The sequence below is a fragment of the Mustela erminea genome, chromosome X (genome assembly GCF_009829155.1).
Source record: "Mustela erminea isolate mMusErm1 chromosome X, mMusErm1.Pri, whole genome shotgun sequence".
In the NCBI taxonomy this organism is placed as follows: domain Eukaryota; kingdom Metazoa; phylum Chordata; class Mammalia; order Carnivora; family Mustelidae; genus Mustela; species Mustela erminea.
This window is the reverse complement of record NC_045635.1, coordinates 41,695,339-41,817,234: the sequence shown is the minus strand read 5'-3', so window position 1 is coordinate 41,817,234 and position 121,896 is coordinate 41,695,339. Positions and strand designations below refer to the sequence as shown.

The 121,896-nt window shown below is 48.7% G+C and overlaps 7 protein-coding genes and 1 long non-coding RNA gene across 14 annotated transcripts; 5 read left to right on the top strand and 3 right to left on the bottom strand.

Moving 5' to 3' along the window:
* Nucleotides 1-2,334: 2,334 nt before the first annotated feature.
* Nucleotides 2,335-3,097, top strand: LOC116582239 (40S ribosomal protein SA-like). Its single transcript, XM_032329690.1, has one exon. The coding sequence runs from the start codon at nucleotides 2,335-2,337 to the stop codon at nucleotides 3,019-3,021; it is 687 nt and encodes a 228-aa protein (XP_032185581.1). The 3' UTR covers nucleotides 3,022-3,097.
* A 1,311-nt stretch (nucleotides 3,098-4,408) lies between these two features.
* Nucleotides 4,409-16,038, bottom strand: LOC116582612. Its single transcript, XR_004282472.1, has 3 exons — nucleotides 15,635-16,038; nucleotides 12,007-13,239; nucleotides 4,409-4,793 (listed from the first exon to the last, which is right to left on the bottom strand). It is a non-coding gene; the product is annotated as an uncharacterized LOC116582612 (long non-coding RNA).
* On the top strand, nucleotides 15,758-23,968 carry UXT (ubiquitously expressed prefoldin like chaperone). The gene is made up of 7 exons (XM_032330200.1): nucleotides 15,758-15,858; nucleotides 16,037-16,143; nucleotides 17,141-17,222; nucleotides 17,362-17,429; nucleotides 17,706-17,813; nucleotides 23,586-23,649; nucleotides 23,869-23,968. Exons 2-7 carry the CDS (start codon nucleotides 16,046-16,048, stop codon nucleotides 23,920-23,922), a joined length of 474 nt encoding a protein of 157 aa, XP_032186091.1. The 5' UTR covers nucleotides 15,758-15,858; nucleotides 16,037-16,045; the 3' UTR covers nucleotides 23,923-23,968.
* Nucleotides 23,969-25,126: 1,158 nt separating this feature from the next.
* On the top strand, nucleotides 25,127-39,750 carry ELK1 (ETS transcription factor ELK1). Of its 3 annotated transcripts, XM_032330198.1 has the most exons (7): nucleotides 25,127-25,314; nucleotides 32,532-32,675; nucleotides 33,276-33,549; nucleotides 36,011-36,460; nucleotides 37,092-37,538; nucleotides 38,190-38,291; nucleotides 38,377-39,750. In XM_032330198.1, the coding sequence occupies exons 3-7, from the start codon at nucleotides 33,340-33,342 to the stop codon at nucleotides 38,473-38,475; spliced, it is 1,308 nt and encodes a 435-aa protein (XP_032186089.1). In that variant the 5' UTR covers nucleotides 25,127-25,314; nucleotides 32,532-32,675; nucleotides 33,276-33,339; the 3' UTR covers nucleotides 38,476-39,750. The 3 variants fall into 3 exon arrangements, with proteins under 3 accessions (XP_032186089.1, XP_032186090.1, XP_032186088.1); XM_032330199.1 differs by lacking the exon at nucleotides 32,532-32,675 and having other exon boundaries at nucleotides 33,306-33,549; XM_032330197.1 differs by lacking the exon at nucleotides 32,532-32,675.
* A 4,409-nt stretch (nucleotides 39,751-44,159) lies between these two features.
* CFP (complement factor properdin) lies at nucleotides 44,160-49,861 on the top strand. The gene is made up of 9 exons (XM_032331140.1): nucleotides 44,160-44,312; nucleotides 44,394-44,544; nucleotides 46,006-46,181; nucleotides 46,631-46,801; nucleotides 46,934-47,125; nucleotides 47,323-47,496; nucleotides 47,703-47,894; nucleotides 48,051-48,162; nucleotides 49,619-49,861. The coding sequence occupies exons 1-9, from the start codon at nucleotides 44,246-44,248 to the stop codon at nucleotides 49,782-49,784; spliced, it is 1,401 nt and encodes a 466-aa protein (XP_032187031.1). The 5' UTR covers nucleotides 44,160-44,245; the 3' UTR covers nucleotides 49,785-49,861.
* Nucleotides 49,862-54,264: 4,403 nt separating this feature from the next.
* Nucleotides 54,265-101,621, top strand: SYN1 (synapsin I). 2 transcript variants are annotated; one of them, XM_032330003.1, is made up of 13 exons: nucleotides 54,265-54,641; nucleotides 65,732-65,789; nucleotides 65,895-65,986; nucleotides 69,382-69,538; nucleotides 69,708-69,797; nucleotides 95,844-95,906; nucleotides 96,606-96,748; nucleotides 96,847-96,921; nucleotides 97,028-97,130; nucleotides 98,205-98,351; nucleotides 98,740-98,827; nucleotides 98,919-99,504; nucleotides 100,582-101,621. In XM_032330003.1, the coding sequence occupies exons 1-13, from the start codon at nucleotides 54,265-54,267 to the stop codon at nucleotides 100,607-100,609; spliced, it is 2,007 nt and encodes a 668-aa protein (XP_032185894.1). In that variant the 3' UTR covers nucleotides 100,610-101,621. The 2 variants fall into 2 exon arrangements, with proteins under 2 accessions (XP_032185894.1, XP_032185893.1); XM_032330002.1 differs by having other exon boundaries at nucleotides 100,544-101,621.
* On the bottom strand, nucleotides 88,006-91,677 carry TIMP1 (TIMP metallopeptidase inhibitor 1). Its single transcript, XM_032330008.1, has 6 exons — nucleotides 91,566-91,677; nucleotides 90,624-90,765; nucleotides 89,812-89,891; nucleotides 89,533-89,659; nucleotides 89,153-89,277; nucleotides 88,006-88,282 (listed from the first exon to the last, which is right to left on the bottom strand). The coding sequence occupies exons 2-6, from the start codon at nucleotides 90,742-90,744 to the stop codon at nucleotides 88,112-88,114; spliced, it is 624 nt and encodes a 207-aa protein (XP_032185899.1). The 5' UTR covers nucleotides 90,745-90,765; nucleotides 91,566-91,677; the 3' UTR covers nucleotides 88,006-88,111.
* Nucleotides 101,619-112,703, bottom strand: ARAF (A-Raf proto-oncogene, serine/threonine kinase). 4 transcript variants are annotated; one of them, XM_032330004.1, is made up of 16 exons: nucleotides 112,608-112,703; nucleotides 111,156-111,310; nucleotides 110,892-110,995; nucleotides 110,017-110,119; nucleotides 109,769-109,923; nucleotides 109,562-109,660; nucleotides 107,136-107,295; nucleotides 107,005-107,032; nucleotides 106,769-106,914; nucleotides 106,473-106,675; nucleotides 104,575-104,751; nucleotides 104,424-104,470; nucleotides 103,839-103,957; nucleotides 103,465-103,596; nucleotides 102,384-102,518; nucleotides 101,619-102,198 (listed from the first exon to the last, which is right to left on the bottom strand). In XM_032330004.1, the coding sequence occupies exons 2-16, from the start codon at nucleotides 111,249-111,251 to the stop codon at nucleotides 102,064-102,066; spliced, it is 1,839 nt and encodes a 612-aa protein (XP_032185895.1). In that variant the 5' UTR covers nucleotides 111,252-111,310; nucleotides 112,608-112,703; the 3' UTR covers nucleotides 101,619-102,063. The 4 variants fall into 4 exon arrangements, with proteins under 4 accessions (XP_032185895.1, XP_032185898.1, XP_032185896.1 ...); XM_032330007.1 differs by having other exon boundaries at nucleotides 107,136-107,277; nucleotides 112,608-112,702; XM_032330005.1 differs by having other exon boundaries at nucleotides 111,156-111,350; nucleotides 112,608-112,697.
* Nucleotides 112,704-121,896: the final 9,193 nt, after the last annotated feature.

Genomic DNA, 121,896 nt, shown 5'->3' with positions numbered 1-121,896 from the left:
TGTATTAGTTTCCTGTTGCCTCTTTCACAAATTACCACAAACTTAGTGGCTTAAAACAACACAAATTGATTACCTTACAGTTGTGGAGGTCAGTAGTCTGAAGTTGGTTTGACTGGGGCTAAAATCAAGGTTTTGGCATGGCCCATTCTTTCTGGAGGTTCTGAGGGGAGAACCCATTTTCTTACCTTTTCCAGCTTGTAGTGGCTGCCTGTATACCTTGGCTTGCAGACCCATCCTCCATCTTCAATGCCTGCTTCTGTCATCACGTCACCTTCACCTCTTCTGTAGTTAAATCTCCCTCACCTTCCCTCATATAAAGGCATTGGTCATTACATTTAGGGTGCACAGGGATAATCCAGTATATTCTCTCCATCCCAAGATTCTTAACTTAATCACATCTCCGAAGTCTTTTCTTTCTTTTCTCCTTCCTTCCTTCCTTCCTTCCTTTCTTTCTTTCCTTCTATCTTTCTTTCTCTCTTTCTTTCTTTCTTTCTTTCTTTCTTTCTTTCTTTTGCCATCTAAGGTAACATTCACAGGCTCCAGGAATAAGCACCTGGATTTTGACGGGGGCAGGGGTCAGGGGGGGAGCAGCCAAAGATGAATTTTTCTAATTCAGGGCCTTTCCAGTATTCTCTTAACGCAAAGGACCAAGAATCACTGCATGTGATTCTTAACCATGTTCAGGTCGTTGCATGGCTGGTTTCTAAATAAGTCCTGCTGAGAGGTTGACCCTGGGTGCTTAAGTAGAGCCTCAATCTTAAACAAACCTGACAAACATTTAAAACATGGAAAAAGAAATGCCAGGATGAAGACTCAAAAGTCAGTGCAGGGGTCAAAAGGTATAAACTTACAGTTATAAAATAAGTAAGTCATGGGGATGTCATGCACAAAAAAAAAGTCAGTGTAGCCAATATAGATTTCTTCCAAATTCAGAATACAGAACCTATATTGGGGGGGAAAATACAATCATGAGCAAAGACCGACTTGGAGAATCTAGGCTGTATGGGCATATTGGCAATGACAGGGATAAGGTGGAGACATTTTAGGTAATTTACTAACAATGACTCTATGACAGTTGAGACTGAGGTTAACAAAAAGAAATTTTTCTCAGAAATTGCCAGTAGAGAGAAATCGATTAAGAGCCCATACGAAAGTGTTAAATTTAAAGAACATAAATAGGTCTCTCACTGAGATTAAGCTGAGCTTGCATGGTTGATGTCCTGCTCTTTCAGGAGAAAGAATGGGAGCATTTCTTTGTAGTCCCTCCCTACCCACAAGGAACCCAGAGACCTGGCAAAACATGGTCAGGAATTCAGCCAGAGATTGCTTTAGTCTGTTTCAGGAAACTCCCAGCCAGACAAAAGAGAAATGTCTACCTGATGTCTACCTTTTGGAGAGAGATCAAATTCTTATTCACTTGCCACAGATTTTTCATCAACCCAGACATCATTATTTCCTCCCCTGTGTCTTTTTCAGGAGATGGGCTGCTGAGACAGTGGAGCCAAGAGAACCCAGGTTTCCCACATTTCACAGTCATAAGCCTGGATGCTGCCACATACTAATTTTGAGCTCTTCCTTTCTCCCTACACAGTCACACACTGCTGTCATAAGAATTCAGGACAGTGGAGGGATGCCTGGGTGGCTCAGTCAGATAAGCATCCAGCTCTTGATTTTGGCTCAGGTCATGCTCTCAGGTTGGTAGGCTTCTCTCTCTCTTCCTCTCCCTCCCCCCCAACTAAAAAATTAACCATGGACCTCTGGGTGGCTCAGTCGGCTAAGGGATCCATCCCCACATTGGGCTCCTTGCACAGTGGGGAGCCTGCTTCTCCCTCTGCTGCTGTTCTCCCTGCTTGTGCACTCTCTCTCTCTGACAAATAAATAAAATCTTTTTAAAAATTACAAAGTAACTTAAATGTTTTTTTAATTAAAAAAAAAGAATTCAGGGTAGTCATGTCTCACTCAGCATCAGAAAAGAGGACTCTGAATCTTGCTGTCCATGAGGAAGAGATTAACAGTTCCAGATTAAAGACTATGGACTCTGAAAAACAATCTGAGGGGTTTGGAGTGGGGGTGGGTGGGAGGTTGGGGTACAAGGTGGTGGGTATTATAGAGGGCACAGATTGCATGGAGCACTGGGTGTGGTGAAAAAATAATGAATACTGTTATGCTGAAAATAAATTAAAAATAAATTTTAAAAAATGCTTTAATAATAATTTTAAAAAAAGAATATATAGCTGTCAGGTCAAACTCATACCCCTCTCCGTGCCGCCCCCCACCTTGATCAGGTGGTAGTATCTGTCCTCTTGTTTTGCCACCAATCATCAGCCAGTAGTAATGCAACCTCTTGGACTTCTGGTGATTACTGATCCCAGGGCTGACCACCAGCCTCTCACAGAATACTCCAGGAATACTGGCCGGAGAGCTATGCTGAAATTTGCTGCTGCTACTGGAGCCACTCCTGTTGCCGGCTGCTTCACTCCTGGAACATTCACTAACCAGATCCATGCAGCCTTCCGAGAGCCCAGACTTCTCGTGGTTACTGATCCCAGGGCTGACCACCAACCTCTCACAGAGACGTCTTATGTTAACCTGCCGACCATTGCTCTGTGTAACACAGACTCTCCTCTGCGCTATGTGGACATTGTCATCCCTTGCAACAACAGGGGAGCTCGCTTTGTGGGTCTGTTGTGGTGGATGCTGGCCAGGGAAGTTCTGCGCCTGCGTGGTACCATTTCCCATGAACACCCGTGGGAGGTCATGCCTGATCTCTACTTCTACAGAGATTCTGAAGAGACTGAAAAGGAAGAGCAGGCCGGTGCTGAAAAGGCTGTGACCAAGGAAGAACTCCAGGGTGAATGGATGGCTCCAGCTCCTGAGTTCACGGCTACTCAGCCTGAAGTTGCAGACTGGTCTGAAGTCGCGCAGGTGCCCTCTGTGTCTGCTCAGCAGTTCCCTCTGAAGACTGGAGCACCCACTGCTCGGGCCACTGAATGGGTTGGAACAACCACTGAGTGGTCTTAAGCTGCTCTTCCACAAACGCAAACAAAATGGAAATAACGTTGATGGAAAATAAAGAGTTTGTAAAAGTCGAAAAAAAGTCAAGTACTCTACTATATTCATATTATTTTAAAGTGCCATTACCTCGCTATGTGCTAGAGATCCCTCTGAGAACTAACCTGCATTTGTCCATTTAACTCTTATAATTCTGCTAACTGCATATTATTTCTCCCACGTAATAGCTGGGGAAACTTGGGCACAGAGTTGATATTAACCTAAGACAGGGTTATTAACATGACCTGTGGGAAAGTGGCTGAGTCGGGATTTGAACGCAGGTCGATAGGGCTCCAAAGCCTAAACTCTCCCAAGCACTACGCTTCTCTGGAAAAAAAAAAAAACACAAAAACTAAGTTTTGGAATTATTATTCCTTAATACACCTGGGAGATAGTCGTACAGTGTTGCTAATCCACGTGTGCTGTGCGAACCAACAGCGTGATCTGGGAACATGGTAGAAATGAAGAATCTTGAGTCCCAATCCAGACCTCCTGAATAAAAACGAGCAATATCCTAAACAAAGATCCTCGGGGGTTTCAGGTGCACGGGTTGGAGAAGCGTTGGCTAGAATTCCGCTGTGCACCGCAAAGGGCTAGCAAATGAAAGGTTCCATTCCACGCACATACCCTGGAGCTCCTCCTGCTGGCAAAACACCTGTGTTTCAGCGCCCAGCGCCCCGCCCCCCGCCCTGGCCGGCCTGCATTTAGGCCTCTATCTCTGGCTCACTCATTTATTAAATCCATTCAACTATCTCGATACATAGCACTGAGGATTCATCAGTGAATGATCACAAACCAGAGCAAAAGTGGAGAATTTACATTCTATTGGTGGACGGCAGAAATTGGACTGATTGCAAATTATATGCTGGGTGGTGTTAAACTCTGTTTAAAAAACAAAGCAGGCTGAGGAAGTGAGGCGTCCAAGAGTATCGGTATAGAGAGGCAGGACTGATTCTGAGCCAGATAAGATAAAGAAATATCTTTCTGGGCAGAAAGACAAATAACCATCACACAGAGCACTATAAATTGAGACCTGATTTGCTAAAAAAAACAAAAAACAAAAAACTAAATCCCCAAAGCATTAGAAAGAACTAGAATGTAATGGTTTTACAAAATATCAGGAGAGATTTTTTTGATGTTGGTCTACTTTGACTTGCCCTAACTGAGAGGTGCTGGAGCCAGATAGTTCTTGACCCTTCCCATCTGCACAGGACAGAACTTGAGTCTCCTTTAAAGATGAAGGGGGGGCAGGACACTAACTGTCTAAAGAGTCACCATGCAAAAAATATCCTCTATCCTGGGTGGCTCAGTTGGTTAAACGACTGCCTTCTGCTCCACGCGTGATCCTTGGGTACTGGGAGCGAGTCCCACATGGGGCTCCCTTCTCTGCGGTGGGTGGCCTGCTTCTCCTTCTCCCTCTGCTGCTCCAACTGCTGGCACTCTCCTGCTCTTTTGTTGTATCAAATAAATAAATAAAACTTCTAAAAACAAACCCAAACAACCCATAAAAACCCCAAAACACCTTCTTACTGTTATCCCTTTCCTCATACTCATAATCTAGTCTAATCAAGAGAAAAGCGTCAGACATACCCAGATTGGGGGACATTCTACAGGACATCTGGCCAGTACTTCACAAGGCTGTCAAGATCATGAAAGACAAGGAGGGAGTGAGAATCTGTCACAGACCACAGGAGACTGAGGAGACATGACAACTAAATCCTGAATGGTACCTGGACTGGATTCTAGAACAGAAAAAGAACATCAGTGGAAAAAACTGGTGAAATCCAAATAAAGTTTTGAGTTTTGTTACTAGCAGTGTATCAGTTTGGGTTTATTTGCTTTTGTTTTGTTTCGTTTTAAATTCAATTAGCCAACTTATAGTACATCATTAGTTTCAGATATAGGGTTCAATAATTTATCAGTTGCATATAACACCCAGTGCTCATCCCATCATGTGCTCTCCTTAATAACCATCACCCAGTTCCCCCATCCCTCAACCCCCTCCCCTCCAACAACCCTGTTTGTTTCCTAGAGTTAAGAGTCTCTCATGGTTTGAGTCCCTCTCTGATGACCTCCCATTTAGTTCTCCCTCCCTTCCCCTACAGTCTTCTGCCGTGTTTCTTATATTCCACATATGAATAAAACCATACGATAATTGTCTTTCTCTGACGGACTTATTTCACTTACAGCACAATACCCTCTAATTCCATCCACATCAGTGTAAATGGTAAGTATTCATCCTTTCTGATGGCTGAGTAATATTCCATTGTGTGTGTGGGTGTATCACATCTTCTTTATCCATTCATCTGTTGAATAATTATTTCATTTTTGGAAAAATACCATGGAAATGCAAGATCTTAATAATGAGAGAAATTGGGTAAGGGATATACGGAAACACTTCCTACTATCTTTGCACCTTTTCTGTAAATCTAAAATGACTCCAAATTAAAGAATTTTTATCTTTTTTTAAAAGGTATTTTATTTACTTACTTGACACAGAGAGAGACTGTGAGAGAGAGAGAGCATAAACAGGAGGAGTGGCAGGCAGAGAGAGAGAGAGAAACAGGCTCCCCACCAAGGAAGAAGCCTGGTGTGAGGCTCAGTCCCAGGACACTGGCATCACGACCCAAGCCAAAGGTAGACGCCCAGCCCAACCGAATGAGCCACCCAGGTACCCCCTCCTTTTCTTTCTTTCTTTCTTTTTTAAGATTTTATTTATTTATTTGACAGAGAGAGACAGAGAGAGAGAGGGATTAAAAAAAATTTCAGTTCAAAGACTGGCAAAAGGTTGAAACTTGTTGAAGTTGAACGGTAAGTGCAAGACAGAGTTATTGTACTATTTTCTCCACTTTGATGTATATTTGAGATTATCCCTCATTAAAAAAAATTTAAAGAAAAATGAGCTCCTTCTGAACAAAGGGAGAGAAAAATCAACCTGAAAATAAAATGAAAAGGGAGAAATAACTACATGTAACATTTACTTTAAAAATGTATAGAGAGGTGCGTGGGTGGCTCAGTGGGTTAAAGCCTCTACCTTCGGCTCATGTCATGACCTCAAGGTCCTGGAATCGAGCCCCATGGGGCTCTTTGCTCAGCAGGGAGCCTGCTTCCCCCCGCCCCCTGCCTGGCTTTCCGCCTACTTGCGATCTCTCTCTCTGTCAAATAAATAAATAAAATCTTTAAAAAAAAGATGTATAGAATATTGTAAACAATTTCACATTAATTCAAAACTTAGCTGATATCATTGAATCTACATTAACATCATAGCATCACTAAAGATGGGATAACAGACATTATGTCTATCAACAAGAATACAAGACAATAGGAAGCCCACGATACCACACATGAAGCATGATAAAAAAAAATTAATTTAAATTTAATCCAGCATCCAGAGCTAGGTCACATTTACAAGAAATACCGAGAATGGAAAAACAAATTCAAAGACTCCATGATGAAAAAAGTCAGTTGAATCCAGGTTATGGGACATTCTACTAGACCTGATAACCAGAATTCTTTACAAAATCAATTTCATTAAAAAGTAGAGGAAACTGTTATGACTGGACACATAACAGCCGAATACAAGGTATGAACTTTTTTTCCCTATATCCCTGCCCTCTTTCCCCTGGATTATTTCAAAGCAAATTCCAGACACCCTATACTTTCTTCTTAGTTAGGTTTTATGTTACTCCTCCAAATAAGGGCACCTTTGAAAATAATATCATTACCACACCTAAAAAAATTATAATCCCAGATTATCAGCAAGTGTCTTAGGGTTCAAATGTCCCCATTTGTATTATACATTTTTAAATGAATGGTTTGAATCATGATGCAAATAAGTCTCACATGTTATAGTTGGTTGATATATTTCTTAAATTTCTTAATTTATGTACTCCTTATCCACCTCTTTTATCCCTCCTTGTATGTATTTGCTGATGAAAAGAGATAGTTTTGAAGACCTTCAATGAATGTATTTGGAATGGATTTCCAAACGCACCCCACAGTATTAGTTTATATGTTCCTCTGTTTTCTACATTTCTGGTCAATTGGTGGGTAGATCTATTGATAAGATTCTGATTCAATTTTTTGTCATTTATGTTATTTATGCTTCAGAGGTGGTGTGACCAACGTGCTTTCTTCAGGTTGGGATGTTAGGCTGTCTGTCATTTTTTGTGATTTTATTAGTAATTGGTGGTTATTGCCTAATAACACTAACTCACAATGGTTTACAAAATAATGATATTCTATCACTCTTCTTCACTTGTTATAAAAGTACTTTTATGAAGAAAGGCTTTCTCTCATCAACTGCTAGCTTTGATCAAAAATGATACAAAAAAGCAGAATAAATGTTTGATTCTTTCCCTGTATTTAAGCAAATTTTAAATTAATGAAATGGTTTATGAGCATTTCTAAATGTGACATAGGAGTTGTTTTTATATCAATATGAAATCCTGGATTTAAACATATTTAATGTGCTTTGAACCATTGCAGTTATCCCTAATGATGCTCAAATTGTCCCATCTTTCACCAGTGGAAGCTTCTTTAGTTGGTTTCTGAGTTATTTTGACATGACAATAGTAGTCTTTGAAAGCTTCCTAGCCAGCTGGAATAACATGATGGTCCGATACAATTTTATACACTTCCTTTTACAGTCATAAAATCACTCCCTGATTGCTTTTAGTGAGTAATGGTATATATAGGCTCCCATCCAGATACTGGGAATGCTCAAGGCCACTGCAATGACCATTGCTTCTAAGTCTTTTCCATAAACAGAGCTAGGAAATAACTACTTTTTTAACCATAAAAGACATCATGATTCACATTGATACTTGTTTATATTTTTTATCTTAATTTAAGTGTAGTAAACATATAGTGTTATGTTTTAGGTGTACAATATGGTGATTCAACACTTCCATATTTACTCAATGCATATCAGTTTAAGTGTACTCTTAATCCCCTTCACCTATGTCACCCATTCCCCCACCTACCTCCCCTCTGGTAACCATCAGTTTGTTCTCTATAATTAGGAGACTGGTTCTTGGTTTGTCTTTTGTTTCTTTCCTTTGTTCATTTGTTTTTTTCCTAAATTCCACATGGGAGTGAAATCATATTTGTCTTTCTCTGACTGACTTATTTCCCTTAGCATTATACTCTCTAGCTCCATCCACGTCATTGCAAATGGCAAGAGTTCATTCTTTTTATGGCTGAATACTATTCCATTGTGTGTGCATGCATGTGCGCACATGAGTGTGTGTGTGTGTGTGTGTGTGTGTGTGTGTATACCACTTTATCCATTCCTCTATCTGTGGACACTTGGGCTGCTTCCATAGTTTGGTTATTATAAATAATGCTGCAATAAATTTAGGAACGCATACATCCCTTTGAATTAGTGTTTTTGTATCTTTTAGGTAAATACCCAGTAGGCTGATTACTGGATCATAGAGTAGTTCTATTTTTAATTCTTGACGAACCTCCATACTGTTTGCCACAGTGACTGCATCAGAATTGCATTCCCACCTACAGTGTGCGTTCATTTTCCTCCACATCCCTGCCAACACTTTTTTCTTGTGTTGATTTGAGTCATTCTGACAGGGATGCGGTGATATTGTAGTTTTGATTTGCATTTCCCTACTAGTAAGTGATGTTGAGCATCTTTTCATGTGTCTGTTGGCCATTTATATGTCTTCTTTGGAGAAATGTCTGTTCATCTCTTCTGCTTATTTTTTTTTAAGATTTTATTTGTTTATTTGACAGACAGAGATTACAAGTAGACAGAGGGGCAGGCAGAGAGAGAGGAGGAAGCAGGCTCCCTGCTGAGCAGAGAGCCCGATGCGGGACTCGATCCCAGGACCCTGGGATCATGACCTGAGCCGAAGGCAGCGGCTTAACCCACTGAGCCACCCAGGCGCCCTCTTCTGCTTATTTTTAATTGGATTATTTGGTGGGGTTTTTTGGTGTGGAGTTTTATAAATCATTATATATTTTAAATACTAACTGATTATCGAATCATTTGCAAGTATTTCCTCCCATTCAGTGGGTTGTCTTTTAGTTTTATTGGTTATTTCCTTTGCTGTATGGATGTTTTTTGTTTGACGTAGTCCTAATAGTTTATTTTTGCTTTTATTTCCCTTGTTTTAGGAGACATATCTAGAAAAATGTTAAGACTGGTTTTGTGGGCTGATATGTGACCTATTCTGGGAAATGTTCCATGTACATTTGAAAAGAATGTGTATTCTGCTGTTTTAGAATGGAATGTTCTGAATGTACCTGTTATATCCACCTGAGTGTGTCACTCAAAGCCATTGTTTCCTTTTTTTATTTTCTGTTTGGATGATCTGTCCATTGATATAAGTGGGATGTTAAAGTCCTCTACTATTATTGTATTCTGGTTGATTAGTTCCTTTACTTTTGTTATTAACTGTTTTATGTATTTGGGTGCTCCCAAGTTGGGTGCATAAATATTTGTAATAGTTATATCTTCTTGTTGGATTGTTCCCTTATTAAGTATAAAGTGTCCCTCTTTGTCTCTTGTTGAGTCTTTTAAAAAAGTCTATTTTGTCCAAAGTAAGGATTGCAACCCCAGCTTTCTTTTGGAACTTGTTTTCATTTGTGGAACATAAGGAATAGCATGGAGGACATTAGGAGAAGGAAAGGGAAAATGAAGGGGGAGGGAATCGGAGGGACAGGTGAACCATGAAAGACTATGGACTCTGAGAAACAAACTGAGGGTTTTAGAGGGGAGGGGGCTGGGGGAAGTGGTTACCCCGGTGATGGGTATTAAAGTGAGCATGTATTGCCTGGAGCACTAGGTGTTATATGCAAACAATGAATCATGGAACACCACATCAAAAACTAATGATGTACTTCAATGTGGGAAAGGAATCCATCAAAATCCTTAAGGAGAACACAGGCAGCAACCTCTTCGACCTCAGCCACAGCAACTTCTTCCTAGGAACATCATCAAAGGCAAAGGAAGCAAGGGCAAAAATGAACTATTGGGACTTCATCAAGATCAAAAGCTTGCACAGCAAAGGAAACAGTTAAGAAAACCAAAAGACAACTGACAGAATGGGAGAAGATATTTGCAAACCACATATCAGATAAAGGGCTAGTATCCAAAATCTATAAAGAGCTTAGCAAACTCAAAACCCAAAGAACAAATAATCCAATCAAGAAATGGACAGAGGACATGAGCAGACATTTCTGCAAAGAAGACATCCAGATGGCCAACAGACACATGAAAAAGTGCTCCACACTACTTGGCATCAGGGAAATACAAATCAAAACCACAATGAGATCCCACCTCACACCAGTCAGAATGGCTAAAATTCACAAGTCCGGAAATGACAGATGCTGGCGAGGATGCAGAGAAAGGGGAACCCACAACCCACACTATTGGTGAGAATGCAAGCTGGTGCAACCACTATAGAAAACAGCATGGAGATTCATCAAAAAGCTGAAAATAGAGCTACCTAACAACCCAGCAACTGCATTACTGGGTATTTACCCTAAAGATACAAACGTAGTGATCCAAAGGGGCACGCGCACCCAAATGTTTATAGTAGCAATGTCCACAATAGCCAACCTATGGAAAGAACCTAGATGTCCATCAACATATGAATAGATAAAGAAGGTGTGGTATAATATATACAATGGAATACTATGCAGACATCAAAAGAAGTGAAATCATGCCATTTGCGACGATATGGATGGAACTAGAGGGTATTTATGCTTAGCGAAAGTCAATCGGAGAAAGACAACTATCATATGATCTCCCTGATATGAGGAAGTGGAGATGCAACGTGGGGGGTTTGGAGGTAGGAAAAGAATAAATGAAACAAGATGGGATCGGGAGGGAGACAAACTATAAGACTCTTAATGTCACGAAACAAACTGAAGGTGGCCGGGGGGGAGGTGGGTAGGGAGAGGGTGGTGGGGTTATGGACATTGGGGAGGGTATGTGCTATGGTGAGTGCTGTGAAGTGTGTAAACCTGGCAATTCACAGACCTGTACCCCTGGGGCTAATAATACATTATATGTTTATTTAAAAAAATAATAAAAAATCGTTAAAAAAAACTAATGATGTACTCTATGGTGACTAAGATAACATAATAAAAATAAATTTAAAAATAATAAAAAATAAGGATTTTATTTATTTACTTGAGAGAGGAGGGAGGGAGAGAGAGAGAGAACATGAGCATGGGGGAGAAACAGAGGAGGAAGAAGGGAGCCCGGTGTGGGGCTCAATCCCAGGACCCTGAACTGAAGGCAGATGTTTAACTGACTGAGCCACCCAGATGCATCCCCTGCTTTTTTTGACATCCATTTGCATGAGCAATGTTTCTCCATCCCCTCAATTCCAATGTGCAGATGTCTTTGGTCTGAAATGATGGGTCTTGCTTTTTTTATCCATTCCATTACCTGATGTCTTTTAATGGTTTGCAAAGCCTAAAATATTTATTCTCTCATCCTTTTACAGAAAAAAGACCACAGAGGATTGTTTAGAATATTTAATTCCATACATTAAATATATGGCTTCATTACTAACATTCTATATAGTACCTGACTAAATTATGCCCATTATCTATTAGAATCAAGTTATAAAGATACAGTCATAATTTAGTCTGATTAGCATGAATTCAGCAGACTAATTAATAATAGTTCAGAAAGCATATATTTCTACTATATATTATACACAATCATCATTGCACTATATGCCTGTGATTCTAAATAATCCTTTCGTATCATCCATAAACAAATTTGTTTTCAAAGGTGGTTTGGCAGTAATCCAAAATATTTTACTTTATAAAATCAAACGTTCATTATTTTTAGGGGCACCTGGGTGGCTCAGTCGGTTAAGCATCCTACTCTTGATTTCAGCCCAGGTCTTGATCTCAGGATTGTGAGTTCAAGTCCCATTTCTGTATTTTCTCCCCAGTATTGGCTTCCCCTCATACCTGTCAACTCCAGCCAAATGGAGATGAGCCTCTCTGATTCCTCTTCTAGAAAGGACTCATTGCCCGGCTGTAAGAAGTGTGGTTACTTGAGAGACTCCAGTTAGCTCTGCTGGGCTTCATCTCAGCTTTAGCACTAAGGGCCTGCTATTCTCAGGGCTGTCTCCAGCCTATGACTGAGCAATGAGGGGGTTCAAAGGGCTAGGTGGGACTCCTCTAACAGTGAATCTTTGCTCTGGAGCTCTATGTTGGGCTAGCGGCAAGTCTGTCAGGTTGACATCATGGTCTGAAGCTCCCACTGCTCAATCCTGCTTCCCCACTTTGCTTTCACAGGTGCCCAATACACTTGCACTTCTAATTCCATGTCAGTATCTTCTTCCTGTGACACCAACAGTGTATTACATATCCTTCTGGTCTTTTCCAACTTGATACATGAAAAACAGCATTTCACAGGTTTTCTTTGGCATTTCACTATGACTGAGGATGAACATATTGTCACATATTTAGAAGTGATCTGCGTATCTATGAATTGTCTCTGTCCTGTTTCTTTTAAACTGGTGGGCTTTTATATTGATTTGCAGGAGCACGTTATTGATTGCATCTGTTGCAAATTTTTCTTTGCAACTTGCCATTTGGCTTTAAGGTTTTTAAGGTTAATGGAGCATCCAGTAATTTTATGAACACAGTGTATCAATACTTTCACGACTTCAGAATTTTATGGCATCACTACAAAGGATTTCAGTCTAAGATAATAAATACTTTACCATTTTTTCCTTCTCACGCACTGATGGTTCCATTTTTATATTTAAATCTTTAATCCACCTGGCATTTATTTTAGTGTAGGAAGTAAGGGAGAGTTCTAATTTTATTGTTTCCTGGAGAATGGCATGAAATATTTCCTTCTGCTGATGAACTGGCATGTTTTCCTCGTGGACGATACAAATAATGTAACTGACTCCATTTCCCCTTTTGCTATTGTTGTAGAAAGATCAGAGACAAATTCACAAGCACACAAGTGAATTTCATACCAACATCCCAATTTTCCTTGATGTCAATTTTCTATCTGTTTGTGTTTTTTGTGATCCTCCCTTTATTTTTCAATTTTATGAGATGTATTCTTACCAGGTTCCAAGTATCCAGTGGAAAATAAAATAGGGAGTAAATGAATACATAAGCTCTAACTCAGCTGGGCCTCAGTCATTTCTTGCTCTTCCTTCCCTGTGGGTAGGAAGCTGGCTGGGAGAGAGAGAAAATACAAATGGAGATGAGAGACACGGTCTGACACGGTCTGCCTCACCTCTCCCAGAAGCACCAGGCTGGAAACGCCCACCCATGAGCCAGGTAAGAGGTCACCAGTGGAAGCTTGGGAGGCCCACATGCTTAGAGTACCAACGTATGTACTGGTGACTGGCAGAGTTGTACAGATATGACATGATTGGGGCTGGAAAACCTCTCCTATTAAAGTCCAGATAGTAAATACTTCAGGATCTTCGGGCTATCTGGTCTCTTTGGCAACTACTTTGCCAATAACAAGCACGAAAGCATCCACAGACAATAAATAAGCAATTGAGTATAGCTGTGTTCCAATAAAACTTTACTATTTGACACTAAAGTCTGAACTTTATGTACTCTTCAAACATCACAAAATATTCTTCTTTTTACTTTTTCAAGCATTTAAAATAGGGAAAACCATGTTCTTAGATTTCAGGCTGTAAAAAAAAGGGTCAGAAACCCTCGATGCAGAGCTTAGATGAGCAAGTTTGTTATTGGGAATATGTGTATCATTGTTAATGCTTGATTGTCAATGCAGTGACCTCCTTTAGATCAATAATTCTACGTCTAGAAATTTATTACAAGGAAATAATCACGGTGGTACACAAAAATCTGAAAGCAAAGACTTATTCCATCCTGGATTATAACAATGAAAAAAATTGGGACACATCCAAACATCCAATAACAGAGGAGTGGCTCAAAAATCTGAGGCCATCCAAAACATGGAATGTGATGAAGCCATGTCAATTATCGTGTGGCTCAAAAAGAGAGAAAGCAAATGCGGTCAAATATTAACATTTGTTGAGTCTAAATGCAGGCTCTATGCACTGCCAACTTCTCTGTAGTTTTAAAATGTAAAAATAAAGTTGGGTACATGGTTTTAGAAGGTAAAAAATGAGGGCACCTAGGTGGTTCGGCATCTGCCTTGAGCTCAGGTCATGATCCCAGGGTCATGACTCCCAGATCATGAGCCCAAGTTGGGCTCCCTGCTCAGCTGAGAGTCTCCTTCTCCCTCTGCACCTCCCCCTGCTGGTGCTCTCTCTCTGTCTCCCTCCCTCTCTCTTAAATAAATAGAATCTTTAAAAAAAAAAGTTAAAAATGTTGTTGTGAAATATAAGTTAATAGGCTTGCACGGACTCATCTCCAGCTCATCAGAATTCTGTGTTCTTTTGTGTTAAATAAAGATAATAAACATAACACTCTTTTTTCCCCACAGGAAAATGGTATAGATTAACTCAATAATACTTGTCTACCTACCTGGTGTCTGTTTTGGTCATACCAAATGTAATTCTAACTATATGAAACATGAGAAGATTTTTTAAAAGATTTTATTTATTTATTTGACACAGAGAGAGAGATCACAAGTAGGCAGAGAGGCAGGCAGAGAGGGTTGGGGCGGGGGGTTGGCAAGCTCCCTACTGAGCAGAGAGCCCGATGCAGGGCTCAATCCCAGGACCTTGAGCTCATGACCTGAGCCAAAGGCAGAGGCTTAACCCACAGAGCCCCCCAGACGCCCCTGAAACATGAGATTTAAAAAAAAAAACCACATTTTAAAAAATCACGTTTCCTTTACAAGCATCTTGTTCTAAGGGCAAAGAAAAGCTTGACTTGCTTAGGTTTTGAGCATTTGAAAGAAAAACTTGATTTTACATGGGAAACACACAAATTATCTGAGAAGACTTCCTGGTAGAAAGGTGTTCTCTAGGCCCTATAAGCGGAACAGCATTTGAGGGATCTGGCCATCTGGGTTCTCCCTTCAGACTCAGCCTCCACTTCCTGGGTTTGATGCTATTATTTGAAAATCTAACATGGGAAAATAAATTCATTAACTTGAGTGCGTACAAATAAATAAAAAGTTTACATATTTAAATAATGACATAGGAACTATTTCTAACTACAGAACAGAGCACTTGAGCAGAGGACTTGAGCGATCTTGAGCAGAGGACTTCAGCGACCCTCCAGTCGCCGCTTTTCTTAAACGAGGTAATAGACATAGTGTGTTGTCGGTATCTGCTTGAAACTTAGTTATGGATTGCAAACTGCAAAACTGGAGTTATCGAAGACGAGTTTCAGAAAATCTGTCTCCGTTTAAATTTTTTTTTTTTAATGCTCACATTCTTTCCTATTACCGGGAGTCAAACCCAAATCTCCCGCCTGAAAAATCAAAATCACAGCGATAGTTCACAGGGAGGTACACTCCCTTTTACAAACCAGAACCATAATCAATTTTTGCCCGCCTGCTTTCAAAGCTCTGACTTTTAAATACTAAACGATTTACTTTCTTTACCTCTACCTGCGCGACCCGCCTCGCGCAAAACCTGCCAGATCCCAATAAAGTCCGCCCCCGCGAGCCACTTACTCCCCAGAGGCTCCGCACGTCTCCCTGTTCCCACGCTCTGCGGTCGCGCGTACTCTCTTCGGATTCCCTGAAGCCCCGCCCTTCTCTCCTCCGCGTTCAGCCCTTTAGAACCGCCTTCCCCACCTGACTATTTGGTTGGCCAGCGCCCTTGTCATACGTCATTCTCCCGCGCCACCCGGAAGCCACGGTTTATAGAAACGGTTCTTATTGCCGGCGGCTCTAAGGTGAGGGCCGCGTTTGGGTGTCCCTGGGTGGCCGAGTTCCAGTGTTGGGAGGGGCAGAAGGCAGAACCCCCTGGCAGGAGCCAGACGAGCCCACTCCCGCTGTTGAGAGGGTGCAGATGTACTGTGCCGGAGGGTAAACAGAGTGGTCAGCGTGGTCTACCCCCTCCCGATTCCTCAGGAGCCCATCATGGCGACGCCCCCTAAACGGCGGGCGCTGGAAGCCACGGGGGAGAAAGTGCTGCGCTACGAGGCCTTCATCTGTGACGTGCTACAGCGGGACCTGCGGTGAGTGACAGCGTGGAGGGCCTGGCGTGTGGAACGTTCCACGTGGGGGGCGGGGCGTTCGAAGTCAGGGCCTAGCCTTCTGATTGGTGGGGGAGGCGTTTGGCGTCCGACCCCGTGCGCGGATCCGGCGAGAAGGAGGGGCGACATCCGGGGTGCGACTTGGGCTGGGAGGTGGCGGTCTTAGTAGAGGGTGCGTCCGCGCAAGAGCGGCCTCCCATCTCACTTACAGGTTGAGCTAGAGTCCAAAGCGGGAGTTCTCAGGTTCGAATCCATGGCCATTTCGCCATCCGTGTGAAGACGTTGTACCCTGACTCGCCTTTCATTGCCTCACTTTTCTTATCTGTGAAATGGGAAAATTGATGGAACCTTCTTGATGGGGTGGTTTTGAGTTTTTAATGTGTTCAGTGCTTGTAAAGGATTTAACATGGATACTACGGGCTCAGTGAGTATGAAAATTATTACTATCATTATTAATCTGAGCAAGAAGTAGAGTGTCCAAAAGTAGGATAATGAACATCCTAAAAGGGATGGAAGATTTTTTTTTTTTTCACAGTGAGAATGGGACACTTTTTTTTTCTTTTTTAGAATGGACATTCTGATTGGAGGGAGGTATTGGGAGTAGAGTGTGATAATAGAACTAATAAATAGTAGCTAATACATACATAGGGCTTACTATTTGGTTAGGCACTCCTATAAGTACTTTGTAGTAAACACTCGTTTAATTCTCCTAATGCCTCTGAGGTAATACTTGTGATCCCTTTCCTATAGATAGGGAAATTGAATCCTAAAGAGGTTATTTAATTGCCAAAGTCACACAGCTAGTAAAAAAGGGGAGCCTGGTTCAAACCCAGGCAGTCTGACCCACAATTCAAATCTTAACTTCTGCACTGAAATGCTTCTTTAGAGCATGGCAACATGAGGGTCTCGGTGATAAATTGAGGTATTCTGAAAGGGCCAGGGCTTCCCTTTGGTCACTGTTGTCCTCTTGCCCCATCAGAAAAGTGCTGGACCATCGCGACAAGGTATATGAGCAGCTGGCCAAATACCTTCAACTGAGAAATGTCATTGAGCGACTTCAGGTAAAAACACCAAGGTTAGGTACCATTTTGGTGTGTGTGGGCAAGGGAGGGGGATGGGAGGAGAGACCCCAGACCAAAATCTGTCAGCTGACCTGAAAGTTGACCACTGACCCCTACCTCTTTTTCCCTGGCCTCACAGGAAGCTAAGCCCTCGGAGTTATATATGCAGGTGGATTTGGGCTGTAACTTCTTCGTTGACACAGTTGTGTGAGTGTCTACCTGCCCCTCTGAGCCCACAGGGCTCAGCTTCCCCCTTCCTTCATTCAACAAATATTTTTTTGAGTACTTGCTATGTACCAGACGTTGCGCTGGGTGCTGGGGATATGACAGTGAATCAAATAGGACAAAATCCCCGCCTTCCCAGAGCTCCAGTTTGGGTAAGGTGGGAGGAGTGGACTGAAAAAAAAAATCTTTAGTAGGCTATATGGTATGCTAAACAGTGATAAGGACTTCCCCCACTTCCTCTAATGATTGTTTCCTCAGCTCAGACACTTCACGAATCTATGTGGCCCTTGGATATGGTTTTTTCCTGGAGTTGACACTGGCAGAAGCTCTCAAGTTCATTGATCGTAAGAGCAATCTCCTCACAGAGTAAGTCCATCCTATGAGGATAGTGTCTAAAATACCATCATTTGCAACACCCTTTTCCCTTTCCCCATGGCTCCCTGGGATGAGACTTCAGGGGCCATTTCCCCTCCTCCTCAGGGCTAGGGCTGAGGGAAGTGGAGAAACAAAGCTTAGCCCCAAGTATAGCACATAGTAACCACTCAATAAATAAATGGTCTTTGTATTGTTCGTTCACCACATTTGTTGGCTCTCTGTTCTGTGTCAGGCTCTGTACTTGGCAGTGGGGAGGTAGCAGTGAACAAGACAGAAGGGTTCCTTGAAGGTCTAATTTTGACCAGATCCAGGAGGTTTTGGCCTATAAATCAGTAACAGCGAGACAAATTACCTCTGAATTCACCTCCTACTAATTTTCCTGCTCATTCACTGTACTCTCACCACACTGACCTTCCCGGGCTTCTTGAAACACCCTCAGAATGATCCCACCTGAGGGTGACTGCAGTGGCTGTGCTCTCTGCCAATAACACACTTTTCCAAAGTGCATACATGGCTTCTTTTCTCCTCAGTTTGAGTCTTTCTTAAATGTCACCTCCTCAGTGAAGCCTTCTGTAACCTAACTTGAAAATTGCAACCTCTGGGGGTGCCTGGGTAGCTCAGTTAGTTGAGCATCCGACTCTTGGTTTCAGCTCAAGTCATGATCTCGGGGTCGTGAGACAGTGCCCCACATCAAGCTCTGGACTCAGCGGGAAGTCTGCTTGGAAATTCTTTCCCTCTCCCTCTGCCCCTCCCCACTCACTTTATCTCTCTCTCTCTCTCTCTCTGGGTAAAATCTTTAAAAAAAAATTGCAACCCCTGGCACTGCTCATTCCTCTCTCTTGTTCTACTTATGACCTCTTAATGTTTACTGTATAATTTAGTTCTTTCTAAAATCCATTGCCTTCGCCCATTAAGGGGAATAGATTGTCTATACCTTCAAGAGACCAGAGTAGTACATAGCATTCAGTAGGCATTCTATGTTTATTGAATGAATTTAAAAGGGTATGCCGGAACCAGATGGAAGGGGGGGATTGAAGCAGATCTCTGGTGGTGGAGGGGAAGGTAATGTGGGGAGAAAGTGTGAGCTCCAGTTGAGTTTAAGGCTTTGTGCAGGGAAGGGAAATTGGGAGTGTGGATGAGAGGTTTGAAATGTAGCTAGGGAAGGCTTTCCAGGGGGAAATGACATTTGAGTCTCTCGGTTGTGTGAACAAGCCGTGGGGCTATTTCTGGCAAGGGGACCACATGTGACTGCCACATTTGCAGAATTGCTAAGAGAGGCAAACATGCCAGGAGAGGGAACACCGAGCAATATACTTAGATGAATACCATCTTACAAGAGTGAATATCACTTATCTAAAATGGTTAAATTTTTCCTACATTCATTTCTTCCAGACTTGGGTAGGAAATTTTTCCTACATTCATTTCTTCCAGACTTGTCTCTCTCAGGGTTTTAGTAATTCTTCTCTTTTCAAACCACTCCAAGGTTTCAGTGTTAGTAGACCCGAAAGAGCCTCAGATCTGCTGAGATTTATAAATCTCAGTGATCAGACCAGTTGGTGAGGGGGTCAAGGGGCCTGCTCTCATGGGCCAACATGAGACCAACCACGTGGTCTCATCGTGGCCAATGGACCACAAGTTCTGAACTAGTGGTCATTTAGGCCACATCCATTTTTTATAACAAAACTTTCCTGTTCTGTGACAGGACTTCTGATACTTTCAGATAGAGATTTTAATTTTTTTTAAGATTTTTTTTTTTATTTGAGAGAGAGAATGAGAGAGAGAGAGCTTGAGAAGGGGGAGGGTCAGAGGGAGAAGCAGACTCTCAATAAGCAGGGAGCCTGATGCGGGACTCAATCCGGGGACTTCAGGATCATGACCTGAGCTGAAGGCAGTTGCTTAACCAACTGAGCCACTCAGGCGCCCCGAGATTTTAATATTTTGAGACTTGATGTATTTACCAAAAATATATTTACATGGTCAGTGCCTGCCCCCCTTGTCTGTCTTTTTGATATATTTATCTGGTTTACTAGTGTCATGAGAAATGTGATTCGCTCTCTTATTATTTTATTATAATTAGGAGGGCTTCCTAGAAGCTTAATCTTTCTAGGAGATGAAGATTTGAGTCTGGGTAGCTCGCTGTCCTCTTTAAAATACTTTGTTCTGGGCGCCTGGGTGGCTCACTGGGTTTAGCCTCTGCCTTCAGCTTGGGTCGTGATCCTGGAGTCCTGGGATTAAGTCCCACATCGGGCTCTCTGCTTTTGCGGGGAGCCTGCTTCCCCCTCTTTCTCTGCCTGCCTCTCTGCCTACTAGTGCTCTCTGTCTGTCAAATAAATTTTTAAAAATCTTTTTAAAAAATACTTTGTTCCTTGGGACACACTTGGAACTAACTTTCTTTCAGGTTATTGTATGCAGCCAAAAAGACGGTCAGTCCTTATTTTTAGCATATTTCTTTGGGGAGTGGGAGGATCAGGTCTGTGTGTGTATTCTTTCCTGATTACACAGAAAAGAGTACACGTCCACAAACGTGTAACTGTAGAAGAGACAGATTAAGGGCACCTGCTGGGCTCAGTAGGTGGAACATGTGACTCTTAATCCCAGGGTTGTGGGTTCAAGTCCCACACTGGGTGTAGAGACTGCTTAAAAATAAAATCTTTTTAAAAAGAGAGAGAAGAGACAGTAACCATTTGACTGTTAACACTGCCTTACATATTGAAACAGTAGCAAAAAACTAAACATCTCTCATTTGTGTTACAACTAGCCTTTGGTGGACTTTGTATTTCCCTCCTTTTTAAAAAGTGTTGCAGCTCACAGCCTTTCCTAGACCAGGCTTGTACCATTAATTTTGTTCTCTTTATGGATGTTCCTATTGCCCTTAGAAGCTGATCAGTTTCATTACTCTGTTCTTTGAGTAGTAACCCTGATATTCTTGAAAGCATTCTTGCTCTCTGGTAAAAATACCATGCTTCACTGGTTTCTTGTCTTTAAACATATATTCAACCGTCTCCTGAGGACTTCAGGCACCTTTGCATGGAGTAGCCATTCAGTCATTCATTCAATATACTTTGGTGCATACTATGGGCCACACACAGTTTGCATCCTGGAGATACAGCAGGGAACAAAGCAGACCAGTCTCTGTTCTCTGCCCTTACATAGCTTACATTCTAGGCAGGGGAGCCAGACAATAAAAAATAAGTAAATGATGTAGTATGTCACAGGTTGGCAGTGCTACAGAGAACAGCAGGGAACAAAGAGAAGAAACATTGCCTGGGAAAAATTTTTTTGTATGATGATTTTTTTGTATGATGACCATTACCAATTAGTCTTATTGTGATGATCCCTTCACAGTGTATACAAATACCGAATCATTATGTTGTTCCCTTGAAACTAATGTTACATGTCAGTTATACTTTAATAATTAAAAAAGGGATGGGTGCCTGGGTGGCTCAGTCGGATAAGCTGCCCCACTCTTGATTTCAGCTCCGATCATGATCTCAGGGTCCTGGGACCAAGCCCCACGTCGGGCTTTGTGCTCAGTGGGGAGTCTGCTTGAGGTTTGTCTCTCTCCCTCTCCCTTTGCCCCTCCTCCACTCTCTCTCTCTCAAATAAATAAATCTTTAAAAAAATTTAAAAAGGAAATGAAACACTGCCTAGGATGGGGTGGTTGTAATTTTTTTAAAAATTCTATTTATTTATTTGACAGAGATCACAAGCAGGCAGAGAGGCAGGCAGAGAGAGGGGGAAGCATGCTCCCTGCTGAGCAGAGAGCACGATGTGGGGCTCGATCCCAGGACCCTGGGATCATGACCCGGGCTGAAGGCAGAGGCTTTAACCCACTGAGCCAACCAGGCACCCCGGGCGGTTGTAATTTTAAATAGAACGCAGGGAGCTGCCATTATCTGAGAGGGAGATGATAGAGAAAGAGCAGATTTAGAGAGAAAGACCCAGGAGTTCAGCCTAGACCCGTTAAGTATGAGGTGCTTATTAAACGCTGAAGTGGAGTTTTTGAAGATGTAGTTAAAACTCCCAAGGCTGGAGTTCAGGAGAGGGGTCTGGACTGAAAATATAAATTTGGGAGATAGTGATACATAAACGGGTTCATAGTGCTGTATTTTTCCCCCCAATTTAATCTTCTGTGTTGTTACCTTCTACTTTCCTTATCTAGTTTGCCTAAAACTGATTTCTACTTTGATGGATAGTTCAGCAAAATAAAATATACATTCCTTATCACAGTTTCAAGACCCTGCACGATCCAGCCACTTCCTACCCCTCGGACCTCCTCTCATACCACTTTCCTTCCACCATTCACTTAATTCCTAACACTCTGACTTCCTGACTGCTCTTTCCTGCATCTTGGCCTTTTTGAGGAAAAGACCCTATCTTACTATATTACTTACTCATTCTTCATTCTTCAGAAGGGCCTTCCTTGATCCTTTCTATCAATTAGGATTCTTTTGGGTGAGACTGATCCCAGTCAGCCCAGAAGATATAAGGAACTGACTGGTTTCTGTACTCAACAGTCACGGGCCAGAGTGGTTTCCGGCAATTCCAGCTTTGCAGTTGCTTAGGCCTGAGCATCCTTCGTGAGTCGTCTCTCTCTCTCTCTCTCTTTCTCTCATACCTGACATCCAACCGTTTGGTAAATCCTGTTGATTCTGCCTTCAGAATATATTCCAAATCCAGTCACTGATCACCTCAGCTGCTGACAGTGGTCTGAGTCTCCCTCTCTCACCTAGGCTATTACAGTAGCCTTCTCACTGGACTTCGGCTTCCACACTAGCTCTCCTTATCCCCAGTTCTCCATACTGCAACCAGGTGGATCCACCGAAACCCTAGTCAGCAGAGCCCCTGGTGGTTCAGTGGGTTAAGCGTCTGCCTTCAGCTCGGGTCATGATCTCAGTGTCCTGGGAACGAGTCCCACATCGGGCTCCCTGTGTAGTGGGTGGTCTGCTTCCTTCTCTCCCTCTGCCCCTCCCCCTGCTCATGCACTCTCTCTCAAATAAATAAATAAAATCTTAAAAAAAAAAACCCACCCAACTTTGTCAGTTCACATCCCTTCTCTGATTACAAGCTTCCCTTGGCTCCCATCTCACTTAGAGTAAAAGTCAGAGCCTTGTGGCTTTCACCTGATCTGCCTGCCCAGCTTACCTCTCTGACCTCACCTCCTACCACACCCCCTTCACTTATTCTTCTTCAGCCACACCAGCCTCTTTGCTGTGCTTCAGACATGCCACGTACACCCCCACCTCAGCATCTTGCCATGTGCTGGCCCTTGTGTCTGGGACTTTCATCTTCCATCTGTCCACATGATTCACGTGTTTAAGTCTTGACTCAAGTGCTTCTCAGTGCAGCCGTTTGTAAGTACCCTCAGAATTAGCAGGCCCCACTCCTGCACTCCGTATCCTCTCCCATCATTTAACTTTTTCATTCTGCTTACAACCATCCAACATATTCTTGGTGTTACTCTATCATTCGTCCCTCTTAATGAGAGCTCGAGCTCTGGAAGACCGAGATTTTTGTCTGTTGTGTTTGCTGTTCTCTCCCCAGTACCTAAAATTGCCTGGCATAGAGTATGGATTCAGTAAATGTCTCCGAGTTAGTGCAGTCCAGAGGGTGGCTAGGCGTTTGTGCACAGGAGCAGGTCAGGCAGCAACGTGTCCTACCACCTGTCACAGGAGGTAGGTAGTTCTCGAAGTGATGTGGAAGCATCATTCTCATGAGCGTTAAGTGGGGCCCACTTCGCTCTTTCTTGTTTCTTTTCTCCAGGCTCAGCGACAGCCTCACCAAGGACTCCATGAATATCAAGGCCCATATCCACATGTTACTAGAGGTGAGAGCAGCTCAGCCCACTCTTAGACTCTGTCTCCAGATGTGTTCAGGGTGCTGTGACCTGAGGAAGGGAGAGAGCCAGGGACTGGAAGGACCATCTTTCTCTCTAAGCTGAAGCCAAGCTGGAGCCAGGCTGGCTCTGAGGGAGGGGAGGTCACAGCAAGCCTGTGTGGAGGCCCAGACCCAGTCTCTGCTCAGTGCCTTCTGTCCTCTTTTTCAGGGGCTTAGAGAACTACAAGGCCTGCAGAATTTCCCGGAGACACCTCACCATTGACTTCTTCCCCGCTTCCTCAGACATTAAAGAGCCTGAATGCCTTTGAGTCACATGGCCCTTTTTTCCCTACCTCAACCCCTGCTGTTTGCTGAAGGTGCCCTGTTTCTAAAGCACAAAGTTACCAGGAGCCCTAGAGATATAGTCTCTGTGTGGAACCTATAAAGTAACCTTGAAGTCCCGCCTCCAGCCTGTTGCCTGGCAACATTTGCCACTTGGCTTTCCACTCTGCCCTCTCTTCCGTTGTCTTGGCAACCTGGGCCTCCCACCTGACCTTCTCTTTTTTCTATTTCTTTTCCTGGACATAACTCTTAACTTGTCTTAGAGAATGGGCCGATTCAGGGTGGAGGTTTGTAACCAAGACAATCAGACTTTCCCTCCTGGCCCAAAGGTTTATCCTTCTCCCCCACCTCAATCGTGACTGGGGTGTCTTACGTTACACCCACGCTCGCCTCGGCCCAACTTTGGCCTCGCCCCGCTTCTAAATAGTTCTAGGTTCCACCAAGGGCTGCAGAACCGCATCCCGCCCTCCTCGGTCCGGCCCCTATTTTAGGTTGAGTCCAGCTTTCGCCAGTCAACACAGAGCCAAGTTCCGCCCCTTTCTAACTGACTGCTGCTCACCGCTGACCTCGTAGGCATTTAGTTTCCGCCGCTCAACGCTCCTTTGCGTGCCTGGCGGCTGTCCAAACCTCCTACCTGGGCTCGGTTCTAAACTCGTCTTTTCTAGCCAATCACGATAGAGTTATCCTGCCCACCTACGCACGGCCCAGACCCAACCCCCTCCTTGCCTGCTGCTCCGCCCGCTTCCATACAAGTCCAGCTTCCGCTGAGCGGCGTGGAGTACAGCACCGCCCCGTTGGTGTTTTGGCAGCTGTCTGGAGTCCCTCATCCACCAATCAACAGGAAGCAGAGTCCATCCGCCCCTGTCCTCAGAGGCTGTCTTTCGTATAGGCCAATTGTGAGGCAGGCGCCCCCAGGATCTTGTCAATCGCCCACGGGCTGTCAGGCTTGAGCCAATCAGCGTGAAGCACCGGCGGGTTCCCGCACGCCCGCTCTGGATGCAAGCGGCCATCTGCGGTCCATCAGTTCCCCTTGGACCAATCACGGCACAGCTCTATGGAGCAGGACCCGCCTCTCAACCCTAGAAGCCTCGCGGTCGAGCCAAGCGTTCTGTCCAATCAACAAGTGGCAGAATGCTCGGCTCCTCCCCCGTAGGCCCACGTGAGCGGTGAGGAAAGGCAGGGGCGGCTTCTAGGTGCTGCCGCCGCCGCCGCCACCACCGCCGCCGCCACCGCCGCCACCGCCGCCTCGGAGCCCGGGCCTGGGGGGCGGTGGGGCTGCGCATGGAGCCCCCGCCCCCCGGAGCTGCCAATACTGCCACTGCGCTGCACACAGGTGAGCCCGGGGCTTGGAGGGTGGAGGGCCCGTCCGTGACCCCACGTATCCTTCCCGCCCCCGCGCGAGGGATGTGGCTTGGCCCGTGGCCTGCTGATGTTCGACTGCCCACCGCCGCCACCACGGCTGGTGGACCTGCCTGTGGTATTGTCCCCTCCCTTCGCCCCTGTAGTGGATCTGACCGTGGCCTGACCCCCCTTCCTGTTTTATAATGGATCGGTCTGCGGGCTTGTATTTTCTCCCCACCCCACCGTACAGTGGACTCGTCCTTGGTCCTGCCCCCACCCCCACTTATAGGGGAGCAGTCTTTAGCATTGTCCGATTACTTGACAGTAGGTGCATCTGAATGTTTTTCTCCCGTCCTTAACTTTCAAGGGCCCCGTCTGTGGCCTTGTTTGTTCCGCCACTCCTTTTCCTTGTAGTGAATCAATCCATGGCGTTGTACACCCCCCAACCCCCTTTAACAGTGAGTTAATCTGTGAAGTTGTATTCCTGCCTCCTCCAGTCCCCCAGTGCATTAGTCCACGGTTTTATCACACACTCTGTTTTACGGTGGACCCGTCTAAATGCCTGTATTCACATCCCCCTAATCATCAGCCCATTGCCCTAAGCTTTTTTTTTTTTTTGTAGACTATTGCCCCAGTCCCTGGGATTCTCCCTTCCTTTTAATAGTGGGTCAGATCAGTGCTTTTTATCTCCCCATTTTCAGTAGCCCAGTCCATGGCCTCGTTCTCTTCTTTTAATCGGTCTGTGTGATGGCTTTTCACCCCATCTACTGTGGTACAGTCAGTATGCCTTTCTGCTCCCCTTGCACCACCCCAATAAGATGAGCCTTTGCACTCCCCCACCCCCGCCTTTGCAGGGGATCTGTTCATTGGCCTCCCTGCTACCCATGTGCTTGCATTCAGGCACACACCCCCATGCCCTCCCCTGAGTCCAGTGTGCTTTGTAATCCCTCTTCCAGGAGGGGGTTTTATTTCGCCCCTCTTTTCCTTGTGATGGATCAGTCCATGCCTTCCCTGCCCCCCCATCAGTGGCTCCTCCCTTGTGCTTGTTGAACCCAGGGCTTTTTTACTCTAGAATACACCCCTCTCGTACACATCATTAACTCCTAAGACAGTCTGCCTCCCTCCAATAAGTGGGTGTATCAGAGATAGGGATAATGCCCTTAGGCGCTAATGTTTACTGAGTGCCTACTAAGTACCTGCCAGAGAGCTTTGTGTCAGTGAGCTCATTGAATCCTCACCACAACCCTGGAGATAGGTACCCAGGAAAGTTTCAGCATAGGGGGTTCAATACGTCATTTGGAGGTAAGTACACAGTTAGGCTGCCCCTCAGAACACAGACTAATTTTTGAGGCTCCCCTCTCTCACTCCCATCCCACCTGAGACCCCACTCCCCAAACACCAAATTACTTGCCATCTCCAAGCTTTTGTTTTTGCCATTCTCCCCGGGACTGCAGAGCTGTCTCCATTCTACACCTTGTCTCAGCACCCATCCACCCCCAATCACAGCAGCTTATGACCTGAGTGACTTAACCACTTTCTCTCTGCCTCCGCTTCCTCATTTCTAAAATGGAGGAATCAGAACCAGAACCCCCTCCAGTGTGAAGCATCCCAGGGAGTTAATAAAACAAGTCACCTCCCTGACCTCACCTCCTGCACCTCATCCTCCCACCTCTGTGCCAGCCACACTGAGCTCCTCACTCATTCCCAGGTGCAGCAAATGCAGTCCAGCCTCAGGGCCTTTGCTTCGGTTCTGTTTTCTGCCTGGAACGCTCTACCCCCAATCTTTGCATGATTGGGTTCAGAGCTCTGATCAGATGTCAGCCTGTCCCTGACAATCTGAACCTGCGTATGTAGCAGGCCTCAGGTCCCTTCTTGGCTTGACTGGTCCCTTTGCCCTCGGTCGCTATCAGACACACCGTGTAGTTTACCAGTTTATTGGCCCTCACCATTAGAACAGGAGTCCCATGAGGGCTTACAGTTTCTTGTCCACTTATTTATTGCTGGGTAGATATACCTAGTATATAGTAGGTGCCCAATAAGACTTTATCACATGAATGAATGTGAAAAATACTATTTTAGACAGATCAGGGTTGGGAAGATGGAGATGAAGAGGGCATGTGAGAGCTAGTTAAAGAAGCTAATTGGGACTGTTCATTCAGCCAACACTTAGCACCTACTGAGTACCAGGCACTCTTCTAGGTGCTGGGGATATGGCAGGGAACAGAACAGGCAGAAATTCCTATCCTTGTGGAGCAGACGTTTGCTAAAAGTAGGGGATATGGACTATATAAATAAAACAGTAAGTAAAATTAGATAGTATGTTAGACAGGCGCTAAGGGGGAAAATGAAGTAGGGAAGACAGGGGGAGAATATGAGGGTGGTTGAAATCTTAGGCACCGGGCAAGCCTCCTCTAGAAGGTGACTCTTGAATTAAGGCCTGAAGGAGATCAGGGAGGAAGCCATCAAGTCTAGGGGCAGAAGGACCAGCTGGTGCAAAGGCCCTGAGGTAGGATTATGCCTAGTGCATTCAAGAAACATGGAGAAGGCCATTGTGGCTGGGGCAGAGTGGAGGGAGGGAGGCAGGCAGGAGACAAGGTTAGAGCGGTGATGGGAGCCAGACAGTGTAGGCCATGGTAATACATAAGGTTGGAGAGTGAGGGGATGGAAACAGCTAATACATGAGGTGAGAGCTAACATTTGTCCAGTGTCTACCACATGCCAGAGAGATTTTTCTAAGTCCTTTACATATATTGGAACTTAATCCTCACAAAAGCCTTTGAGAATCATATATCTGGAGGATATTTTGCAGATGCAGAAACAGACCCAGAGAGGTTGAGTAACTCGCCCGAGGACACACAGCTAGAACAGGGCAGAGGACCAGGAGACCAGAGAGCCAGAGAGAAGGGCTTTGCAAGAGCAGACAGGTTTATTTGGCACACTGGATCACACAGAGGAGGAATTCATTCTGCCCAGGAGATAGGAGAACCTGAGGATCGTAAAGAGTTCATCAGGTGTGAGAAGGGGGAAGGGTATGTGCTTGTCCTCAGAGATGGGAACTGGGTGAACTCACAGTGCCCATGATGCAGGGTGCCAAGCTCGTGGGCACTTTAGTCTTCATACAAAGGCCCTTCCCACAGATGTTCACGTGGCTTGCTACCTCCCCTCCTTGAGGTCTCTGCCAGCATGACACTTCCTCGGGGAACACTCCCTGCTCACCCCATGGGAAACACCATCCCCGATACCCTCGAGGGTCTTGTCTCTCTGTCTCACTTTAGAAGGAGCTGCTCTTGTAAAGCACTGGGACCACTGCCTGCAGCCAGGCTGCCTGGGCTTGAACCCCAAGTCTGCAAACTTCCAGCTGCATAATGTGGGGCAGGTGACTGAAGTCTGCGCCTATTTCCTCCTCAGGAAAATGGGAGGATCATAATAACGCCCGCCCCCACGGTGTTGCTGTGATGATTACATGAGTTAAATGATGAAAACGGTGTGTGATACACAGTAAGGGTTGTATGACTATTTTCAAAATTCACATCATTATTCATAGTGTGCATGTAGGTGTCTAACAGGCCTCTGAGATCTCCTGAAATTGACCTCCTGACCTTGCCCCAACCCCTGCTCTCCTGCTGTGCTTCCATCTCAGAGGGTCCCAGCTCCATCCTTCCAGGCACTCAGGCCACACACCTAGAATCCCCTTTGACGATGTCTCTCTCACTGCCCCCGACCCTGGCCCACCGCCATACTGTTTGATCAGCGAGTCCCGCTCACTCTCTTTCCACATTTCGTCCAGAACTCAGCCATCCCTCCCCAGTTCCACTGCAGCCGTGGCCATCACTCACTTGAACGGTCACCATAGCCTCGTCAGACCCTCCAGCCAGTTCTCCTCACAATAACCAGAAGGATCCAGTTAAAGTCCAGGTCATGGCCTGTTGCCCCTCTGTTCACAGCCTTCATGTGGCTCTTCTCTCAGAGTCAGAGTCCTGGCAGGGCCCACAAAAGCCTCGCTCAGCCTGGCCCCCATAACCCCTCTCTTCTCACCTCACTACTACTTTTTGGACCCGTACTCCTTCCTCTCTGATCTTGCCTGACGCCTTGCTCTTCCTCTGACCTGCCCTGCGCGCTCCCGCCTCAGGGTCGTTCACCCTAGCGGTGTCCTCTGCCTGGATCACCCTGTTCCCCGGGTCATCGCTGACCTGACTCGCTCACCTCATTTAGGTGTTTGCTCAAATGTCACCTGCTCAGGGCCTACCCTCCCCTGACCACCCTTTTCAGAAAGAACCGCTTCTTCCCTGCCTCCTTTTTTCATAGCTCTTCTCACCGTCTGACTTACTCTTTGACTCATTTATCTTCTTCCTTAATTATCTTCCCCACTGAGATGAGAATTTTTGTTTTGTTCACTGCTGTATCCCCACCCAGCCCCCAGCCCACAGTGAGCACTCAAGAGACTGGTTGCTAAATGAACGAGACAAAGAGACGTAAACACACCTGAGTGAGGCAGATTACTAGGCCTCTTCTGAGGGGTCAGGTGGGAAATAAAATAAACAAAACATGAAACCCTGTGTGCTGTCAAGGCTTGGAGCAAACGGTCAGATATTACCTTAATTAGTAGGTCTGATCACGGCTGAAGAGGATCTGGTAACATTGCCAGTCTTGGCCACCAGGAGTCACACTGGACTCTTTGTGCCTCTGAGACAAGCAGGTCTTTGAAGTCAACTCAGTAAAGCCTCTGATGACAGGACTCTCAAATGTGGACACTTTCATGGCTTTGTGACTTGTATAATGGCCTAAAACTGTGTCCGCCCAGTGAACTTCAAAAGAGCTCAGACAAGAGAGACTCATGCCGATCATATTGTATATTTCATTACAGATTAAAGAATGAAGGATGGTTCTTTAAAACCTGGTTTGGAAGGTCTTATTCTTAACCCAACAGTCCCAGCCTGTGAACAGTCGATTGATGAAAGCTTGTTCCTTAAGGAATAGGAAGCTCCGTGTTCATTTCCAGTTCACCGTTCAGTTCAGCGAAGAGAGCAGTTTTGGGGTTGGGTGGGGACGTGCTGAGGGAACAAGGTTGGAGCAGTTTAGCCTAACAGTTTACATGCTTAGATAACGGGAATCTGACTGCATGGGGTCCAAATCCTGGCTGTGCCACTTGGGCTCCATGGCCCATAGGACGTCATCTGGACATTTTGTATCTTAGCTCCCTCCTCTGTAAATTAGCGATGATAAAGAGCGCCTACTTTCCCAGAGTTGTGATGAAAGATACATGAGTCAGTACTTACAAAAATAGCAGTACAGGTCTGCATGTCCTTATCCAAAACCCTTGGAACCAGATGTGTTTCAGAATTTCAGATTTTTCAGATTTTAGGAAGGTAACAAGGTGCACATACAAAATGTTACATAACGCCCTCAGTAATCAGCCACATTCAGATTTATGTAGCAGAATGTAGGAACAGTCAGCACTGAGTGAGGATCACTAAAGACCGGAAAGGACTTTATTGATTTCCAATCTGGTTTTGCTGCCCAAAGGGTGATAAAGAAGTTTTCTGGGGTTTTGGGTTTTTGGGTTGTGTTGGGTTTTTTTTTAAGATTTATTTATTTGAGAGAACGAGCTCACACATGCACAGGGGGGAGGACAGAGGGAGAAGAAGAGTGAGAATCCCCAAGCAGACTCTGCGCTGAGCCCAGAGCTTGATGCATGGCTGGATCCCATGATCCTGAGATCATGACCTGAGCCAAAACCAAGTGTCAGGTGCTTGTCTGACTGCACCACCTGGGCACCCCAAGAAGTTTTCTGTTTTTAGAGTTTGGGGGATTTTGGAATAGCAGATAAGGAATTATGAATAAATTGGAAACTAGATTCTATTAAAAGCTTATCATACTCCAAGCACGTGATATCTAATCTGTAGAATAACTCTGTGAACTTGGTATTATTAGTATCCTGTTTTACAGGTGAGCATGTTATTATCCCTATTTTAAAGATGGGAAAGTTGAGGCACAAAGAAGTTAAAGAATATGCCCAGGGTCAGGGCCCCTGGGTGATTAAATCCATTAAGTGTCTGCCTTGCTGCTCAGGTCATGATTGTAGGGTCCTAGGATCAAGCCCCGCATTGGGCTACCTGCTCAGCGGGAAGCCTGCTTCTCCCTCTCCAACTCCCCGTGTTTGTGTTCCCTCTCTCGCTGTCTCTCTTTCTCTGTCAAATAAATAAATAAAATATTTGGGGGAAAAAAAAGAGAGAGAGAGAGAGAATATGCCTAGGGCCACACTGCTAATAAGTAGCAGAACAAGGATTCCAGTCCTGGCAGTCTGGTTCTAGAGCCTGAGTGATTGTCTGGTAGGCCATATTGCCTGATTAGAACAATACCAGCCAAGCATTATGAACTCAGCAAATGTTAGTTATTGCTGTTACCAAGAAGGAGGACCCAAAGGGACAGTAACAGGCCCAAGGAGTGCAAAGTTGACAGAAGAAAGCAGGCATTGAGTTTCAGGAAAGCTTAAGAAAGGCTAGGCTCCTGTGGCTGGGACTGGAACGATGGGGAAGACTTCTAGAGAGAAGAGAGCAGCCCCACATGGCATGAACAGCTTTTGCGAGGGGCTGGCAGAAGGAACCTCCTGGAAAACTTGATATTTAATGTGGCAGAGATTGCAAATGAAAACGTTCAGGTGAGGGAAACTATGCTAGTTTTCTACTCCTGCTATAACAAATTATTGCAAATAGAATTGCTTAAAGCAATGCAAATTATTATCTTGGCACTCCAGAGGTCAGAAGTCCAGCCCAGCCGCACCAGACTGAAACCCAGGTATGGGCGGGGCTGCATTCCTTTCTGGAGGCTCCAGGGCAGGATCTGGTTCCTGCTCATGCAAGCTGCTGGCAGTATTCAGTTTGTTGAGGTTATAAGATTAAGGTCCTTGTTTCCTTACTGATAATCAGCTGAAGGTCGTTCCCACCTTTTTGAAGCCACCATATTCCCCCAGTTTGAGCCTCAGTCTTCCATCTTCAAAGCCAGTAAATGGCAGGTCAAGTCTCTCTCATGCTTTAAATCTCTCCTGCCTCTTCTGTCATTGCAGCTCTCCAAGCTCTCTTTCTGCCTTTTGCTTTTTTTAGTAAGAGTTCCTGTGATTAGATTCAGCTCACTCACATAATCCAGAACAATCTCCCTAAGGTCCGTACAGTAGTACCCCCCCATCCACAGCTTTGCTTTCCGCGGTTTCAGTTACCCGCAGTCAAGCAGAAGATGGTTCTCCTGATCTGTCATCAGAAGGTCAGTGGTAGCCTGACACTGTGTCTCAGTGCCTACATCATTACCTCATCTCGTTATACGAGTATTTAATCATCTCACATCATCACAAAGAGGAGGGTGAGTACAGAACAATGAGATATTGGGAGAGCACATTCACAACTTTTATTCTAGTATATTGCCATCATTGTTCTATTTTAGTATTAGTTATTGTTAATCTCTTATTGTGCCTGATTTATAAATTACATTTTATTGTGTGTATATGTATAGGAAGAAACATAGTATATATAGGGTTTGGTACTGTCTGCGGTTTCAGGCATCCTCTGGGGGTCTTGAAACGTATCCCCTGCAGATATGAGGAAACTGCAGGAACCTTAAGTTCACCTGCAAAGTTTTGCCATGGACGTAACATAACATATCATAGGTTCCAGGGATTAGGATGTGGACGTTTCTGAGAGGGCCATTATTTTGCCTACCACAGTGTGCCCTCTGGCCCCCAAAATTCACATTTGTCTCACATGCAAACTACATTCACTTCATCCTCTTGTCCCCAGAAGTCTCCTTCCATGATGGGGAGTCATCCAAAGCCAGGCTGAGGGCACATAGAATTTAGTCTGAGGGTGTTTAGGAAATGATGGTGCTTTGAGAACAGAAGCAGAGACAAGATGGAAAGAAAGGACTCCTCCTCCTGCTGACCTTTGCTGCCTCCTGTGTTCACAGCCTCTCAGCTCTGAGCCGTCTGCCCTCCAGGTACCCCTGGGATGGCGTGAGCACCCCGCCAGCGATGGACCCCTCTGTGACGCTGTGGCAGTTTCTGCTGCAGCTGCTGAGAGAGCAGGGAAACGGCCACATCATCTCGTGGACCTCACGGGATGGCGGTGAGTTCAAGCTGGTGGATGCTGAGGAGGTGGCCCGGCTGTGGGGGCTGCGTAAGAACAAGACCAACATGAATTATGACAAGCTCAGCCGGGCCCTACGTTACTACTATGACAAGGTAAGGCCTCTGGGACCGTGACTGGAAGCTGCCGACATTTATATTGGTTATTTCATTTTCCTGTCTTAATTGTCATAGCGATAACTTTGAAAACAGAGTTTACTGTTTTTTACCCTACCCTGTCATACTCTCAGAACAATGTTGGGCACCCCAAATATTTATCTCAGGTATTTTATTTTTCTTTTCTTTTCTTTACTTATTTGAAAGAAAGAGAATAAGTGAGAGAAAGACCATGAGCTGGGGGGGTGGGGAGAAGCAGACTTCCCCATTGAGCAGGGAGCCCGACAAGGGGCTCAGTCCCAGGAGACTGGGATCCTGACCAGAGCCGAAGGCAGTCGCTTAGCCAACTGAGCACCCAGGCACCCCAGTCTAAGGTATTTTCTCTCTCTTACTGCTTTAAGGCTGAAACCTTCATAGTAATACTAATACCCCTACTCACCCCTTTTCTGAGGTCCCCAAGTTCATGCTGTTCCACTACCCCCCCACACAACATTTCATTTTCTTGCCTTATTCCTATAGCTAAAAATTTGGAAAACAGTATAATAATGACTTCCTTATCCTGTCTCCTGGAACTGGACCAGTCCTGGATTCCTCAGTTATTTCATTATCTGCTCTTATTCCAGAATAAGAACTCCAGAATAATCTTATTCCTAGCATCATAATGTCCATGGCAATATTATACTAACTTTTCCTTATCTCATCCTCTATAATAGTGAACGCTTTTGTCAGTTATTTTCTTCTCAGACCTCCAGAACAACATGTATAATGCCAGCTCCACACACCATTCTCGTGCATTCTCAAAGCAACACTGGCCCACCCCACTCCAGCTTTTATTATTTTATCCTCTTATGCCTATATCTAAAATTTTACATTTTCCTCATCCTCTCAGATTCTTAGACAAGTGCTGGATTTCCTGTCCCTCACAATAGACCAGTTATTTCATTTTCTTCTTTATCTGAAACTTCCAAAGCAATATTAATGAATATTCCCTTTTCATTCATTTTCTGAGAAATAAAAACCTACCCTGTGAAATACCTGACCATCATTAAGATGTCTCTACGGAGCCCTGGTGCCCCCCAGATGCCTTTTGTCCCCCAGAACAGTCCTGGACCTATGCTGCACACCGTAAATCATCATAGCATTTATTCCATTCTCATATTTTATTCCTTTAGCTGAAACCACCAAAACAATATTGAGGCCACCTCATTCTGTGCCCTGAGACCACCACAGCATTCCTGAGACCCTCCAGACCTATCCTGAAATATCTCAAACATGGTCTGCGATCTACCCAGCCAGCCTTGCGATTCCCTCCAGTGCTTATACCAGTATTTTAATGCTCCTGTCTGGTTGCTGTCAGTCACTTCATTTTCTAATTGCCTTAGCTTAAACCTGTACCACAATATTTTTTAACGTTTTTGAAGATGTTACTTCTTTATTGAGAGAGTGAGCAAGTGAGGAGGAGAGGAGAGAGAGAGAGAGAGAGCCAGCCCATGAGAGGGATGGGGGGCAGAGAGAGAGAGAGGAGGAAGCCAGCTCCCTACTGAGCAGAGAGCCCAATGCAGGGCTCGATCCCCAGACCCCGGGATCATGACCTGAGCCACCCAGGCACCCCTTAAGCCTGTACCACAGTATTAAGAATGAGGCTCCTCAGTTACAGCTAAGTCCAGAAATAAATAAATTATGACAGCTCAGAAAAAGCCCCCAAAACAAAAAACAATGAGGCTCTTCAGCCTGTCCTCCCTAGTAACCTTGCCCTGCTCTGCCTCTCTATTGATAGCTTTAAATAATCCTCTTTATTAATAATTCACTGCTCCATTCTTCTCTATTAATTTAGTCTCTAACAGTATTTACATCAGTTACTTCATTTTCCTGTCTTACTGCATCAGCCACACTCCCCAGCTGTCCTGGCAGCTACTCCCAAGGCCTGGCCCTGTTAGCCCACAGACTCTCCCGGTTCCAGGAGCCAGGAGAAAAGCCTGTCCCTGCACTGGCTCCCCTAGGTGGGGCCTCTTGTGGAGAGGTACTACAGGGTGTGGGGGTGTGCCTCTGGGGAGGGAGATGAAGGTGGAGATGAGTGACGGGAAGACATGGGGAGGGATGGATGGGAAGGAGACATGGAGGGAAGGGCAGTAGACTAAAGAAAGCGTTGTGGAAGGGAGAAGAGGGAAAGGGGAGAAAATGGGAAAACTACAAGAGAGGGGAATCACAATGGCAAGAGAGGTAGAAACAGAAGGAGGGGAAGAGAGGAGCCCCCAAATTGTGAAAGATGTGAGTGAGAAATGGGCTGGGGGGGTGCCTACTTGGGGGAAGATGTGTTAGTGGAATGGTGTATAGGTAAAAAGCCAGGAGAGGGGCAAGAAAGACCCTAGGAGACACCCCTCCGCCCCCTCTTCCATACCCTCCCTCCACTGTGGCCCTCTCAGAATTCTAAGGCCCTTTATCCTGTCTCCTCCCTTCCCAGAACATCATCCGCAAAGTGAGCGGCCAGAAGTTCGTCTACAAGTTTGTGTCCTACCCTGAAGTCGCGAGGTGCTCCACTGAGGACTGCCCGCCCCAGCCCGAGGTGTCTGTCACCTCTACTGTGGCAAATGTGGCCCCCACTGCTGTACATGCTGCCCCTGGGGACACAGCCTCTGGGAAACCAGGCACACCCAAGGGTGCAGGAATGGCGGGCCCCGGGGGCTTGGCGCGCAGCAGCCGGAATGAGTACATGCGCTCGGGCCTCTACTCCACCTTCACCATCCAGTCCTTGCAGCCACAGCCACAGCCGCCCCCTCATCCTCGGCCTGCCTCCGTGCTCCCCAACACCGTCCCTTCGGGAGCAGCAGTGCCCCCATCTGGGAGCAGGAGCACCAGTCCCAGCCCTTTGGAGGCCTGCCTGGAGGCCGAGGAGGCTGGCCTCCCTCTGCAGGTAAGGACTGGAAGATGGAAATTCAGTAGGAGGGCGGGTGTACAATTCCCAGATGAGGAGGGCTGCTGGCAGAAGGGACATAGACATTCTATTTACATACCATGGAAGGAGAGACACACAAGTTCCCTGGGAGAAAGGCTTGGGGAGGAGAGCCGTGCAAGTACTAAGAACATATTTGTTTAATGCATAGGTTCTCTCAGCTTAGCATTCATCAGAATCACCTGGAGGGCTTTTGAAACGACAGATTTCTGGGGCCCACCGCCCCCCCCACCCCGAGTTTCTGATTCTGTGGACCAGGGGACAAGCACGAGAATTTTTTTTAAACTAGTTTCCAGATGAGGCACATGCTGCTAGTCCCTAAAGCAAAGTTTTGAGAACCACTGCTTTCATAAATGAGGGCAGTATCCCCAGGAGGCCCACCCTTAGGGGAAGCCCTGTCCCGCAGAGAGAAGCCTCCCCAGAAGCAGCCTCACATCCTCGGCAAAGCATCACGTCCTGCTGGTGGACCTGTCTTGACGTGTAGTCATGCCCCGCCCCGTACGAAGGACAAGTCCTTCCAAGACAAGTCCTTGGCTTCACTAGCCCAGCAATCCTTACGCGCCCCCTCTGCCCGCCCCTCCTCCTCTCCCAGGTCATCCTGACCCCACCCGAGGCCCAGAACCCTAAATCAGAAGAGCTGAATGTGGAGCCCGGGTCGGGCAGGCCACTGCCCCCAGAAGTGAAAGTGGACGGGCCCAAGGAAGAGTTGGAAGCCACAGTCGGTGGGGAGGCGGGGTTTGTGCAGGAAGCCGCTAAGGCCGGGCCGGAAGTCCCTCCTGCGGAGGGCGTGCCAGCCCGGCTGCCCGCGGTCGTCATGGAGACTGCAGCACCGGTGGGCGGCCTTCCGGCTCCCACTGCTTCCAGCACAGAGATTGCTCAGCCTCAGAAGGGCCGGAAGCCTCGGGACCTGGAGCTTCCACTCAGCCCCAGCTTGCTGGGTGGGCCAGGACCCGAACGGACTCCAGGATCGGGAACTGGCTCTGGGCTGCAGGCGCCGGGGCCAGCGCTGACCCCGTCCCTGCTACCTACGCACACATTGGTGAGTGCCTGTGAAGGGGTGGGGCGGGCAAGGGAGGAGCTAGACTGCAAGGGCCAGTGCAGTCATCTCTGGGTGAGCGGGAGGGTGGAGCCTCCGAGTGCCATTGACTAGAGGGGCAGGGCTTGATTAACGGGGAGGGCGAGCTGGTCTCTAGTGCCTGGGCAAAGAGTGCCTTTTGGAATGATGGGCAGGTCTGGGGGGCTTTGTGGGCGGGGACCGAGAGGCCTTGGACAGGGCAAAACTGTTCCCTGGGTTGGGGCATGGCTTGGGGATCCTGCGTGGGGCTTTTCGGGCTGGGATTTCCTTAGTGGGTTTCCTGTGAGGTGTATGGGTTGGTGGGATGTAAGAGTTGGAGGTAGATCCTAAGCTGATGGGATGGTGACGTGTGAAGTTTGAGAACAATATGCGGATGGGGTCTTGTAGGTGGTCTCACCCAGTGAAGCTGGAGGTGGGCTCTCAGGAGCTGGGAGGGGTTGTCTGTAACATTGGAGAGGTGTCGTGGGCTTCGCAGTCAGGGGGTAAGCCTGTGCACTTTGGGAGGGTGAGCTCAGAAGGCTGAGTGGGAAATCTGGTGGGACTGGAGCCAAGTTCCTTCCATCTTCTCACACCTGCTCTTTACTCACTTGAGCTCCAACCACCCCTTCCCCGCAGACCCCGGTGCTGCTGACGCCCAGCTCGCTGCCCCCCAGCATTCACTTCTGGAGCACCCTGAGTCCCATTGCACCCCGTAGCCCAGCCAAGCTCTCCTTCCAGGTAGGATCCCCTTACCCCATGTCGGAGAGGGTGAGAGACCCCAGCGTGGCCCCCATGCGTGATCTTTCCCTATTTCTGTCCCCAGTTTCCGTCCAGTGGCAGCGCCCAGGTGCACATCCCTTCCATCAGCGTGGATGGCCTCTCAACCCCCGTGGTGCTCTCCCCAGGGCCCCAGAAGCCATGATTACCACCACCACCACCACCCCCTTCTGGGGTCACTCCATCCATGGCCCTGAACTTCTCTCCAGCCAGCCGTCTCAAGGAGAAACATAGTTCAGCTGACAGACTTGTGCTCTAGTTGTGGTGGGGTAGGGATTCTTAGGAAAGATCTTTTAGTAACCCTTCCACAGGAAACATACAACTTCTCTCTTCTTGGTCAGTTCCCCAGTGGCCGCCCTTACACGTCTCCTACAGCAGTGGTGGGGACGGTTTATTTATTTATTTTTTGAAGGCCACTGAGAGGAGCTTGGCCCAACCCTTTTGAGGGTTTGGTGAGGACATCTCCCCCATCTCCACATTTTCTCCCAAGATGAGACAATCGGGGTCTGGCTTGAGAAGGACCTTTCTTTATTTATTTCTCAGCCGGCCCTTGGAAAGCTGAGGGAGCCCTGTCTCCATTTTGGGGTGTGAGTGGAAAAGGTAGCTTGTTGTTGTTTATTATTCCTGGCCACACCCAGTGGCCCAGGAAGAATTTGTGCCATTCAGCAGTTTGGGAATCTTGGCCAAGGAAAGACTCACACCCTTGAAGTAGGAATTTCCACCACCACCATCCCCCCCAGATACCACCTTTTCGGCCGGGGAGGAATGCCCCTTTTGTTCTCCTCCCCCGAGAAGCCATTCCTGTGTCTGCCAAACTCCTGGGGTCCTGCCTGTTACCTCCCAATGGAGGGTTTTTTTGGGGAGTTGGTTCCCGTCTGGGGGACCCCTCCAGCCAGTACTCCAGGTCTCCTTGTCCCCCACCCCTTGCCATTTTGATAGTATAATCTATTTTTAAACAGGGCTTTTCAATAGGGGAGAGGAAAGCATCTCTTCCTATATCTGAGATGGGGTGGGTGGGAAGGAAGGGATGGGGGGGGAGGGTCTTCCTGCCACCCCCAAGTGTTTATTTTTGATACCAAACGTGTATTTTCAGCTCCCTCCCTCCCAGCCCCCCAATTTCCTGCGGGCGGGTACAAAGGACCCTTTAAGTGTCCCTGGAGTTGGGAGGGAGGAATGGGGGACATAAATCCTGTCCTATCTGAATTCCAGGCTGGAGAGGGTGGGTTCACAGGACTCCTGGGCTCACCTCCTGTCAGCACCGGCCCAGCCTGGGCCTGGGGACCTGGGGGTTGGTGATTTGGGGGACGGTGCTACACCTGTCTCCACTGTTTGTTTTACTTCCCCAAAAATGGATCTTTTTTTTTCTAAGAGTCCCAGAGAATGGGGAATTGTTCCTGTAAATATATATTTTTAAAGGTGATGCTGGAGGCTGCTAGCCTTTTTTCCCCCGAAGCCATTGGGACTGACTGTGACAGGCGTGAGCTTCTGTGAAAGGCAGCGAGGGTGTGAAATTGACCGTGAGAGAGAGTGTGATGGCGTGCATGGGAGACTGCAGACTGGTAGCCCCAGTGTGCGAAGAAGAGAGAAGGTGTGGAAAGCTACGACTGTGTGTGCATGTGTGTGTGAAGTCGTGCGTGTGTGTGTGTGTGAAGTCGCGTGTGTTTGTGAGTGGCAGCTGTAACCACAAATGACACCAGGCCTATGTAAGAAATGATGGCCCTGTGCCCGAAAATCACTGTGAGACCGAGTCTGGATTAAGGCTCAAAAGTCTGGAGGTACGTGGGACGTCCCGTTTAGGCACAGGCAGCGGGAACGGCACCCCCGACACCGTCTGACAGGCTGATGGTGGTAAGCAAGACAGACTGAGTGACCAGAACAACATGTGATCCCGTATGGGCATGAAGGTGTGGCGGAGACAGATGGTCAGGGACCAGGTGCCAGCGAGAAGATTGCCTATAAATAAGCAGGTGACTGCGTTTGGGAGATGGATGGTGTGTGAAACTTCATGCAAGGCTGTCGTAGCGACTGAGGTCCTGGAAGCCTTGTGGAAAAGAGCTGTTTGTGTGAGAGAAAATGGCTGTGAGGTCCAAGATCCAAGAATGTGTGAACACCGTTCATGTGAGACTGGCAAGACTGTGTGAGAAACTGAAGAAAAATTGGCTCTGACGGAGGGGGAGCATGAGGCTGTAAGAGTGTGTGTGTGTGTGTGTGTGTGTGTGTACCTGAGACCAGTGGCAGATTGGTTACAGTTACTACTCCAGTCTGGCCCAGAGGTTCAGGGACTGGGACAGCATGAGAGAAAAGGATGGCAAGGCCGAGTGACTGAAACAGTATGAGAGACCACATAAGTGTCTTGAGTGAGAGCCATGGAGGAGCCTGGTGCCACGGGAGAGAAGAACCAACAGCCGAGCAGTGTGGGCACGTGTGCAGGTATGCGAAACCTGTCATGAGGGACTTCAGTGGGACGCCTTATGTGAAGACAAGACCCTGGGATTGGGGGGATTGGCGTGTGGGAGAAGTGGGTGAGGCCCTAGTCGTGTTCAAGTGTTGCTGCTGAGGAAACGATGGCGTAAAGGACCAAGGCCAACCGGCAAGACTGTGTGACACGTTGAGAACCTCAGAGCACTTGGGAGTTAGTGACCACAGATGGCAGAGGCTGACTGAGGAAAAGTGACGACGATGGTGAATGGGCGACCGAGGCAGTGGCTGAGAGATTGGTTGTGTGGGGGTGCGTGTGAACGTCTCTGCAAGACACTTAGAGGCCATAAATGAGGCCTGGGTGTGCCGCTCGCCACTTGAGATGTGAGATGAGGTGACTGAAGCAGCGTCTGAGGCGCTGTGTGATGGTGTGTGCGTGTGCATCTTAGCTTCCACCAGGGACTGTGGGTGTGCGAGATGGGGGCCTGGGTGAGAAGGATTAGGAGAGGTGGTGATTGAGTTCGTGTGTGAGAAAGTTCCCGAGAGACCAGCAGGGGCTGTAAATCAGGGACTGAGTGGTAAAAACATCTAAAGGCGTGACTGCATTTGTGTGCGTGTAAGAAACTGGTAAGAGATGTTGGTGATCGTGGCTGAATGAGGGAGGCTGTTAAGACATGAGCGTGTGTGTGTGTGTGTGTGTGTGTGTGCGCACGACACTATTAGTAAGAGACCGGGAATCCATGACAGAGAAAATGACACGAGCGTGGGACTGAGGGCCAGTCCAAGAGGCTGTGTGACTGAGTATGTATGTGAGTATGTATGTGAGCCTGTTCCTAAGCCTCCTGGTAGAGGCTGCAGGTCCAGAATTGTGTGTGTAACTGTGTTAAGGAAGAAAAGTAAGAGAAAATGACCAAGACCAAATGAGACTGTATGAGAGACCGCGGATCGAATGTGCCAGGCATGGGAAAAAAGCCACTTCCTGCATTGGTCTCTCCTCCTCCAACCGCTGGACTGTCCTCTCCCAGTTCTCCAAAATTTGAAATTCTGGAGTTTCCCAGGGCCTCACCTAGGATTCTCCTCCCCGTCCAGTCCCAGCACTTGAGACACAACTTGATCCCCCCACCGGTGGTGCCCACATTTTTTACCTCCATTTTTGACTCTTCTTTGTCACACGCATCGGAATCTCTCTAGAATTTTGACGAGTGATTTATCCGTCCAGTGCTTGTTTATTGAGCCTGGCAGACCCAGCAGTTACCAAACCAGACACAAACCCCTGCCTTTTGGCAAGCAGGTGTTTTAGTGAGGCCAATGGACAAGAAACAGATAAGTATGTCATCATCAGTGCAATAATTTCATGAGAAAAGACTTGGCTCATGCTGTTTAGATAAGAAATCTACAGTCATTTCATTGTGCAAACATAGGGAAAGAAAGCACCAACAGTTCTCTTCCCACGGGGAGTTCTCAGGGTATACCGTTTAGGTGCAAAGGAAGTATTGATTTTAACATTACCGGGGCAACCAGTGATTAGAAAAAACAGCCAACCAGAATCACAGGTTCTGGGGGAATTTCTTTCCACAGGATAACACAGCGCTGAGGTCTAAAGTCTTGGAATCTTAACAAAACCCCTTTGTTCAAAGCGTACTTCCAAAAACACGCCTGTCTGATCAGGAAACATTACATGTGTAATGGATACAGATGTCAACACACCTTATCGCCCCATAACGGCAGACCAAAATTCTTGAAAAAATTATCTTTTGACAACCTGACCAAATCAAAGTCTATTACTCTGGGCTAATTTACAGAACAGTACCTCACCCTCCACGAATGCAGAGCAAACAAGACCTTGCCTTCCTAACTTTCTTTGACTCCTTTTTGTTCATTAAAGAGATTCCTGGTTTTAAAGTGAGCTCTGGAGTTCCACTCATCAGGGCTAATAAGAAACAAGAAAAGAGGGGGCTCCTGGCCAGCTCAGTTGGAAGAGCGTGCAACTCTGGATCTCGGGGGTTGGGAGTTCGAGCCCTATGTTTGCTGTAGAGATTACTTTAAAAAAAAAAAAAAGAAAGAAAAGAGTGGGTCCGTGGAGCTTGGTTTTACCTGCATGGAAAGGGGCTAAAGAGGACTGAACAGTAAAATAAGGAGCATTTAGCATCATCTTTACAGATGACGTCTACAAAGAATAAGAGGTGTCAGTGGCTAGTATGGCTCTTGAAGTGTGTCTCCCAGACCAGCAGCAGCAGCGTCCCCCCAGAAGCCTGTTAGAAATCTTTAGAAAAAAAAAAAAAAGAAAGAAAGAAATGTACATTCTCATGTCGTTCCCCAGACCTACAGAATCAGAAACGGGGGTCGGGCGCAGCACTCTGTGATTGGACATACCTTCCAGATGATTCTGAGGCACACTAAGGTTTGAGAGCCCCTGCACTACAGAGTGACAGGGGTCCCCTACAAAAAGGGTAGCTGGGGAAGGCCTCAAGAGTGGGGACATTCTGTGTCTGTCTCTTTTAGAGCATAAGCCCCTCGAGGGCCAGGATTTCTGACTGTCTTACCATCTGCTCTGTCCAGTGCCAGGAACAGCATCTGACACCCAGTAGGGGCTTAGCAGGTGTTGAATGGAGTTTTTTAACACACAGCACCTACTGCATGCCAGGTACTGTTGTGAGGACTTTTAAAAAACCTTAAACTCCCAATCTTTGCAACGAACTCTGTGCTGTAGGCTGGGGGGGGGGGGGGTTGTCCCCATCCCCAGTTACTCTGAAAGAAAACAGCCAAGCTGATTCCCTCCCCCAGGCCAGTGGGAGGGGGTGTTCCCAGCTGGAGCCCTGGGACAGCCGAAATCCCCAATTCACTCTCAAACCCTCTCCCCACACTCTTTTCAGTTCCCCTTCTCACTTCCCCCGCTTCTGACCTGCCCTTCCCTGGCTGACCGAAGGCAACCTCACTCTCAGGAAAGGGGATGAAGCAGTGATCTCGCTGCCTGCCCCACTCAGGAGCACCGCACTGAGCTCCTTTCACCCTTGTGAGGTTGACCCCATCGTGGTAGAGACCGCATTTCCGGGGGGGGGGGGGGCGGGGGGCGGGGAGGTGAGGCTCAGTGAGGTTCAAGCGACTTGCCCAAGGTCACACAGCTGGGAAGTTTATGCTCCATCTCCTCTCAGTAAGAATGTGCCCAGGGGACACTGATTGAGTGCTAAAGATAGGGTGGGCAGGGCGTGTTTGCTGGGGATACAGTGACAAGCAAGATCGGACCAGGAGTGAGACAGGAAGTTGGTGGGAAGCAGGAGGCTTCAGGGCAAAGGTGCCAGTAGAGAAGTCGGAACTGCTGGGACCCTGCATGGCGCCCTTCGCACCGCCCTCCCCCCGCCTCCCCCGCCCCCTCCATTCCCAGCTGCCCTTTACCCGCCCACTTCCTCCTGGTCCAGTTCCTCTTTGCCACGGATCCCAGAGCCAGGTCAGTCTGTACAAAGCCAGGCCTCCTCCCCGGTAGGGTGGCAGTGCTCAACATGGGCATCCGGGGACACGTTCCTCAGCTGCTGCTGCTGCTGCTGCTCATCCTGCTGCCGGCCACAGGTGAGTGCAGGAGGGTCCAGCTGGCCCGCAGGGGCGCCAGGACTCATCACACCGCTGACCATGTCCCCCACCCTATTCCAGACTCAGCCACCGTATTCTGCTACACCGAGTATGAGGAGTCCTCCGGCATGTGCAAGGGCCTCCTGGGGGGAGGTGTCAGTGTGAAAGACTGCTGTCTCAACCCTGCCTATGGCTTCCAGGAGCCTGGCAGCAAGCTTTGTCAGGCATGCAGGTGAGGGGGAGCCTGGGGTACAAGGGCCACCCAGAATTGGGCCCTCTCCTTCTCTGGAGTTTCCAAGGGTGACTCCAAGGCTCCAATTGCCACCAGAGCTTGGGATTTCTCAGCCTTGGCTCTACTGACATTGAGGGCCAGAAAATTCTTTGTTGTGGGAGCCTGACCTGTGCTTTGCAAAGCCGGTGTTTTGCAGCATCCCTGGCCTCCCATTAGACTCCAGGAGCAACTCCCCCCAAACCGATGGTGACAGCCAAAATCCTCCAGATATTGTCAAATGTCCCCCCCCCCCCGCTCCAGGGCAGAGTCACCCCTGCTTGAGAACCACTGCCATAACTTACATTTACTGAGCCCCTCCTGCCTACTGGAAGCATTGCAGAGGTCAGGCATAGTTGGAGGATTTCTGAGGGTGGCTTTAGGCTCCTAATCATGACACCAGCCTACATGTAATGAGCCCTTACTGTATGCCAGACATGTTTTCCCACAGCTTAGCATATATCCCAGATACACCATGGGAGTGGAGAGCTTGAGGGTTTTGGAAGGCAGCCCCGGACCCCTAGTAAGGTCAACAGTTGACAGCTATTTAGTATTATGCCGTGCATGGAGCCAGGGAGAGATCTGGAGTATTTCTCTTCTTTTTTTTTTTTTTTAATTTTTTAAAAGATTTTATTTATGTATTTGACAGACAGAGATCACAAGTAGGCAGAGAGGCAGGCAAAGAGAGGAGGAAGCAGACTCCCTGCTGAGCATAGAGCCCGATGTGGGGCTCCATCCCAGGACCTTGGGAACATGACCTGTGCCAAAGGCAGAGGCTTAACCCACGGAGCCACCCACGCGCCCCTGGAGTATTTCTTTTCTTAAATTTTTTTTTTCTTGAGAGAGAGCAGGAGGAGGGGCAGAGGGAGAGTTCCACATGCTCAGTGTGGAGCCTGATGCGGGACTCCATCCCACGACCCTGAGATCATGACCCGAGCCAAAATCAAGAGTTGGTCGCTCAACTGACTGAGACAGCCACCCCCCGCCGCCCCAGGTGCCCCAGACCTGGGGTATCTCTGACGGGGTCTCTGAGCTCACTGGGACCATGGCTCCTATTAAGTAGTTTCCATTTGCCAGCTACCAATCATGGTGGTGGCCTGGTAGGTTTCTGAAGCAGTTATGGGCCCTTAGTCCTACATTTGCTTACTGCATGTCTGGCACTAGCCTTGGGGGACTTCAAGGGGTTCCAGGTCCCCAATCATGAAGGTCAGTGGTATTATTAAGTACTTACTGTGTGCCCTCCTCTTCCCGTTCGATCCCCAGCATCCCTGAGGGGTAGGTGCTCTCATCAATCCATTCCACATGCATTTATCCTGCACATCCGCCTATGCCTGCCCTCACTCTGCAGTCCCGTACACCGCCCACCCCCACCCCCCGCCCTGGCCAGCTCAGGCTAGGGTAGCACACGTGTGCTCCCCTCGACAGGCTCCCACGATGGTCCCAGTGGTCTGCATGGGCCCCCTGCTCGGTGACCTGCACCGAGGGATCCCAGTTGCGGCACCGGCGCTGCATAGGCCACGGTGGGCAGTGTGCTGAGAAGGTGGAGCCCGGAACCCTGGAGTGGCAGCTGCAGGCCTGCGAGGACCAGCCGTGCTGTCCTGGTGAGGAGGCTCAGCGAGGAGGCCGAGCACTGTCAGTTGGCTGGCCCTGGGAATTCACAGTCAGGGCAGGGGCCCAGAGGGTAGGACCGCGCCACCTGACGTTTGCGAAGTGCTGAGGAAGAGGCCGGTGGGGCTGAAGGAGAGCTGTGGGAAGCAAGGTCCAAGGAGAGACCCCCTCCCCCCTCATCCTTGTGGGCCATGGTGAGGACACTGGCTTTTACTGGGTGCTGGCGGGCAGAAGAGAGATGTGATCTGACACCAGGTGTGACAGATCCCTCTCACTGTCCAGAGGAGGGCAGATGGTCTGTGGTGAGGGCTGAAGCAACAGGACCCGCGGGAAGGCAATGGTGGTGGATTGTGTGTGGTGGAGGACGTGGGGCACACAAGGAAGCAAGGACCCCTGAATGATGGCCCCACTTCCCTCCTGTCCCCTCTCTTCTCTCCCACAGAGATGGGTGGCTGGTCCAACTGGGAGCCCTGGACGCCTTGCTCTGTCACCTGTTCCAAAGGGACCCGGACCCGTCAGCGAGCATGTAATCAACCTGCCCCCAAGTGTGGGGGCCACTGCCCAGGAATGCCACAGGAGTCTGAGGCCTGTGATACGGAGCAGGTCTGCCCCAGTAAGTGAAGGTCACTGATGCGGGCACCGGGGACGGGTCTGGGGGGTTACGGCAGGGAACTTCCAGGGTGGGAGGACTTCAGCACACTGTGACCATACTTGGTGTCTCCCCACACCCCCTATCCCACTACAGTACATGGGGCATGGGCCGCTTGGGGTCCCTGGGGCCCCTGCTCAGGGTCCTGCAATGGTGGACCCAGAGCGCCTACCCAGAGACGAAGCCGCACGTGTTCTGCACCTGAGCCCTCCAAGGAGCCTCCTGGGAAGCCATGCCCAGGGTCGGAGCACGACACCCGGCCCTGCTCCAGCCTGCCACCCTGCCCAGGTACACAGGGATGAGGCCCCTGACACTCTGTTTTTGATTCGGGCACAGATGCTCTGCCGTCTCAGGGGACAGAGATCTTCTAGCATGTGATCATGGAACCCTTCAGTTTGGGGCAGTCTGCCTCAAGGGTCTAGGGGCTGAGGGGGGTGGGGGATGGAGGTGGCCTTTCTTCTCACACCTATCCCCCACCCCCACAGTGGCTGGGGGCTGGGGGGCATGGGGCCCCATGTCCTCCTGCCCTGTGACCTGTGGCCTGGGCCAGACCCTGGAAAGCCGGAAGTGTGATCACCCTGCGCCCCAGCATGGGGGCCTCCCCTGTGCTGGTGAGAACACTCGAACCCACATCTGCAACACAGCCGTGTCCTGCCCTGGTCAGTAGCTCGAGATGTGCCATCTCTGTGCCTAAGCCCCTCACCCACCCCTGCTGCCCGGTTGCCACTGCTGATGCCTTGTTCCTCCCTCAAATGCCCCCATTCCCAGCCCCAATGCCTCGGCCCCCACCTCTCCTCACTGCCACCCCTTACCCCAGTCATCATTCCTTCTTCCAAATCCCCTCACTGGCTCCCTGTCTCTACAGTGGATGGAGAGTGGACCTCCTGGGAGGAGTGGAGCCCCTGCACCCGTAGGAGCATAGGCAGTATAAACTGTATGGAGATCCCAGGCCAGCAGTCACGCTCGAGGAGCTGCAAGGGCCGTGATTTTGGTGGCCGGCGGTGCCCCGGGGAACAGCAAGACATCCGTCATTGCTATGACATCCATCGCTGTAGATGTGAGTGCCCCCCACAGACTCCACTGTGAGGATGGGGCCGCCTGTGTAGCGGAGGGGGAGGGGGCTCTGCCTTTCCCTTGAACCCCGTGTCCCTGCCACCTCTTTCCTTCTCCCTCTCACCACCCCACTGAGACCTCTCACTCTGACTCATTGCAGTGAAAGGCTCATGGTCGGAGTGGAGTTCTTGGGGACTGTGCATGCCTCCGTGTGGACCCAACCCCGTTCGCACCCGCCAGCGCCGCTGCACGGCCGAGCTCCCCAAATTCGCGTGAGTCAGGGGGCAGAATGGGGGCAGAACGTGCCCAGGAAGGGGGTCACGAGATCCGTATGTGAGCAGTGAGGGTGGGAGAGTCAGCTTAGCTCCCCACAACCAGGACATCTGCCACTGGGTCTAAGGTGCCTGCCTTGAGAAGTACCCTTTATCTACCTCCTGCCCGAGAGGAGAGACACTAAAGAAGCAGCCGAGAAAGAGGCTCCTGAGGGGAGAATGGGTGGCCTCTGTGCCCTTCAGGAAGTTTCTCATTCAGTCCCTCAGCCAACACGGCCACTGCATAGTCCTTCCTGTGACTATGCACTCGGCCCTCTTGGTTACCTACACTTCCATTTGCTCCTTTGGTCACTCAGGCCTTGGTCCGCTTACTCATTCCTTCAGTCCCCCCGCATCTCACTCAACGTCTCACCACCCCGAGACGCTTGAGGCCTTTCCACAACAGTTGCAGACACAGAGAAACCAGGTCCTGTGGGTTCCCTGAGGGCTCCTGGTCAGCAGGGCCCTGCCAGAAGGCAGATGCAGAGAGACGGTACAGGGAAAGGGGGCTGACACCCTGCCCTGGAGCGAGGAAGCTGATCCGGTGTCACCCTGCAGGAAGGGGTCAGGAAAAGCATTCCCAGTGTCAAGACTGTGTGAGCAGAGTCCTGGACCCTGGTGACCATTTCCCAAAGCTGGTTTCCTGGTGGCCCAGGTGTTAGAGAGCAGAAAAACACTCACTCCTCCCTTCTTTATTTCCACATACGTCAAGCCGCTAGATGAAGTGGGAGATTTTAAATTCATGGAAGGTCTGCCATCTGGGAAATAGTCTCCAGCTCTAGGGTTTCTAGTGGGTCCTGAAGAGGAATTAGAGGTGTTGAGTGGAGGCAGGAAGCACTTGACAGAGTAGAGAAATGAATGGATTTGATTGAGGGAACGGGGGTGAGAGTGAATGAATGGAATGCTTGTCTTGTGGGAGGAACAAGCCAGGCACAGACCATTCTGGATGTGGGACTAAGTCTGGATAGAGTGGAAGAGAGAAAGATTGGCTTGGGGCAGGCATGTGGGCCCCAAAACAAGGCCTCGAATACCAGGGCAAGGCATTTTGTTTTGTTTTGGTTTTTCCCCCAGTGGGCAATAGGGCGAGATGTAAAGGGATTTGGAGGTAGGAGAAGGTAGTTCTTGTTAACTAATAACAATTACTAGCATTTATTGAGTACTTAACTGTGTACCAGACACCACCCTGAGCACTTGACCAAAATGAACTCGCTTATCCTCACTTAGCCCAGTAAGCTGGGTCTTATTATTCTTCCAATTATTCCCATTTTTCAGATGAGTGCAAGGAAGATAAAGAAATTGCCCAGTATCTCATAGCTAACAAATAGTGTTGGACACAGTAGGCACTCAATAAGAGTTTGTCGAATGCATTCTTGCCTTCCCTGAGTTTCTCCCTTCCATTCCCCCTCTAATGCCCCAGGCCCACCATTACCGTGGTCGAAGGTCAGGGTGAGAAGAACATGACCTTCTGGGGGACACCATTTCCGCGGTGCGAACCTCTGCAGGGACAGAGGTTGGTGGTGGAGGAGGAACGGCCATGTCTACACGTGCCTGCCTGCCAAGATCCTGCGGATGAGAAGCTCTAACACCTCCCTCTCCCACTCTGACATCCTGCCCTCCCAGACCTCAATAAATGGGCCACTTCCCCAGGAGTGGGACAATAGCATCTTCTAGGCCAAAGGGTACAGCACAAGCAGGGTCACAGTAGCTTGTTGTGGAAAACAGTATTTTCCACTGTGGTCATAGTTTGGCAGAAGTGAAGTGGAGTATCAGTCCCTGTGCCGCTGCCTTAGCTCCAGGGTCTGCCTCCCCCACCCCCACCCCTTGCGCAGCATTGCGGGGCACCCAGCACGTCCCTCTGCAGAACTCCGGGTCACAGGTTTTCTGGTTGGCTACTCGCCCTGGTGGGCACTTTCTGATTGGCCGGCATGCCTAGGTTCCCACCCGCCGGAGCCCCTTGGCTGGCGGGCTCCGCATCAATCAGGCACCGAGCAGAGGCGGCAGAGGCGTGGCTGGGGTTGGCACCCAGCCGTGTGAACACCTGCACCCACCCACTCCCAACAGCCCAGATCCAATGCCGCAATTAGCGGAGACCGAAATGAGGGTGGCGGTTGGCCGGGGGTGGACCGAGGAAGTGCCTGTGAGGTGCTCTGAGCTGGGGCGGGAGCGAAGAGAAGCCAGAGTCAGCACCTGCCAGAAGGGGCCCCTGAGACAAACCCAGACACAGATTCCTTTAGTATTTGTGCATTCATTCAACACTTTATAGCGTCTACTGTATACTAGGACGAAGTCTGGGCATCTGGGGTGGAGGAGTACTGGTAGAAGGAGAGGACATGTGAGAGAGGGAACAAACTCAGAATATGCGATCCTTTTGTTGAACATTTTTTTCAACACTTATCAACGCCTACTGTATACTAACAATAGTGCTGGACCTCATGGAGAATAGAGGAGTCAGAACAGCACGTGTCTCCACAGTGAAGGGAACAAACCCAGACACTAATGCTGTTAGCATTTGCTCATTCAGTGCTGCACTAATTAGCATTTACTGAACACTTGGCCCCTCATGATGAGACAAATCACAAGAATCATCATAGTTATGGTATTAGCTAATACTTAGAGAGTACTTACTGTGTGCCTGGTAGTGTTTTAGGTTGCACAGCATGAATTCATTTACTCCACAACAAGCCTATGAGGGTCGCTATTATTGTTATTCCCATTTATAGAGGAGAAAACTGAGGCACAGAAAGGTAGCAGGCTGGACATTTGAAGCATGATGTGTGGTGTGAGAGGAGGGACCCCTCTGTGGAAGGATTCAGTTGGGAGATGAGTGACACCTGGATTCTGTCAGGGTGCTCACTTCTCTGGGTCGATTCCCCCCATAAGATAGGTCAGTTGATGGGTCATCTTGGGAAGAGCGAGCTGAAAGGGAGAGGGTATGAGAGGTACGTGTCTATAAAACAGTGGAACTTTGGGCATCATGAAACATATCTTTGTGTATGTGTGATATGCAGATCGATAGGTCTGTGCAAGAATTAAGGATGCATTGAGTGTATGTGGAGTGCGTGTAAAGTTACACCTATGTGTGTGCATAACAGTCTGAGTTATAGGTGTGTGTGTGTGTGTGCACGTGCCCACATGTACACGTGCATTGAGATGTCATGGACATATATGTGTGTGAGTTATAAATGTGGGTACAATACTGATTACAAACATATGTCAAGGGTGTGTGTTTGAAAGTCATGGTTCACCAATGCACAGCAAAGAAAATCATTCCTGGAGCCCCTTCTATTTGTTCATTCCTGCTAGAGAAGATGGAGACAGTGCAGAGAAGCCCTACCTCTGCACCAGATTGCTGAGACACTCCTAAGGGGAAATCCTCATTCTTCTGCAAAACAATCTCCAAAACATTAATTTCTGGAAACCGAGCCACCTGGAGAAAGGGAACAATGCTGGGGGCCATGAGTCCTAGAAACGTGGGAATAGGAGCCCTGAGAAGAGGCATTCTGGAGACAGATTCCTAAGGGGAGCAAGATAGGTCTATGAGACTTGCAGATGCTCCTGTCCCCCAGAGAGGGCACCATGGGTCCAGCACAGCTTGTTTACTTCAGTTACTGAGCAAAAAACTGAGAAGCACATACTTCTAAATGTTGGAAAATATGTGATTCATGGGAGTTCCCCATCTGGGCAACACTGGGATGCTGAATGCCTGAGACAGCATCCACGAAAGAGAGGGAAAGAATGGCCAAAGCAAAGGCATTGGAGGTAGGACTGAAGCTGCCTGGCATGAAGGAGGGAGTAGAGAATGGTTTGTAAGTATTGGACTTGAGGACTGGAGAGGCTAGGGGAAGAGGGTATGGAATCTGAGTCCTGGGGATCCTGGCCAAAGATGATCTTTGAGAGAGAGGTAAAGGACATTACTGGTGGAAGTCACAGCACATGCGAAAATATAGAGGTTGTCTCCTCCCCCCACCCCTCCCACACCCTTAGAGATGGGTCAAGTGATCATCTTAAAAGATGAGGAAACCAAGTCTCAGCGGGGATAAATCACTTTTCCAGGGATATGGTGGAAACCTAGTTTGAACTTTAAATACTCTGACTCTAGACTCCACACCTTTACTACCTTGTTTAAACAGGCCAAGGACTTAATGCATAAAGAATGAACAAATGAATAAATGGATGATTCACCTGAAAATCCTGCAGACAGAGAGACTCCAAATCTGCCTTTTTCTTACCGTACCTTCTTTTACCTCACTTGTTCCACCAACATCACTCACTATGGCCCACAAGGACCTGCTCAATGTGGTCCCTGCTAACCTCTCTGACCCCATCTCCTGCCACAACCCCCCCCCCACACTCACGTTGTTTCAGCCACACTGACACCACTTTCTAGCACATTCTTTTTTTAAAAAAACGCATGGATCACAAAGTGAACATGACCCTTTGGGAATGAATTGGAGCTCCTGGATTCCTTCATTTGTAAAATGGGAACATTTCCCACCCCATTGTATTGTTGTGAGGGTTGGATGAAATAATACATGTAAACAGCTTAGTTGGGTGCTGTCAATAAATGATTGCTTTTAAATAGATTCACACTTTCATTGTAGTCAGGATCTGAAAGGAGCTGACAGGGTGGCTTCCACAGCCCCCGCTGCCTGGACTATCAAGGTCATTTGCTCATGTGGCAAACATCATTTGGCACCTACTGTGTGCATACCCTAGGATGGGTCTGCCTCTGTCTGTGGAAAGTTCTCTGGTGCGGGGGAGACAGCCATGGGCACTGATGATACCAGATGGTTATGGTGGGTTTTGGCTTTTCCAGGGCAGAGCAATGAGGGCATATAGAATGAGTCTGTGTGTGTGTGGGGCCTGGGTTGGAGGGACAGAGATGGACACACATCAGGTCTGGAGCTTCAGGGAATGTGTCTTTGTGGCAGATCTAGGTTTATCGTGATCATCTGTGGGTATGTGATTTGTCTGGATGTGCATGTTCGTTTGAGTTTCCTTGGGTCTCTGTGTGTAGGTGTGGTGCCTGTGTGTGTGTGTGTGTGTGTGTGTGTGTGTGTGTGTGTAGGCATATGCGTGCATGTATGCATGCATGCCCACGTGTGTTACCCTGGGCATCTGTGTAGATACCTAGATCAGTGTGATCTCTGTGTATACGTGCCTCTGTGTTTCTTTACTTTTGTTTGTGTCTATATGTATCTCCACGTGTGTGTCCTTCCTCTGTGCCTCCAGGCCCCAGCAACCCAGGGCAAGGCTGTGTACCCCGCCCAGGTGTCCAAGTCTCCCTGTCTGATGCTGTCTATGCCACCCCCACACCCTCTCTCTGCCTAGCTGAGCCCGTAGGATATGGGAAATTGATCTCCCCTTACAGGGTACTGCTTGTGACCCCCATCTGTCGCGGTGAGGAGGTTATTTTTCTACTTTTGATTCTCTGCGTGTGCCTCTATTCCCCCCACGCCCCACATGACTTCTGTGGTGAATATCAACACTGGAAACTTGAGTATCTGCAGAGAAACCTGCGTGTGGGTGCGTCTGGGTGTGAAGACCAGAATTGGGCGGCGTGGGGGGGGGGGTTGCATGACCACTCACCCGGACCCTCCCGAGAAATCTCTACCCCGCCCCCACCCCCCAAATTGCGCATCCCCAATCGGACGAGGGGGAGGGGAAACAGGATGCGGCGTGGCGCGTGCGCACTGCCGCCTTCAGCACCACGGACAGCTCCTTCGCCCCCGCCTGCCGGCGCGTGCCACCGCCTCCCCAGCACTGAAGGCGCGCTGACGTCACTCGCCGTTCCTCCCCAAACTCCCCTTCCCGGTCGCCTTGGTCGCGTCCGCGCCGCCGCCGGCCCAGCTGGACAGCACCACGAGGGGCGCGAGATAGGGGGGTACGGGCGCGACCAACCGCGCTGCGGCGGCGGCGACTCAGCGCTACCTCAGTCTGCAGCGGGCAACCGAAGAGTCGCGTCGTGCCTGAGAGCGCAGCAGTGCTCTTGGGCCCCGCGCGGTCCGCCCCCGCGGCTCCTGATCAGACTGCCCCTAGGACCCCCTGCCCCGCGCCGCAACCATGAACTACCTGAGGCGCCGCCTGTCGGACAGCAACTTCATGGCCAATCTGCCAAATGGGTACATGACAGACCTGCAGCGCCCGCAGCCACCCCCGCCGCCGCCGGCTGCCCCCAGCCCCGGAGCCACGCCCGGTCCCGCGACTGCCACTGCCGAGAGGGCCTCCGCGTCTGCCCCTGTGGCCTCTCCGGCTGCCCCTAGTCCTGGGTCTTCGGGGGGTGGTGGCTTCTTCTCGTCTCTGTCCAACGCGGTCAAGCAGACCACGGCAGCCGCTGCGGCCACCTTCAGCGAGCAGGTGGGCGGCGGCTCTGGGGGCGCAGGTCGTGGGGGCGCTGCCGCCAGGGTGCTGCTGGTCATCGACGAGCCCCACACCGACTGGTAAGCCACTGCCGCGGACGTCTTCCCGCGGGCCTGGGTCCCCAGATCGTTCCACGACGAGCACTTACCAAGCACGGCTTGTGTAACAGGCACCTGGCCCCCTAGCCTAAACCCTTTTCCTTTAAATTATTATACCGTGTGCATCCTCTGTGCCCCGCCCTTGCCCCCCACCCGGCCTTCTCGATCCATACAGGGAGCAGTTATCCGGCGCCTGCTGTGTAACTCCTTCCCCAAAGACTTGGCTTTAGGATATCCTGTGAGCGTTCGGGAGCCTAATGTGCCTTGCCGCCCCCCCCCCCACACCCCCGCCAACCCTCACCCCAAAGGCCTTGTCCTTTAATGGATCTTGTTAGCATTTTTCAAGTACCTGCAGTGTGCCTTCTCTGGGAATCCTTCCCCAAAGCCTTTGGCTTCCCTGAATTTTGTGAACATTCATTGAGAGTTTGCTCTGTGTCTTGTCCCCCTCAAGTCTTGCCCTAAGGCCTTCTCTCTAACAGATCTTGTGAGCATGTATCCAGAGTGTGGTATGTGCACCATCCCAACCCTCCCCCCAAAGACCTTTCAAGCTATTCAGTAAACGTGGATTGCCTGCTGTGTATCCCATCCCCTCTTCTCCCCGAAAGTGTTGCCTTTAATGGATCCTGTGAGCCTTTATTGAATGCCCTCTGTGTGTCCCAACTCTAAGTCCCCTCTCCAAGAGCTTATTTCTCCAAAGCACCTAGAAAACATTTACTAAGTGCCTGGTGTATGCCCTATCTCCAAACCCCTTTCTCAAACGTGTTTTGCTCAAATGAGTCCCATGAGCATTTTTGAGGCTCTGTGTGTGACTCATCTTCAGACTCTCCCCCAAATCCTTTTCCTCCAATGGATCTAGAAAGCATTTATTGAGGGCCTTGTTTATTCTCCATTCTCAGGCTACTCCAAAGACCCTTCCTTTGGTGAACCCACCTAGAATTTATTCCCTGCCTGCTGCGTGAGCCTACTCGAAAGCTTCTTTCCTCCAGTGTATTCAGCAAGCATTTATTGCCTGCTGTTTACCCCATCCCCAAACCCTTTCCCCAGTGACATCAGTCTGCATGTGTTGAACACCATCTGCATGACCCAACCTTAGACCTTCTCCATAAAGACTTGTCTCCAGTTAATACAGTGATCAAATATCTAATACTTGGTGTGTGCACCATTTCAGTCCTCTTTCCAGAGGCCTTTTCTTTTTACTCACCCCTTGGAGCGTTTGAGGAGGACCACCGTGTGCCTGATTCTATGCCTTCACCACAAGAGCCTTTCCTTTCATGGATGGAGAATCAAGCTTACATAGATCAGGCTTCTGCAGCCCCATTCCCCTTCCCTGAAGACTTTTCCTCCAGTGGATCCAGTGATTGTATGCCTACCTCTAGCCCACCTTCCAGCAAAGACCTTTTCTTTTAATGGATCCAGTGAGCATCTCTTTTTGTACTGTCTGCCAGGTGCTTGATTCTAATCACCTTCCCCTAGAGACCTTTTCTTCCTATGGCTCCTGTGAGCATTTGTGGAGTGCTGTCTGTGTGCTCTATGTTCACACACCTCCTTCCCAAAGTCTTTTTCTTTTAGTGGATCCGGTAAGCACATATGCAGTGCCTGCTGTATGCAGGGAGTAGACATCTCTTCCTTATCCCTAGAAGAAACTGTGCCAGTCATAAAGCCTCTCCCTAGGGTCCTTTTTTTTTTTATTAATCTAGAGCCCAGTTTATAAGGATTACCCTTTTTCCACTCCCCTCAATGTCCCTAGGATTCCCTCTCCCAATCTTAAGTCCATACCCCAAAAGGTCTTTCTTCTACTTAAGCCAGTAAACACTTACTTGAGTTCCTACTATATAAGGGCCATTCTGAACGCCTTCTTTTCCAAGTCTGAAAGTTGCTGTCCTGTTTCAAGACCTCTCTCTCCAGGAGTCTACTTCAACCTAAATTTATTGAGTACCAGCTTTTTACTGTTTAGATCGCTCCTCCCCCGCTGCCTTTACCTAGCAGCCTTTCTCTCTATTCAGAGCCGTTTATTCACTCTATAGGTATTTACTGCATAGTTTCCATGTGTCAGAGTGTGGGAGGTATCCATTTAGCATTACTCATACTAGGAAGATCCCTCCTTCAGTTCCCCTTCCTTTTAACCCCAACTACCGGCTGGATTCTCTACATCTTTTTCTCCATTCAACCCCACAATTGTTTAATAAACACTTACTATATACTAAGGTCCCCATATTCAGTGCCTCTTTCCCTCCCCCTCTTGAAGCTCTAATTCCCCCTTTGACAATCCTCATCTGACCTTTGAGTCTATGCAATCTGGAAAGTTCACAATGTGCACCTACCGTATTCTGGCGAGGTCCCCTCCCTCCCTTCGCAGCCATCTTCCCAGCTGCTTCCCCCCACCAGTTAATCCAAAAAGCATTTGTTAATCTCCGTATTCTTTTCAAACAACCACCTCCTTTTCTCCATCAATCCATAAAGCAGTTCTTGAATACTTGCTGTAATTCCTTCACCAACATCCTCTCACACAGGAGCCATCTCCTTGGCTAAATTTGCTCCACTGAAGTCAACAAACATTAATGGGGCCCCTGCTGTGTACTGGTAGCCACTCTCCTTTAGACTTCCCTTCCCCACTCCCACACTCCAGGAAGTTCCTTTGCTGCATTCTCCCTTAGTCCAGCAAACATTTATTAATTATCTACGGAATACTGACAAGACCCTCCCCCTTTCCATAATTACAACTCCAATGTTTTCCATTGTTTTCGAAGTTGTCTGGAAGCATTTATTGAGCACCTGTTAAATTCAGTGAAAGATTCTTCCCTTCTCTTCCTGCATCTCAGAAACCCCCCTTTATCCAGCTGTTCTAGTCTCTTCTTCTGGTCAATCTAGCAAGTGTTTACTTAGTGTCTACTATAGTTGGGGTGCGATGGACTTGTATACGCATGGCAGGCTCAGCGTGGGGAACAGAGACCTCTGCATCACCTGCCTACAGATACTGCAAATACCATCCAGGCTTTGGGGATTTCAGCCTGGAATAGAGGAGGAGTTGTGCAGACTCCGTAATGGATTGTACTCCTAGATAGAGTCTGACACCTTTTCCACCAAATCTCACCACTCTCACCCCTTCCTGGGTCTCAGGTCCTCTGTGGCGCACACTTGCAAACTCTGAGTTGAGAATCATCTCCCCCTTTTAAAGATAAAGTAGCTGAGTGTTTAGTTCAAACTGCAGGTCACCTACTGGCTTATAACCAGGATTTTGTTTTCTTCATGCAGTAGTATAAATGAAAATAGACTCTAACAAGAAATATATTACACATAGTAAGTGGGATTATTACCATTTAGTGGAACTGTTACTCCAGGAAATATAATCAGTAATGTATGCCATGTATTACATGTGGCATATGCTCTATCATACATTTGCTATATAATTGGTTTATAGTACATAATACATATATATATATACATATGTGTGTGTTTTTCTTTGTGAAATGGAAGAAAATGGAATAGAAAATATCAGACTCCGTTACACATAGTAAAGGTAATCATTTACTGAAAGTTTCATTCCAGTTCTATAGATATGTTTATGTACCTAGAAGGTATGGTTAGTATGTAATATGTAATATATGATATATTACATAAGGCACACTATATTATATTCGCTGTGTAACAGTAGAGGTGTCATATAACATATATTACATATATAAGGTAGGTTATTATGTATCTATGTATACAGTGGGTTATATAAACTATATCTCTTCTTGTGGCTTCTTTTCTTAGACTTCCCTGGAAGCAGGCCCTGAGACTCTGAGGTTTGTGTGCAGATTTACTGGGGAGAGCTCTTGGGAACAACACCTGTTGCGGGGGAGGAGTGAGGGAAGCAGGATTTAGTGGAGGGAAAGGTTGATCTATGATGCAGCCACAACAGAAGCCTCAGCCAACACTTGGGGGGAGCTAGGGAGCTAGGATGACCCTTCAGAGAGACCTTCATGGGGGGGGGGTGTCCAAGCTTTTGTATTCTTACATCAGTCAATCATTAGGCATGGGCTGCCCCCTGGAAGGAAGCCTTTTCTTGGGGAAGGCAGATCCCTGCTGAAGAAGGCAGTTCCCAGGGAGGGACTCCCAGTGAGCGACTCCCAGTGAGCACTGAGAGCCTTCAGCAGCAAATCTCCCTGGAAGTTGGGAACTAGATAGGAAGGCTTGAAGGTGAGCGCATGGTGTGGCGGGTGGAGGCGGGGTGGGGGGCGGTAGAGCAAATGGGAGTGGGGGAAGATCTGAGGGGAGCACAGAGTCCACTCCTTATACTGCTCAGATTCACTTCTTAGATTAAGTTAATCGCCCCATCTGGGCACAGCATCTCCAGGATTGTGATTGGTCAGATTTTCCGGGGAGGTGGGGGAAGCTTGAAAGAGAACGGGTTAGTAGCCTCCACTGCTGCAGAAATAAATGATCTGCTTTTTCTGTTTCCTTCTTCTACCATACATTCTAGATTCCCCTCCCCCTCAGCTAGCGCCTCTCTTGGTCTCTGAAGCTTACCTGATGAGTGATCCATTCCCTCATCCTTGAGGGATCCCTGAGCCCTTGGTCCCCGTGCCCTTCTCAGGCTGTGGCCACTGTCCTTGTTCATTTCCCTGCAGAGCTGTGCAAGGAGTACCCACAGACAGCCAAGAAGATCGCCTGTGTGCCAAACATATCTCTCCCCACCCCCCGCTCTTGCCGTGTAATAACAACCCCACCTCCTCCTGATGTTCAAGGCCACGTACCCCTGTGAAGACAGTGATTCATTCCGCTTCATATTCACTGGCGTGTGAAACCTAGGTGTCCAGGTGGCATCCGTAGCTTCGAATGTAATAGGATTCTTGCTGTGTCCCCTGGTAGCGGTGTTCCCCCTTGGAGAACCAGGACCTCTAACCTTGCAGAGCCTTGAGGGAGCAGGAAACATCCGTTCCAAAAGTGGATCACTGGGACTGATGGTAAGCTGGGCCCCTCCTACTTTCTCCTCCGAGTTCCCAGACCCGTATGTTGTACCTACTGGGAACACAGCACAAAGAATGGGCCGCTGATTTTGGGTGCTTTGGAGGACGGTGCCCCATTCTTTGACAGTATCATGTCCAAGCTAGCATCTTCGCCCTGGCTGCAAGCTGTTCCAGACCAGCAGCTCCTGGGTGCTGTGATGTATAACATCACCAATCAACTCCAAGGTCATGGGCCCGCTTCAGGACCTCCTTTGCTATCAAGTGTGTCTTTCCATTTGATGCAGTGTTATGAGAGATCTCATACCGGTGGCTCCAACATTGGGTAAGCCCTTGGGCAGTGATACTGGCTATGACCCTGCGGTCGGCAAACCCCCCACATACAATATTTCTGTCAAAATGAATCCTTCGTCTTTCCAGGGTAGATGGGGCCCAATGGAGTCAGCTCGCCACCAAGTGGCTAGCTAGGCTTCTTAAGGGATAGGGACAGTGCCGTGTCACAGGCTTGGTGTTGGTCTCTGCTGCTGAAAAATTGGACCTCAAGCAATAATGCCATTGGCCCCACTTAGAGCCATTCTCTCTGCTTGTCCTGCTACTTCATTCATGGGCCCATCTGCTCGCACTGGGGTGGCTGACTTGAGAGGCTGGCTGACATCATCGGGCTGACTCATTCCGTCTACCTGGTTGTTTAGTGCCTCTTCCATTGTGGATGCTGTCTGGTGGGTGTTAACACACAATGCACAAATCTTCACTCCTCACTTTTTGCCCACTCCCATGTCCACCCACGTTTCTGTGCCCCAGACCTTCTTGTCCTGATCTTCTTCTTTTTTTTTAAGCTTTTATTTAAACTCCAGCTAGTTAACACACAGTGTGATATTAGTGTCAGGTCTACAGTCTAGTGAGTCAGGACTTCCTTACGTGGCCCGGTGCCCATCGTCTATTTCACCCTTGCCCTCCCACCCCTGTAACCATCAGTTTGTTCTCTATAGTTAAGAGTCTGTATCTTGGTTTGCCTCCCCCCCTTTTACACTTTGCTCATTTGTTGTGTTTCTTAAATTCCGCCTAGGAGTGAGATCATATGGTATTTGTCTTTCTCCACTGACTTACTTTACTTAGCATAATGCTCCTTGTCTTGATCTCCTTATATTTTTCCTTCAAGGCCTCCGATCAGCCAAGCCACCCACCATGGCCCACCGGTGAATGTATATTCTAATGGTGGGCCATTTCCCTTTGCTTGCTAAGTAGATTACCAGGGGCCCAGCCCAAAGCTCTGCCCATTGGGAACTCTGCCACTGTCTTCCACAATCACCCTGAGTGGGGCTATGACACAGCCTCTGTCCCTTTTTGGCTTCTCCCCACACACCAAACCAGTCCATTTGTGAACCAAGCTGAGGTTTTTTTCTCCCTTCCTTCAGCCACTGGCTGTGAGGGGTCCCCTTGGTGAGCTGAGAGAGACACCCGGGCACCAGGATGGGTGACACGGGCATCGGGATAACCTGTTCAGTTAAGCTTGCTCAGTCCTGCTTAAGCCTGATCCCAGCTGCTGGGTCCACGTGACGTTATTATTTGGTGGGCCCGGCCAGACCCAGCTCACGAGGGGCACCCAGAGGCACAATCGCTTGGTGCCCCATAGCCATGCATTCTGTCTCTTCCAGAGCCTGGTAGGGCACCAGAAAGTGGTTCTCAAGAGTCACATGATTCTCTGCTGCAGATGGCCTGGCTTTGCTCCAGAACCCCCAAGGGCCTCCCACTCACACTTCCCATAAGCTCCACATTGCATCTTTTCCCACTACTGACTTATCCAGTATCATAGGATCTGCGGGGTATATGGCCTAAGTGGAAAGATGGCTGGCACCATGGTCTGGCCCTCCTGCCGATCCCTTTCTGCTCTGGCCCCCGTTCAGGGAGGGCAGCCTAATGCTCCCCCTGAAATAGGAATCAGAGTAGTATCTTCAGGTGCGGGATAGGCTGCTTCTAGAACCTGACAATGCCTACCAAGTGCTATGCGCTTTTCCTCGTGGCAGGAGGTGCGAGATGTGACGCTTTGCCCTATTATTTGGCGGGGGCTGTCCTGGGCCTGCCTTGGGCTATTGGACCCCTGGAACTTTTACTAATGTTCCGGGCCCCTGAGTCTTTGTAGTGTTCATCTCCCGCCCTCTGGAGAGCATACATCTTAGCCAGACAACGTGCTAGTCATCCCTTGCTTGTCTTGCCCAGTCAATAAGATGCCATTGATAAAGTGGTCCAGTGTGACATCCTGGGGGATGTCCACATGGCCCAGTGCCTTTGGACCATAGAATGACACATGGTGAGAAAGACAGCATGACCCCATGGCAAGACCATCAACAGATATTGCCGTCAGTTCCATGTGAACGTGAAAGGTCACTGATCTTCTTTTCTGGTCAGAATAGAAGAGTGCATTCAGGAAGTCAGTGGCTACCTGCTGGACCCGAGTTCTGCTCTGACAATGGCAGCCTATCCAGTATAGCTGCTTCCCTTAGGGATACTGCTTGGTCGAGCTTTCAAGAGTCTACAGACATTCTCCAGGAGCCGAACTAGTCCATTCAATGGGAGATATGATGGGACTAACACCCCTGCATCCCTTAGATCTTTCAGAAGCGCTAGTTTCCAACATCACCCTTGGGATAGATATAATCTAGCTTGGATATAATCTAGCTTGGATTTGCTGATTTGATCGGGGGGGTGAGGGTGTGGTTCTAGAGGCGTCCATTTGGACCTTCCCACCACAATAGCTCTTACCCCACAAGCCAAGGAACCCACGTAGTGGTTCTGACAACTACAGATATGTCCAGTTTAATTATGCATTTGCGGACTGGAGAAGTGGCCGTGGGGTGGACCTGTGGACCCAGGGGACCCACTGTGAACAGGACCTGGGACAGGACTTCAGTTACCACCTTCCCACTACTGTGCTTCTCAGCCCGGCTGGTGCCACTCTTACCAGCATATTCCTTATTGATTTTGTGAGTTGGGTAGATCCTCTGGCCCTTCCCATAGAACAGAGTCAGCTGATGAGTTTCCTAGACTCATGTAGCATAACTTCTCTAACATGTCTGCTTCTTTGAGTCCTTTGATCCTTTCTTCCACAGTCTGCCATGGAAGATTTGGCATTTCTGCTTCACTTGGTGTGGGCCACTGTTTTCTCCAAGCCTCCACAAGGCATCCAACGGTCCTTGCCAGGGTTTCCAGTTCTGGGTCCTGGGAGAGCGCTCCAACTTCATGTTCAACCTCCTTGTTCCATTGTCCTTAGGACCCAGCTTCTTGCATACTTTTACAGCTCTTGTCAGTACATACTGGCCAGATTTTTCAGCTTCTGTATACTGTTTCCTTCCTTTGCAAATATACCTTTTCAATCAGACGTACTAGGATTTGACCCTGCTTATTGATCTGGTTGCTAAGAGGGGAGGGAGGGAGGTTGTGAAAGGGGCGAGCATTGTTTTAAAAGGCACCTGCTTCCTTCAAGGCCTCTGTATTACCTTCAAGCAGAGGGAAGGTCTATATTTTAACAAGGAGGAGAAGCCTACCTCTGCAGGCCCAGTCGGTTCAGGTGAAGCAATAAGTTTAAGGTATTACATGCATCTTCCCAGATATCCCCATCCCAAGTCTAAGGGCTTCAATCTTGGCCTATTTGGGCCCTGATCATGACATAAGAGATGTGCTAGGCCTGAGAATTCAACCTCCTCTGAAGTTTTGTTACACTTAGGATCATGCCCTAAGTCCCTGGTCTTCCCCAATGCCTGCCCTCCAGTTGCAAAGGATTAGGGTTTCCTTAAATGTAACCAAGGGGATCCTCTCGCTTCCACATTTTGCTTTGGATTAGTGATCACTCACCCTGAACATATCCCATCTTTCTTCAGCTAATCATTGGCATTTAGCAAACAGTCACTGGAGTCTGCTGACCATTTCCCCCAGGCCTTTAGAGCACCAGGGACATTTCACCAACTGGTGCACTCCCTTCTGCCAGATCTTATTACAGTTGACCCTCAGTAAAAGTTACTGATGGCCCCACACCCCAGGGGATGCCACACTGTAATTCTTATGCTCATGAGAATGAACTCCACACTCCCACTTTTCCCACCACGGACAAGTCCAGTATCATGGAATGTGCCAGAACATAAGGGTGTGAGTGGTTTCCTGCTGGTACCACAGCGCAGACCTGCGGCAGAGTGTGTTATGTGGCTACAGTATGTGGGTGGCTTTCCGTGCCCCCCAACAAAGGAGGGTTCCTCCTTGCCTGCTGGCTGCTGGGTGACCCAATTCCAGAATGGCATTAGTCTTTTTTTGTGGTTTGACATCTCTGGCACACTGGTTTAGGCTGGGTTCTCTGGGATCAGATTTCGAGGCAGGCATTTGTATGCAGGAGGCTTGCGGGGGTGTGCATTTAGGATCAACCCCTGTAAGAAAGGCAGGGTTGGGCAGAGGGGACAGCTGGTCCACAAGGCAGCTGCATCAGAGACTGACTAGGGGGAACACCTGCGGTGGGATGGTCCTTCAGAGTCAGCCTATACTGAGGCCAAGAGGCTAGCCTTTGTACTCACCCATGGACCAGAGAGAAGACACGGGCTGCCTAAAGTAGGTCTAACCTTGGCCAAGGCAATTCTCTATGAGAGAAGACAGTTCCCAGTGGGACATAGCCCTAAGATGTCACCAGCTGACACTCAGGGTGCATTGGCTGTGAAGAGGCCATCTGAGCAGAGCACTACGTATTCATTATACTTAGGGTCAAAAAAGTTTGAAATATGGGGCGCCTGGGTGGCTCAGTCAGTTAAGCATCTGCCTTCAGCTCAGGCCATGATTCTGGGGGTCCTGGGATGGAGCCCTGCATGGGGCTCCCTGCTCAGTGGGGAGCCTGCTTCCCCCTCTCCTCCCCACTCGTCTTCTCCTCTCTCTCTCATTCTCAAATAAATTAAATGAAATCTTTTTTTAAAACTTTGAAATACAGTGATAGAGTCTACACTCATCATTATTTTATAAATGAAAAAAATGTGCCAGTCTCAGAGAAATTCCCCTCCAACGCTTGTAAGGGGCTTGTAAGGGGACAGTGTCGGTAATGGAGTGTGCTTGTGAGAGAGAGGGAGGGAGAGGGAGGCGAGAAAATGGCTGTGCTTGGGGTCTTTGGGGTTTGTCCATGAAGTCTGTAGGGCCCGTTTATGTTGGGTGGGTGTCTGTGTCAGAGACAAGCCTGGGAGTGCCTCCTTTCCTCATCCCTCTTGAGTGAGACCCCTGACCAGAGATGATCTTCTGCGTGTAGAGAAGCCTGTTAGGTAGGAATCCTGCGCCTAGGGTAGGATGCCGCTGGAAACCCAGCCTGGCCCAGGGATAACGAGGTAGGAGTTCGTGCTGCGCTCCTGGCTGGCTTCCCCTCGCACTCCCCTGGCTGGCTGGCTGCCAGCCACATCCCTCCCTACGCCCATCATTGCTGCCCTCCCCCTCCTCGCCGCTTCCAGTAGAACCACCGCCAGCCTGCACCCCTCGGATCTGCTCCTCTTTTATCTAGTCGCCCACCCATAGTTGGGTCCCTCAAAGCGCTCAGGCACACATGGACAAGTGTGATCCTCCACGGGGAAGGGCCAGGGCATGGAAGGATCCTTCAGGACTCACAAGCAGACACAGGCGACTGAGGCATTCCCCAGGCACACTTCATATATACATATTCTCTACGGGGTTTTGGTTTTGTTTGTTTGTTTGTTTGTTTGGGATTTTTAGGTGTTTTGTTTTGTTTCGCTTTGTTTTGTTACCATTTACAAACCTCCATGCAATTCCAAAGTACATTACCACTTGCAGAGTGCACTCCTCCTTTGGCAATGCTTTTTGAAGAAAACATTTCTGGGAGCGGTGTGACGAGCAAACAACCCTCTGGGGAATGTCTGCCTGCCGGCTGTGGTTTGAGAACTTCGTTTAGAGTTCACAACGTCCTCTGACATTTACACACCTCCGGAAGGGATCACAACAGAACTTACGGTATCCCAAGCACTGTTGAGCTTTGCAAAGGGTTTCAACAATCACGAAGCACTTTATGGCTCTGAAGGATAAACGGGTCAAAGGGAACTGGCCTGGGTTTTGACTTCCTGAGACTGATGGCTGTGCTCTGCTTTTCCTCTCCAGGGCAAAATACTTCAAAGGGAAGAAGATCCATGGAGAAATTGACATTAAAGTAGAACAGGTTAGTTGGGGCAGATGGATCTGGGGGTCGGCTGTCCAGACCGAAACCTGGATGGTCGTTTTGGTTTGATGTGGGTAAATCACAGATATTTTTTCTCCTTCCTAGGCTGAATTCTCTGATCTCAACCTCGTGGCCCACGCCAATGGTGGATTCTCTGTGGACATGGAAGTTCTTCGGAACGGGGTGAAGGTCGTGCGGTAAGCAGAGAGGTGAACTTGGTGTTATGGGACAGGCATAAGGACTCCCTTAGAGCTGTGGGAGCGTCACCCCCCCACCACCCATTCTCCTGGGAGCAAGAACTTAGGTATGTTACAATAGCCAAGATATGGAAACAATGTAAGTGCCCACTAGTGAATGAATGGATAAAGAAGATGTAGTGTGTATATACTATGAAATATTTAGGCACGAGAGAGAAGGAAATCCTGCCCTTTGCAACAACGTGAATGGACCTTGAGGACATTATGCTAAGTAAGATAAATCAGAGGGAGAAAGACAAATACTGTATGATATCTCTTGTCTGTGGAATCTAAAAAAAGCCAACCTCATAAAAATAGAGAGTAAAATGGTGGTTACCAGGGACTGAGGGGTGATAGAATAAAAGAGATGTTTAGGGGCACCTGGGTGGCTCAGTGCGTTGAGCCTCTGTCTTCGGCTCAGGTCATGATCTCAGGGTCCTGGGATGGAGCCCCGCATCGGGCTCTCTGCTCAGCGGAGAGCCTGCTTCTGCCTCTCTCTAAGCCTGCCTCTCTGCCTACTTGTGATCTCTCTCTCCGTCAAATAAATAAATAAAATCTTAAAAAAAAAAAAAGAAGAGTTGTTTAAGGGTATAAACCATCAAATAAATAAATAAAATCTTTAAAAAAAATAGAAGAGTTGTTTAAGGGTATAAACCTATACCTGGAAGATAGGTCCTGGAGATCCAATGTACAGTGTAGTGAATATAGATAACAATATTGTATCTTTTTTTAAGAAGATTTTTATTTATTTATTTGACACAGAGAGAGAGAGATCACAAGTAGGCAGAGAGGCAGGCAGAGAGAGGGGAAGCAGGCTTCCTGCTGAGCAGAGAGCCTGATGTGGGGCTTGATCCCAGGACCCTGGAATCATGACCTGAGCCAAAGGCAGAAGCTCAATGCACTGAGCCACCTAGGCGCCCCAACTATATTGTATCTTAACTATGGATGTTATTAAGAGGCCAGATCTTAATTATTCCCACCACAAAAAGGAAGTGATAATTATGTGACATGATAGAAGTGCTAAATAATGCTACAGTGACAATTCTATTACAATATATGTGTGTCTAATTGACATCTTTTTTTTTTTTTTTAAGATTTTATCCATGGGGTACCTGGGTGGCTCAGTGGGTTAAAGCCTCTGCCTTCGGCTCAGGTCATGGTCCCAGGGTCCTGGGATTGAGCCCCACATCATCGGGCTCTCTGCTCAGCAGGGGAGCCTGCTTCCCTTCCTCTCTCTATGCCTGCCTCTCTGCCTACTTGTGATCTCTGTCAAATAAATAAATAAAATCTAAAAAAAAGAAAAGATTTTATCCATTCACTTGACAGAGATCACAAGTAGGAAGAGAGGCAGGCAGAGAGAGAGAGAGAGAAGGAAACAGGCTCCCCGCTGAGCAGAGAGCCCAATGCGCTGGATCCCAGGACCCTGGGATCACGACCTGAGCCAAAGGCAGAGGCTTTAACCCACTGAGCCACCCAGGCGCCCCTAATCGACATCTTTTATGCCTTAAACTTACACAGTGTTATATGTCAACTTAAAAAGAAATTAGTGGGGGCGGGTGCCTGGGTGGCTTAGTGGGTTAAAGCCTCTGCCTTCGGCTCAGGTCGTGATCTCAGTGGGATCGAGCCCCGAATCAGGCTCTCTGCTTGGCGGGGAGCCTGCTTCCCCACCTCTCTCTGCCTGCCTCTCTGCCTACTTGTGATCTCTGTCAAAAAGAAACTTAAAAAAAAATGAAATTAGGGGGGCACCTAGGTAACTCAGTCGGATAACCATCTGCCTTCGCCTCAGGTCATGATCCCAGAGTCCTGCGATCCAGTCCCATGTCTAGCTCCCTGCCTGGCATGAAGCCTGCTTCTCCCTTCCCCACTTCCCCTGCTTGTGTTCCCTCTCTCGCTGTCTCTCTCTGTGTGTCAAATAAATAAATAAAAATCTATATTAAATAAATAAATAAATAAAAAGAAATTAGGGGGGTGCTTGAGTGGCTCAGTTGGTTAAGCGTCTGCCTTCAGCTCAGGTCATGATCCTGGGGTCCTGGGATCGAGTCCTGCATCAGGCTCCCTGCCCAGCCAAGACCTGCTTCTCTCTTTCCCTCTGCTACTCCCCCTGCTTGTGCTCTCTCATTCTCGTCTCTCTCTGTCATATAAATAAATAAAATCTTTTTTCTTCAAAGATTTTATTTATTTATTTGGCAGACAGAGATCATAAGTAAGCAGAGAGGTAGGCAGAGAGAGGAGGATACAGGCTCCCTGCTGAGCAGAGAGCCGGATGCGGGGCTGGATCCCAGGACCCTGAGATCATGACCTGAACCAAAGGCAGAGGCTTTAACCCACTGAGCCATCCAGGTGCCCCTAAAGAAAATCTTTAAAAAAACAAAAACAGGGGCGCCTGGGTGGCTCAGTGGCTTAAGCCGCTGCCTTCGGCTCAGGTCATGATCTCAGGGTCCTGGGATCGAGTCCCGCATCGGGCTCTCTGCTCAGCAGGGAGCCTGCTTCCCTCTCTCTCTCTCCCTGCCTGCCTCTCCATCTACTTGTGATTTCTCTCTGTCAAATACATAAATTAAATCTTAAAAAAAAAAAAAAACGAGGTACAGAATGTGGGAAGATCGCCTCTCTTCTGCAGAGCCAAGGGTCCTAGCAGACCGCAAGCCAAACTTTTTAGATATTAAATCAGCAAATATTACTTGAGCATCTACAGTATGCCAGCTGCTGCCCTCAGCATTTTACATTCAACAAATATTTACTGAGTGCTGATTGTGCACCTGGACCTGTTGCATGTGCTGAGGACCTGGCAGTTAAGAAAACTGACCCCCTCCCAAAGAGCCCCTGCTCCCCCCCCTCAAAAAAACCCCTCTGCCCTCACGGACCTTGTGTTCTACTGTGGGATACATGCAATAAACAAATCAGAAAATATAAAGTTGCTAAGAAAAAATATTTAGCAGCAAAGGGATAAAGGAAACGTTGGATGCTGGAGGGGTCTGCAGTTTGGAGGAGGAAGACCGATATTGTGAGAGACATTTTTTTAAAGGTTTTGTTTTTTATTTGCTTGTTTGAGAGAGAGAGCCCGCGTAAGCAAGGGGAGAGGCAGAGGCAGAGGGAGAAGCAGATTCCCCGCTGAGCAGAAGCTCGCTGTGGGGCTGGATCCCAGGATCCTGGGATCACCAGAGAGTGGGAAAGTGTGAAAAGGGTATTGCTGCGGAAGGAAACAGCTTGCATGTGTGTGCGCACGCAGACCTGAGCAAACACTTTGCAATTTCTAGGAGCTGCAGAGAATTCGAGAGGTGGTTTTTGTTCTAAGGGTGGTGGGGAGCTCTGGGGGAGTGGGGTGAATATCCTCGACACCTCTCCCCCTGCCACCCCAGGTCTCTGAAGCCGGACTTTGTGCTGATTCGCCAGCACGCCTTCAGCATGGCTCGGAATGGAGACTACCGCAGTTTGGTCATCGGGCTGCAGTATGCCGGGATCCCCAGCGTCAACTCTTTGCACTCGGTCTACAACTTCTGCGACAAGCCCTGGGTGGTAAGTGGCGGGAAGGGCGCTGCTGGCGGAGGGACTATCTCCTGTATGCATGCGTGTGGGAGTTCGAAATCCCTGCGATCTTGGAGGGGGGTTGCTCGAAGCTCAGAATCCCAGCTTGGAGACTGTCCCCGAGGAGGGCGTGCTGACCCATCTCTCCTGGCTCTCCTAGTTCGCCCAGATGGTTCGACTGCACAAGAAACTGGGAACAGAGGAATTCCCTCTTATCGATCAGACCTTCTACCCCAATCACAAAGAGATGGTGAGTCTGGGGGCCGTAGGAAGGGCAGGAGGGGAAAGCGTCGTGCCTACTGCGACCTTATTGCCAGGGGACGCATTATTAGCAATGGCGACGGTGTCAGGGAGCGCAGCCAGTGTGTGTGTGTTGGGGGGGACGGTGAAGTTGCTTCGCGACCGGGTTTATTAATAGCATGAATTTACTGATGGGCTTACAAGTGTGATTGCAGTCATTGATCCTGTTTCTTATAGTATCTTTTCTCACCGGTATTAAAAATCAACTTCTATTGTAAACGAACAGAGCTAATGTAATGAATCAGATTATATTACATATAGAAATCAAGTCATGGCTACTTATATTAGCAAATATGCTTCGTGATAGAAATGTCACCCATGTTGCAAATGAGGATTGACAATGAAAATCATCACTAGCGATGTTACAAATTAAATTGCTTACCAGGAGCAATTGAATTGTGGGTTACTATGATTGTAAAATAAAATCACCAATATTACAACCTATCACTACTACTAAAAATTACTGTTATTGCAGCAAATTATGAGGACCCATGTTATGAATCAAATTGCAGTTCCTTACAGAAATTGAATGATCATTACTAGTGTTATTGAAGATCATAACTATTATTACAAATTATTATCAATATTACAAATTATGTTCTAATATAAATTATAAGTCTCTGTTTTGAATTATATTATGCTTACTAGAAATTTTATGATCATTATTAATATCAAATATTGTAACTAGTATTACAAATTTCTGCCAATGTTACAAATTAAGATTACTAATGTGAATTATGAGTAACTATGTTTTGAATTATCTGGTAGCTTCTAATAGAAATCATTATTAATATGGTTTTAACAACTCCAGTTTATATTATGAATAATTACTAATATTAAAGTTACGAGTACTAATATAATTTATGAGTACCACAGTTATGAATCAAATTTCAATTGCAAATAGAAATTGAATCACCATTACTGATGCCATCAAACTTTACAACTAATTTTATAATTTTATAAGTTTTTAACAATGTTATATATTTTGTTTGCTTATATAAATGATAACACCACTTGTGTGAGTTAAATTACAGTTAAATGTCAATATTGACCCAACGTTACCAACTTGGTTAAATAAACATTGGTATCAATATTAAAAATTCTTACCAGCATTACCAATTATAGCCACTGATATAAGTTAACAGTGTTACGAATTAAGTTTTCTTACAGATGAAGATCAAATCATTAGTTCTTAGGAAACCCAATTTGCTTATCATTATTATTATTCAAGTTCTTTGAGAGGACAGAATAGCTGACCGTGGTTGAGAGCGTGGACTCTGGCCAGAATTTCTATATTGGAATCTGAGACCTACAACTTATTAGCTCTCTAACATAGAAAATGTTACTTAATGCTCTGTGCCTCAGTTTACCCACCCACAAAATGGGGGTAATAATAGGTCCTGCCTCCCAGAGTGGGTGTGAGAACTAAATTATTTAATGACTGTAAAGTGGTTAGAACAGTGCGTCTGACATATGTTAACTTCTCCCTCCGTGTTAACAAATTTCCCTTCTATTCCTAATTTGTGGTGTATTATTATCATGAAAGGATGTTGAACTTTGTCAAATGTTTTTTTCTGTATTTAATGATATGACCGTGTGGGTTTTTTTCTTTTATTGTGTGAATATGATGTATTACATTACTTGAGTTCCATGCGAGTTGAGGCGCATTGGCATTCCTGGACCATCTCTCACTTAGTCTGGTGTATAATCCTTTTTAGGATTCAGTTTTTAGTATTTTGTTGAGAATTATGGTATCTATAGTCAGAAAAGATATTGATCTACTGTTTTCTTATGATGTCTTTGTTTTTGGAATCCGGGTACTAGTAGCCTCACAGAATGAGATGGATAGTGGTCCCTTCTCTTCTATTCTGGGGAAGAGCTGTGGAAGATTAGTGTTTAATCTTTTAAATACTTGTAGAATGTGCAGGTGAAGACATTGACATCTAGTCCTGAGCATTTCTTCTTCTTCTTTTTTTTAAGATTTTATTTATTTAGGGTGCCTGGGTGGCTTAGTCAGTTAAAGATCTGCCTTCGGTTCAAGTCATGATCCAAGCGTCCAGGGATCGAGCCCCATATCAGGCTCCCTGCTCTCGGGGAGCCTGCTTCTCCCTCTCCCCTCACTTGTGTTCCCTCTCTTGCTGTCTCTCTCTCTCTCTCTCTGTCAAGGAAATAAATAAGATCTTATTTATTTATTTCTTAGAGAGAGAGAGAGAGAGCGTGCACAAGTAAGGGGAGGGGCAGAGGGAGAGGCAGAAGCAGGCTCCCCGCTGAGCAGGGAGCCCAACATGGGGCTTCATCCCAAGACCCTGAGATCATGACCCGAGTCAAAGGTAGACGTTTAACCGACTGAGTCACCCAGGCGCCCCTTCCTGGCATTTCTTTGTAGGATGTTGTTGTTGTTGTTATTATTATTATTACTGATTTTATAGGATTATTCAGATCTTCTAGTTCTTTTTCAGTCAGTTTTGGTAGTTTGTGTCTTTCTAGGAATTTTGTTGATTTTTTCAAAGAACCACCTTGTGATTTCATTGATTTTCTCTATTGTTCTTCTATTCTTCTATTCTCATTTATTTCCATTCTAATCTTCATAACTTATTTTTTAAAGATTTTTAAAGATTTTATTTATTTACTTGACAGAGAGAGAGAGAGATCACAAGTAGGCAGAAAAGCAGGCAGAGAGAGAGGGAAGCAGGCTCCCTGCTGAGCAGAGAGCCCGATGCAGGGCTTGATCCCAGGACCCTGAGATCAAGACCTGAAAGCAGAAGCTTAACCCTCTGAGCCACCCAGGCGCCACCACCCCTCATTACTTATTTTTTATTGAAGTATAATTAACATGCAGTGTTATATGTTAGTTTCAGATGTATAATATAATGATTCAACAATTCTGTACCTCTCTCGGCGCTCATCAAAGATAAGTGTACTCTTAATCTCTTTTATCTATTTTGTTCATCCCTCCCCAACCCACCTTCTCTCTGGAAACCACCATTTTGTTCTCTGTATTTAAGAATGTGGGTTTTTTAAAAATTATGAACAATTTTAAAGATTGTATTTATTTATTTGTCAGAGAAAGAAAGAAAAAGGACAAGCAGGGGGAGCAGCAGGCAGAGGGAGAAGCAGACTCCCACCTGAGCAGGGAGCCCAACTCGGGACTCAATCCTAGGACCCTGGGATCATGACCTGAGCCAAAGGCAGATGCTTAAGCAACTGAGCCCCCCAGGCATCACTAGGCATTTTTTTTCTATCTCCTTTATTCTTGTTTTGTTTCTTATTTTTATTTAAAATCAATTAATTAACATATAATGTATTATTAGCTTCAGAGGTATAGTTTAGTAATTCATCAGTTGCATATAACACTCAGAGCTCATAACATCAGGGGCCCTCCTTAATGCCCATCACCCAGTTACCCCATCCCCACATCCACCTCCCATCTAGCAATCCTGTTTGTTTCCTAGAGTTCAGAGTCTCTTATCATTTGTCACCCTCTCTGATTTTGTCTTCTTTTTCCCTCCCTTCCCCTAAATCCCACATATGAGTGAAATCATATAGTATTTGCCTTTCTCTGACTTATTTCATTTAGCATTATCCGCTCTAGCTCTGTACATGTCTTTGCAAATGGCAAGATTTCATTCTTTTTAATGGTTGAGTAATAGTCCATTGTAAATATACTGCATTTTCCTTATCCATTCATCTATCGATGGACACTTGGGTTGCTTCCATATTTTGGCTATTGCAAATAATGCTGCAATAAGCATAGGGATATATATATTTTTTAAGATTTTATTTATATATCTGGTAGACAGAGATTACAAGTAGGCAGAGAGGCAGGCAGGGAGAGAGGAGGAAGCAGGCTTCCTGCTGAGCAAGAGAGCCCGATGTGGGGTTTGATCCCAGGACCCTGAGACCATGACCTGAGCCAAAGGCAGAGGCTTTAACCCACTGAGCCACCCAGGTGCCCCAAGGATATATATTTTTGAATTAGTGTTTTCCTTTCCTTTGGGTAAATACCCCATAGTGGAATTACTGGATCACATGATGATTCTATTTTTAATTTTTTGAAAAGCCTCCATACTATTTTCCGCAGTGACAGCACCAATATGCATTCCCACCAACAGTACATGAGTGTTCCTTTTTCTCCCCATCCTCGCCAACACTTCTTATTTCTTGTGTTTTTGATTTTAGCCATTCTGACAGGTGTGAGGTGATATCTCATTCTGGTTTTAATTTGCATTTCCCTGATGATTAATGATGTTGAGGATCTTTTCATGTGTCTGTTGGGCATCTGGATGTTTTCTTTGGAGAAATGTCTATTCAAGTCCTCTGCCCATTTTTAATTAGATTATTTGTGGGCTTTTTAGTGTTGAGCTGTATGAGTTCTTTGTATATTTTGGATATAAACCCCTTATCAGATTAACCCCCACTGATTTGAAAATATCTTCTCCCATTCAGTAGGTTGCCTTTTTGTTTAACTGGTGGTTTCTTTTGATGTACTAAAGATTTTTATTTTGGTGTAGCCCCAGTACTCTAATTTTGCTTTTGTTTCCCTTGCCTGAGGAGACATACCTATAAAAATGTTTCCATGGCTGGTGTCAAAGAAATTATTGCCAGTGTATGTCTCTAGGAGTTTTATGGTTTCGGGACTCACGTTTAGGTCTTCAATCCATTTGAGTTTATTTTTGAGCATGGTGTCCAGCTTCATTCTTTTGCAAGTAGCTGTCCAGTTTTTCCAACACCAGTTGTTGAAGAGACTGCCTTTTCCCCATTGTGTATTCTTGTCTCCTTTCTCACAGATTAATTGACTGTATATGTGTGGGTTTACTTCTGGAGTCTTTATTCTTTTCCATTAATCTACATGTCCAATTTTGTGCTGGTAGCATACTGTTTTGATTACTGCAGCTCTGTAGTATATCTTCAAATCTGGGATTGTGATACTGTTAGTTTTGTTCTTCTTTTTCAAAATTTCTTTGGCTATTTGGGGTCTCTTGTGGTTCCATACAAATTTTAGGATCATCTGTTCTAGTTTTGTGGAAAATGCTATTGACATTTTGATGGGGATTACTTAAATCTGTATATTGCTTTGGGTTGTATGGACGTTTTAACAATAATGGTTCTCCCAGTCCATGAGTACGGAATACCTTTCCATTTGTTTGTTTCATTTTCAATTTCTCTCAACAGTGTTTTATGGTTTTCAGAGTATGGATCTTCCATGTCCTTGGTTACGTTTATTTTATTTTATTTCATTTTATTTTATTTTATCACTTTTGGTGCAGTTGTAAATGGGATTGTCCGTTAATTTCTCTTAATTAGTTTCTTAGTTTCTCTTTCTGCTACTTCATTGATAGTATATAGAAATGCAACAGATTTCTGTATATTAATTTTATATCCTGTGACTTTTCTGAATTCAGCAATCAGTTCTAGTAGTTTTTTGGTGGAATATTTAGGGTTTTTTATATATAATATCATTTCATCTGCAAACATTGAAAATGTTACTTCTTCCTTACTAATTCAGGTGACTTTTATTTCTTTTTCTTGTCTGATTGCTGTGGCTAGGACTTCCAGTAGTATGTTGAATAAAAGTGGTGAGAGTGGACGTCCCTATCATGTTCCTGATCTTAGAGGAAAAACTCTCAGTTTTTCCCCATTGAGTAAGATGTTAGTTGTGAACTTTTCATGTAAGTCCTTAACTTATGTTGAGGTATGTTCTCTCTCAACCTGCTTTGCTGATGGACCCTGTGCACCTGTTGGGGCCTGCCTTCAGTGCTCTGACAGGCTGTTTGCAATTTTGTCTTAGCCTTTACTTCCTGGTTTTGCAGAGCCTCAAGGTCAGCCAGAGATCCTGAGCATGCACACAGCCTCAGGCATATTTGTGGTTTTCTAGATTCTTGGGAATTTGTCAATGTTTTTCAAAGCCTCCTATGAAGATCTCCTTACCCAACTTTTCCTGTTAGGTTTTTTGGTCTGCTTGTAATGTTTGTCCTAGCTATAATCACTGCCTCCAGCACTTGCTATGCTAAACAATTGCTACTGATTGTTTTTAAAAAAACAAAAACAAAAAAACAGGGAAAGCTGTTCACACTAGGTGAACTTTGAGTCAAATCAAATAGACAAGCCCTGTGAATGGAGTTTTCTAGGAAAGTGCCAGATAGGTCAAATGAAGATAGTTCTCTAGGAATGGGACTTTTGGAGGAAATTCCAACCCTGTTCTTCCTCCCGCTCTGGCTGATAGGCTGCTGGTTTTCATCAGGACTACAAGACTGTTGATTTTCAAGGCTGTTGTGGAGGTAGGGAGAAGGTGATGGAAACAGAGAAAGTCCGAATGCCACAAAGCATACTGTTCTTACTGAGATTCAGCCACTTTTCTTGAATAGATACTTCCTGAATTATTATAAGCCTTTGGCCAATTTTTAGAGTTCTGAAAAATTAATTTTGACAATTTTTTCCTGTATTCCCATTGCTTTTATGGAAGAGAAGATTTTTATAGGCCCTTACTCTGGCATTCCACTGACATCACTTCCAGACACACCTTCCTCTTTCCCACCCCAGCCCTAAGATGATAGCATTTCAAAACCAGGGTGTGGAAGCCAGATGTACTCATTGATACTAGAATATCTTTGCTTCTAGGCCTTCTCATTATATAGAGCAAAGAAATTTATATATATATGTATATATATGTATACATATATATATAATATTATATATACATATATATATAGAAAAATATAAGTATAGACTGGGGAAAGCTAGATGGGACCCTGTGATGTGTTGGGTTACAATTAGAGGTATCAGTGTGAACACATTTATATATATATAAATGTGTTGTGTATATATATGTATATATACAATATATACATATGTTATCTTCTATAACAATGAGAACACTAGCTTCCAATATCATCAGTGTGTTTACTCATTTGCTCAGTCCCACGATACACAGAATGTATTTTTAGAATTTCAACATCCACACCACTATGAAAAACAAATTAAAAGCCTGAGATTTGTTTGCCCTTTTTAGATCTTCAGATGAGGATGTATAGTCAAAGTGCTATATTCAAAAGTTTCTTGGTTATTTTATTTTTCATTCAGCACAATTACCTTATTCATTGTATTTCAAATATAATTTGTTTCTCTTTCTATTAAATTTTAGTCTTTTCCCTATCTATGACTTAATTATATTTTTTCATTTAAGACATTAGCATGATCCAAAAGTCAAAATATTAAAAAGCATACAAATTTTTAAAACCTAGACAGAACGGATAATTTCCTAGCCAATTTAGGAAAGCACAATTTACCAAAATTGACCCCATTAGAGCTTAAAAGGCCAATTTCCATAAAACAAAAGAGAAAGTGAGTAAGAAACTGCCTCATAAAAAAGCATTGGGCCCAGATGGTTTCACAGGAGAAGTCTCCAAACTTACAGAACAGTTAATCCTAATGCCAAATAAATTGTTCCAGAGAACAGAGAATGAAAAGAAATTTCCACATGGTTTTCCTAAAGCAATTATAACGTTTACTGCACTCAAAAAAGCATGAACTATTTTCACTTGTTAATAACAGTGCAATAATCCTAACTGAAATTTCAGCAAATTAATTCAAAACTACATTAAGAAAATAATGTAGCATAACCCAGTAAGTGAGTTTCCTTCTGGGAATGCAAGGATGGTTCTTTATAAGTAATGTGTTAATATCATACAATTTATTAATAGATCTAAAGAGAAAACCATATGATGTTTCCATAGCTATTTTAAAAGACTTTGGCAGAATTCTGATATGATCATTCAAAAATAGAAATCAACTGATAACTTCTTAACATGATAAAATTTGTATACGTCAATCCTAAAGTTATCCTAATGAGACAACATGGAAGGCATTTCCACTAAGATCAGAAACAAGGCAATGGGGTGCCTGGGTGGCTCAGTGGGTTGGGCCTCTGCCTTCGGCTCAGGTCATGGTCCTGGGGTCCTGGGATCGAGCCCCGCATCAGGCTTTCTGCTTGGCGGGGAGCCTGCTTCCCCCCCCCCCCCCGCCTGACTCTCTGCCTACTTGTGATCTCTGTCTGTCAAATAAATAAATAAAATCTTTAAAAACAAAAAAAAAAGAAACAAAGCAATGCCCTCTGTCTGCACTCCTTTTCAAAGTTGTACTTAGAGGTATTAGACCAATGCAGTTAGACTAAGAAAAATAATTATAGATGTAAGTATGGGTAAAGAAGATACAAAAATATCTCTATTTTTAAAAGATTTTGTTTATTTATTTGAGAGAGAGTGTGTGAGAGAGAGAGCACTAAAGGGGAGGGTCAGAGGGAGAAGCAGACTCCCCACTGAGCAGGGAGACTGTTGCAGGACTCAGATCCTGGGACTCCAGGATAATGACTTGAGCTGAAGGCAGTCACTTAACTGACTGAGCCACCCAAGGTCCCTAAAAAAATATCTCTGTTTAAGACAATACCAATAGTATACCTGGAAATTTCCAGGAGAACCAATAATAAAGTTAATTCAAGCAATAAAGAATTCAGTAATACAGTAGAATATAAAATCAATATATAGAAATTAGTTTTCACACACACAAAGAACCAGATATATAATATAAGGGAAAACGCTATTTATGATAACAAAAAAGGATAAGATCTGTCATGATAAAGTCAACAAGGAGTAATGCAAACTTATATGAAGGAAAATTTAAAACACTTCCTGAAAGACACAAAGGTAGACTCACACAAAAGCAAAGACATTCCTTGTTCTTGGATAGGATGAATTAGTATCATAAAGATGTCAGTTTCCCTTCTCAAGTCTTCATTTATAAATGCAATGTGATCCCCAGAAACATACCTATAAGCTTTTATCTGCAACTGATAAAAGTTGATAGTGAACTTCACATGAAAATGCAAACATGGGGGGCGCCTGGGTGGCTCAGTGGGTTAAGCCGCTGCCTTCGGCTCAGGTCATGATCTCAGGGTCCTGGGATTGAGTCCCGCATCGGGCTCTCTGCTCAGCAGGGAGCCTGCTTCCCTCTCTCTCTCTCTGCCTGCCTCTCCGTCTACTTGTGATTTCTCTCTGTCAAATAAATAAATAAAAAATCTTTTAAAAAATTTAAAAAAAATGCAAACATGGAAGAATATCCATTTAAAAAAAAAAAAAGAAAAGCAATAATGGGGGGTGGGGGGTATTAGCCCTAACAGCCTTGAGGGAGTCTAATGCCTCTGCCAGCAAACATTCTATGAAGGTTTTCTAATTTAAACAATATGATGCTGACACATGAATGGGCAGTCTGGCAGACTAAAAGAAAAATTAAAGTCCAGATATAGATCCATGTACACATGGGAATCTAGTGGATGATAAAAGTGGCAAGCTTTGTTTTTGACATTTAAATCCTTTGTCTGAAATGATTTTTTCCCCTTTTTTTTAACGCTGTTATGGACATCTCTATTACATGTGTTCTTGAGAACACTTCTCTACATGCATTACAGGATGGTTGAAATGTCCATTCACTTATGTAACACTGTTCTTCACATAGCGAAGAAGTAGCACTCTCACAAATGTCTTTATTACGCATGTTCTTTAGAATTGATTTTCCTATACAGGATGAAGTAGGTTGAGATCCACTTTCATATCTTTCCTTTCCTCCCCCACAGATCTGGTATGCCACCTACGCCGTGTACCCAAATCTCATGTGTTAATGGGGGCCAGTTCTGGACTCTGATCCAGTCCATTGGTCACTTTCTTTACACCTGTCCTGGGGCAACCCTAGCTTAATGACTATATTTTCTCATTGACTACTGATACCTAGTAAGGCAGTCCCACCTCCTGGCTGTTCTGTAGCTATACATAGGCAGGAAGAACAGGACCGAAGAGGCCGGGAAGAAGACAGAGCTAATGGCGGGTGATGGATGATGGCGGCTGGATCACATGGGCATTGGACTTCCTGCAGGCTAGCTTGCCACTCACATTTCCTCTTTTGTCCCCCATCTCAGTGTGCAGCATGGAGGGGCATAAGGTAGGCCTGGATTTGTGGAAGCTGTCTTCCCCACCCCGTACTTTTGAAGCTCTGGTGGGAAGGTTGCCCAACCTCCATCACGTGGTGGGAGGTACCTATGGAGACTCTGACTCCACTACCCCATCTACTCCCATCCAGGCTGCAGGGCACCAGGAATCATCAGGGTTGCTTCCCCTCCCTTGCTTCCTACACTCCAGGTGATATATGGCTCAGTGAGTATGTATGGAGGGTTCCCAGGAGAACAGGTGGAGTCTGATCCCAAGGCTTGTCAAGATCCAGTCCCTTCTCTAGGCCCAGGATTCATGGATTTCGTGCTGTGGGGAAGGAGATGGGTGCTTGGGAGTGTGAGTCAACAGTCAGGCATGTAAGGATTTTGTGAAAAAAGAGAGGGCAGGAGTAAGTAAGGCAATGAAGGAAGGCACGTGGGAGACGCATCAAGAGGATGGGGAGTTTTCTTTGGAGGGCCCAATCTTACGGAGATATGACAAGTCCAGGAGAGAGGACCCCGTCCCAAGTGTGCAGCTTCTTACATTGTCGCAAAGTGAACGCATTCCTGTTGTTTGTGTCCAGACAAAGAAATACGATGTCATCAGATAGATCCCTAGAACAGGTAGAAGGCGATGGTCTGTGGGAGGCTTGAGGGGCCAGTAGTGGGAAGTTGGTGGGCTTGAGGAGTCTTGCAAGTGAGAAAGGTGGAGAGTCCCTTACTTGCTGTGGCTGAGTAGAAGGCCGGGCTCCAGGCAGAAGGCCGTTGTACCTGAGGGTTCAAGAGCAGATACTGGGTCATCAGGGAAGGCAGCCAAGTTCGTGGCTTCATGCTCTTTTTTTTTTTTAAGGTTTTATTTATTTGAAAGAGGGCGCAAGAGAGAGCACAAGCGGGGGGAGGGGCAGAGGGAGAGGGAAAAGCAGACTCCCCGCTGAGCAGGGAGCCCGATGAGGGTCTAGATCCAAGGCCCCTGGGATCTTGGATTGTAACCTGAGCCGAAGGCAGCTGCTTAAGCATAATGACTGAGCCACCCAGGCTCTCCTCATGGCTTCATGTTCTTGCCCATGCTCAGATAAGCAGGTGTCCCTCCACAGACACTGTGCAAGGTTGGGACTTACGGATGTGGCTTTGTTGGGGGGGGGCGCTGCTGGCAGGAAGGCATGTAGAAGTGGTTGGGCAGAGCACCCCTCCTCACACTTCTCATAGCTTTTTGCTTCAAGGAGAGCAGGGTGGTGGGCACAAAGGATGGGCAGAGGGGCCAGAGAAGAGGGAAAGGGAGTAGCTCATGGTGGGGAAGCAGGGAGGAGCAGGGTGGGAAGAAGGGAGCTAGGAGAGGGAGCAGGAGCAGGAGCAGGGAGAGGGAGAGGGGACGTGGAGGAGAAGCAGGGGGCAGGGGACACGGGGAACAGGGTGAAGGGGCAGGAGATGCAGGGAGGGAGCGGGGAGCAGAAAGAACAGGGAAGAGTGGCACTGTGGCCACGCACACCTGAGAGACACACTCAACACCCAACCGCCCACCCTGGGGCACCCTTCCCTGTAGATATTGAGGAAGCCTCCCTGACAGGCTCCTCTCAAAGCCCCTTCCGAGGATACACCACTCATTTCCGGAAGTGCAAGTTCCCATCTCTTGCAGAGCCTAGAGAGGACAAATGCCATCCCTGACTCCCGGAGGTCAGTAAGGTGTGACCAGAAGTCCCTTGGCTAGGAATGTGATCCGCTAGTGGTCAATCCCCAAAGCTCAGAACACTATGGTATTGGGATAGAATTTGCTGGGATTAGTCTAAACTGGGGGCACAGTATCCTGGGGGGGGGGGCACTTGTGGGAAAAATATCCTGGGCAGGGGGTACGGAGTTCCAGGACTGAGATGGGGAGAAGCCTGAGGATGAGGAGTCCATGCAGGGTAGAGACTCTTCTCATGGATGTCTCAGCTGTTCTTCATGAGCATGTAAATAGAACGAACCACATTGCTCTTTATATTTAGGTACACTTGTGAACCAGAGGTTCCCCTTTAGGAACCTTGATTGTTTGTGAAACAAGGAAGGAAAGGGAGAGGTACCCCGAGGAGCATTTATGGGGTGAGGGACTGAGGTCTTAGTATTACATCAGTAGCTTTTTGGTCTCAGAGACTCACCCATTTCCTCTGCCAGTGCAGGGTCAGGGACTTATATTTTGGTGGGGAGACAGGTGTGAGGAAGAGGTTGGCAAAGTCTCCCACATCATGGTCCCGCATGAGGAGGACTAGCCCCTGGAATTAAGCCATGAGAACTAGGAATGGGAGAAATGTGTCAGGGAACCCTTTTGGGTTGAGGCAAGATTTCCACCATCCCTAAAACTCCTGAAAAAAAGTTTGCAGAGCACCTCCCCTCCAGGTTCTCTCACCTCAGGGGACTTTACCTCCCCTTCTGGAACCTCACCATGAGCCCCTCTGTTGGAGGCCTCTCCAAGGTCTGGCCAGACTTATCCATGTCTGGGTTATGATAAATAGTATGGGTGTGTGGATGGTAGCATCCAAAGGCTTGCCCAAGGGTGGTCACGGACAGAGCCAGGAGCAAAGCAAGAACCAGCAGGAAGGTGGGACTCATGGCAGGTGCTTGAGAGACATGGGTAGGGGTTAGAGCTGATAAATGGTCTTTCTCTGGCCCAGCTCACCCCTAAGCAGGAGAAGATTCAGGGAGCACCTCTCTAACACTACTGCTTTTCAGGGTCCTGGGGCCAGGGGGAGGCCCCATGGTGGGGTGAGGGAAGACACTGAGTCTGGGCCTCTGGCCAGCGGTCCCACCTCCATCCATCAGAGCTATAGCTCTCCTCAAAGGTTCAGCAAGAGACCCAAGTTCAGGGGTAGATAAATAGTCAACAAGAGGGGCACCTGGGTGGCTCAATGGGTTAAAGCCCCTGCCTTTGGCTCAGGTCATGATCCCAGGGTCATGGGATCCAGCCCCACACCGGGCTCTCTGCTCAGCAGGGAGCCTGCTTCTCTCCCCGCCCGCCTGCCTCTCTGCTTACTTGTGATCTCTATGTGTCAAATAAATTAAAAAAAAAACTTTGTAAAAAAATAGTCAACAAGAGGAAGGTGTGGCGTGGGTATCCCTGCACACATAAGCTCTCTTTTCTTCTTTCAAGGAAGCGTACCTCCAGCCTTCTAGTGGAGTGGGGAATCAGGAGTTGGGCAGTCCATCTGAGGTTCCAGTGGCCTCTTAAAGAGACTTTCAACTTATCCTTTTTTTTTTTTTTTTTTTTTTTTTTTAAAAAATCTCCACCTTCATTCCCACACTGAAAGACAGCCTGTGTCCTAATTGTTTCCTTTGGAGCAAGCTTTCCGGTGTGATAAGAGTTGGTTTTGGGGTTTTCACTACTGCCATAGAGGAGGCGTCCAGGGCTGGATGGTGAGACCTAGGTGTCCATCATTACTGAGGAAAAGAAAGGGCTGGTCTTATTATAGAAATCTGCTTCTTCATGTAGAACGCCTGGCTGGCTCTGTCAGCACAGTCAGTGGAGCATGAGGCTCTTGATCTCAGGGTTCTGAGTTCAAGCCCCAGGTTGGATGTAAAAATTACTTAAAAAAATTTTTTTAGGGGCGCCTGGGTGACTCAGTGGGTTAAAGCCTCTGCTTTCGGCTCAAGTCATGATCCCAGGGTCCTGGGATCGAGCCCCGCATTGGGCTCTCTGCTCAGCAGGGAGCCTGCTTCCTCCTCTCTCTCTCTCTGCCTGCCTCTCTGCCTACTTGTGATCTCTGTCTGTCAAATAAATAAATAAAATCTTTAAAAAAATTTTTTTAATCCCCCCCCAAAAAGAAAAGAAATATACCTCTTCATCTGTCATTGGTGGGCTGGGGAGAGATATTTCAACATATACGGTAATACATTGGAAGCTGTTCCAGCAAGGACATTTTTCCAACTGGAGGTATCTAAGGATGGGGAAATTTCAATGAGGGTCGATCAATAGGGGGCTATATGGGGCTCAATGAATGGAAAGATTTGCAAGCAGGCTAATCAATGAGATAGAGATCAGTGGTAGGTATTTCTGAATGGGAAGATTTGACAAGGGGGTTTATCAATGGGAGCATTTTGATGGGCCTGTCTGAATGAGGAGATATGTCAGTGGGTAGAGATACAGGAATAGGGTGATTTGTCGATAAAGCTTGTCAGTGGGGGATGGTGACTGGCTGGGTTCAGTAAACAAAGCATGTGACTTTTGATCTCAGAGTTCTAAGTTTGAGCTCCAGGTTGGGTGTAGAGATTACTTAAAATAAAATCTGTTTTTAAAAAAGATTTTATTTGGGGATGCCTGGATGGCTCAGTGGGTTAAAAAAGATTTTATTTATTTATTTTTGAGAGAGGGACAGAGAGTGCCTGAGCAGGAGCGGAGGGGGAGGGGCAGAGGGAGAAGCAGGGAGCCCGACCTGGGGCTTGATCCCAGGACCCTGGGATCATGACCTGAACCAAAAGCAGTTGATTAACTGACTGAGTCACCCAGGCATCCCAAAATAAAATCCTTTAAAAAAAAAAAGATTGTCCATGAGAATTATGTCATAAATCGGGAATATATCATTTGCAAATAGATTTGTGAACTGGGTGGTCAGTAGGGGATATGCAGATGATGGGTAATTATGAAGAGAGATATTTGTCCCTGGGATCCCTCAGTGGGTGATAGATTGCTGCCAGGTATTTATAAATGGGGAGATTTGTCAGTGGGGGGTCACCAATGGGGAGATGTCAGTGGGGTATTTATGAATAAGGCAGTAGCTCAACAGAGATATTTGTTATGGGGGTAGTTGTGAAAGAGGGGATTTGTAGAGTGAGAAGAGGGAACTTTTCCAAGAAAAGATTTAGCAAGTACTTAGAAACTGGTCACCTGTGGTCTTACTGACAATCTTCTGTTGAGAAGAGATTTGTATGTGCCGTGATTTCGTCACCACGGTGAGGACTTGATAGCGGGGAACATTATCACTGACTTGGGGGCGGTTCCTTAGAAGGCTTTGAAAATGTTGGTGTTTTTCGGTCGGGGAGACTTGCTCACTGGGAAAAAATGTACAAGCTTCAGAGGAATAAGAAAAAACATCCCAAACGAGCATATTAAACATCTATAACATCTCTGGGGAGGTTACCAGGATCTCAAGTTAAACTAAGGTTTTCCGAGTGCATTAAATTATTACTACTGATATTATACATTATTTACAATACTGTAAATAATCGTTACTGATAAGAATGATCACTACTGTTGTTATATGTGAAATTATATTCGGCATACAGCTACTACTAATGATAACTAATACTTGTAAGTGCTACGTATGACCTCATTTATTGCAAACACTGTCCCTGCGAGTTAGGCATTCTTTCTATCCCCATTTTACAGATGTGGAAACTGAGACACAAAGAGGTCATGTGACTTCCCCAAGGACATAGGGCTTGTATAGGGAAAGGGCAGGACTGGGATGCAAATGGCCTGGCTCCAGCCTTCATGTTCATGTTCTTATTCACCACACGTCGCCTGTCTAGAAACAAAGTCACTGTTAGTGATATTACCCATGAAGTTGTTATTTATGAGCGTTTTGTGTTTTGACCTGAAAAAAAATACCCATGGGACGAACGCACACATTAACCATCCTCCAACCATAGCATGGACCTCAGAAGGATTCATGGGGCGCCTGGGTGGCTCAGTGGGTTAAAGCCTCTGCTTTCGGCTCAGGTCATGATCCCAGGGTCCTGGGATCGAGCCCCACATCGGGCTCTCTGCTCAGCAGGGAGCCTGCCTCCTCCTCTCTCTCTGCCTCTCTGCCTACTTGTGATCTCTGTCTGTCAAGTAAATAAAATCTTTTTTTTAAAAAAAAAAAAAAAAAAGAAGGATTCTGAGTAGGCATCTTGAGGCCTATTTTTTTAGGGAGAATTATTGAGGCTCAGATGAGGTTCAGATGAGGGCCAGCCCCCCGGCCACCTGTTAAGCTGGGACCGCCCCCCCACCCCCGACCCTGTGCTGCACACCTCACAGGGCTGTCATCACCACGTGCTTCCTCTCAGCCATCCGTCTGTCCCGTCTGTCCCGAGCAGAGAGATTCACACCCAGACACATGGAATGCTGGGGGTGGGGGCGTGTGACTCACTTTACTGGAGAAGCTCAGAAGAGCTATGGGGAGAATGTAGGGACCCCAGGACCATAGAAATCCTGCCAGGGGCTCCTGCTTGGGGAGGTGGCCTAGGATGTTGTTCTGGCCTCCACAGGGCCTGCTGGTCGGCCGGCCTTGAAGCCCTGCCGTCTGGAACCAGGGCACCACCTGCTGGCAGGCAAGGCGGCGGGAGACCGGCCTCCACGCTCGGCTCTGGCCTTTTCCGCTGCCTCGTCCTACTCACCTTCCTCCCACGGATTCCAGCCCAGCCAAGGGCTCGGAGACTGGGCCCTGGGACCAGGGAACAACAGTGGAAGAATGCAGTGAGCTGCTACTAGGGTTTGGTGAACTGTTGGGAGCAGCTGAGCCCATAGCAATGAGGGCACCAAGGGTCCTTACAGTCACATGCATCAGCCAAGGAGCCATTTTCCCCTTCCAGTGGACAGGGTTCAGAGCCTGCCAAGGCATAACTGAGGTCTCAATGTTGACACAGAAATTTTCGGTGCAGTGGTTGCCCCCGGAGTGGGCAGAGAATCAGGTGCAGAGAGCTCAAAATCTACCCATCATGATTTAGGACGTATGTTGGACCCTGGGGGCATCTCCCAGGAGTGCAAGAGCAGAGGGCCATAGAGGATCCAGGGGGCCAGCTTGCTGACCCCAGAACTCCCTGGAGGAGATCTGGCTTCTTTTTAGGAGCGGTGGGCAGTCCGATGGGAGGGCACTGGAGGGGGCCTCCTTTCCTTCACCTAAGAAGGTGCACTGGAGCCTTTTTGCAAGCAGGTTCAGATCAAGGGTGATGCTCTAGTGTGCACCAGTCTGAGGTTCTGGGTCCCAGGAGCTCACTTGAATCAGGATCTTTGGGGCATAAGGGACAGAAGCCAGAGACTGGGAAGGGCCCTGCTGGGGAACAAGAAGGCCTGCGGAAGGGAATGTTTGGAGCATCTGTCACTCAGGATTTATGGGGGAAGATGAGCCAGAAAGGTGAGGCTTGGGTCTAGAGGCCCCAGTTTGGATAAGGCAACGTCTGTATGGGAGATACATGGGCAGTGTAGGCTGACATACCTGGCTGGTCTTGATTTTGAACCCTACCTGCACTTCACTGCTGTAGTGCCTTCAGTGGTAGTCAAAGGAGTTAGGGGAGGGGCCCCTGGGTGGCTCAGTCGATAAGTGCCTGCCTTAGGCTCAGGTGATGATCCTGGGGTCCTGGGATCAAGCCCCGCCTCGGGCTCCCTGCTGAGTGGGAAGTCTGCTTCTCCCTCTCCCTATGCTCCTTCCTCCCTGCTCCTGCTCTCTCTCCCTCTCCCAAATAAATAAATAAATAAATATTAAAAGTGGGGGGGAGTTAGGGAGAAGTAGGGGAAGGGGATGAAGGGCAGAGCGTGGGGATTTCCAGATCACAACTTCTCCTCCTCCCTCCTATTCCTCAAATGGCCACTCTCCCGCAGGCCACAGGCGGGGAGCCCCGACTGCCCCTTCTTCCAGAGGCCCTGGCTGGGTCACGTGGTGAGATGGGACACTGGGGCGCTCTGAGCGACCCCCCCGCCCAGCTTTCCCCTTTCACTTAAGTCAGACTCACAGTACGAAACCTAAGGGTGGGGATGGCAGTACCACAGATGTGGATGGAACAGGGCTTCCTCCTGGATGACATCAGGACAGTGTCCAGGGGAAGAGAGCTGTTTGCTGATCAGTCAGACATTTGTTGATGAGCTTGGCCACTGGAGAGGGGCTTGGAAATGGAGGGGTCTGCCAGGGAGGTAGTGATTTGTCAGTAGTGGGATAATTTTCTAGAGGGCCCGGTGCAAACAGGATCAGAAATTAGCCTGGTAAGCTGTTCTTAAGTATCAGGGAAAGCGAGATTATCTGGTACGTTGTGGTGGGTAATGCAGGTGAAATGGCCATTGCTGGTGTGGCCGATCGTGGGTGCCAATGCCGATGCCAACATGGAGAATGACTCCCAATACCTGAAATTTTAGGTGAAATGCAGATTTCTCATCCCTCACCCCCCTCAGCCTCGGTCCCCTGGTGCTGCCACCAGGTCATCAGCGACATGGATTTGTTCCCAGACATGACACGGGGACACTGCCTGCTGGATGGTAGTTCTTTATTTCATTGTATTGTGGGATGAAGACAGACAGGAGTGGGAAGTGGGGTGAACACTGTGCAGGCTCCGGCTTCCGCCAGGGGTGGGATCTAGGCCACCCGAGACCGCAGGGACTGCCAGGTGCAGAGCCCAGGCTCTTTGGGCAGGCAGGCAAGCTGGCGGCTCTGGAAACCCTTGTCCGAGCTGGAGAGGAACTGGTCGGTCCACAAGCAATGAGTGTCACTCTGCAGCTTGCAGGGGAGGGATGAGCAGGGGAACACCTAGTGGAGGGAAGGGAGGCGTGTCTCAGTACTTCTCCCCCTGCCCCTACCTCCCCTACACAGCAGAATCTTCCCCTCCTCAGTTTTCAACACTGAGCTGCTAGGGAGACCTGGTGTTGCCCCACCTGCGGAGAGACTGGAGAACAGCCCCTCCCGCTGGAGGAACAGTCACTGGGCTTGGCCACAGTAATCCAGCCAACTGTGATCAGTTTCCTGGAATACTGGTTGGGGAACAGTTATGTGTGGGGGGCGGTCAGGCAGGCTTCCAAGGGAACTATCCCGAAGGATAGGGAACAGCTGGCCCAGGGATGGGGGGTGGGGACTTGGGAATAGGAAAGAGCCATGGGGCTCAGACACAGCCATTGGGATCAGAGGACGTTCAGGGCCATAGGGAGAAAGCCTTGGACAGTCAGAAGGGCAACGTAAAACACACCCCTGTGTGTGAGGCAGTCAGAGCAAGAATCGGAGGTGCTGGGGAAAGAGTCAGTGGGTTGGGGGATCAGCACTTTGGGAACATGGAGAACATTCTAGGGAACCAAGAAACAATCCCGGGGTGGGGGTGGGGGGATCAGGAATAGACAGGGGGTCTAGAAAATAGTCACAAGGGGGATTAAGAGGGAAAAGCAGCAGCCCGACAGTCAGGGGAACGGCAGAGTCCTCAGGAATCAGACACAGCTAAGAACAACCAGAATTTTCAGGGAACAGTGTCAGGTTCGGGGGAATAACAAGAGAAATCAGGGGCAGCCCTAGGGTTTGGGGAGCAGCCATACGGACAAGGAATAGCCAGAGGGAGCAAGAAACAAGCCACGGTTTAGAGGAAGAGCCCCGAGGGTCGCTTTCTAGGCGCGGGGCAGGGCCCAGGCTACTCACCGTGCACTCCTCGCAGCCGGCGGCATAGGTCTTGGTGAAGCCCCGACGCTGAGAGCTACTCAGTCCGTTCCAGGGAGCCACGAAACTGCAGGTGTTGATCTGCAGGTGTCCATTCTGCAGGTTTCCTGGGGTGTTGGGGGGGGCAATAGGCAGCAGCTGATTGGCTGGGCTGGGGGGGGGGTGGGCAGGACGGCGCCTGATTGGCGTCCCTGGAGCACAGACCCCGGCGGGGCAAAGCCCCGGCTTTTCTAATAGGCTGAGATCGGGGTGGTCCCCATTTCAACTGGGACCAGCCCCTCGGAGCCTCGCCTGGTCCTGGCTGCGGGGCAGCGTTGGAGGGACCGGCTGGCCTGGCACCGGGCGAGGGGGCGGGGCCTCACCGGCGATGAGAAACTCCTCGCTGCGGTTCTGGGACTTGTGGAAGTATCCGCAGACGCTCTCCAGGGCGGGGGTGTCGACGAACCGGATGTCAGAGGCATTCCCCAAGGCGCTGAACCCTTTGAACATCTGTCAACAAGAGTCTGTCTTACTGACAGCCCTCCCACTCCACGCTCTTCCCTGAAGTCCTCTCTAGCATCCTGACATCACAGCTAACTTCCTGGGCTTTGACTTTGACGGGAAGGTGTTAGGAAGTGCTGGGGAAAGGGCGGGAGGGATACCTTGGTCATCTTGATCTCGTAACGCCGGTTTAAGTCGGTCTGGTTGACTTCTGCGGTCCCCACGAACTTGGCCCTGATGACTGCAGGAGGGAGGGGAAGACGAGTCAAATGGACTGCCTGAGCCAATAAAGTAAAATAATCACGGTCCTAACATTCGCGAAGCCCAGACTTCAGTAGGGATCGCTGGAACACCAGCTGGCACGCCAACTGATGTACACCCTGGGTAATCGATTAATCTCTATATTGAGTGACTACTCTTTGCCAGGAGCTGCTTTAAGCCTTTCTCATATACTCATCGTGTGTTCATTCGCTCCACAGATATTTCAGAGCACGCCGTGTGCCAGGCACTGCTATGGGTGTTAGGAACACCACAGTGAACAGAAACCACAGAAGCCCCGCTCCCTTGTGAAGCTCACATTCTAGCCAGGAAGAGACTGAACACAAGCGAAATAAATAAGCGTATGGGAGGTATTCAGTGTGTTGGGGAATTTTAGAGCTGGGATCAGGAGTACTAGGGGATGGGGGTTAAAATTTCGAACAGAGTAGTCGAGGAAGACCATCTGACATCTGGGGCTGCCCCACCCCAAGACCTTCGCAAAACGGTGTCCCAGGAAGAGGAAGCCGCCAGTGCAAAGGCCCTGGGGTGGGACTGGGCCTGGAGAAATCAAGGAAGCCTGGGGATGCCAGGGTGTCTAAATCAGTCAGTGCAGGGCTGAGTGGGATTGCTCTAAAGGTAGGAGCCATTGTGAACCTTGCGGGACTGAGGGGAAACCAAAGCACGGAGTGTGGGGGGCAGAGTGGGGTGCACTCACCGATCTGGGAGTTGCAGAAGGCTGTCTGCGGGTGCGGTGGGGCACAGGTACAGGCCCTGCTGGGGGCTGTCAGCCACAGCAATAACAGGATGCAGGAGGCCAGGGGTGCCAAGGGTGCCATGGTGGGTGCTGTGGGTTGGGGAGGAGTGGTCAGTGGTCCTCTGCCAATGTGTGCAGCACCCCCTCCGACCCCCACTGCCAGCTTGGAAGGCAACTAAGCCACTGCACTCTGGGCTTGAGGGGTTGGAGGTGTGTGGAGATTTTAAGGAAGTTGGGGATTTGGGAGTTGGGAGCCCAGAGGAGCTGAGAGGGCTGGGGGTTGGGAGAGTCTGGGAGTTGTGGTATTTGAGCGATTTCAGGGACTGGGTGAGTGGGGAGGGCAGGAGATTGTGGGATTTAAAGAATAAGGGGGCAGAGGGGTTACAGGATTTAGGGACGCTGGAAAGTTGGAAGGTCGAGAAGCTGGGGTGAGGAATTTGGGGTTTGGGGAGCTGGAGGAGTTTGGGGTTTCAGGGTTGTGCATATTAAGATTGGAGGAATGGAGAGAAGCTCAGGAATGGGGAGGACATTGGGGGTTCAGGAAGTTTGGGGACTTAAGGGGGCGGGGTGCCTGAAGGATTTGGGAGCAGAGAACGTTGAGGAGTTGGGGACTTAGGAGTCTGGAGGGTTGGGGGAGCGGAATTTAGGGGAGCTGTTGGCCTGGAAGGCAGCTGTGATATTAGGGGTTCATGGGTTCAGAGGAGTCCGGGGTAGATGTCGGGGTTCCAAGGAGTTTGGAGCGTGGGGATCGGGGGAGCCGGTCCAGCACCCTCCCGCCCTCCTCCCATTGACCAGCCCAGGATCCCAGAACCCGCCGCCGGCCAGGCTGAGCGGCCAGGGGTCTGGCAGGAAAGCTCCGGCCTGGCTCCAGGCCCCGCGGGGCTGCCCAGGGCCCCAGCCTACCTCTGGTGTATCTCTCAGGGGTGCTGGGTCTGCGGCGATGGCGGCAGGGCCTGAGCAGCAGGGGATAAATGTCCACGCGAGGGGCGGGGGTGGGAGTGGTGCGGAAACCACAGGCCTCCAGGCTTCCTGGATGCATTACTCATCCGCCCACCCTCGGTGGAGGCCAAGGGGCGGGCCGAAAAGGAGATGCACCCTCCTCCTCTCCCTCCCTCTGGGCCTCGCCCTGGCCACCCACCCCCATCTCCACATCAGTCACCAACCTTCCAGGCAGCCTCTGTTGCAGGGCTTAGAGGCAGAACTAGCCCCCCTCCCAAGGCAATTCCCTAAATTCTCCAAACTCTCTCCAAAGTCTACCCAGTCCCCCGCCCACCTCCCCATGGCTGAAGCCCCAGTGAGTTCATCCCTTTAATAAACATTGCTTGTGCGCCTACTATGTGCCTAGCACAGCCGAAATCCCTCTCCTGGGAGATCTCCTAGCACAGCCGAAATCCCTCTCCTGGGAGGTCTGGTGAAGGGCAAGCAAGGCAGAGAGGAAACAAATGGAGTAGAAGCAGGGAAGAGAGATAAGGCAGGTGCGGGGAGCAGATGGAGAGGGGGGTGAGGGTCATGCAAGGCGCCAGCTTTTCCTTTGTCTTCAGCCAGCCTCGTGCTCCCTCATCAAGTGGAAGAGGAATACAAGGTAGGACAACTGAGGCACGGAGGGGTTAAGTGACTTAGCCAAGATCACCGCTAGTAAGTAGCAGAACTGGGATTTGAACTCAGGTGGCCTGAAACCAGAGCCTGGATCTTAACCCCTCAAAAAAACACAGGAAGGGGCTCCTGGCTGGCTCAGTCCACGGAGCTGACTATTGATCTCGGGGTTGTGAGTTCCAGCCCCACGTTGGGTGTGGAGATTACTTAAAATAAAATCTTTAAGAAAAGCAAACAAACAAACACAAAGACAAATGATCATAGATCATTTATAGAGCACCAATTGTGTACCAGGCACTCCGCATAACTTTTCTCACTGAAAGCTCACAGTAAAACCTCTGAGATGGGTACTGGTGTTATTCCCATTTTACAGATGAGGAAATAGGAGCATAGAGGGATTGGAGAACTTTCCCAGGATCACAGGACACGGCTGGGATTTGAACCCAGGCTAACCGGTGCTAGGCTCTCACTGAGGCGTGGCACAGCCCTGGCAAGTGGGGAACGTGCCAGTGAATTAGTGAGCATTGGGGGCTGGGGGGGTAGTTCACTGGTGGGGAAAGAGGGCAGTGAGTCAGGAGAAAACAGATCCGCTCCCATCCTGCCCTGCCCCTTCCCCACCAATCCTCCCACACCTCTGGAGGGGGGTGGTGGTGAGGCAATCCCTGCCCACCAGCTTCCAGATGCTGCCTGAATCTTCACTGGGGTCCTGGGAAAGGGCTCTAAGGGCTCATTAACGTCCTTTGTTAGTCAGGGAAGGCAGACCAGTAATAATAGTGATGGGAGCGATGCCGGCAGCCACTTACTGAACACTTACTGAGCGCTGTGCCCTATATTCTTTGTATAAATTCTCCCATTTGGTCTTCATTGCCCCCTTGCTCCTGAAGCTTGCGGAACTCAGGGAGGTAAGCTCCGCCAGCACCACCACCTCCAGCTGTTATGGGTATTAAACCCAGCTGTAAAATCTCGGTGAGTGCTTTGATCCCAGCTGCTTCCTTGTTAATCAATGTTGGCTGCCCCTCCCCCCACCACCACCCCAACCCGTGCTGATAACGGCGCCCCGAGCTTTTTGAGGATGGAGGAGGCTTCCTGTGCGCAAGATAGCGCACTAAGCACTTTTCCTGAAATAACTAATCTCTTCCTCCCAACTTCCCTGGTAGGCACAGACTTGCGTCTCTCCCTAGGCAGATGAGGAAAATGCGACACACCAAGGGGTCAAGAGCCACCAAGCAAGGAATGAGGATGAAGAAATGACCATGATGGGGGGAAGGGAAGTAAACCAGGAATTTGGGGAAGCCGGTTGTGAAAGTGGGGAGGGAGAGTGAATGAGGCAGGGGCTGAGTAAGTCAGCGCTTGGCCGGAGGGAGCTGCGCAGGAAGGGAAAGCCCCTCACGGACGCTGCTTCCCAAGGCCGGCTCTGACTCCCCAGCCTGAGTCAGCCCCAAGTCGGGCTGCATGTCTACACGTGAGGGGTTCTGGGCATCTGGTTTGTAGTGCGGGCTTTGAAACCGGGGCGGGGGGGGGCGGTGCTGTCAAGGAGGGGTATCCAGGTGTGTGGTCCCCGGGGGGAGCCCGATGGGTGGTGAAGAAGGACCGTGGGGCCGGCCGGGTGTCCGGAGCAGACGTCCCATCATTGCCCACAGCATGCCAAGTGCTTTGGGCCTCCGTGGTACCCCTTGTACAGATCAGGAAACTGAGGCCCAGGGAAGGTTCAGCGACCTGCCTGGGGGTGCCATGTGGCCTGAGGAGGAGAAGAGGCCGAGAGTCAAAACGCAGGGCTCTCCGGGGGAATCCTAGAGAGCAAAGCTCCCTGCCCTCCTGCACACATGGGCCAGCACAATCGCGCACCGACACCCGACACCCAAGGGCTGTGTTCAGGCTCAGGTCCAGCGCAAACAGGGAATGTTTATGAAAAGAGGGGCCTAGAAACCTGGGGGATTGGCGGTGGGGTGCGGGGGGTGCGTGTGCACTAATGTGCAGCTCTCCTGTGTCTCTGCCTCCAAGAACTGTGTGTGTGCCTTTAGGTGGCGTGTGCCCTTCTGCGTGGTGCAGGCGTGCTCCATGTCACTTCGGGGAGTTGCCCGTCAGCCTCTGCAGAGCAGGGCGAGGTTGCACGTGTAATTGTGGACGTGGTGTTCGGCTCCGAGCTGCGTGTGCGCTGGAGCCTTGCGTCAAGCGCCGCCTCTGCATTGTCACCCTGGAATGCTAACTAGAGGATCCCCGTAACCCCTGTCCCAACACCGTGCCTCTCAGGGCCCCGTCATGACGCCAGTCATTTGGGAAATGAGGAAGGTGGGGGTGCGGGGAGAGAGGGTGAGGCCTGAAGGTCAATCGGTCATCCTGAGCCTGCGGGCTTCCTGTGCCTGTCGGGAACTGGGAACCGCTGCCGCCGCCCCCAGCAGCCCCTCCGGGAAAGCCATCTCTTGGGGCGAGAGGGCGAGGGGGCGGTGGTGCAGGGCCCCCGAGTTGGGGGCGCCCGGCCCCGGCCCTTCTCCCCAGCCAGGGTCGCAGGGCACTCGGGGTACCCCCACACCCAAATGCGTGTGTGTGTATTTTTGTTTGTATAGATGGCAAGGCATGTTTTGTGTGTGTGTGTGTGTGTGTGTGTGTCCCTAGATGTACGTTTTGCTCCCCGGGGGCGTGGTGTGGGTGGTTATGTGACTACCTAGAAAGGTGGGTATCTCTATAGGAGTCATGGGTCCTGTTCTTTGTGCAGATGCCTGGGAGTGTTGCGTGTGTGTCTGTGAGTGTTGAGTCTGTGCCCGGTTGTGTCATGTGTGCCTGTCAGTTGTGTGTGTCTCTGGTGCATTCTGAGGGTCGTCTCTGTATTGCGTGGGTAATCCTCCATGTTGTGTATCCCTGTCTGGTAGGTTTGGGTGAGAGGAAAGGGGCTGCGCGCACGTGTGTGTGTGTGTGTGTGTGTGTGTGTGTGTGTCTCTGCTGCTGGGCAAGGAGGCTGGCCGGAGCGCCTGCCCCAAAGTGCGAGCACCCGGCTGGCTGAACGACTATGTGGATATCTGTAGCCAGAGAGCAGAGTGTGCCCAGAGCCTGTATTGGTTCTGGGTCTTTCCATCTTGCTAATGTTGACATGTGTGGGAATCTCTGGGTTTGGTTGTGTAGGTCTGAGTTCTGAGGGTTTGTGTGCAGGTCTGTAGGTTGCGTCTGTGTATGACTGATGCTCACACATGAGGCCTGGCTGAGGGGTCTGGTTACTGTGTGCTCACCACCACACCCCCGTGCACGCACAAGTACACACTCACTTCTCTATTATCCATTCACTGTCAAAACAAACTTTCCCTTTTCCGGAAAAGTCCCCCACCCCTATCCCATGCCTCTGCCCGGGAAAGCAGAGGCGGAATGTCTGGCACTTGGGGGTAGTGGAGGGAGGGATGGGCAGGCAGGGCTCAGAGTTCGATTCTGGGCTCAGAGACGCTGTGTGACACCCTTGCTGCTGGCTGTCTCTGACTCGCCTCTTCTGGAAGTGGCTCCTGATGTGGCTCCCGCTAAATGGGCTTCTCTCAGTGCCATCCCCCACCCCTGGCGATCAGACCCCCAGCCCTGACCATGCTCTGCCTTCCCCTCCCCAACCAGCTCAGCAGCACGACGTACCCTGTGGTGGTGAAGATGGGGCACGCACACTCCGGGATGGGCAAGGTGAGTCCCCAGACGGGTGTGTGTGTGTGTGTGTGTGTGTGTGTGTGTTGCACACTCCTGGCATTGTGCATATGTGTGTACGTGTATATTGCATAGTCAATGCACCCCAGTCATTCTGTACGCTTGTGTGTCCTGGGGCATCTTTATCAATGTGTATTGTTTCCCTTGCATTCTTAGATTATGGTGGCCCAGTCTCTGTCAGACATTCGACCAGTTCTGTGTGTCCTGTTCTTTTGTTCGTGCATCCTGCTTCGTGCCTCTGTGTATGCATGCCTCTGGGTTGAACATACAGCATGTGATCTTTCAAGTTCAAGGGTTTCAAGGTCCTGTATGCTTTCCATCCCCCTGACCCTGGCGCTGTGTATGTAGGAAACAGACTTGGGATGTGTATGTTCGTGTCTGTGCTTCTGCGTGCTTTCCTGTTGTGTGGACCACTGACTTTGGGTCTGGGTACTCCATGCACAGCTTTACTGAGATAAAAGTCACTGCCCATAACACTTACCCACTTGAAGTGGACAATTCAATCGTTTTCAGTATGTTTCAAGTCACATCTCCCCACCTGTGTGTCTGTTGCGTCCATGTGAAAACTCTGTACTCAGCTTCCCGGGCCGTCGGCGTGCATGCCCCCACCCAGAGGCCTCCCCAGGCCCACGGCTGCCCTGACCTCAGCAGGCCCTGATCCCCACCCTGCCCCCACAGGTCAAGGTGGACAACCAGCACGACTTCCAGGACATCGCGAGTGTTGTAGCACTGACCAAGACGTACGCCACCGCCGAGCCCTTCATCGATGCCAAATATGATGTGCGCGTCCAGAAGATCGGGCAGAACTACAAAGCCTACATGTGAGTGAAGAGACCAGGGCCGGGGTCAGGGTCTCCTGCCCTGGGCAGCCCAGGCTCCCCTGAGCTTCTTTCCTCTCTCCTCTTGCCCCCCACCCCAGGAGGACGTCAGTGTCAGGAAACTGGAAGACCAACACTGGCTCCGCGATGCTCGAGCAGATTGCCATGTCTGACAGGTAGGGGTGGCCCAGGCCTGGCTGGCGGGCAGGTTGGGGGAGGGGGGTAAGCGTGGCGCGCCCCAAGCCAGGCGCTGACAGGCTGCCTTGCTCCCCATCTCGGCAGGTACAAGCTGTGGGTGGATACATGCTCAGAGATTTTTGGGGGACTGGACATCTGCGCAGTGGAAGCACTGCACGGCAAGGACGGAAGGGATCACATCATTGAGGTGGGAGCACCCAGAAAGTGGTGGGAGTAAGGAGGGAGCGGCGGGCGCATGAACCCTGCAGCTCTCCATGGCCCAGCAGGGGGCTACTAAAGCCCTCTGCAAACTGTAAAACACCTTATAAAGCAGGAAATGCCACAGTAACAGCAAAGTGCCTTATAAAACTATTAAAAAAAAAAAGGAGCTCTGTAAACTGGGAGGGAGGTCCCTGTTATCGGAGCAAAGCACTTCAACATTCCAGAGTTCTTTACAGACAGCTGTGCCTCTGGGAAACAGTAAAGCCATTTATAAACTCTAAAGCGCCTTGAAAAGTGGAGGGCTTGGTAAACGGTAGGTAGCACTTTATCCGTGGTAAGGCATTTTGTAAACAGTGGTGCCCTTGCAAAGCACTTTCCAAAGTCTAAACACACCATGTATCCCCTAGTCCCTTGAAAAGGATAGCGGCATTGTAAACTGTAAAGCACCATATAAGCCACAGAGTTCTTCGCGAACAAACAAGCACCGAGCACACTGTAAAGCAGGGGTTGGTAAAGGTTTTCTGTCAAGGGCCAGAGAGCGCACATTTCAGGCTTTGTGGGCTGTATGGTCTCTGTTGCAGCTGCTCTGCAAAAGCAGCTGAAGTCAATATGTTAAAAGAAAGTAAGAAAGAAAAAAAAAAGGCACGGCTGTGTTCCCCTAAAACTGTATGGACATAGAAATTTAAACTTCATATATTTTCACGGGGCATGGAATCTTCTTGTGGTTTTTTCCTCCCCAACAATTAAAAAATGTAAAACCCAACCCTTAGCTTGCAGGGGTCATCCCCAAACGTAGGGGGAGGTGCAGATTTGGTCCCACACCCCACAGGCCTGATCGTGGAACTCTACTCTACGCTGTAGGTCCCCCACGCCCCTTCCTGAGCTGTAAGTTACCTTGTGAACAACAGGCCTTCCTTACACTGTGAAACTGATGCCTCTCAGCCTGAATCTGCTTCCTTGGCAGCAGCCCATGCCTTTCAAAACAGAAGGCGCTTTGTCACTGTCACCCTCCCAGGGACCTGCCGCCTCTCTCCTCACTGGACCCCATTTCCTTCCCCAGGTGGTGGGCTCCTCCATGCCGCTCATCGGGGACCACCAAGATGAAGACAAGCAGCTCATCGTTGAGCTTGTGGTCAACAAGATGGCCCAGGCCCTGCCCAGGCAGCGGCAGCGGGATGCCTCCCCTGGCCGGGGGTCCCACAGCCAGGTCAGGCCCCCAGCGCTGGGAGAAGGCCAGGCTGGCCCGAGGAGGCTGGTGGCCGGCCGGCCAGCCCCGGTCACACCACCACAGAGCTAATCAGTAGCAGGCAGAGGGCACAGCCATGACCCATGTGTGGCGGCAATGACCAGTGGTTTTAAAAAAAACATGATAAAACAGCTGCTATCCTGATTCCCCCCCACCCGCCCCCGAGTGCCTCCCAGCCACCCCCTGGGAACTAGCCCCCCGCCAAACACACACAGCCCCACATCCCCTCAGCTCAGCCACAGACTCGACAACACCCAGCACAGGGGGAGCCCGTGTCATTTTGATTGGCTGAGGCTCAGGCTGGACGGTAACTATTTTGAACCTCTCCTGCTCTGCTCCTCTGCCACAGACTCCGTCCCCAGGGGCCCTGCCCTTGGGCCGCCAGACCTCCCAGCAGCCCTCGGGGCCTCCGGCTCAGCAACGACCCCCACCACAGGGTAAGTGAGGGACCAGCTTCCGGGACCCCTACGGGACTGGCAACCACCCTCCTACCATGCCTCTCACGTGTGTACTTTTTCTGTCCCTCAGGTGGCCCTCCACAGCCGGGCCCAGGCCCGCAACGCCAGGGACCCCCGTTGCAGCAGCGCCCACCCCCACAGGGCCAGCAGCACCTTTCGGGCCTTGGACCCCCAGCTGGCAGTCCCCTGCCCCAGCGCCTACCAAGTCCCACATCAGCACCCCAGCAGCCTGTGTCCCAGACCCCACCGCTGACCCAGGGTCAAGGCCGCCAATCCCGGCCAGTGGCAGGAGGCCCTGGGGCACCTCCAGCAGCCCGCCCCCCTGCTTCCCCATCTCCCCAGCGCCAGGCGGGACCCCCACAGGCTACCCGTCAGACATCCGTCTCTGGTCAGGCTCCACCAAAGGCCTCAGGGGCCCCGCCGAGCGGTCAGCAGCGCCAGGGCCCACCCCAGAAACCCCCGGGCCCTGCCGGCCCCACACGCCAGGCCAGCCAGGCGGGTCCCATGCCCCGCACTGGGCCACCCACCACGCAGCAGCCTCGGCCCAGTGGCCCGGGCCCTGCTGGACGACCCACCAAGCCACAGCTGGCCCAGAAACCCAGCCAGGACGTGCCACCACCCGCCACTGCCGGGGGACCCCCGCACCCCCAGCTCAAGTAAGAGGACCCCACGGCAGCCCTTGCTTTGCTGCTCACAAAACAGGCTCCCGAACCAGGAGAGTAGCCCCAGCTCCCAGGCTCCTCGGACCCAGGCCCTATACAGGAAATCCCGAGAGTTCCATCTCCAGTCTGAGCAGAACCCTCCTCCGAGCTATCCACCCCCCAACCTTGCCCCAGTTCCTGGGGGCACCTGCCCTCCATCCCAGAGATTCGTTCCAGAATTCCAGAGAAACTTGTTTTTCTTTTTGTCCTCCAAATAGGCCCCTGGGAAAGCCCCCTCCCCCAGCCCCTCTAGGCCCAACCCAGGCGCCTTGCTGACCCTCCCTAAGTATCTCCCTGCCCAGCAGATCTTCCTCCCCGCCTGTCTGGAGCCTTCCCAGCAAAACGCACCCTTCTCCTGCCCAAACAGACTCCTCCCAGGCAAACCCCCAAACTCCTCCCGGCCCAATTCACAGTCCTCCAATGGCTTTGTCCTCTTCCCAGCTGCCCTCATGCTTTCCCTAGGCTCCTTTCTGGGCCATCTCAGTCTCCCCCCAAATCATCACACCAACCTCTCTACCTCTTCTGGTCTGCTCCAGACCTCCCCCGCACCTTAGCTTGGAAGTCCTCTGTGCCACACACAACCACTCCCCGAAGGGAGACCCCCACCCCCCACCAGCCTGTCCTGGGTGCAAACCCCACCGCCCTCCCTCCAGGACTCCTCACCCAGACTGGAAAGATCCTGGCCTGTCTTCACCTGCCACTCCTCCCAGTCCAGCCTAGAATGTGGAGGCGGTTCAGCCCAGGGCTCTTCCCACTAAGCCCTGACTTCCCCCTAGACCCAAGTCCTCCCAGCCTGGCCCAGGGCTCCCCCACTCCACCTGAGGATCCATCAGGGTCCAGGCCTGTGATGGTGGTGGTGGGGGGCGGGTCACAGGCACAGCCCCAGGACTAGAGGGGCAGGGCTGGGCCGGGCCTGGGGTAACATTGTGTTTCTCTCCCCTTCCTCCCTTCCTCCCCCCCCTTCCTCCCATGCCTCCACCTTGTCTCTCTCTAGCAAATCCCAGTCTCTGACCAATGCCTTCAACCTTCCAGAACCAGCCCCGCCCAGGCCCAGCCTTAGCCAGGACGAGGTGAAAGCTGAGACCATCCGCAGCCTGAGGAAGTCTTTCGCCAGCCTCTTCTCCGACTGACACCCCACCCTGAGAACCCTTAATTCTTCCTGGGCAACCCCTCTCTGGGCCCTGAATCCATTTCTCACTTTTGGAGTCTCCAAATCCCTTGAGAAGCCCTCTCCTGGTCCGAGACCCCTCTTCTCACTCCGCTGAATGCCCTACTCCCTGGGGAAACCTCACTCTTGGTCCTAACTCCAACTCCCACTTTTGGAATCCCCAAGTCCCTTTAAAAGCCCAGTCCCTACCACCTCAAGACTTTTCAGTTTTAGAACCTCCAAATTCCTGAAGACCTCTACTCCTGGCCTCCCAGAGGGCACTTTCCTTCCCAGAAAGTCCCAAATACCAGGCAACCCGTTCTGGCCCTCACACCACTCAGTCCCCTTCCAGAGCCCTGGAATTCTCGGAAAACCATATTCCTGGTCCTGGATCTCTCAAGTATGCCTTGTTCCCCATCAGAATTTCCAAAATCCTTAAGAAACCCCTGGATGGATGTCCCATCTCTGGAGAGCTGCGTCATCAGATGCCACTATCCAGCCCCACAAAGATTTCTCCTACCCGCCCCCAGCCCCTTTCCGACACACTGGGAGGTCCCCCACTGCTAGGACCCTTCTGTTCCCCAGGGACCCATACTCCCACTTTCCTGCCTCTGACAGCTATCTTTAAATATGCAAACTCTAACCATCCTCCCAGAATCCTTTGCACATGGAGGGCCAGTGGTCCTCCACTTCCCCACCTTTGCCGTGATGTCTGTGTCTGTGACTGATGTGGCCTCCTCTTGTGCCGTGCTTGGCATATGTGGTCTTCGTTCATCGTGCCGCCTGTGGTGATGCGTGCAGTGGCGCTGTTTGTGTGGTCCGCACTCCCCCCCCAACCACTCCTTGCCTGGACTCACCCCCACCCTTCAGCGGCTCTGAACCCCATGAGAAGAGTCGGGAAGCAAAATAAACAAGCAAAGGCCCAGCAGAATTCTGTGCTTCTTGGTGAAGAGGGGAGTCCTTGAATGGTGGGGAAGACACAGATGGGACCCCCCTAAATCCACAGGGGGTGCTGGGGACCCCAAAATCCAGTGGAAGGCACATCAGGCACAAATTCCAGAGAGGTTCTGAGTGGAACCCCTGCCACAAATCCCAGCCATTGCAGATGGAGGAGCTCCCAAATTTAGAAGTATCCCCAAAGCCAAGAGGAAATCAAATTACAGAGGAAGCAGGGGTGTTGGTCTTTGGGGGTTCCCCCAATTCCAGAGGAGCTGGAAAAGCACATGGGGACACCCTCATCTCCCGGGACGGGGATGAGGGGGTCCTGAGGCAGTTATCAGAGCAGAAACAGAACACTGGCTGGCTGGTGGGCAGGGCTCCTTGGCGTGGCAGGCTGAGATGGGTTCCCTGGCCGCTGGGGGCAGGGCCTAAGGCACGAGACGGGCCGCGCTGAGGAGGCAGGCAGGCAACTCATCAGCCTGGGTGCGGTGCAAGGAGGGTTCAGAGGCACTCCGCTCAATCTTGGGGAGTGACCGCTGCAGCAGCTCAATCGTGGCCAGGATCTGGGGACAGGGGCAGGTTGGGGGGGGTGTCCAGAGCCATGTAGGCACCCCGACAGCCACAGACCCCAGCCTACAGGGGAAGCACACATGCATGCGCACACACACAATTCCCACGGACACCTCAGAGTCGTCCTCCTCCTCACACTCACCCTCCCCAGTGTGTCCAACCCTCCTGCCCAGCCCACCTGGGGGAAGAGGGGACGTTCCTCCCGCTGGAACTTGAGGCAGTCAGACAGCAGGCGCCGCATGGCCTTGGGGCAGTTGCTGGAGATTTTGCTGAGGTCCGGGGACAGATAGCCACGGCCCACCATAAAGATGATCTGGAGGGACAGGAATGGGGTGGTCTAGAGGTGTGGGCTGGGAGGCTGAGGGAATTGTGGCTCTAAAGGGGCTTTGGGGGCTCCTTTTGGGGGAAACTAGGGCACTCTGGGTATTGGGATCTGGAGTGCTATGGATCCAAGGACACTGGGTCTCTGAGCACAGGGCTTCCCTGCAGAACAGAGGGATTGAAGCTTGGGGGAAATCCAAAATTACAGGTATCCCTGACCTCACAGGTTTCTGGGGGCTTACAAGCCTACTGAGTCAGGGGAAACATGAAGTTCTGGGTCTGGGAGGAGCTAGAGGAGTCAAAACCTCAGGGGCCTGTATTTCTGCAGGGGTCTGGGGCCTAGAGAACTATGGGTCCATGTGGCCTGTAGGATTGTGAGTGCTTGGTTCTTAGAGCCTAGAGGACCCCAGGTTTCTGAGGGCCTGGAAGATTCCAGGCCTTCAACCTGGAGAACTCGGGAGAGCCTGGGGCCCAGAGTACCATGGGTTCCAGAGCCCCGAAAGCCTGGCAGATACCCAAGGCCTGAATGACTGTGGTTATCTGTGAGTAGTCCAGAAGCACAGGTGGCTTCTGTCATTGGGAGAAATGGGATGCTGGGCTTTGGGACTTGGGAGATTTGGGGTAATGCAGGCACTGGAGGACTGTAGGTATCCCGAGCCCCAGAGGGCTTCTGGGTGTTTGGGGGCCATGGCGGGTTCTGGGTAGACGGGATTCCGGGGGTTCTGGACCTCAAGGACCCAGAGGATTGTCGACGTGTAGGGAAGGAGGGGATTCTAGGTAGGGAAGACCAGAGGATTCTGAGAGTTCTCCGCCCAGAAGATTTTGGGTTTCTGGGGGCAAGTGTGGCATTCCTGGTCTTTACAAAGGAGGAAGTCTAGGCTTTGGAGGCTGAAAGGAATCCTCTGCCTGGGAGACTGTGGGTGACGCGTGGGACTCACCTGGTCACGGCTGCCAATGTGGCTGTAAGGCAGCGAGCCGGTCATGAGCTCATAGAGCACAACCCCATAGGCGTAGACATCCGACTGGAAGCTGTAGGGGTTCGGGTCCTGCATACGGATCACCTCAGCCGCCTTCAATGGGGCAGACCAGACCAGGCAGGGGGACCACGGAGGTCAGCCAATGGCCAGCCGCATGCCCAGATCCCACCAGCCACACTGGGTACAACTCAGATCACCCATGTGAGGCAAAGCACGAGCAGTCTAGACACCCCCATCTGCCACAAGCATTCCCATCCCCACTCAGCTCCCCCCATCCCACCCGAGTCACCCAAGCTCCTACACAGATGGCCCCAGTCCAGCCTGGCCCAACTCACCATCCATAGCACGGAGCCTGAGGGCTGCTCCAAGGGCTGGGCCCCACTCCACCGTGTCTTCACTGTGGCCAGGCCAAAGTCACCAATCTTCACTGTGAGCCCCTCATGTAGGAAGATGTCCACCAGGGTCAAGGGCCACTACAGGAGCTCCCAACAGCCACATCTCCCATCCTGACTGGGCGGTTCCCACTGATGCCCCCACACCAGTCTTGCCAGACCCTGACCAGAAGCCCTCCATATCATACAAACTAGCTACAATCTTGACTTGGGTAGGGAACTCCCAATTATTGCCCCTTATGCTACCCCCCACCCCATGACTCCTGACCAGGAAGCACCTCGAGTGGGACTTCAGACTTGCCATGCCCTCCACGGTTCACCAAACCTTGGACCCCGCCCAAAGTCCCCAACAACAGCACCGAAACCAGCCACAGCCTTGAGCCTGACCAAGAGACTCCCCCTGCCTTAGAGGACCTATTAAGCCACATGCCATGTGACCCTTCCATGCATCCCCAGAAGGCCCCCAACAAGAGCCACCCCGCTAAGCCCCCACCCCGGCCCAGCCTGCACACAGGGACAGGCAGATACTGTTAGACTTGAGATCTCGATGAATGATGTTCTTGGCGTGGAGGTAGCTGTAGGGGTGGAAGTGGAAGGCAGATTGGCCGGGGGGTTACCTCCTCTCCCCACTCCAAGCCTCCCACCGCCCCCCATTCTGTCCCCAGGCCGGGAGGCTCACTCCATGCCCTGGGCAGTCTGCCGGGCCACGTCGATGAGCTGGACCATGTCGAAGCGAGTGTCGGCCACGTGCAGGTGGTGGTAGAGGCTGGAGCCCTCACACCACTGCGTGATGATGGCAAATCCCGGCCGGGTCATGAAGCCCATGAACAGCAAGATGTTGACGTGACGGGTCTTCCTACAGGCAGGGAGGGCAGTACCAGGACAGGAAGGAAAAAGAGCAACCATCATTCACTTTCGGAGCATCAGGAACAGGGCTATTCACTGCTGCCCTGTCAGCACTTCTGCCCTTTCAGGAGGCTCAGGGCCAGACTGCCGCCAGACTCAGTGCATTTGTGAGATATGCTTGATGGGCAGGGATTCCCTCCTGGTGGGGGTGGCGCATGTCCCCAGCTTCCTCAGCTGAGTCTCCCAACAGAAGCAGGAGAGACTACTGCCCCCTCCCCGCCCCTCTATCGACCAGTGGCTCTACGTCATCAACACCTGCCAACCTCCAACCTTGACCGTGACCTGGGCCTGTGACCATTTTATAGACAAGAGAGTGGAATGCCAACCTTCTTCATTGATACAGCAGCCTGATACTGACATGCCAGTAAAGATACCCAGTAATGTGTGGCTATTTCCTGTTAATTGCCACGAGAGGCTCAGAAGTATAGAGCTTGGAGTTAACACTTGGATTAGATCCTGTGTTCCAATCCAGGCTTCCCCAGGTACTCACTGTGCAACCTCAGGGATGACACTTAACCTCTCGGTGCCTCACCTTTGTCAACTGCAAAACTATGATCATTATACTAGCTACCTTATAGGGATGTTGGCAAGAACGGGTACCAAATGATCTGTAAGGCACTTGGAACAGCACCTACCAGAGCATCCCGAAAATGTCACTGTCCTCGTTATTGCCACTGGGTGCCCGAGTCTACCTCAAAGAAACTGAGACACGGTGAACAGACGCCACCGCTCGAGTTTAGGAGGACACCTTCCCTCCTTACAAAAGGAGTCACCGTGGGTATAATGGCAACACAAATGCGAACACCAACAGTGCTCTGCGATTTTGCTCATGTCACAGTGGGTAACGGAGGACAGGAGTGCTCTTCACAGTGGTCCAATTACGGTTAAAATATTAACGTGATACAGGCTAGCAGTGGGCTCAAATCATTTCACAGAGAGGAAGAGAATAAAAGTTTTCTTACTGCGGTGTCCATAATGAGGATAAATGTTAAACTGGCACAAGAAATTATGAGAACATCAACTCTGTAATGTACCTGTACCCATTGGTCAGAGGGCACGCCCATGTCAGCAAGCCCAGGACTGGTAGGTAGTAACCAGAGCGGCAGAAGAGGAACACCAGGGCTTCTCAGGGCAAATGAACTGATATAGTATGAGGGGCTTATTAAGCAGAGAATTACAACTGTTAATGAAAACAAGGACTAAATCCTAAGTGAAACAACACCCAGCGTTCTTTAAATCATGGCATGACTGTGATTAGTAACAGGAATCCAGTAGGATAAACCTACTGCTAACAATGTAACACAAGCAGAGGGGAAGGAGGGGCCCAAGCTTCCTGGCAATGTGCTTAACATCAAGCTATGAATGTGAGGGCACGTGGTAACGTGGCCGGCCTCGGCCATATCCACTTCAGTGCCAGGCAAATAAGAAGATGCACGTTTTGGAGGCGGAGACATTAGTTAATATCAGTATCAACCGGAACACAAACAGTATCATCATCAGAGGGCCTTGAAACGAAGCCATTTCCCAGAGGGGAAAGGGATATTCCCTGATTGAGAAAGAGCTCATTAACACAACGCAAACGTGGCTGACCTGCGGGAAGCGCCCCAGCTTGGCCCTTCCCCGGGGAGGTGCCCCGTCCCTCTGCCCCACCCCACACACGTGTCATCTCACCTGAGCACCTGCATCTCGTTCTTGAAGGCCTGGGCCTGCTCAGCTGTGGGTTGGGCCACCTTGAGCACCTTGACGGCCACATCGCCATGCCACCGCCCGCGAAACACGGTGCCGAACGAGCCTGTCCCGATCCTCTTCAGCAGCTGCACCTCGCTGGGCGGTACCTCCCAGTAATAGCCCGAGTCCCGGTACCCCAGATTCTTCTGTGGGCCACATGGGCGGCATCTCAGGGGCCTGCCCGCTTCCCTCATCACTCAGCCTGTGGCGCCCCCATCAGAGGCTCCCCTGGAGCTTACCACTTTCTTCTTGTCATCGGCCAAGGACTTCCGCTCCCGCTGTTCCGACGGGGACTTGGAATGGGGGGACTTCCTCCCCGAGGGCACGCTGGCTGGGCTGGGGCTCCCCCGGGGGGCTCCATCACCACCACCTCTACTACCGGCAGCTGTGATCATTGTGGAGGAGGTGTGAGCAGAGGTGGCACAGGGGTGAGGGGGTGTGATTCAGGGGCATGGGGTGGGCGGGGTGGACTCACCATCAGTGCCGAAACTCTGGGTAGTGAGCTGGAAGAAGAGGGCCAGGAATCAGAGAGGGCACACAGGAGCCAAGAGGAACGGCCCTCTTCTCGGCCCAGTGCCCTCAGGCAATGACCCCCTTGCCACCAACCTGGATGAGGCTGGAGTCCGTGGCGGCTGTGGTGCTGACCATGTGGACATTGGGAGTGGATGTGGAGCGGATGCGCTGGAGCGGGGCATTGGCCGGCGCGGGGAAGGGAAAGTGCTCAGGGTCTCGGTGCGGGGTGCAGGAGCTGGAGGGGGGGTAAAGGCTGGGAAATCACTGTGGGATGAATGCAAGAACAAGGAAAGCTGCCCCCTTAGCCCTGTAAACGTATATGGAGATCAGAGTCACCGTCTACTGTTACTATTGCCATTCGTTTCCTCAAGAGCCACTTACTGGGGGCCTGCCCACTGGCAGAAAGCATTCTAGGTAGTGGAAATAAAACCATGGGCAAAATGAAAACAAGTTCCTGCCCTCATGGGGATGTTCCAGTGAGGAGAGTGCCCCCCCCCGCAAAAAAAAAGAAGAATATTTAATATGTCCATTGGTGACAGGTACAATAAAGAAAAAAAACGAAGCAACACAAAGAGAGAGAAAGTATCATGGGTGATCTCTGGAAAGGCTTCCCCAAGGGGACATCTGAGTAAAGACCTAAAGGAGGAACAGCAAGCCACACAATATAGGGGGGAAGAAAGTAATATGTAATATCTTCTAACTGTGTGCACTACTCAAATATGTTGTTATATAATATATAATATATTATCTGTATTAAGATACCAATGTTTCCAAATATGTGTACTGCAGTAACATTACACAGCGGACCCTTGAACAATGTAGGAATTAGGGGCACCACCAACCCCCTGCCCAGGTGAACGTCCATGTATAACTTCTGACTCCCCAAAAACTTAACCACTAAGAGCCTACTACTGACCAGAAGCCTTAGTGATAAACAGTCGATTAAGCATGTATTTGTATGTTTTATGTATTATATACTGTATGTTTACGATAAGAGTAAGCTAAAGAAAATGTTTCTAAAAAAATCATAAGAGAAAATACATTTATAATACTGCACGTAAAAAATCCACGTGTAAGTGGATGCACGCAGGTCAAGCCCATGCTGTTCAAGGGTCAACTGTGTATGTTATATGTAGATGTAAATACATAAAGATACATGTTATATATATTTTGATGTCACAAATGCATTTTTATTTTTAATTTTTATTATATCTATTTTTTAAAGATTTTATTTATTTATTTGACAAGAGAGAGATGGCAAGAGCAGGAACACAAGCAGGGGGACTGGGAGAGGGAGAAGCAGGCTTCCCAATGAGTAGGGACCCCAATGTGGGACTCGATCCCAGGACCCTGGGATCATGACCTGAACCGAAGGCAGACACTTAACAACTGAGTGACCCAAAAGCCCCACAAATGTATTTTCACTATCCTGAAATGAAATGCATAGGTAATCCACATATACCCATAATTAAAAGTAACATAATGCCCTACACTATTTTATGTTGCATAAAAATGTGTTTTATATTATAGAGTATACATAGAACACATGATATATTAATATAATGTACCATATGAATACATCCTACAATATACAGACAAATACAATGTATATTTTATAAATTTGTGCTATCTTAGAGCAATAATATACTTTAATATAGAAATACTACAGTATTGGAGCGCCTGGGTAGCTCAGTCGGTTAAGCGTTTGGCTTTGGCTCGGGTTGTGATCCCAAGTTCCTGGGATTGAGCCCTGCATCAGGTTCCCTGCTTGGTGGGAAGCCTGCTTCTCCCTCTCCCGCTCCCCCTGCTTGTGTTCTCTCTCGCTGTCTCTCTCTGTCAAATAAATAAAATCTTAAAAAAAAAGAAATACTACAGTATTATAATACTGAACATAAAAGAGAAATAAAAGGGAATTTATGATAAAAATAATATGTATTTCAAAATGGAAAGACTTGAGCATGATTATACTGTAAGAATTAACGAAATAGTTAGATGCTTATATATATGTCCTTGTAATTAATAAGGACTTTTTAAAAAGATTTTATTTATTTATTTGACACACAGAGAGAGATCACAAGTAGGCAGAATGGCAGGCAGAGAGAGAGGGGGAAGCAGGCTTCCTGCTGAGCAGAGAGCCTGATGTGGGGCTCGATCCCAGGACCCCGGGACCATGACCTGAGCCGAAGGCAGAGGCTTAACCCACTGAGCCACCCAGGCGCCCCTTAATAGGGACTTCTTATTCTCTACCAGATCTCTTTCTAAGTACTGGATACACCTCAACACATTTAAATTCTCACCAGAACGCTATGTGGTAAAAAGTATTATTATCCCCTCTTTGTAGACAAGAAAGCTGTGGCCCAGAAAGATTAGGTGACTTGCCAGATGTCCTACAGCTCCACACCTATAGGTGCTCAATAAATGTGTGCAAATAAACAAATGAATGAAGTACGGCTTGTGATCTACAAAGGCCTCCAGATCTTTTTCTCCTGACAACAGGCCTTCAGCTAAGGCATCCCTACCTGGGACCCTGAGGGGTTAGCGGCTCATTCAGGGGACGGTTCGAGGGAACTTCGTGCTGTCTGGAGCCTCCGGACAAATCCTGGACACTGTGGTAGAACCTTGAGAGCATTTAAGAGGATGGAGCAAGAGGACAAGGGTCAGCTATCTGTAAGAACCCTGTGGCGTCTGTCACCCCCATTCCCCCACCCACCATAGGCTAGGCTCACTGTCGGCAGTTGGTGCTCATGTCAACACAGACTGTGGGGACTTTAGAGGAACAATGCTGGTGGAACTTGTAGCCACAGGTTTGGCAGCGGAAGCCGTGGAACAGAAACTTAAGGCAGAAGTCACAGAATGCCAGGCTGAAGAATGTCTTCCGTACCTGCTGCCACAAAGCAGGGAAAGTTGAGGCCTGGTCAAGGAACCTCCCCACCCCATGCCCACAGTCTGCCCCAACTCTCCACTCCACACTCACAAAATTGTGCATGGTCAGTGGAACATCTTCGAGGACCTCTACAATGAGTTCCTCTCCATCCAGGGGGGCAATGGCCGTGTCCCAGGCGGTGACTGTCTTTCGCCTGTACGAAGCATGGAAGGCAGTGAGTGAGAGGGTGGACAGAGACTGTGGGAGGAAGGGAACCCCTAAAAGTCCCTCCACGTCCACCATCCATGGAGCAACATCTGACGCGTTTCATTTTCATCACAGCAACTCTAGGAACTAGTTACTATCCTTGCCCCCATTTTACAGATGAGGAAACGGAGGCTCAGAGGGATTCAAGTCACTGGCCCAAGGCCACAAAGGACTGTGACTGGCTGGCCCGCGCGTCAAGAGTCCATGCTCTTAACCACAAGGTGAGGGGGAATAAGCCATGAAATCTCAGAAGCACTCAGCAAGCCCCTGAAAAAGTGGCCGACTGGCACTGAGACAACAAATAAAAAGCCATGTGGGCATGGAATAAAACAGTTCAGGAAGCCCAGGACAGAGGAATAAATGGAAGGCCGGCATGGCCCAGCTCAGCAGACCAACCAAGAATGAGGAAGCGGAGGATGCAGAGAGCTGGCAAACAGATGAAATCGTGAAAGAACACCACAGACGAACTCCCGCATGGGGTGCAGGAGCTGGGCAAGGACCTGAGGGCCAAGGAGAGACGAGCTGCTGGCCTCAAAGGCCGGTGAACGAATGATGTTATGAAACAAAAGCTGCATGCACTCGTGGATTCACTGAGCTTAAGGAAAGACTAACGGGACACTGCACCACAGAGGGAAGGAGTCAGGGGCCTCCGAGGAGGGGATGGGAGGCTGGGGAGTCCAGTGGAGGGAGGTGAAGTGGCGGGGTGGGGGCACACTTACCCCTCAATGAGCCGGTAGACCACACAGCAATCCTGATTGAGACCCCGTACCTTGAGGGCCTTGTCTAGAGAGTCGTAGACACTCATGCCATCCCGGACAGTCACCTATGCATTTGTGTGTGCACACAGGGGATGGAAGGGGTGGTCAGTGCCCAACATGGGCCCCAGCTGACTCTGCCCGGCCTCTGTAGAAGCCTCCTCCTCCCACCCCCAGTCATAACGGGATCTGCCCCGACCTCCTGCCAGCTTTGCCCGTCAGACTCACCACCGTGCGTTGCTTGTTGGGCAAATATACTTTGACAGTGCCCACTGCCCGGGACGGCTCGGCCCCGTTGGCAGGGGGGCCCCGTGGTGGCTCCATGGAGCCTAGGACTTTGTCAAGACGGGTTGAGGTGGGGCTGAGCAGGTGCCATGGGGCTCCTAGAACACAGGAGGAATTCAGAGGTCCAGTAATGACAGTCTGGAAGCAAAGTGGCAGGGACAAAAAAATTTCAATGTCCAGGCTCCACATCACCCCCTCCCCGCTGTTGCCCAATCTACACACAAAGGCCAAGGGATCTTGTAAACACCTCGAACTCATCCAGTCTCTCCTCTGCTCAGGCTGCTCTCCTGTTGTTTGTCTCACTATTTTAAGGGCCAAGGTCTAGGATTCACTGCATAGGGTGGGGGCAGAGGAGAGGCAGCACATACTGTCCTGGAGGGCACAGGCGTACCCAGTCTCTGTGCTGGGGGGGTAACAAGGAAGTCAAACCACACTGCAGTTGGGCGTGTTACGTCCATAAAGGACATGAACAGGCTGTCCTGGCTTTTTAATGGAGAAAGGGTGGTTACCAGATACTGTGGTGAGGGAGGAGTCACAGACAGGATGATGGGAAAGAAATGGAAGAGATCATCAGATACTGCCCTTAGTTGGGGGGAAATGGGAACCGCACCAAACGGTGTTCTTAGGGGCACTGGGGGAATCCCTAAGCCCTGGGCTGTAATGATAGCAGGCTCTCAGACACTGTTAGGTGGCTAATGGCTGTCATCAGACTATGATGGGGACTTCATAGGGCCTCAGCAGAAACTGTGCTGAAGGGACTGTAGTGGGGAGAAGTATGGATAATGGACATCACCAGACAGTCATGGGGGAATGGAGGGACATGGTGCATTACCAAACACTATTGAGGTGAGATAAACAGTTTGGAAAGCGGGGGTGGAGGGGTCCAAACTCTACCCTAACTAATGAAGGGGTCACAGACCTATTACTGCTGACAATGGAAGGAGGCTGGGTAGGGTTAAAGAGGAGTAACGGAGAAATCCTCAAACGTTCGCCCAGTTCGCGACTAGTAAACCACAGCTCCACGCACTCCCCATTGCCGGCAAGGCAGGGTCATCAAGATATCTCAAGGAGGTTTAGAGGGAGTCCGGGCACACCACAGCCCAGGCCCCATTCAGCCCGGCCCCGCCTACCGAGGGCTTTCCAGCTCTGCGCAGGCGCACTGCCACAGGCGACGGGCGAAACCATCCCCCGCAGCCTTGCACCCCTATTCCTGTCTACCCACCCCACCCCCGCTGTCGACGATGGTCTCGCCCCAGGTCAAACCACTCCTCCGGTTCCGGGCGGGGGGCGCCGGCGTCCAGGCGAAGCCATCCTGGAGCTAAGCTTTCGGTCCCGGCTCCCTGCCCGTGCCCGGCGGTCGCTCCAGAAACCTAACCCCGCCGGACCCGCCCTCACCTGTCACGCCGCTACGGCCACCGCCGCCTCCATCTTGGGCCTGTCTTCTTGTTTCCTCGCTGAGTCCGCCTCCACCGCCCCTCGGACTTTCACCATTGGCTCCGCCGGATTCACCTCTCCATCCTTATTGGGTAAGGGTCACGCCTGTCAAAGCAGGACCGGCGGAATGTGGGTCGTGTTCCGGATTAGGAGGGACTGCCTGAAACGTCAGGGTCTGAGGGAAATTCGCCTGTCCGGACTCGCGCAGGCGCAGTTGGGTGGAGAGCGCCGCGCGATGGACTTTAACCCACATCGTGCCAAGCTGGAGTAAAGCTGAAATTTTTTTCAGCAACTTGGGGCTGACTCTAGGGGTTCTTGAATCTGGGAGGGGAATCTTTAAGTGCCCTTTTTTGGGCCAGTGACCCGAAGCCCTAGGTAGCCATTTGGGCTTTCCCTGTGTCTCGGTTTTACCATATTTGAAGTGAGTTGCCATCAGACCGCAGAACTGCAACGTTTGCCAGTTCTAAGAAATTTGTAGTCATAGCTTTTGATAACAGCGGGTCTCAGGTCGGGCCGGGGCCGGGGTGTCTGGCCCTAGCAGAAGCATCCTGCCCCATTCTGTGCAGCTTACTTGAGGAATGGCTTTGGTAAGGATTTGGGGGGAGATTAGTCATAGGTGACCGTGTTAAAGAGGGGAGGGGAAGTGTGGACCTGGAATGGGGCGCAGAGCAGGGGAAAGTGTGGGCACAGAGCAGGGGAAACCTTGTAGGGTGAAGAACTTTTCAAAAGCCGAATTTTCCCTGGTGTCAAAAGTGAATGAGGCTTTCCATCCTCCTTTTTCTTAGAGCTTTTCCTTTAGAAAACTTGTAGAAGTTTTTCCTCCTCCCTTCCAGATGTATGTAAATCTTGTAAAAAGCTAAATAGGCCTCCTGTCCAAATCATTACCCAGGAATGTTGTTCTCAAGGGCCTTGGAGCCATCTCTTTGAAGTGTAAACATCAGCGAGTCTAGTACCCTTATCTTCACGTCTGGGTAGGAATTTGACCTAGTCTCTTGGCCCCAAGTTGTTAACCTGCTTGTCAAAGAGATAGGTGTTTTATTTTTCCTTTGGGTAAGGGCAGATGGCGACCCCGATCTCCAGGTGGATTGGAGATAAACTATGGATAGCAAACAGTGCTGTCAAGTTTTCTTGCTGGAGGACAAATTGCCATTCTTGAGAACGTGTATATAACGGGTTAGAGCTGCTCGGCTGCATAGAAGATGTTTCTTTCTGTCTTCCAAACCTTTTTTTTTAAAAGCTCTTTTAAAATTTTTTTAAATTCTTTCTTAAAGATTTTATTTATTTATTTGGCAGAGAGATATCACAAGTAGGCTCCCCGCTGAGCAGAGAGCCCGATGCGGGGCTCCATCCCAGGACCTTGAGATCACGACCTGAGCCGAAGGCAGAGGCTTAACCTGCTGAGCCACCCAAGCGCCCCTCTTCCAAAGCTTTTTAGCACATTGCTTGAGTTGCACGTTGCCATCTGTTTAATGTTTATTCAATAATAAAACTATTTCAATCTTTTCTACCTTTGTGGAAGGGATTCACAAGCAGGCACAAGATTTTTATTTTCTAATTATTTCCCCAACAGTGTGAATTCTGTGGTGTTTGAACTGGCTACATTCTCCTGTTTGGAGCCTCAGCTTCCTTATGTGGTAAAATGGAAAAGAGCAAGAGAAAAGTCAGTAGGTGCGGAGACAGCAACATGCTTTAGTGTGTATTTAACGTTTCTCTGCCTATAAAGAGAGAGACAAGTTTGGCTTACTGGGCTGTCATAGAGCCTCCATTTTTCCACCGCCCCATTCTATTTCAGGATTTTCACCATTCAGTGGCAAAAATTAAAGACTGACAATAGGGGTGCCTGGGTGGCTCAGTGGGTTAAAGCCTCTGCCTTTGGCTCAGGTCATGATCCCAGGGTCCTGAGATCGAGTCGCACATCGGGCTCTCTGCTCAGCGGGGAACCTACTTCCCCCTCTCTCTCTGCCTATTTGTGATCTCTGTGTGTCAAATAAATAAATAAAATCTTTAAAAAAAAATAAAAAGACTGACAATAAAGACCACATGTCATTGAGAATGTGGAGCAACTGGAACTTTCATGCATTGCTATTTGGGAGTGTAAAAATGGTGACCTACTTTGGAAAGAGATGGAAAGCTTCCTATAAAGGTAAACACACACAATCCAGCAATCTGACTCCTAGGTATTCAAAGAAATAAGAGCTTATGTCCAGTGATGTGCTGGTAGATGTTCAACAACCAGCTCTCCAGGAAAAAAAAAACCCTCTAATTTGTAGCATTTGCCAACTATGGTGTAAACACTCCCACCATGACTTATTTCAAGCTAGGAATATGACATCGCTTAACCACAGTTGAGATTTGAAAAATTAGCTCAGTGAGCCATCCAGACCATGCAATTGCAATATGTGCATTCAAAAACTTGCATGCAGATGGCCATATTAGCTTTATTCATAATAACAAAAAACTGGAAACATCCCAGGTGTCCAATAACAGAAGAACTGACAAGAAACTCAATGGTGGGATCATGGAATACTACTCAGTAATGAAACAGACTACTTCCTATGTCTCTGAATCTTGTAGACATAAGGTTCAGTGAAAGAATCCAGAATCAGGGGCGCCTGAGTGGCTCAGTGGGTTAAGCCACTGCCTTTGGCTCAGGTCATGATCTCAGGGTCCTGGGATCGAGCCCTGCATTGGGCTCTCTGCTCATCAGGGAGACTGCTTCCTCCTCTCTCTCTGCCTGCCTCTCTGCCTGTTTGTCATCTCTCTCTGTCAAATAAATAAATAAAATCTTTTTAAAAAAGAGAGAAAAAAATCCAGAATCAAAGAAGAAATATTGTATTATTCCTTTTGCATGAAATTCTAAGTCAGGCAAAACTAATCTACAGTGAGGGATTTTCAGACTAGTTGTTATCTTAGGGGAGAAGAACTCGGAAGCATATGAGGAAACTTTTGGAGGTGATTGGGCTGTTCGGTATGAATCTGTCCAAACCACTGAACTCTGTACTGAAACTGGGGACATTTTATTTTATGTAAAGCATACCTCATAAAAAAACACATGGCAAAGAAATGGCTTCAAACATAATTCCAAACATCGTGATTTCTTGCAAATTCTTACTGGTTAGAGAATTTTAAAAAAAATTCTCTTTTCTGAAATTGAATCCCTGGACCCCAAATTTCCATTTCTCAGTCCAAGAGCCCTGGCGCCCACCTCAGCACCACATGGGGTCAGGAACAATTACTGGAGCTCAGCAAAGGGCTCCAAAATACTCCGACTAAGAATAATTTCCAGGGTCGGGGAGATACATTTTAAATTCCAATTCACTGAAATATTATTCAGTTATATATTATTAAATTTGTTTAAAATTTTTAATTTCTAGGCAGTATTTGAAGACAGACTTCCTGATTGTTGCTCGACCATTGCAAAGAAAATCCCTCCATGAAATCACTGCACAGGTGCCAGGGGGTGGGGTGGCAGGAAGGAATGGATGGTTCTCTCCCGAGGACTCATAGACTCACTTCAAACCTATCCTAACTGGCATGACTTTAGCCAAGTGTCTCACAGGTACCTAACAAAATATGGAGGCCTTTAGAGTGATTGGGGGGGAGCCTGGGTGGGTCAGTCGTTAAGCGTCTGCCTTTGGCCCAGGTCATGATCCCAGGGTCCTGGCTTCAAGCCCCACATCAGGCTCCCTGTTCTCCCACTCCCCCTGCTTGTGATCCCTCCCTCTCTGTCTCTGTCTCTGTCAAATAAATAAATAAAATCTTTTAAAAAATTAAAGTGATTTGGGTTTTTAACATCACTGTCTTCATACATTTAAAACCATCAGAAGCACCATGTATTAAAACAAAAATTAAAACCGGAACTAGTTGATAACGATTTTTTCAAAATTACCCACCTAGAAATTTTAAACGATTTAAAAGTGGTTGTTGGTTTTTCTTATTGTTGATTTAAAAGCCTTAGAAACGTGTCTAAAAACAAAATTACAGGGCGTCTGGGTGGCTCAGTCTGTTAAGTGTCTGCCTTCCGCTTAGGTCATAATCCCAGGGTCCTGGAATCTAATCCCACCTAGGGCTCTCTGCTCATCCGGGAGTTGGCTTCTCCCTCTCAACTTTCCCTCTGTGCTCTCCCTCTCTCCCTCAAATAAATAAATAAATCTTTAAAAAAAAAAAAAATATATATATATATAGTCTTAAGTGTTCACTGACTGCTGTTGCAATGCTACCCATTTTTCAGATGAGCAAACCGAGGTTCAGGGTGCCCTAACTGGAGGGAGAGAGAAGAGAGCTCAGTCCAGGAATTCAAGCTTGATAAAACTGTTCAACAAGGGTGCAGGCCAGGGACACCTCCTTAAGGAATGTTGGATCCACACCAGCAGTCCAGACTCCCTGAAGCCCGCCTCCAGAACCTGCTACGCCCATTTCCCTAAGCCTACGCCCTGACTCCCGCCGCCGCCGCCGCCCTGAGAATGACATCTTTGAGACCTGATCGCAATGCCTCCCTCTCAGCTAACCATTTCGGAAGAGATGACCGCGCATATACACACATTTCACTGAGGAGGGAGACTTGGCTGGGCGCCCCTCACGCTTTACTCAGGACCCTCACCTATCTACTCCGCTAGGCCACTCCGCCCTCCAGCCCTCGATAGGCGTCGAGATCAGCCAATAGCAATGGAGAGGAGGGTGGACTTTGGGATGCCGCGGGCATTGATAGGTTCTACCTCAACCCCTGGGGTTTAAGAATAAGAAGGGAGGGGACGTCGGGACGCTGAGGAGCCACTGATAAACCAATAGCTATGCACAGGAGGTGGGCTTTGGGCCATCCCAGCCAATGGGAGGTGATGCAAGCCCGAAACTTACTACAAACCAGCAACTTAACGTTAACTTTTAAATTAATGGCAATGCGTCCGTAATCGGGTCCCTCTAAAGCAGAGTGTGGAAGTTTCCACTTCTGAATATTCCTGGAAGAGATTTTTAATATACAACCCAGGGGTAAGAAGTGTGAGGAATTCACATGTGAACCAAAACATTACTTTTAACATAAATTTTCTTCATTATAAAGTCTAACAAAATGCTTTGAGCAGGAATTTGAATTTGCTATCCCTATGATCCAAATGGATGAAAAACACCATTAAACCAACACGGGATTCTTTTGTTTAAAAAAAATTTATGTTCATTATAGGCTACATATGGCATTCCCATGCTTTCATAAAATTAAACAAACGTGCTGGTTTATTATGTATTTTCAATTTCCAAAGGATCAGAGGAGTAAAAAAAAAAAAAAGTCAATTATTCCTCAATAAAGAGGGGGAAAATAATTAAACCAAATAACAGTCCTGTAATTGTTATTAAAAATTTCCTCTGGTGGGGGGCCTGGGTGGCTCAGTGGGTTAAAGCCTCTGCCTTCAGCTCAGGTCATGATCCCAGGGTCCTGGGATCAAGCCCTGCATCGGGCTCTCTGCTCAGCAGGGGGCCTGCTCCCCCGCCCCACTCTGCCTGCCTCTATGCCTACTTGTGATCTCTATCAAATAAATACATAAAATCTTTAAAAAAATTTCCTCTGGTGACGGAATCCTTTGGTCAGTGTGTTTATTTTTTAGAAATAAAACAAAGAAGTATTTTCAAGTATGAAAATATTTAATACTCGGGCAAAAGGATCAAAAAAACCCTACAAACAGCAATGGAACCACCTTTGATGTGCCATGAACAGTAACATTCACCTCTGGTCCTCCTTGGTAGCTTCCTAGGTAGGAGCCACTATTTAATATGGTTGGCAATTATTTTTAAATTTTTAATTAACTGAACAGCAAACAAAAAATAATTTCCCCAAAGAAAATGATTCAGGGGACACCTGGGTGGCTCAGTGGGTTAGGCTTCTGCCTTCGGCTTAGGTCATGATCTCAGGTCCTGGGATCGAGCCTGGCTTTGGGCTGTCTGCTCGGCGGGGAGCCTGCTTCCCTCTCTCTCTCTGCCTGCCTCTCTGCCTACTTGTGACCTCTGTCCGTCAAATAAATAAATAAAATCTTAAAAAAAAAAAGTGATTCAGAAGGGTCTACTTTGGATTTCCTCAGAAATGCATCTGGTAAAATTTTTCTTAAGGTTAACAGATTTATTTCAAGCACATATACACTGACCTACAGGCCCATCATAGGTGAAAGAAAAAGTTTAGTATCTGTTGGTTTACATCTCACATACTTAATAAATTTCTAGTCAACATCTAAAACCGTTGTAAATGAGATTTCACGCCAATGTACTCCAAGTAAGTTTTCATTATTTCATTCATTAAATGACCCACATGTGGTCTTTTCTATACCATTCCTGATACAGTATGCATATTATATGTAGTCCTTTGTATATGTAAAAGAATTCCTCATAGTTTTTATGCTACTTAAGTCAATGTTATGTATGGTCACGTGGTTTGAGAAAATCAATTCTAGATTACCTAGAATGCCTTAGGATTTGACCACTTGTCTAGTTAGTGTGCAGGTATCCACATGTCCTGCTCTGTAACTGTGTGACCTTGGACAAGTTGATTCCTCTCTCCACGTGTCTCAGCCTTATCTTAATATTATCTTAATATTTCCTAAGTACTGATGTCATTTAAGGACTTCCGTAATACTCTGTGAACTAATCTATATCAAACTTTACACAGTGCCTGATACACAGTGACTAAGCAGGAATTATTAGCTATTCCCGTTATCACTATCATCACCATCAGTATTGTTAAAGTATTAGAGCAATGATCTATGGCCCCTGGCAGAACTTGGTATGACCCAAGTTCAAGGACGCTGACAGGATTATAGAAGGTTAAACATTCCAAAGAACCCAATATGAAGACTAGTTTCATTTCAGAAGGCTCAGTACCCATTAACAGATGTGTGAGCCATTCTGGGTTACCAGCCCGTAACCAGCTCAGCCTGTGCTAGGGCCTTGAGAAGGTCTCCCATTTCTTCTTTCCTTTTCCTTTTCAAAGATACCCTCTAGAAGGTTGATAAAGTTCCCTTTTATGCTAATATTCTGGAGTTTTTATGAAAATGAGTGTTAGATTTTGTGAAATGCTTTTCTGCCATATGGTTTTCTCCTCTAGGTTGTTACTGTTATTGTGGTGCATTCTGTTCAATGATTTTCAAATGCTAAGCTAATGCTACATTTTTAGGGTAAACCCTACTTGGTCATAATGTATTATCATTTTAATAAATTATAGAATTTGATTTGCCAAAATTTTGTTTAGAATTTTTGCATCTATGTTACTGAAGGATATTGGTCCATAGTTTTTTTTTTCTTTTCTGTTAATGTTTTTGTCTGATTTTGGTGTGAGGGTAATGCCAGCCTCATAGGATGAGTTGGGAGGTATTGCCACCTCTCCAGTTTTGGGGATGAGTTTGTGTAGAATCATTATTTCCTCTTTTTTTTAAGATTTTTATTTATTTATTTGATAGAGAGATCACAAGTAGACAGAGAGGAGGGGTGGGGAAGCAGGCTCCCCGCTAAGCAGAGAGCCCGATGCGGGGCTCTATCCCAGGACCCTGGGATCAAGACCTGAGCCGAAGGCAGAGGCTTTAGCCCACTGAGCCACCCAGGCACCCCTCCTCTTTAATATTTGATAGACTCACCAGTGAAGCAACCAGCACCTGAAATTTTCCTTGTAGGAACATTTTAAAGATTTTTTAAAGATTTATTTATTTGAGAGAGTGACAGAGAGCAAATGAGGGGAGGTCTGGGGACAGATAGCCAGTCCCCACCATAGAGATAATCTGGAGGGACAGGAATGGGTTGATCTGGGGGTCTGGGCTGGGAGGCTGAGGAAATTCTGGGTCTCAAGGGGCTTTGGAGACTCCTTTTTGGGTAAACTGGGGTACTCTGGGTATTGGGGCCTGGAGGACTGTGGGGATCTTGTGGATTCAAGGATTCAGGGTCTCTGAGGACTTGCAACTCGGGTTCTAAGGATAGGAGTTCTCTGCTTGCAGAACAGAAGGCTTGAATCTTGAGAGAAGTCAAGAATTATAGGTATCCTTGGCCTCACAGGTTTCTAGGGGGCTTACAAGCCTAGAAAGTACTGAATCAGGGGAAACATGAAGTTGTGGGTCTGGAGTTTGACTGGGGGGCTCAATCCCATGGCCTGTGAGATCATGACCTGAGCTGGACCCTTAACCAGGTGTCCCACATTGAGTATATTTTCAAAGATTTTTAAATTTATTTTAGAAAAGGAGAGAGAGAGAGAGAGAAAGCGTGAGCAGGGGGAGGGGCAGAGGGTTAGAAAGAGAGAATCTACAAGTAGACTCCCCACTGAGCACAGAGCCTGATACTGGGTTTGATCCCAGGACCCTGAGATCACGACCTGAGCCGAAACCAAGAGTTGGCAGCTTAACCAACTGACCCACCCAGGCGCCCTGTGGATTGCATATTTTTATGATGATTCCATGTATCTCCTTGAGGGTTTTTGTGGTTGCTTTAGGCTTTATAATAAACATACTTAACTTACTAAAGTCTGCCTCTGAGGGACAATATACCACTTCATAGGTAGTACAAGAACCTCACAACAATATACTTCTATTGCTTCCCTCTTGAGATTTATGCTCTTGTTGTCATGCATTATATTTTCACGTTAAAATCCCCATAACACGTTATTATGATTATTTTTAAGCAAGCAAGTATCTTTTAAACCTATTTAAGTAGGGGCGCCTGGGTGGCTCAGTCGGTTAAATGTCTGCCTTCAGTTCAGGTCATGATCCCAGGGTCCTAGGATGGAGCCCAGAGTCAGGCTCCCTGCTCAGCAGGGAGCCTGCTTCTGCCTCTCCTCACCCCCTCCAACCCCCATCCCCAGTCCAACAAATAAATAAAACCTTAAAAAAATAAAATAAAGAGATTTAAGTAACATCTTAAAAAAGATTTAACTATATGAAATCTTGTTTATTTACCGGTACAACTATTACTTCTCTTGTTCTTCATTCCTTTGTGTAGGTCTTGATTTCTATCTGGTATCATTTGCTTTCTGCCTGAAGGATATCCTTTAGCAGTTCTTATACTGAAGGTCTGCTGGTGATCCATTCTTTCAGCTTTTGTATATCTGAAAGCAACTTTATTTCTCCTACCTTTTTTAGAAAAGATTATTTATTTATTTATTTGACAGGCAGATCACAAGTGGGCAGAGAGGCAGGCAGAGATCAGAAGGGAAGCAGGCTCCCTGTTAAGCAGAGAGCTCGATGTGAGGCTGATCCCAGGACCCTGGGTTCATGACCCCAGCTGAAGGCAGAGG

Coding starts and splice junctions, on each gene's coding strand:
- LOC116582239 (XM_032329690.1), top strand. CDS start 2,335: ATGCAACCTCTTGGACTTCTGGTGATTACTGATCCCAGGGCTGACCAC.
- UXT (XM_032330200.1), top strand. CDS start 16,046: ATGGCGACGCCCCCTAAACGGCGGGCGCTGGAAGCCACGGGGGAGAAA. Junction 16,144..17,140: donor GTGCTACAGCGGGACCTGCG/GTGAGTGACAGC, acceptor TTGCCCCATCAG/AAAAGTGCTGGACCATCGCG. Junction 17,430..17,705: donor TTCTTCGTTGACACAGTTGT/GTGAGTGTCTAC, acceptor TTGTTTCCTCAG/CTCAGACACTTCACGAATCT.
- ELK1 (XM_032330199.1), top strand. CDS start 33,340: ATGGACCCCTCTGTGACGCTGTGGCAGTTTCTGCTGCAGCTGCTGAGA. Junction 33,550..36,010: donor TACGTTACTACTATGACAAG/GTAAGGCCTCTG, acceptor CTCCCTTCCCAG/AACATCATCCGCAAAGTGAG. Junction 36,461..37,091: donor AGGCTGGCCTCCCTCTGCAG/GTAAGGACTGGA, acceptor CTCCTCTCCCAG/GTCATCCTGACCCCACCCGA.
- CFP (XM_032331140.1), top strand. CDS start 44,246: ATGGGCATCCGGGGACACGTTCCTCAGCTGCTGCTGCTGCTGCTGCTC. Junction 44,545..46,005: donor AAGCTTTGTCAGGCATGCAG/GTGAGGGGGAGC, acceptor TCCCCTCGACAG/GCTCCCACGATGGTCCCAGT. Junction 46,802..46,933: donor TACGGAGCAGGTCTGCCCCA/GTAAGTGAAGGT, acceptor ATCCCACTACAG/TACATGGGGCATGGGCCGCT.
- SYN1 (XM_032330002.1), top strand. CDS start 54,265: ATGAACTACCTGAGGCGCCGCCTGTCGGACAGCAACTTCATGGCCAAT. Junction 65,790..65,894: donor TTGACATTAAAGTAGAACAG/GTTAGTTGGGGC, acceptor TCTCCTTCCTAG/GCTGAATTCTCTGATCTCAA. Junction 96,922..97,027: donor CAGATTGCCATGTCTGACAG/GTAGGGGTGGCC, acceptor CCATCTCGGCAG/GTACAAGCTGTGGGTGGATA.
- TIMP1 (XM_032330008.1), bottom strand. CDS start 90,744: ATGGCACCCTTGGCACCCCTGGCCTCCTGCATCCTGTTATTGCTGTGG. Junction 89,892..90,623: donor CTTCTGCAACTCCCAGATCG/GTGAGTGCACCC, acceptor TCCCTCCTGCAG/TCATCAGGGCCAAGTTCGTG. Junction 88,283..89,152: donor CCGGCTGCGAGGAGTGCACG/GTGAGTAGCCTG, acceptor TCCCTCCACTAG/GTGTTCCCCTGCTCATCCCT.
- ARAF (XM_032330004.1), bottom strand. CDS start 111,251: ATGGAGCCACCACGGGGCCCCCCTGCCAACGGGGCCGAGCCGTCCCGG. Junction 109,661..109,768: donor ATGAGCACCAACTGCCGACA/GTGAGCCTAGCC, acceptor AATGCTCTCAAG/GTTCTACCACAGTGTCCAGG. Junction 102,519..103,464: donor ACATTGGCAGCCGTGACCAG/GTGAGTCCCACG, acceptor CTGTCCCTCCAG/ATCATCTTTATGGTGGGCCG.